We start from the raw sequence: 139,660 nt of genomic DNA on the forward strand, positions 1-139,660 counted from the left end.
GCGTTATTTATTCGGGGTTGAGTTTCAGTTTCGAACTCACTCCAGGCATAAACGTTTATAGCCGCATCGATTCGGTAGCAATCGGCAAGCGCAGGGAAAACAATCAAACGTACACATTGGTCAAAACGTTGTATTTAGTCGTTCGTTTCTAGCCACTTATTTCGCCTCATCAACTACGACACCCCAGCTGGAAGCCAAGTAGTGAAAGCGTTCTCTAATGCTCCGGTAATGATAGTGCACTCGACGGTGAAGCACTATAAAACATTTTGGAATTAATTAGATAACTGGTGCGTGAAGTCAAAGTGTGCCACAAACGCGGAAATGCCATAAAAGCATTCGAAAGCCCTTTAACACCCGGCGCTCCGCATTCATTGCCAATTGCCAAACGTTCAATTGATTTCCACTCCATTCGCACTCGATGTAAGTGAGTGAATAATGTGCTTAAAACCTTTATTCATCAAACGAAGCAAACTCTAGCCGATCGATTTTCATTCCGAGTTGGTGAAAATAAACGCAGAAGGTACGATCGACTAAAATCGAAAGAAAATACCACAACGCCACAAAGAACCGCAACAGGGCGCCCCTAACAGTTCAGCACATGTTACATGTCGCATGTGTGCCCGGGTTGAATCGCAGCGTGCCACAACGCTTTCCATAGTTTCTAACCGATCTCGTTACCCGATTGTTTGTAGGAGGTAAAAGCTTCTCCCAGCCGCTGTATGGCTTACAGCTTTATCGAATGTGTGCCCGGCAATCTTCGGTGGTGCAACCCACCCATCCCATCAAACAGCACCTAAAATTTCCCTGTCACCAACAGGCACGTACTGCAACGGGGCTGAGATCCGGGAAAATGTGCAGTGATTGGAAAACGATGTTTGTCAACATGTGAGATTTAAAATCCTTGCCTTCTTTTGTCGAGGTGCGGTTACACTGTTTTAAAGTCTCAAACCTTTTTTACATTTTGAATCAAATTCCATTATTTACTCCGAGCGGCTCTGGTATATTTATTTATAAAAGAGATTGAACGCAACTCCAAGTGATTGATGTTAAAGAATTTCAAAGCTCAATTTGTAATTTAATACCTCATTAATATAAATCAAAACCTAATTGATTCCGTCACTTCTTTGTTTTATTGCATTAACATTGTCGGGTATGTTATGTTTTTCAAATTCCCTTGTACAGATTTCAATCGAATTCTAATTTGTAACATTCATTGCTCACCCAATACTGAAGCTATCATTTCCGAGAAGTCATAAATGAGTAGTGATTAATGACCGTTTTACGAATAAATACCCTATTGTTGTTCACAGGACACAGGTGATTTGCACTTATTTGGGAAACAGTGAGAGAACTAGTTTTTGGAAAAATAACATAAAACAATTTTCCCTTTAATGTAAACGATCTGTATACCAGCATACATAACTTGCGGCTCACTTTCCAATGGATGGAATTGTATGAAATTTGCTCAACCGTTGAGGGAAATCAACCTGATCGATACGTTGGAAATATTTTCAGCTTGTTGCAGCTCACATAAGTGCCCGTTGTTGCTATTGACATAATTGCAAATAATGAATGGAATGCTCGTGTAAGAGGTTTAATTGAGTTCTACCAATACCTCTATCTCCATACATTCCAACAATTATGTGTTTGCGTGTGTGTCTACAATTTTCTACCATGATGGGCGATAGGTCACTCAAACTATTTCCTTCCCAATGTTCGGGTTCATTAGAATCTCCACTCTCTGCATGAGACTGAAATTTTGTATGGTATGTTATTGTTTTCTATAGAAAATTGCTTTAAAGTATTCCTTTCGCAAAACATTCCATAAATTTCACACATGTATTGCTACAATTTCATATGGAAAACATTGTAAGGTAAAGAATCCGTTTGTGAAAATATTCATCTAATCCATCCCACTCTAGTGCTCAGCTAGAAATACGAACAGTTCTTGCTTTGGACAATACTAAGCCTCAAAACGAAGCAAAAACAGAACATATCTCACTCTTTCTGAGAATCATAGTGTTTCTTTCACCAATGCAGGTGTAGACATAGCGCTAGTAAAATTTAAAACGCAAAATCCATCCAACGTAAATATTTGATCAACTAAAAACCTTCCACCTTAAAGCTATGCAACATTGTCAACTTTGTTTAAAAAACTTCCAACTGGTGCAGTCCGAGTGCCGAGAGCAACCTCCATGCGATCCCAAGAATATGAGCAAACAAACTTACCATAGTAATATTTAATAAACAAATTTCCTTTCCATTCTTCTGCGGGACACGCCGTTTTTCCGGCCCGATAGTAGAATAAGTTTCCCCACCCAGCGTACGTTTTCCTCCGATTATGCGACGGTTCTTTACAGCTGTGTGTACAGCTTATGCATCCCTCGTGATAAAGGAAAGGTTAATCGGAAAGTAGCTGACAAAATAAACTTCTGCCCTGTTTAGCCCAAAGCCTCACCAAACACATCCTCCATCCTCCGAAGCCGAAACGAGCAGTTTGTCTAAAGGCACAAGTGTACCGACAACGACATCAGCAAAACAAAGTTGCACCATTTCCCAGATCGCAACCAGTTGCCCAGCGTTAGGAAGGGTCACTTCCAATGGGGAACAAAGCACGGGAAGCAGAGGAAAAAGAAACTCCCCCGTAACGGTAACTTCTAAGGATCATCTCCCGAGGGAAAGCATCGGAAAACCAGTGGCACAGGAAGGTGAAATGGAGATGAGGGGAAAATCCTTTTTTATCACCATGTTTACATGATTGCAGCCAAATAAGTTTGTCTTCCGGAGACGCTACCGGAGGGTGGCGCATCCACACGGAACGTCCTCCCCATTAGGCCACCGTGCAAGGGTCGCACTTGAGGGAAAAGTTCTTTGCAAGGGACCCCGTTTTTGTGCGTTTGTTTTCCTCGTGCCGTTCGGTCCCCCGGCCGGAAACAATTTAGACTACGTGCGCGCGTACGGTTGCAATTTGACCGAACCTGATTGAACGAGCGAACTGAACATTGGGAGTGGGAGGGGAAGGGGGGAAAAGAGAGAGGCCGAGGGATGATCGATCAAAGTACGCATCATTCCCCATCCGGGTGGAGCTTTTTCGGTTTGTGACGCAGAGTCAGCTGAAAACACCCGTTTTGCAGGCTTCAAGAAAGAGTCCCCGACCGATCGGAGTTCATCGAAGATAAGGATAATCTTATTACTGGACCCGCTGCCAAGCGGAGAAGATGGGGGGAAAAAAGCTGTGATCACAAATCGGAAACTTTCGGGATCGATTTATGGTACCCTCGAGCACCTAGCACTTGTCGAGTGTAGGAAAAACGGGGGACCAAATTGCGTCGTGAGTGGCCGTATGTTTCATAACGTCTATCTGCCCACTCGGTCCCAAAACTAGGAGGGAAACTTGTTTAGGATGGTGATGCGTGAACTGACGAATTCATCAAGGGTCTATCAGCAATCTGGCGTTCGATTTGCAAGTCCCCCTGATTGTCTGCCGATAGCGATGGGATCGCCGTGGCACGTTAGCGAGCAACATAAACAGACTCATACACACGCATTCCCACTTCGTTCGGTAAAGGATGGGTACTGTTTCTTGTGGAAGCAGAAAAGGTCTAGCCAAGGCACGTTTGGTACAATTCGGATGGAGGCCTATAGAGAGGCGAGACGCACAAGTCGGCTGATCGTGGGGCTGATAGATGGCGTGCTGATAGATGACGATACGCCACGCGTGGGACTAATTTTTCCTCGTCGGGTGATGGTGATGAAACCATGCCCGGCACACGGGAGAGAGATGAACGATGCGAACCGCCGAAGATGACACCCCATCGACATAATGAAGCGTATTATCGGTGTCGATTGATAGGGTCGGGTCCTCTTATGGAGAACCGGAACGAGGTAGCCAAAGAACACTCCGAACGGCCTGGCCAGAACTCTACGACGTGTCGATTTTCCTTTCGCGGTGGGAAAACGCGCCCTTCACTTCACTACACTTCAGTTCACTTTCACTGATGGGAAAAGTATACAAGCCGACCGTCACCGGGCTGGGGATATTATTCGCCGTTCTTACCACGGCACAGTCGATGAGTTTGCCGTTTTTACCAACCCACCCCCCACCCAAAAAAAAAACCACCACCGAAAACCCACCGTTCGATGACGTTTGATGTGTGTGAAAGAGCGATGATGAGGGCGATATGGAAGCAATTAATTGACTTCGACAACAGCCACCGGCGGCCACGAGCCGGTCCACGGTCCCTTCGGTATCTCTCGTATGTGATAAATGTGATTCAATTATCCTTCCGCTGACAGGCGAAAAGTTGTCGATCGCAGACCGTGCGGGCCGAAAGAAAAGAGCTCACGCACGGCCGGGAACTTGATATTTATTCGATTTGGACATTTATGTAAGTGAAACTTGGTAATGGGGCCAATTTTAGGATAAAACCGAGAAAAATGGAGTGGAGTCCCGGTTTCTCTTCAAAGGTTGGTCGAGTGGGTTGTGCTTATGTCTGTTCTTTTTCCGTGCGTGCAGATTCGATGGTAAATGATGATGAACAGCTGCAGACGGACGTGATTGTTCATGTGCGTGTGTAACCATCACCTTGCTATCAACGTGCCTTCCGTCCAGCTTCCTTCCGTCCAGCTTCTGCCAACTGCTTTGATGATTGGGAGATATTTTTATGAAAGTGCTGTGCCATGTTTCTTTGTTCAATAATTACGGTTGTAGAAAGTGAAAAATACCCATTTTATTTTGGACTGGAAATTAATTATGGATAATGTTTGTTCCTATCTTTGTAAAATAATGCGTCTGTTTCTCGTACAAAATGTAATATGATTAAAATATAATGTAAGAAAAATGTTGTACACGCTTAAATAAATCCTGTTTTATTTTTTTTAAAACATCTATACGATAAGTACTAAACATTTGCTATATTGAGGTAACTGCATAAAGCCATGACGTGAGCATATCCATTAAACGAAGAAAAACATTTTCCCTGTGACAGCTCTTTAAAAATATTTATAAAGCTGTCGTCAGGCTTCGCTCCCACCATTGATTCGGGGGTGTCTTTTCCAGGAATTTCCTTCGCATCGTATCAGCAACCCGTACACACACACACGCCCATACGTATAAAGTTACATGCTTTTTCGCCCTCCCCCGTCGGCATTCTCATCCCACACCGTGCAACACAGTACAAGCCACCCGCAAAATCAATTCCCTGCCAAATCCACGTCAAATCACCGATTTCCGCTCCGATCTGTCAAACCGTTGTCGACGGCGTTGACGAGCAACCTCAATATTGATGTAATAAAATTCTGTATTTTTATTTCATCCGATCCGTAAACCAGTGTCTTTGGGAATTTATTTCTACACCGCACGGCGAACGGGTGCCCCACAGTTTGTCATCGTCGAGCGGTCGGCCTGGTTGCTTTCAATTTCCGGCGGAGGCGCCGCACATGGGCCCGCGTTGCGTTGCGGGGAGTGCGTTTATTTTTCGCTATTTATTATGCGGCTTTTTGCCGTTCGGTAAACTTGCGCGCCCTACCGGGGAACTCCGTGCCATCTGCGAAGGGAAAAACAAAAAACCCATCGGTTCGGCATCAATGGCGCTTGGCTATGAATAAACACCGGTAGGCTGGCGAGGAATCGTGAGTCGAAATGCATACACCGAGCGCTGTTGAAGCCTCAGCTCCGTTCGTCGTCGTCGTCGTCGTCGTCACCGCTGGTTGCCCAACAGCAGTCGTAAGCAGCTTGCCGGAAGTGGCTTACGCCGGATGGGGAAATTAATACCATTCCTGGCTGCGAGGAAACCACGAAGCGGGTGCGCGATGCGGGTCACAAACAGTCAAGCGTTGCGGAAGCAGGGAAAACTCTCCACATTTGAAACAACGGGAAGCCACCCTTCAAACAGTGCAAAACCACTCCATCAACCGGAAACTGGCAGCATGCTACTTGGCAAAGGGATCTTGTTTTTCTAACACTCGTGGCGCATTTTGCAACGTTGCGCAAGATCGAATGCTTGGCCACATTATTACCGCTTCAGGCGCGTGTTTGCATTTGGCATTTGCGACATTCGCAAGCCGAAGCACAATCACAAGTCAATAATTTTGCAAATCAATAGATTAGGGTACGAGTGATTGTACGCTGATTTATTTCTTTGGTATGGCGGGAAGGCGTGGAGTAGTGACCACCAGTTGGATCCTTTTGTTCCGGCAACTGGAGGAAGATTGATTGCACGAGGTTTGAGTGCTTCGCAGATTTCTACTGCTGATAGCTGACAATTACTGGCAGAATCAATTTCACGGTGTTCCATTTATGCGTAATTGCTTCAGAATTGGTTGAAATGTAATTTGTCATAAACTAAACTATACCCACCGGCTAATGTAGTCCCACCTTCCCACGAGCGTGATTTGTTGCGAATTCAATTTCAACCGTTACCCTGCATCACAATTATGCCAGGTAAATTATAGTTCCATTATGACAGCTCGCCATACGGGAAGTACTTTTCAATTTCTCTGATTTCCGATTATAGTTTGTAGCCGCCCGTGCGAGCTGAAACGCACTGGGAAACTAAATAATAGTAGCTCCGTGAGCAATGCGTTTGCAATCAAGTGGCACCGACACGTGGGAGTTAAGAGTTGTGGTACCGATTTCCGGAAGGTGCCACTATTGTCACTACATGCGCAAGCATCGCTTCAGCACGCTAATTTGTGGCTCAGGCATGCTGGCAGCTCCATTACCACTAATCACTGGCACCGAAAAGCCGTAAAGATTCTTCAAAATCTGATGGGTCTAGTTTTGTGGCACTCAAAAACTCCTTCCACTTACCATCTGTGCTGTAAACATTCCCCAACAGCACATGTCCTCGGGACGCACACGTAGGCAGGTACTTTAAATGGTCGGGAGTGTGCTAGTCCCTAATACCTGCCACTCATTCATTATTCAAATCAAAACCTCCAGGTTGATCCAGGAATTCCCAGGCAGTCCCAGAAGAATTCCTCCGTCCGTTTTCCACGCACGCAATGGATACATCGATGTTCGCATCTCATACGCCTCAGCATGAATCACAGGCGAACCGGCTGATGAACCTTCCTTTGCCCGTATCATCGCAAATCTGATCATGATTATTCAGATAAATGCAAATTAGTTTCACCGTTGTTTAGCGTGCGCAATCGCATGCCAGTGATTCGGTTGTTTTCGGTATACAGCCGCCGGGACGCGGCGGTGGTTTTGGTCGTATTTTTCGATCCGCGAAAGTGGAAGCTTTAGGGCGTTTAGTAGTTAAACTAATTACAAACCAACCACTGCAGGCCGTTTTGGCGCTGGGTTGCTATGGAGGCGTGTAGTTGCATCGTTGCCTCCAGCGTGCAAGTGGGAACCACTTACTACCAAGTGCCTCAACTCTGGGCTGCCATATGAAACATTCAAAGTGTACGGTGTCCTAGAAGCGATGCACCAATCCAGGGAGACCTTGGCCCGGATAGGAATAGCATATCCTAAACCTTCCAGCAACCAGGATTGAGAGGATGCGATGCTCCGGTCTCGAGTGAAGAAAATCCATCAACTTCACCGATTTCTAATAGCCTCCGATGGGAAGCCAATGAGCCTTCCTGCCGTTACATCCATCACAATCACGTACGCCTTTTCGGAAACGCTTTTCGATCAAATTAATTTCAATTAATGGCAATTTGTTACATCCGGAGTCAAGCGGAAGTTATCTTGCCGGCATCCATGGCCTACCACAACCAGCAAGCGTGTGGAAAGTGTGACTCGGATGTCGTGCATCCGACGATGCACAAGGCGTGATTAACTTTTCACCTCGTTCACTGCAGCTTGAAGACACACTACCTCCGTAGTACATTCTCGTCCTATAAAATCGAACGGTAAAGGACTGGCTGCATGCTCAATCCATAACCTATGGCTATTTTCCCAACGACCCGCAGGACAGCCAACCGGGATTTAACGGTGATTACAGGCTCCAATCAGTGTCATCATCGGTTAGCGTTCGCGTACGTTAAAACACCTATTAAAATTTCACCTCAGCACTGGGTGACCGGGCTCGAGGATGAGTCGATCGGCACTGGGGAACCAATGGGGACGAACGCTCCCGGGTACGGCGAGTCTGTAAATATTCATGATCTCAAGGGACCACGTCACGGCACCACTGTGGGTGGAATGTGGCTCGACTTCATGGCAAGAGTTTCACGGTACATTAGCAGGGCCGCGCTAATCTTTACCACCAGTTCGTGCAGATGGATCCCACGGTCCTCCCGTTCAGACGATAGAGTGCAGCCCCGCTTTATGCCGGTTTAGCTAATATTGATTAATTTGTCGGTGGATTGGCTTGTTGAAGGAAAGTTGATGGTGCGCGGCGTCAGAATGACAGGCAGTAGGGTGTAAAAATTCAAATCCATTAGTCTGATCGAAACTCTACCTGACGGACAAATCGTTGAATTTAAAATGTATTTAATCGAAGGTACTAAACGCCACCAATTATTATAGATAATCGTCAAATCATATTGCACGGTGAAATATTTTGGCAATGCAGTAATGAAGGTTCTTAAATTCTAAATAATTGTTAATGATTATTAATTTCTGCAATAGTAAAATTAGTTTCCAACTCAAAGCAACCAGATTTTTTAAAACAAAATAAACTCCAGTGGAAGGAGTAAACAGTTCGTAACAACCGTGAAATTTCTATAAGTCGTTTCCATTGTAATTAAAAAAGTTAATTAATACAACCCTCTTTGCTAGATTTCGATGGCCCAGCCCGTAAAAAAATGACAAAGTAACTCGGAAACGAAACAGAGAATTCCATGCCTAGTTTGGTTGGGTGGAAAAGCGTAGTACAAAAACCAAAACAAAACAAACAAACTCTCTCTCTCTTTTTCCCCTGCTCCATCGTTTGCGTCCCGAATAAACAGTCTGGAGCGGAAACGATAATTATAGAAAAGGGAAATGTCCTTTTTGTGTCGTGTTTTTTTGTCCCGCATGAAACAGCTGCAGCAGCTCGTTAACGCTGATGAAGGGCTTGTAGAGTACTCAGGCTTCTGTCCATTTATGCCACTAAAAAGACGCATTTGGAATAATTTAATATGAAAAGATACCAATAAAGTCAAAAATGAAATGTACTTCAATAAGGTTGAGAGTAAAGCCTAACATTTTCGAAGGTTAAAGGAGTAGAAATAGATACACTACACAAGGGAACGGAAAGAACACACTTTCATGGCGCATAATGTGGTAAAAAGATAAGTTTACCAAAGAACAAATTAATTACTAATAAAATCATAAGTACAACGATCTTAATAAAACAAAAATTTTATTCGAAAGATCCCTTAGTAGAAAAATACACTTACAACAAACGATCTACAAACAATCATAAAAATAAAGCTTAAGAACAGAACAAATCTCACACAAATTTACTCATATTTTTCCGCACTGTACTTTCACTGAGAATCAGAACGTTTTTTTTTCTCTCTTTTCTTGAACCAGGTGTTTTTACATCTTTCCCGATTGTGACTCGCGGCCTTCACTTGGTGAAAAGTGACATCATTTTCCGAGCGCCCTGCAAATCCCTTGCGTCCCGCACACCGAGGCTAGCGGCCAACCCTCGCCAAAAAGAACCTTCATGTAAAGCATCCACTTTATGCTCGTGTCGCTCTCCATCTGTAAAGTGTTGCAAATGGTCGAGCAACTGGTGAAAAGCACCGCGCCTTTCATCGCGCTGGCAGAACGAGAAAAGAGCAAGCTCGTAAAAACTAGAATCCATTCGCGGTTGGGTAACAGATCCTCCGTAAACTTAGGCAACGATGCACCGGTGCGGCCGGCGGAAACGGAACTCCGCTTCAGGTACCTCCTCCCTGGTGAGAACCAAAGGAAGAAAACACATTCCACAAGTGTACCCTAAGGTGTCCGCACGAATGCATCGCTTTCGTTCTCTCGCGGGTTCACACTAACTGTTAGTTACTGCGGACCCAGGGATGGGTTTGGAATTTATTAGAGCTGTGATTTTAACACCTGAAAACCTCACCCAACAAAGCACAGTGAATCCTTGGGGGGTCACATCGGGTAAGAACCAGTATACAGTGGCCATCATGCGAATCACAAAAATAAACCGTAACGACTAACGAAAAACAAGAACGACGCAAGGACACAGAAGGATGTGCAACAATCTCCCGTAAAATGGACGGAAATGGTTTTATTTTACACATTTATTCATTGGTTTACGCTACTTTCATTGCCACGAACGGGTGTGTAGCGTTTACGAGAGTTTTACTGCCAGCTATATTTATGAACCGTGAAGGATAATGCAATTTCATCGTTTAATTTGTTGAGTTTTTATCCTAAGTGTACTGGTATGAAAAGGAAATGGAAACCGCTTGTGGTGACCGCTAATGGTTTAAGATAATTTGAAAAGTATAAAGTGAAGATATGTTCTTTTCAAATGAAATCATTTTCACATAGTTTGTCTATTTAAAAAAAACGTGCTATCGATTTTCTTGTAATAAATTGGACTATTAGCTTATATTAACATGTTTATGTAGTACAATCGACTGAATAAATTCATATGAAATAGATAAAGACCTTCCAGTTAAAATGTGTAACAAAAATTAAGCATGGCGAATACTTTCAAATACAAGGACGACCGATTTCCATTGACCCGTGAATGTCGGGGTCATTACCCGACTAAAGTTATAAGCTGTCACTCTAAGCAAACGACTGATGTGTGTTAATATTAAATCAAATTTCTCTCGAGTCCGGATTACCTTGTTTCCCCCCAGGAAATATCCTCCATCAAACTCCGCGTAAGTTGGGGTTGAAAATTAGCACATTTATGAAATTTTGACAAAATAAACTTGCCTCTACCAGTTTGGAGCAACTGGTTATAGGTATTTTTTCCCCCTCTTACCGTTAACAAAAATCAAACATGACTAGCAGTCTGCCGGTATACTCTCTTTTGTACATGTTTTGATATTTTGTTTTATGGTTTAAAAAAACTTTCTCCTCTGTTCTAGCCACAGCTCATCATTGCCATCAGCAGCATGGAAGTTATAGGCTGCCTCCCAACCAACATATGAGCAGGGAAAGTTATTCCAACTGCGTTCATTATGAGGTACTTCCGGCACATGTTGTTCAGATCCTGCTGATGTGTCGTACGCTGCTTTCAGCAAACAACGTGCAACAGTTTCACACAGTTTGGCGGTTGAGCTTTGCTTGTTAAGAGCGGTGGATTCAGGAAACAGTTCCGAATTACACAGGAAGGATACACAAATAGGGCCCTCTGGTGAGAGACTGTTGTGACGAATTTATAAACATGGAAAAAAAGAGTCATAGTTGCTTTATAGATCAAGTACTATCTAACGATGGCTTGAGAAAATATGTTAATAGAGTAATGCAGAGAAGAAGTCAACAACAGCTTCCTTTAGGGCAACATTCGGGACAATTGAATTAATTTATTTTAATCGTATAACTTACAAAGTACGGTATAGTGCTGCACAGGAAGCGACAAGACGTTGTATAAAATATGAAGATTTCATTACTCCCAAACTTTGCAACCGGCGTAGTCTTGCCAAACTTGTCTCTCGCCCTACTCCATCTGCATTTGGCATGGAAATGCCACGACATCAATGCCGCAACTACACCCTGACGACCAACTTTGGTCGTAATCGAATGGAAACCTCGGAACAAACGTCCAAACAAGCATCGATCCTTACGTCGGTCGGTTGATGGCTTTGTTATAATGCTGGGATTTCGTAAGAATTGTGTTAGCATCGTCCAAATATACTCCCTACGGTTGACGAATCGTTGGTATTAGAGAAATAAAAAGGCAAAAGTTTGATTTATTAAAATAAGTGCTCTTAGCGATCAGTGAAATAAAAAGGCAAAAGTTTGATTTATTAAAATAAGTGCTCTTAGCGATCAGTGAAGCAGTATAGCGCGCCATTAAAATTCCACTCTTCGCATCCCATAAAGGTTCCAGTTATCTTTTAAAGACTAGCGATATCTATTTACCGTGTAATTATGGCCAAACATATTCGAAACAAAATACATACTACTGGGGCTGTTCAAGAGTTTAGACCGATAAATTGGCTCGTGCTAGAATCTTTGACAATTCTTACAAAGAAAAAGAGCTTGGGTGTTTCAAGAAAGGTATACAATTTAAAAAAAATAACGCTCGTGGAAAAACTTTTACAAACTTTTATAAAACTTTTTTTTTCTTACAGCTAGCGCAACAGAAAAGAAGAAAAAACACAATTCAAGAAACAAACAGCGAAACAACAACGAATCATACTTGATCGACATTCAAAATACGCCGTTTGTGCGTTTCATGAATTTCTAATCAAACACCACCATGAACTCAATTCGTTTAGCAAGAAACTGAAAAACGCAACGAAGTTGCCCAGTTACCATTCTTACGTAGTACCTACACTCGACAGTGACGTAACGAAAGGGCATGTCAGAGCTTTCTTCTCGCCAAAGAAAACCACGCCAAAAGAAACCTCCCACTGACCAAGTATTGATAAACAAATAAACAAAAGGTGGCATGAGTATCGAACCACTTTACCTAACAAGCGAAACTTTTTACACAAGGCACGAAGTTATCCGTATCGCAACAGGTAACTTTAGCTGCAAGGAAATATTGATGGAAGTAACACGGAAATCTTACTGCGTGCTTTCGTCACAATCGGTAGGGAAATTCGATAACAACTGGGAATAGCAAGAAGAAGTTGATTGACTTAAGTTCTTAGCATGCTTGTTCCTCAGACAACGGTTGAAACATTTGCAATGTAATGAGGCAGAAGTAGATTTTCATTAATAATATTGCTTTTGTTTGCTTACCATATTGCTCACAAGAAATAGCGCTGAATTGTACATTCAACAAACTTCTAGTTCTCACCATTTAATACTTGAATACATGTACTTGTAACAAATGTTTACTACTTGTTGAGGCAATTGTTTTTGGTTTTCTTTTCCTCGTTTATTGAAGAAAATCAACTACAGAACGGTTTAATCAACAAGCCACGTGACCAAATGACTCCCCCGGTTCTACACATTCTGATGCTTCCGAGCATTGACGTGATGCTCAAATCCCCGAATTAGTCACGATTAGTCACTGTTCAACATTGGCTCGAGAAGCATCAATGGACCGTATCAGTGTACGAATACGGAGGGCAAAGCATGAGTGACGCTGCCCTCCCCCCTCGTTTGGAGCATTTTCCCATGCGAAGAAAAATTCCCCACAACAACAAAGCCCGATGGACTGTTAACGACCGTGCTTAAGCTTTCTGTCAGCTTTGTCGCCGCCTGGGGGAACTATTTTTCCCTTCACGAAAAGCCGTACAGGCGATCCCCTAGGTTTATGCCGCCCAGTGTTGGCGGTACGCCGGCCCGAAAGCGTTGGGTATTAGTACCTGTGCCCTTTCACTCCGTCCCGGAGTTGCCTCGGTTCTGTCTCCCGCAGAAGTGTTAATGCTGGAGTGGAAAGCTTGTGAATGGGTGGATAATGTTGCTTTGGTGCAGCATCAAGGCGTCACACCTTCGATGCAGGCCCATGGGTTTCGCCAAAATAAAAGGATCGCCTAACCCAGCCGCCATTTGTGCGAAAATCTCTTCCTGCTTACGTTGTAGTTTTGTACTAGTTTCCCGAGTCACATTCGCCCGGCGGTAACGTCCTGCCGTCTTATAAACAATGTATATTTGGAACCTTCAAGTGGACTACCGTAGCGACGGACGTGCAGCCCACATTAAACGAATTTCCATTGCGAACTGCCCGTGGTCTGTCCGTGTACGTTAGGGTCAGTCATAACCTGAGGGCTGCCAGAGTGCCATACTCGGCAGCCTATAGGAACCCTGTCAGCGGACGGTAGGCGCATAATACATTTATATATCTCGTAATCTGGCACGGATTACGGCTTCCTCGCCGGCAAGGTGGAGTTGGCCACTGCCAGCGTTCCATATGTGGCAGATTAAAACCATGTCCCCGGTGGGATTTGCGTCGTACTCGTGTCATCACTGGGACTGAATGCCCGGACAGGTCGACTTCGAGTAGGCATCGTGTAAGAGGACATCCCGCAGCATGAGTATGTGCGGGTCGATGAACCGATTAGGGAACCACCAAAGAGCCGTATGGTTAACTCCGTTGATGCAGTTGAAACAATGACAAGACAAAAGCGAAAAGATGAAGATAAGTGCAGTAATATGCGTCTGAAATGTTCTTGTGTGCTCGTTCACGGTAGTAGCATTCAAAAGTGTTAGCACATTGTAATTTAACCTCATGTTTTCGTTGAATAAACGATAGGCTCATGAATTAACAGTTCCTTCCCATCTCTTTCGCCATGTTTTCAACAGCTTTGGTTCCGGCTGGAAAACAATTTTAAATATTCTGCATATGCTACGCCAATATGTTGTCATACTTCGATCAACGGCGGTAGGTAGGTAGGTAATTAATTTTACGTTTTGCAAACACAATTTCCGCTACCACGATAAGGTTAATGAGTTAATCTGTATTTAATTTCGCGCCTCAAATGACGGAGTGTTCCTGCTCGCGGAAAGTTACAAACCCGGCGTCAAACAACAATGTTTATAGAGCACAAAACAAAACGCTAATGTGTCACGAAAACGGAAACGCTCGAGGGAAAACGTGGAAACGCCAATTTTCTTCCCACCGAGATAAGGTCCCCCTCCCCTTTTGCCGACAAAAGGCGTCGTTGTCGGTGGGAGTTCAAGCAGCTGGTGCGAATGCTGCTGTGGAATTCATAGACAAAATTAATACAGAATTAATTAAACATGACGATTGTGTGTAGGTAAGGTGGCTCGTGTGGCTCGACGTGGTGAAGTCAAAGTTTTTTTTCTAGCACATTTTATCAGAGTTTTTGGACGGTTTGGATGGTGTGTACATGTCATCCATCAAGCTTAGTGCATCCTTATCGGAACCAGGCGTGTTTATCTAGTCTTGAAACGAGATGGATAATCAACATTAATATTCTCACAACAAACCCAGACACTGACGTAAAAATCAAACCACCTACGTATTGATTTTCCGACCGAAGCAGTAATTGTTTTCATGTCAAACTGATTGATAGATTCATCGTAATTGTATGGCACTTTAAATTGAATGCTACACTAAAGATGTGTACTTTCCAACCATTTTTAACATGTTTGTGGACCCATTCCCTGGTGACCCCTCATCGCATTACCGCAACGACCAATTAATTGTTTCAACAGCATCAATTAAATAACACTTTCACACCTACTTCACAATTTCAATTATCTCAACCTTTCACCCTCAACACCACAGTGCGACCCGTCCCAGAGAAAAAGGCTTTTAGCTGCGGAAAAGTGTTTTGGGTTTGCGTCAACATAAAAACCACATGTACCACCGTCGAACATGTTGGCAAAACAAAGGACATTAATTTTCCTTCAATTACCTACAAAACGGGGCCGGTTCAATGATTAAGTGCTCACCGAGCGATTCGTTAGCACTTGGCAACTTGATATCTTTATGGGCACGAATTTTACGACGACGCACCGGCGACGGCAACACCACCCATCGTACGCCACCGGAATCATAATCACTCACTTGAAATCCTTTTCTTTCGTCTGCGAGGAAGAAGAGAAAAAATCTCGACTCGAGTATTCCTCCTTCTACGGCCCAAGTCACGGCGGAAGCTGAGCGAAGGATGTGGCCGTATGTATCCCTTGGAAGGCACAAAAAAAGGGATTCCGGACAAAAACGTCTTGTCACGGCATATGCTGACCGATTGGGTGGACTGTTTCGAATGATTGTAACATGTTGATTTACATCCTTTACAAAACCCATTGCCGTAAAGTAGCTCAAGTGGATCGTTTGGAGTGCCGAAAAGGGAAGGATTGACCATTGAAGTGGACCGGAAGGCCCGGGAACCGGTTTGGCCGCTGTCGTTTGTACCACGGCTTATGATGATTTATTTTGATTTGATGATATGATATGGGCATCATAATGGTTCTGCGCCATGTGTTGAAGGTTTCCCGGTTTCTCTCAACCCCTTGGGTATTTTTTCTCCTCTCTTGGGTAGAAAATAAGCTGGAAATTCGAGCAACGGGCAAAACACTACGATGAAATGCTTGAATTTAATATATTGATAAGAGATGAAGGGCCTTCTTAAAGGAGCATAAACAATAAACAAATAAAAAATACAGATGTAGAATGGAAAAATGTGCACAACATTTGAAATCAAAAGCATTTTAAATTTGAATGTAAGGCCAAAAGAGAAAATAACATCTCAAATTCCACTGACACGAAATGAAATCCAGCTTAAGATTTACTTTAAAACCATGTGTTTCCTTTCGAACTCCTTATTTTGAATATGTTTCCAGTTTTTTTTTAAATAGTGCTATTTTTAAGCACATCTCGGGTCGACTTTCAGTAAGAATTACCATACCCTTCATGCTAAAGCCGATTTGTTACGTTCTGCCGACATTCGGTGACGCTAAAAAGATCAATCAACAAAAATCCACTGATAAACCCAATTATTTGGGAAACTCAAAATCAAAGTAAAGGGATAGAAAAGGGAGAAAAAGAACCCTTACGCTCGAGGAAAGCGCTCGCCAGTCAAGCATTTCATCCGATGTAAGAAAACTGTGAAAACTCGGTTGTTACAGTGGTACGCCGTTCTAACATTTGTTTGAACTTTTTAAATCCATACATTGGGAATTGAAGCGGATTTATCTAACGAACCCTTTTGCAAACATCAAGCATTAGTAGATTTTTATATTTTAAACCCAACCAACGAATGTTATAAAAATTACAACAACATTAAAGTAACATGAACCAATTTTTGTTAAAAAATGGAACTGGAACTAAAATATTGAATAGATAATCTAGCAAAAACTGGAATATTTATTTTGAATCGAAAATTAAATGCAATGAAAACTTATTTTGTTGCGTTGATCCATGAACAACGATGGAAAATTGGCAAACAAAATACAGGCTTCTGTTTGTTTTTCTTCAACAATCTTAAAAGGATGGTCAAAATCAAAACAAAACCATTCCAGTATTGGGGCACTAAGCAGAGGCTAACGTCATTATCGGAGGGTAGATCCGAAAGGAGCGCAGTTTTATCAAATTAGGATTTATAATGGATTATGAAAATGAGAAAAGTTCACCCATAGCCCATTGTCCATTGGAACGTGTGAAGCTTTTTCTTCCCTCTCGCCATTGCCATTTTTACCGACCTTCGACAAAAAGCGAAGTTCTTCTAACAGCATTCAGCAGCCGGTCCAAAAAGTAATGCCGAAGAATTTTTCTTGGCATTTGTTCGGGTGAAAGGACTCGCCGCTCTTCGTCTCAAAAAAGGGATCCGAAAACCCGACGGTCGAAGTCTGCGCGGCCCTTGCCTGGTGCAAAGTAAGTAACTGTCCTTTCACCGGGAAGGTTACGGTTTGCTCAAAAGTATTTACTCTTTCGCTTCCCTGCGGCCGAGCGGTCATTGGAAAATTGTTTCCGGATGCCAGACCGGGAAGTGATTCAGCAATATTATTTGCGATAAATTTAATGAGCCTACTCCAAATATGTAAGTGAACGGTGTTTTTGGGCTCCTGAAGCCCGTGGGTCAAATTAATGCCAAGGTGTCTCTGCCAAGTAAAAGGTAAATCCGTGTCCTACTGTCTGGGCCAAGCAATGCTTCTTCCATGGCACGACCAACCTACAGGTAATCTGACTGCTAATGAACCCTTCTCGACGGAGTTCGCGGATTGATTAACCTTGGCTGGCCGTAACCGAGAGCTGCTGATAAGAGCAAGAATTTCAAGTGGATGGGAAGGAATTTGTGCTCGTTTACTTAACGCCAACTTCTCCGGCCTTGCCTTTTGGAGCCCTTTTACACGCTGATTTGAGCAAGTAGAAAGGAAAGGAACTTTGAAAGGCAATGGTTTTAGGCTCTCAATCACGGAATAGACGGTAATGCTTTTTATGAGATATTCGCTAACTTTCTTAATTTAGATTAGTGGCAACTCATCACCATCTGTACCATTTGTTTTTAGCTTTTAACATGCTAAAATACGATTTAAAGATTTTACCTAGAATAAAGATAATTTGGTAGAAAAGCAATACGGTTTTTACAACGTTTGAACTTCCCATTGGGATAAGTTTCCCATAATGAAAAACAATACACCACAACGCCGGTCTTGCTTAACATTAACTATAAAACAAATACAATTGGTTATTTAAGTGATACAATTGAACCAGCTAATAATTCATCCGCTTCCCTTTCGTGTAATCATTTGTTCGCTAAACAGCCGACATACGAATTACTTTATTGCATTAATTTATTTTCGAATGCTCCATGCGGTAAGTGACCTAGGACGGACTTTGCTAAATGGTACGCTCCAAAGATCCGTCTTGGTTTTATTTATGGTTTGCATTAACACTGACATTGACGGAAAAGACAACGCATGAGGAACTTGTGAGATTGTCAAGTGAAGGATTTTTTCTCCTTTTTAATCGTCATATTTCGATACTTGATTCCTTGCAGGAAATCATTGTTTTTTGTTTAAGTATTTTTTGACGATGATTAACTTACTCAAGTTTTTGGATTGTTATTCGGGCAGGAGGTCAATCAAATGTAAAATTTTAAATGTGGTATCTAAAACTTTACGTCGTCAAAAACATCTTCTGTTCACAAAGTCTGGGGAGTTGTTTGACAAAAGAGCATTTTAAATTATGTTTTCAAAAACTACAAAACAGTTAATACTCTGGCGTCGAGTTTCAGTAAGAGCAACAATTTTATTCATCACCCTCATCAAAGAGGATAGAAGGTCATTAAAAAATATTGGATGATGAACCGAATACCACAACCAATAAAGTGTTTTGAGTTTGAAAGTACCGACTTTATTCCGACTATCCACTTGTTTTCTATTTTTTATTCCAATTACAAGAGGCAATATTGCCCCCAAATGGCAAATTTAATGAATCGTCCGTAGATTTACATCAATATGGATGGAAATTCAAAAAAAGGACACTACTTGCCTATTCTGCATTTTGGGTAGACCGTTTTGTCTAAATCATAATAAAATAACGTTCCAGTAGCTGGTGAGAAGGACCGTTCAGAAATAAAAATTCACGCAGGCGGTATGGTAATCATGCTCCGATTTAGCATTTTTCCATTTCCATTTATGAACTAAAACAACATGGAGCCAACATTGCATTTGTAAAACCACTAAAGGGCAGCTTTGCCGACTAGACTAGGAGGGAGGATTTTCAGCTTCAGGGTGAAGAATTGATTATCACTCCGAACAAAGTCGATGGGAAAATTGAGTTGCGTTTTATCGTAACAAAAATTCATTAAATGTAAAAATCGATGTAAAATCAAATCCAATATTAAAATACGCAAATATGATGCGGGTGGGAAGAGCCAGAGTGCATTTTTATTATGTACTAATGTTTACCCAAATTTCACTTCACTTCAGCAGATTTTATTTTTATTGGCATCCAATAGGTAAATCCAGCCGATAATAATTAGTGAAAAATAATCTTATGACCCGAATTCATACAAATAAAAAAAGTATCTGTATTTGTGTTGCCACAAAACCACATTAGGGCAATAAAATCACTTTATACAATCCTTATTATAGCATACGCAAATCTATTGCATTATTGAAAAAAACAACCAGAGCACATACAAAAAAAATATTTTGAACAAAATAGAAGAAGCACATAAGTTATTTCTTATAGTTATCATCTTCTTATACCATTGGAAAATACTTCAACTGTATTTTTCTTACAACAAACAAAACTTATCATGTGCCTCAAATAATAACCTTTACCGTGGCAATAAAAATAAAAATGAACAGTAAAGACGTCAACAGCGACAGCCAGTGGCAATAAATCCCATTCTTCTTCGTGTATGCTCTGTAGAACAAAAACACGTTTCGATTACTTGATATTATTTTCTTATGTGCGTATTTAAACCCATCATCACTTCAAAACTCGAAATACGCAAATCGTGGGTTTCATGTTTTATTATTTTTTTCAAAACATGCATCAATCATCCACTCATGACGCATTTACCACAATAGCATTAACATAAGTTGTTGTTCTCCATGTTTTCTCATCAACGATCTTCGCAAATGAAATATGTCAAAGAAAAGTAACGTAACTTGTACCAACCTTCTCCCCGCTGTGCTGAATGTTTCACTGACCTTCACTCGCGAAATTGTTAAAATTTCGTAGTGAGGTGCTTGTTTCCACTGTTCACCGTCTTCTGACCATTCACTACGGCGTATCTGCGGCTGAAGCGCAACCTTGCGTTACCGCTGCGAGATTTATTTCACTGTTTGCCACAAACTGCTATATCACTGTTTTACTTTTACCTCAAAACTGTTTACTTCTTTCAGCTAGTCACTGCAACAAACCAATACTGCTATTTAATTTTTTCATTAAAACTATGTTTTTGTTAATTTTTTCATTAAAACTAAGTTTATAAGAAACCTATGATTTTTACTTTCATCTCTTCAATAAATCTTTCATTATGCAAAACTAATGCTCAGTACCCTTACTTTTAAGGCAAAACTAGATTAAAGTGTGAGTTGTTCGTGTGTTTTCAAAAAATATTCCAACTATAAATGTTAGAATTTTATTTAATGTCTATGGACACTAAGAGACAATACGGCTCAACGAATGTTTAAGTTCACACAACAGATGTAGCACTTTTTTCGTCCCAATCACCTAGCAAAAAAAAACCGACCACAATTTCGCGGTTACTATTTCTAACGGTTTTTTCACGGTGCGGGTTAAAGTTTCTCACATTGCAATTCTTCTAGTCGTTGCAATTTATTTGATCGATTTGTATTATATTATTATTTATTATATAGAACAACAGTGTAGCATAAGTTTCTCGATGATAGCATATTTTTTACACGAAATTCCAGAGTTCCGCGAGAAAAAATGAATGAACAAAATCGAGTCATACTAACAAACTGATGCACTTCGCTTCAACACTTACTATCAACGTTACAACGTTTAAAACGGAACGATACTGATTGGAGGAAGCGTTCCAAGGTTCACTTTTCCCGATTCGATGTTAACGCTACCGCTAGCACGAACCAACTGACTAAATTAAGCGAAGATTCCTGTATTTTACCCTATTCTGGCCGCCAACGTTCCAAGCCAATCGCGGTGTGGACCCGAAGTTCGGTAGGATCGAAGGCCGGTGTGTGACGTGTGGGCACGCTTCCGGTGAGTGCCTCGGGATCGGGGGTTTTCCCGGCGTCTCGATCGACAACGGGATGTTCCGTCTCTCGTAGATTTTTCACTCGCGCTCTCCGCCACGCGACTGCTCTCGCTGAACCACGAGCTTTTCCAATCTAACCTCGCGTCATGTGCCAGCACCGGTTACATCCATCATCGATGTAGTCATCGCTTGGTCATTCGTTTGCTTGCTCATTCGCCTGCTTCAACGGTTTTATTTCGGTTCAGTGGGGTTGAAGATAACAAACTATCAGCAATTGTGCTATCATTCTGAACACCTCCCCCAAGCACTTCTACACTTCTCATCCTGCTCACGCAAAGCATAGAGGCTTGGTTCTGACTGTTAACGTGTTGCTCCATTCCATGCGTCATCATATGCAACGAACATTTTCTCCTCTACCAGCCGACGAAGTGCTTGCCGAAAGATCGTACCCGAGAGAAAGAACTCGTGTGAGCGATTTTCCATGCGCTTTCCGACGAAACAAATTTTGGCGCGCTTTTTCAAAATGCAATTTTAAACCACAAACATTAGCTTCCGGTGCACTCGTACTAATGATGCATCACTACTTTGGCACCCAACCAAGACACACGGTATTTCATACTTAAAATTAGTTTGATTTCTTAACGACACTAACAGATTTCTTAATTAACAGAGATAACGATCAAATCTCAATTATTACAGAACGAGATGCCGTAATAGACTGGCGACTTGATTGTATCTCCAGGTAACAATTTGTCATAATCTTTTTATAAACAACATGTTTGTCAATTTGAATATAACAAGTCCTTTCGTAAACATATGGGATTCCCGCACTTTTATTGTACTGGGGTGCATCACGGGCCTGCATAGTCATAACTGCATAGAATATTATTTTATTGCATCTAGCGTGACCCCTTGTTCTTGTGGCACGTTCCATGAAAATAATTGTGATTTTCTGCCACGAGTAATTGTTCGCGGCACTGGAGCAAACTTTGAATCAGCCTTATGCACGAGATAATTACCGTTTTATTAACGGGGATGTACAAAGTCTTACACCAACGGTTTTACAACAATGAGTAATGTTTCACAAACAAACCTGCTGCAAGAGAACCAACATTGAACGAACGAACAAACATTGCCTGCCTCAATGTGAAAATCCCCGCTCCGCTATCGTATGGATAATAGGACCGGATACTTTTACCATTACTAATATTCAATATTTTTGGTTTTCAATTGCTCATCCCTTTGTAAGTCTACTTGTTGCAAATTTCCTCGCATAAGCAAACATAAGCTTTCGTTTGCAAGCTTCTAACTGCATCTCGTAGAAAGCTTTTTGGAAAAATGCATTCTGCAGCAGTGTCTGACATTTAGGCAGACGTTTATGAGCCCTCGTTGAATGGCCAAGGTCTTATCACCATTCAGCAAGGTTATATCCAAAAAAAATTTGCTTGCTGATATTTTGTACGCCTCTTGGTTTTACTGTTTAGGGATAACATGAGTTATGATTTATATTGATTCGTAGAAATTGCTATTGAACCTGTTGAGCACAACTTGAGATTAAATTTTTAACTGGAAATGAGTAACGCTTTGAAGTATTGAAGTGGTAAGATAAACATCCACCGAGTCACGTTCGTATCGTGTTGTGATTGTTATGTTTTTGTAAATCCCCTATCCAAACATTGGAATACAGAAATGTGTTGAGTTTATCATTGAAGTTTTCAGTTCAATTTTCAGTGCTCGTAAACGGTTGCCTAAACCACACCCTCGTAATAGATATCAATGTCGGTCTGGATACAACCGAAACGCTATAGACGCCGAATATTATGTATACTTTTGCTTTTCGTGGGAGCTATCGTTGTAGCGTACGTCCACAAAGCAGACCGACCATCGCAAAACTGCTTTCAAGAAGTGTTCGGTGACGACGGTGATAAGCTGTTGGAAGATGTGCAACAAAGCATCCCGCAGCCAACAGAAGATGGGCGTAACATTTTCTTCCATGAAACCTCCTGCTCAAAAGACGGACTCGTGCGCTTGAATGCACGTCAGGCCTGTGCGATCGAGTCGGCAGCGCGGGCCAATCCGGAATGGAACATTTTCGTGCTGTTCGCGGCGCCGGTCGGTTTCCGGAATCGCACGGCTCAGCCCATCGTCGAGGCGTTGCTGGACTATCGGAACGTACATTTGCGTTACGTAAATCTTACGACGTACGGAAACGATACGCCGCTGGAAGAGTGGATGCAAAACGGGGAAATATTTCGTTCGAAATACATGAACTCGCACCTGTCAGACGTGATGCGCTACCTGACGCTATACAAATACGGCGGTACTTATCTTGATCTCGACGTCATCGTCCGACGATCGTTCGAGCAGCTCGCACCGAACTATGCCGGTGCGGAATCGGTCAAATGGGTCGCTGCCGGTGTGATGAACTTCGAACCGAAAGGACACGGTCACGAACTGGCTGATATGTGCGTTCGGTAAGTATCACCTCACAAAACGTGCAGTGATGTTCATTTGATGTGAATCTACCTTCGTTTTTTTGTAACTCTTTTTTTTATTTTTTGCCCATAATGGCCTATCGTAGCGATCTGCTGGCTAACTTCAACGGGCAGGATTGGGGCAACAATGGTCCCGGCGTAGTAACCCGTGTCCTGCGAAAGTACTGCGAAACTCACTCGACGGTTCATATGACCCGCGAACGATGCCGTCACTTTACGGTGTATCCGATAAGTACCTTTTATGCTATCGGTTTCGAAGATTATAAGCAATTTTTCGAAGAAAAATATCTCAACCAAGCCCTCGCCACACTGAATCAATCGATAGCTGTGCACGTGTGGAATAAGTTCAGTAAAAACCATCCTGTCATCGTTGGTTCGCGAGTGGCGTACGGAGTGCTGGCCGACCAACATTGCCCCAAAGTATATCGATCCTGTGGTCCTATTTTTTAATTATCTTTGTGTATTGTGGATATTCTTGTGTATGGTGCTTTTCATATATTTATTCTTCAGCCCACTTTTACCATGCACACGTGCTTTCAATGGTGCTCCAATGTGTAAACATCTTTACAATTTTATCGTGTATTTTAGTTTTCTTAAACCAAATCAAATAACGAAGAATTTTCATGCGTAATTTCATAATGTTTTCCCAAATCCAGCGCATCACATTAGGTATCTTAAATTATGATGATTTTTAACTATTAACATAACAACAACCAAAAGTATGTTTTATTAAAATAGTTCCCACTAACAAAGTTCATTGCAAATTGTTATCAAACTCCCGATTGTATCTGTAGGAAAAAAGTATTTTTGTAATACGGAAAAAAAGATACAGTTATGCGAGTTAATCATACTCGAAATGTTACTATATAAGGAAGAGTTTTGAAAAGGAAAACTAAAACCAAAAGTAATAATGAGCCGCTGGTACACTCAAATCTCAGTATTGGGCATTGTGTTAACTGTTTAACAACAGAATTTGTCCGCAAGAGCCCAGTATTTTTAGTTTATCTCCAGACATTTAGCATCAGTTTTGTTTTATCAAATATGTATATATTTTTATGAATAAACAAGATTTTTGGCTTTTATTGGTACTTAGATAACTTTAGCGGTAACAATGAAGACCAAAGTAAAAACACGACTAAAGAACGACCGTTTACGAAAAGCATGACTAACCATTACTGATTGTATTCGATAGCTTTCACTACTTTATCCAACATCGTGAAGCATAGCCTTCTAATGACTCATTTCTAGAATAAGAAATACGTATCATACACCTTTTTTCACATTGGCACTTTATCACACAAGTTGAAACATAATTCGATAGTAGGTGAAGACGTTTTGCCACTTTTGCGCCATTGTCATCTCGCTTCAGTTACTCAATTAAACCACACATCTATTTACACACGGTCCATACAATTCAATTAAATTTCACGGCCATATACACAAATTTGCACACAATCACGGCTACCATCAATCATACTTCGCTGAACTTAAATTTGCGGTTGGTTAAAAATTCACAAATTTCCTAACAACGCGCAACTTTTTGGCTTGAGCACTTCGCACGACTGTTGTTGGACTGAATACTTCCGCATAGGATCGCCTACTTTTCGTATTAATTTCGATGGTCTATCTCTTTATTCAGCATTGCTACAAGAAAAAAAATCCGAAATCTTTATCCAAAAAACCGGTATTTTACCGGTTCTTGTCTTCAACGTATGAGCTCGGAACATCAGTAGCGATGCTCGAACGATGAGCCATTGTGATCTTGTGTTTATAAAAATTCCTTTCTGTAGGTAACGTTTTAATTAGTTCTTGTCTTGGCCTCATCAAAGATACTGGAATAGTTGACCAAGTGCATGGCATATAGTTGCTTTCTCAAAGCTCTGTGACACAGCATTTAACACATTGTTGACGGGTTCCGTCCACACTCGGGCTAGCTTGGCTTAATGTTGTGACGGCCAGACAAACATGTTCGTCATGACTGCCGTGCCGCGACTGATCGCGGTGACTGCAGCATGTTTTTCTCATAAAAGCGCCCGTCAACAAAGTGTTAAAAAACGTGAAACTATACATTTATACATTCATTAAGTTCACATTCCGTTCTTCATCCATGCTTCCGTACTTCATCCGACCTTACAACATTTGGAGCAAATCTGAGATACTATGCTCCGAAACGTGCTAACCAGCTGTTCAAACAATTTAAATTTGGTCCATCGATGTCGAATGCAACGCCCGCCGAGGGGGTTTAGTTGCTTATCATCCCCTCATACCTGAGGATCCCTGAAAGTTGAAAATTATCACACATAGTCACCAGTGGACATGTTCTCCTCACGGTTGTCCTACTATCTTCGTCTCGCCGCTCTCGCCCTAGCAATTGTTCTGTTCTTTCGCACGTTGTTTAAAGGCCACGACAAAGCACCAACGTTAACCGACGAGCCAATAAGCAGCTATAAATTCCTAGAGCCGTTCACGGATGGCGATGAGTTGCTTAAATACAGAAACGTGTACTTTATCGAATCGTCCGCCCCGTTCCGAAACGTGGTCACGATCGAACCGCGCCATGCGTGTGCCATCGAAGCGGCAGCACGCGCCAACCCGCGTAAGAACATTATCGTCCTACTAGCAGCTTGGATCGACTTCACCGAGGCGGACCGACTGCAGATACCGGACCTGAGCAGGTTAGCTGGCTTCCGGAACGTACACTTCCGGTGGCTAGACTTGGAGAATTTCGCGCTGGACACCCCGGTCGACTCGGTGATCAAATCCGACGAGCTCTACAGTCTTCCCGATGGTGTGGCGTTCCTTTCCGAGATTCTGCGGATGGTGCTGCTGTATAAGTACGGTGGCATCTATCTTGACCTGGACGTGATGACCCTGGCGCCGTTAGACTTGTACCATCCGAACTTTTTCAGCGCTCAATCGATGACGAGTGCCGATACGTCGGTAATGGGGCTTGAGCGGGGAGACTATGGGCAACAATTCGCAATGGAGTATCTCGAGTAGGTTCTGTGCGCCTGAGTTCCGCCAATCTTTCCGAAAGCCGTAACCTTTTTCTTCTCCGTCTCCTGTAGAGATATCAAATACTTCCACGAGATAGGCGAAACCCGAAATGGGTCCACTCTGCTGACGAACAAACTGCTGCAGGTCTGCGAGAAGGTCACGGTGCATGAGATAGTGGAAAACGGTTGCTTCAGCCTGTTAGACGTACACAGGCAGCATGCATTCCATCCCTTCGATGCGAGCAACATTAACGTAATGTTCGACTCGGCGTTGCTGGACGAGGCGAAACAGATGCTGGCGAACTCGATGGCCGTGCACATGCTCCACCATCACAGTCGGACACTGCAAAGTGATTCCAACGGCGAAACGGGCTACGAGATGGTAGCGAAAACCTACTGCCCAAATGTGTATTATGCGAACGAGGGAGAATTTTAAATGTGTTGTGTTTTAAAATGTAACATATCGCAATATATAAGGTAACAAAAGGTTTTTTTTTTGCTTATTTGTTTTAATTAAATCGAGTCACCAGACGTAATCACCGCCATTTAAACGTAACGCTTCATAACGCCCCATACACGCATCGACCATGGACCATGCTTTCAAGTTCGTTGCTCTTGGCAACAGACGACTTGTTTATCTACAACAGTAAACCACTGAACGACCGAAAAGACTGCAAGTAGAAAAAGGCTTTTCTCTTTTTATTAAGTGACCACAATGTCCGCCAGCAACGATAATGACCCGGATAACAATCCGGATGTGATACTGGACAAAATTCTACGCAAGGCGCGCGCAAAGGAATCACGCTGGGATCGCATTCGCCGGAAGCATTTGAACAATCTCACCGTGACGTCGAAGACGGTGAAAAAGTTCATCAACATGGACTTCATCGACGAGAGCCAGCTGCGTATGCTGATGGCTGGCGAGGGCACGGGTACAGGCACCAAACCAATTCTGGACCCGGTGCTGGTCATGGACATCCGGCATGAGATGATACGACGAAAGAACAATTCAAAGTCTCCGGGAAGTGGTACGGGTGGAGGGGGTGGAATGCGCATTAAACCCCCGATTGATCCTGTCAAAGCGTACCAACAGGAGAACCTGGAGAATCACAACCGGTCGATCGAAATGACGCTTTGCGAGAATGAGTTGAACAAGTTTCGCAAACAGATCGAGCACCTAGGAAACGGTTGTGCCGGTGGAAATGGGAAGAAAACGCAAGTGAGTTCTCACAAGCGAAGCATTTTGTACATCAATATTCCGAAGATCGACAATGGGATGATCTACGAGAGTTTGGAAGAGTGTGAACGTTATACGGCACACTTCTACCAGAGCGCCATCGAGGGCACGGAACAACTTTTTGAAGAGACCAAGGATGAAACCTACGGTGTACTGCGACAGGCCGCCACGATCGAGGAAATCGTAGACCGCGAGGAAAAGGAAAGAGAAGCGGATGTGGTGATACCGAAACCGTTTATTGAAATGGTTCCGAGTGCCACCAAGGAGGCGGAGGAAGGCGTTCCGAAAACTATCGCAACAAGTCCGGAGGACCAGGATGAGGAGAGTAAGATAGTGAGATTTGGAAACACGGAAATCATAACATACCCCCCGGATGATTTATCGTTTTCACTCGGTTCCGAGTACGGTTTCGATGATAACGATCTTTTCCTCGAGTCGCTCGATTCCGATGTGGATGAGTTTGATGAAACGGAATTTCAGTCGAACTCCGATAGCACCTCGGACCTGGCCAGCGATGAGCCGAACCATCGCCAGAATGGCGACCCAATGCCGACCGACAGTAGCGAATGTCTCACAATATCGCGCATCGACACGTCCGGCAGTGGATCAAAGGCGGAGACCAGCAGTTCGGGATTTTCGCGCGAGAAACTCACGTACAACTACGACGAGGCGGAATCGGAGCTGCTGGAAATCGCGCCATCCGCCGAGCGACTCTCTGAAACGGACCCGATCATGGTGAAAAAGTGCGACCTGAAGGACTACAGCGAACTGTGCGTCACGAACTACAAGCCGGACATGGACTCGAAGGACGATCGGGTGGAGCTGACCGAAGAATCGCGCAAGGTAATAAGCAACGCGTTAAAGGAGGGGTACCTACAGAACCACGACCGTGCCATCCTGAAGCAGTACTTCTTCAAGTGGCTCCAGTGCACGATTCTTGAGAAGATCTCCAAAGGTGCCGGCGTCACGAGTACGCGCGAGCAGAAACTCAAGCGCATTAACGACTTCATCAGTAACATTCGGCACAGCCGTAAGAAGGGTGTACTGCGCAGCAGCAAATCGTCGGACCAACCAGGCCAACCACCGTCCGTGAAGAAGGAGTACGAGCACCGGCTGAAGGTGCAGCAGGACATCATCGAGCTGCAGAAGCTCAAACTCGAGCGCCAGGAGCGCATCATCACCGAGCTGAAGCTGTCCAAGTTTTCCGAGGCTGCCAAAATTTCCAAGATGGAAATACAAAGCGAACTACTCAAGGCGGCCCGGACCGGCCACGTGCGACTGCGCGCCAAAGCCAAGTGCATCCAGATCGTGGGTAACATCAAGGCGGACACGTCGGAGGAGGACGAGATGCGCAAGCTGCAGGCGCAGGGTCTTATGATACCAAAATTTCTAGCCAAAATGCAACAGCGTGCACTGGAGCGTAGTCAGCGCCACCAGGAGGCCAAGGAGCGCCGGATGCGACTGGAGCAGGAGCGTGAAAATGCGAAACACGCGGCAGAGGAAGCGAAGCGCTTCGAGGACGAGGAAGACCGCAAACGGCGCTACCGGGAGATGCGCGAGAAGCGTAAGCTGGAGAAGCTGCAGAAGATTATTCGCGAACAGGAACGCCAGGCGTGGATCGCCAACAACCAGATCGCGAAGGAGTTCCGTCTGCTCAAGCTGAAGCGTTTCGGGATGTACGCATTCAAGCTGCTGCTTGGCATACGCCATGAAAACGAGCGGCGCTCGATTGCTTACCGGAGGCGCTACTATAAGCGCAAGTACTTCCGCAAGTGGTGGTCCTTCACGAATGCCCTGTGGGAGACTAAGAAGGCAATGGCGGATGACCTGCACGAGTATAAGGTTCTTACACTGGCTTTGCGACATTGGAAAGTGGTAAGTACTACATAGCAATTAGCTATTCACTATAAAGCTGCTTCTCTCCAGTAGAATCTGGTCCGTAAACGACGAAGTAATTACATTCGCAAGCGAGTGCTTAAAAAGTCCTCTTGAAAGCATTCGGGCAAGGTTCCAAAGAAATGTATTCTAGTTTTAACCCCATTTCAAATCACAGCAACTTTTACCGATTGATGAAAATCGTCACAGCACCTTTTCAGAAAGTCGTCAAAAATTATAATATTTAACTTTTGCTTTTCCTCTACCCCCTTATTCGCCGACCAGTACATACATGAGCAACGTTGCAAGCTGCAGGTGGCCATCGATTGGTACGAGGTGCGTATGACGGAGAAGGTGATTTCAATATGGATTGGCCGGACGAAGCAATCGCTGATGATTCTGCAAGGAAAGATGTCCCACGCCGCCTCACACTATGAATGGTAATTAGCAAAATCAACGTTACGAACGAACAAAATTTATAATAACGTCGCTCGTTTTCCTTCCCTTTGCAGGCAATTGAAATGGAAAGTATTCGAACGATGGCAACGACTGCACATTATTTTACGGATCGAAAAGGAGACTGAAATGCGCCGCCAGCGCTGGCGGATGAAGATATGGGAGCTCCTGCCCGACTACAAGCCGATCGAGGAGGACATCTGAAGCGGCACGAAATAAGAAACGCGTCGCGCGAAGCGAAACCGAAGTCTGATTTTTCGAAACCACGTTTCGTCCGGCTTTCCGACGGATTTTTCGACTCTTTTAAACCGGCATGTTTTCTAGAAATGTTTTACCTACGTTCCACGTGGTGCACGATTTTTTAGCTGATTGATACCATTAAAAAAACACTATATATAGGAGACGTATGTATGTGTAGGATTTTATAGACAACGTTTGCATATAATATACACACTCCGCGAGGGACAAAAAAGAAACAGATTTGAGGGACTTATGGGCGCGGGTACGCGGTTGCTTACGTTTCGTTTACTGCAATTGTTTACTTACTTATTAAGAGATAGCGCGAAACTCTCTCTATTCTAGATTTCAATTAATTATTCACACTCCGCTAAATCGCACTAAGCCACATTTTTTTTGTTTTCAGTAGTTTGTGGCTTCCTGTTCGACGCGTCTCCCGCCGAACTTCAAATCAAACCCGTCCCTTCCTTATGGTTTTCCCCGCCTTTTGCCCTTCCTCTCCACGGCCTTATACTACTCATCCATCTGCTCGTTCAGCTGCGCTAGCAGAGCCGCTCGCTGCGATTCCAGCTCCGACTCGCTGAGCGCCGCATCGTCTGCCATCTTCGATGACCGGCTACCCTCGACGCTGCGCGGTCCATCGTCCTCCGGTGGGCTTCGAATTCGTCCGCCACCACTGCTGGCCCGACTGACCGATCGCGATGACCTTCGTTTGTCTTTCTTCTTCTTATCTTTCTTTTTCTGCACAAAAATACACAGAGAATCGAAAATCCATGAATTACTTCAAGCAATTTTCTGAATTTTTCGGAAAATACTAACCTTCTTCTTTTCGATCTCTGGCGAGGGGGTTCGTGACCGGGAAGCACCGTTTTTCTCCATCACCAACATCTCGTCGTACGAGGGTGACCGCGATGGTCTGCTGCGGTGGTGTTTTTTCTTCTTCTTGCGCTTCCTTTCCTGCCGCTCGACGCTGTGGTGCTGATCGTGCAAAAGTACTTGCTGATCGTGGTCATGGTGTGCCGGCTCGTGCTCGCTTTCGGACAGCTCACTCGCGGATAGCGGGGTACGAGAGCGTGATTTACGTTTCTTCTTAGTAGATGCAGGTTTTTCGTACTCTATGTCCGATGGTTCAGAAAGCTAGAAAGAAAAGAAAAGATACGAATTTTACGCAAATCAAGAAGAATTATCAAAAGCGAAAAAAAAAACAACTTACCGATTTCGAAGATGAGCGAGACTTTTTCTTGTGCTTTCGCGCTTTTTTCGACTTTTTCGACCGCGAATGGTGGTGGCTGCAGGAGTCTTCCGTTTCCTTGACAAAATCTTCCCACAATCGCTCCACCTTGTCCTCCTTCTCGTACAGATCGTACACCTCGTGGTCGATCACAATCTTCTGTGCCGTCTCCCAGCTGTCCATCGCCGACAGACCGGCATCGATCCACAGACCCTTGAGCTCATTTTCCATCTTCCGGATGCGACGCGTTTCCTCCTTCAACCGTTCCTTCTCCGCCGCGACCGCTCTCTCCAGCAGCGAATTGTACGTCAGCTTGACGTTCCCCGCATCGAGTGTGGCCGATCGCTTATCCTCGCACACGACTGTCGCAAAGTCTTCGAACGTTGTCGTGCGCACGACAACAAACTCCTTTTCGCGCAGAATTTCCTTGATGATCTTCTTCTCGTCGTGGAACCGTGCTTTCAAATTTTCCACGTAAAATTTGAACAGATCGAGCGGTGTTGAACCGGGCTGACCGAGCATGGCGGAAAAGCGCAGATCGGCCGATATGAGCGGGTACAGTTCGACCCAGAGAGACATCGAGGTAAGTTTACCCTCCTCGTGTAGTGTGTCGAGCAGGGCAAGAAACTGGTCGCGATTTTTCCGTTGCTGTCGCTTCATGCGCTTCTTTTCGCGCTCCTTCTCCTCGTCCTCCTCTCGCTCCAACCCTCGAATGTGCTCTTCGAACACGATCAGTGCATCCTCCTTGTCCATGCCGAGCAGGTTGACGTCGTTCTTGAAGGAAGCATTGTCCAGCAGCATTACCTGCGCCTCGGACCACGTCGTCTGATAGCTAACGGTCGTCATCGCTTCGAGTAGTTCGCCCAGGACACGCATGTTCCGTTTCTTCATCACTCTTGCCTCTTCCTTTTCCCGTTTGGACAGGTTGAAAATGCAATCTTCGTAGATGTCCCTTCGATCCTGCTCCGGAACCGACTTCCACACGTCCAAATTGGCAAACAGTTCGTCGCACCGGTAGAACTTGAGCGTGGAGTTCATTTTATCCGACGACATGAGAAACTTTTCTAGCTCCTCCTTCGACCGCTTCGCCTTCAGCCGCTGTTCTTCGCGTTCGTCTTTAATTTTTTGTGTTTTGTAAGCGTTGAATGCCTGCTTTTTCTCGCTCAACTTTTTGAACACACTAAATTTCGGATCCTTCTGAATGATCTTCACGCACTGCTCCCAGGACGAGCTCGAGGGAATGTTGCGCTCTTTCAGAAACTCCTTGAACGCCTCAATGGCCTCCTTTTTATCCTTGAATTCCATCACTGGTTCCTCCTCGGTTGGGCCCGGCTGTGATTCGTCGTCCTTCTTGTCGATCGGATCGTCGGGAACCTCGATCGCTGCCAGTGTCGCGGCCATCGCTTGGTCGAGGGCGGAAGATGAATTCTCCGCCGATCCGGGTGTTACCCCCGCAAGTGTGGAAACGTCCCCGGAGACGGATCCACCGGAGGCAGTATTTGCCGTTGTACCGGCAATAGCCGGCGACATCACTGGCAGCACAACCGACTGCATTAGCATACTGCTGGCCATGGCAGATGTTTTAAGGGCAGCAGCTTTTGCAGCCTCGGCGGCCGCCTGTTCCGCGGCAACTTTCTCTTTTAGCTCCAGAAATTCCGGTGGCGCAACCCACTGCGATTCCTTCGTGTTGGTATTGTGGTAGTACAGCTTTCCCGCATCCGAACGGTACTCCTTCCAGGGGCACTGACTCAGTTGCTTTTCGGCGGGTGTTTTAAGCTCCTCCGGCTTTTCCCATGAGCTTTGCTTGGTGATACTGTTGTAAAAGTACGTGCGCCCTTCCGGTGTCTTGTGCTCGGACCACTCACTAACAATCCCCGTCGGTTGCGCGATTCCCGGACCGACGGGTGCCGCTGCGACCGCGTTTGGATCCAGCACCGCCCCGTTGGCGGCCGCTAGTGCGACCGCTGCTGCTACCGCCGCCGAAGCGCCCGGTCCTGGTGCACCCGACGCGGCAGCACCGGTCGCAAAACCCGGCGGTGGTATGTTGAAGTGGGACACCATCGGTGGAGCATACTGCTGCGCAGCGGCTATCGGTGGAACCGACATTTTGACCGACAGATTGCACTACGGCCAGGCACTCGCTATTCGCACCAAACGCACACTCGGAACCTATTCGTATCGAGGATATCGAAAAGGATTTTATTGTCACCAGCGAAAAGAACCGAGACGCGCAGTCGAATTTTTCACTTTTTGACAGTTCTTGCTAGCTTCGTGTTTGACGTTTGAAACCAACGACAACGTTGTTCGTTTATAGGCGTACATCAAATATTTCTAATTTCCGGAACATCTATAATATTCAAACTATGCATTTTTTTTATCATGCAAAATTACTCAATCGTCCTATATTACAGCTTATCGAGGACTTTAATACAGCTTGATGCTTTATCTAAATTCTACGATACATTTAACACGGATAATCCTATTCAAAGTATTCAACACCATACACCGCGGCGATGGTATTCGACCGGCCGGTTTGTTTATTTCGATACCGAAAGCATTTGCACGACAGAGACGGGACAAGCACAGCCAACCTAGGACGGCTGGTAGTATGAGATCATACTACACTGCGGCCGACTTTTACGATTACGATCCCCGCAACGATATCGATCCATTGTGCTGTTGTGAATTTTTCGATAGGCACAATGAACGAAGTCACTTGCTCGTAACGTGCTGCGGTTGCTGCTGTTGGAAAAGTGCCTTCACCACCACTGGTACCGCTGGTCCGGCGGGCAGGTTTGTGTTTATTTGCTCGAGTGCAGCTCGATATACCCCACTAGTTTGGATTATTTTTACCGAAATTTTACGCCTGCTAGTTATCCCGTAGTTGCACACCCGCCGTTGTCCGCACAACCATTGCGGTATTTCGGTACACATTATTCCCGGCGACTCATAGTCTAAGCTGTGTCGGGAAAAAATATCATATCAGTGAATTTACGTTTCCCGCATTAGGACAAGCAGCTCCCCTGCTGGCAGGTCCCAGGAGATCTTCCCGTAGCCCATCGATTTTCCATGCAGCATTCATAAAAGTACCGACCCAAATAGCTGTGTGGCCGCAGGTGCGCGTGTGTGGTGTCTTAATCTTATTCGCTGTTGCATCGATGCAATGCAATATATTACCCGGAAACGTGCAGACGCTTCTCTTTTATGCTATGGTAAAATTGTTCCCGGTGCTTCCCCAGCAATCAATCGACCAGTTTGCCTACAGCGTAAGCTAGTGCCAATTAAGATAAAGTAACATTTTCATATCAGTCAAGCACCGCGTACCATAAAAACATCCGGTCAGGAACAGGCTTTTTAAGTTCCCGTAACGCTGGTGGAAAGAGGGTAAATATCTCGTTTATGTTTTACACTCCGCTATTTTGCCATCCATTATCAACCATCGTATGACGAGTAGGCTATGTGAGGGAAAGAGTTGTTTGATCTCAACGCTAGTACTTTCCCAAAAAAATCAATAGTTCAAGTTGAACGCTGCTTTAACAGAACGTTCTCCCTTGTTTCGATATCTCGCCTAGCAAACCAGTTGGTGGGAAGCTGGGAAATATGCTGCTCACGTTTCAGGATCGTTTGCGGGTACCGTGGCGTGGTGGAGCGAAGCAGATCACACTGGACAATGTGGCACCGATCGCGCTGCTCGTCTGCCTACAGCTTCTGGCAGCGGTTAACTTTTACTGCAGCCTTTTCGTCTTCACAATGATCCCCCTTATGCTCCTTTACTTGAAACGCCTGCTTGGAAAAATACTCCCAAAGTAAGTCACAAAGATACACACCCACCATGTACTGAGTCATAAAACAAATTTGTTCTGTTTTCTTCCCCGAAAGGTCGAAATTCTTCATCCTTTGGTTCTTATCGAGCGGCGTTTATTTGCTGTTTCTGTTTGAGTTCACCGTTCCGCTGCTGGAAATTCTACCGCAGGAGAATGTCGCCTTCATAGCACTGCTGAGCCTTTCCTTCATCTTTCTGTTCAAAACAAATCGACGAGCTGCGCTGGGCCATATTACGATGCACGCCTCGAACGGAGCCTCTATCGGTGTGGATGGTTGCAAAAATGGAAACGATTCGCAAACAGCTGTACTGATATCTGATCGGGACGATTCTGATGACGGCGGAAGCGTCGGTGGCGATGGCAGCCGATTGGCATGCCAGCTGTGCCGCAAGTACGTACCCCCGAGAGCTTATCACTGCAAGGTTTGCGCCAGCTGCGTTCAGAAGCAGGATCACCATAACGTTTGGTTGAACTGCTGCGTTGGCAAAGCGAACCACCGGCTGTATTTGCTGGGGTGCATCTTTACGCTGCTGACCTTGCTGCTGTTTGCCAATCTCGCCCTTACCGCCGTTTGCCACCCGACACCCATCTTCAACGTGTACGGCGTGATTGTCATGATGCCGGACGATTGTACTGACATTTTCTTCCAGTATGAGTAAGTATAAATTGCCTGTGTATGCCTTAAGTTTGATGCAGTATATCTGGCAGGAAGTGTCGAATTAAAACTGCGCTTCCCTCTGTTCTAGCATCGCGCTCTGCTTTACGGGATCGATCTATGCACTGCTTATGGCCGTGTTCATCGCCATATCGATCCTCAAACAGGTATGTAGCTCGTATTGTCGGTCGAACACTGTGGAAAAGTATCAATTCTGACCATCGTTGAACCAGCTCTGTTTCATCTCCTGCGGTATTACCTACACCGAATGGAGACGGGGGGACCATGTCAATCGGAGAAATTGTTGCTGGAATTGGAAGGCATTCTGTCTCGGACAGTAGAGCTGGGGAGCTGGAGTGAATGCAACGCCGTTACAAGAACACTCGCTATGTCGTAGACAGGACTGAAATAGGTCTATCGTTCGTTATGTTTTTCAAACAAATCTTAAAAATTGAAACTTTGGTGAAGGGAAAAACTTCCCGGTAATTATACAATATTCTATATCATTCATCCCTGTTTATGCCGTTTGTCTTTATTCCTACTATCGTAAAGCGAATCTCGGAGGTATTCAAAACAAAAAGAACAACTACAAGAAAATAAGATTTAAAAGAAAATCAACAATTACACTACCTTAAACCTATCTTTTGCTAGATAAGTAGAAGAAGCAGAATGCGAGAAGTAAATGAAATGTGCGTAATAGCAAATATGATGCCAGTTTTATCGCCTTCTGTTCATCAAGAGTGAATCGCCAGCGTAATTCAATTTGTAGTGTGTAAGGAATAAAAAAAAAACAGAACAACAATTGACCCAAAGAACAAGTTAAGACTAGGACTAGCTCGCGTTTCTAGCTACTCGTTATCAACACCCTTTTTAGAATGTGCTACGTACCTAGGCGTACGAATGTGCGGGGCAAAAACAAAATGCCTAACTGCAGTGGCGAAGTCAAACTTCCTGCAGATTAACCTACTATCGCAATTCTCACCATTATGAACTATTACTACTATTATGATTACTAGCATCGGTCCAGGCATTTTGGGATAATGTACTGGGCGGAACGGGACAGCTGAACAAACACACACATTATTAATACGTTAAAATAATAATAATAATAACATTAATGATTAAAATACTTAGGGTCTAAACCGCACAATAAATTTTCAATTTAACCTATCTTCAAACTAAAAAGGGGCCTGTGTTTTTAATCGATTTTTATCCCGTGTTCATGTTTCTTTCGTTCATGGATAGGGAGAAGGTCAAGTTATTTATCTTTTTTGCTTATTAGAAGCCAATTATAGACGCGTAAGCCGCCGGCGAATGAAAGCAAATGCGTCCGAAACCTATTTTATTTCGACCGTTTACCATCATACATGTAAATGCTCACTTTAAATGTCAACTTTTCGCATATTCGTGGATTTGAAATAAATTAGACGACATCCTTCTGCGCGTGATAAATGTGCGGCAGATCTGCTGCTGCTGCTAAGGACGGTAATTATGCTGCTGTTCCAGTTTTCTTCTCGGTTGCACCCTTTTTGCCACCCTTCTTCGCTTCAGCCGCCGCCTGTTCCAAGTCAATCGGTGCTGGCTTAACGAATGGAATCTCCTCACGATACTTCTCCGGCATGTACTTCTGTAGGACTTCTGGGACCTAACCGAAAAAACAATCATTAAACTAAATGTTGAGTAAACGCGTGAGTTCCAGCTTACCTTTACTCCAGTTTCCGTTTGATGCGTTTCAAGGATGGCGCAAATAACACGCGTCGTGGCGCACATGGTTGCATTGAGCATGTGCACGTAATCGACAGCGGCATTCATCTTCTTCGTCTGCCCATAGCGCACGAGTAACCGGCGAGCCTGATAGTCCAAGCAGTTGCTACAAGATACGAGCTCCCGGAACGCTCCGGATCCCGCAAACCAGGCCTCCAGGTCGAGCTTCTTCGAAGCGGCATGGTTTAGTGCACCGGAAACGATATTAACCACACGGTAAGGGATTCCGAGCGATTGGCAGAAAGCCTCGGCATTGCCAATCATCTCGTCCATCATTTCCCACGATTTGTTGTCATGCGGCGAGGTCAGCACAAACTGTTCCACCTTCTCGAACTGATGCACCCGGAAGATACCGCGGGTGTCGCGACCGTGCGAACCAACCTCCTGCCGGAAACAGGTGGACAGGCCGGCGTACTTGATCGGTAACGCCGCTTCCGGAACCCACTCGTCACGATGGTACGCCGCAATCGGCTGCTCCGAGGTGGCAATGAGATACTTTTCATCCGCCACCGTACCGTCCTCGGCACGTTCACTGCCCTTGCCCACCACCTTGTACAGCTCCTCGTCGAATTGGGACAACTGGGCAACTTCCTGCATCACTTCCTTGCGCATGAAGAACGGTGTGTAGAGCGGCGTGTAACCCTTCGCGTACAGGCTGTGTAGTGAATGCTGGATCAGTGCCTGCTCCAGAAACACGGCCGGTCCGGTAAGGAAGTATCCGCGACCTCCGGACACGACCGCACCCTTGTCGCCGTTCATACCGTCGATCATAACAATCAGATCTACGTGCGAGTATTTCTGGCGCGTTTCACAGTTGCCAAACGTACGCTCGACCCGGTTTTCGTCCTCGTCGTTGCTGACCGGCACACTTTCGTGCAGATGATTGCCGACCTCGCGCAGGGCCGCATTGCGCTTCGCTTCCACCTCCTTCATCTTCTGCTCGTTCTCCACCACCGCTTCGTCGATCATCGTGCGAACCTTCTTGATCTGGTGCACGGTCAGGGTTTTGAGCGAATTGAGCTGCATTTCCCCCAGTTCGTCCACCACCGCCTGCGGTACCGGTTCGCTTTCGTCCCCCTGCGGTTCCTTTTTCTTCATCTTTTCACCGATTTCCTTACTGCAGAGATTCTTTAGTTTGTTGTAATTGTCCATGTTGAAACGGCACCGGCGCCACTCCTTGTCCTGCTCGATGACCGTCTCCACCAGTGCCACATCCTTGAATCGCTTCGTTTGGTTCTCTTTAACCTTCTCCGGATCGTTACCTTTGTCGCTACGGAACAAATCCAAATCGAGCACCATCTTGAGCCGCCTCGAAGAGATCGCTTTTCACTAACTTTGCAGAAAAGATGATGAAATCGACGTGTAGTAGAGTTTGCCGCAAAGCAGAGCGTGAACTACACCGAGAATTGTCTTTCCCTTGAATAAACGTGGCTGACAGATTGCCATGCAATGCGGTTCGTGGTTGATCGGGTGACCAGAGTAGGCTGCATGGTTTGTTTTGATTTGGATGCAGCAAGTTTGAATTTTCTCGTACTTGAGTGCTGGTGTGGATGACAATCATTTCAGCCATTTATTTTCAGTTGTTTCGAACAAACATTTCCTTGAACAAATTGAAACATCGCTGATTGTATTATAAGTTTATTTTTTTAAATATTACCATACGATTCTAAAACAAATCGATCAAATTTACAACGTACACGAGCCATAGCAAAACACACTCCGTACCGGAGGTTCGTTTGTAACCGACGATAACAGGCGACGTCGAGCGACGACAATTTTCGAATTAAATATTTTTAACATAGCTGCGTTTTGCTTCACTCCATTGTCGACGGCAGCGGCATTCTGCTGAAAACTGCTTGATCCTGTCGAAGATGATGCTCCCTTAACCCGATGCTTGACCGTTTTCAGCGGAACCGGCCGGCAGCCGGCGAACCTGAACCCGAACCGAGACTTGGGTGGCTGATTTGGATGTGGCACTGCAGGCAAACGGGCATTATGGTAGTCTTCGAATGCTTCCAGCAGTGCCAGAGCGGGCGCTTTCGGCAAACGAGCGGTGTAGGATGCTGCCGGCAATAGTTGGGGAAACACCTTGGCTGACACTCGGTAGCAATTTTTGATTGCAATAATTTTCTGTCGCTTTCGGTGGTACTTTAAATGCTGTTTTTCGATATATTCTGCAAAATCATATACTATTATATAGGGAGGAGTGTTGATGGAAGTATAGTACACTTACGATCATAGCTATACAAGAACGGGCCCAAACTATCTCCGCAGACATCGTATAAATATTCATAAAAAAAGATATCCTCGCGTCCACTCAGGAAAATTGCTGCAGTCTATAGAAGGATAAAACGTCGATTAGAGTAATAATTCAGCAAAACTCTTCACTCTAATGCTACCTACATTAAAATGCGAAACGAGATACTCCGGAATCGTTTGACTGTCGATTTGATAGAAATATGCCAGCAGCTCCCTGAAGGCAATCTCCCCGATGGACCACAAACCGCGAAATATTCGCGACAACCAGTTGAAGTCAACCGTGGCCACTTTGCGCTCCTGAAAGTATCGCTGCAGGCGTTCGGCAAGAAGAAACGTACACTCTTGCTCCACGAATCCCCATTTGCTGGCACAAAGTCCAATCACCCGGCACACGTCGTCGACGAGATAGTCCTCACAGATGAGGGTAGTAATGTTTTCGCTCTCAAGCGTCGTGGAGTTGGGATTATTGACTTCGCCGCCACCGTCGCTGCTTTCCGACATCGGAAGGCTTACATTTTCCTCCGGATCGGCGTCGATGAGCGTTGGTGGAGTTGAGGAATCCAGTTTAATTTTATGCACGTTTGGTTTCACATCGGCAAACATGCCCACATCGGTACCGGTGTCCATCGTTGCCGATGCTCCAGCCGCAAGACAGTTAAGCATGTCGTTTGTGAGCATTCCACCATCGGACAGTGAAGCGGTCGCACCTTGTTCGGCTGCTCCCACTCCCTGGGCCGTTTGTTGCATAATGAAATTCGCAGCATTTACTTCGTACGCTTCGGGATCGAATTCCGTTTTAATCTGAAAGCTACCTCCTTCCACCAATCCACCGGTCAGTGGTTCCGCTTCTGCCATAGTTTCATCGACGCCCTCCTGCTTGCCAAGTCCTTGCACCATTGAGAACAGGGCCTCGTATTCATCCTTGATATTGATGTCAATACCATCGGCACCACCTTTTATGTTTTCGATGCTACGCAACAGTTCTTCCGTTGCGTTTGAGTTGGAATTGTTGGAGTCCTCCACTGGGGGGAGGTTATTCTCCAGAAGCCCCATTGGGTTGTTAAACAGCGGTGAAATTGTATCGAGTCCTTGCTGTTGGTGCTGAACATCGGCACCGGCAAGCGTTGTATCACCCAACGGTTGTTCGGTGGATTGTAAAATTTTCGAATGAACGTAACCGGCCGGGCCAAGCAGCAGATTAACAAACAGCTGACTGAGTAAACTTAACTCGAGCGTAAGCTCCGAATGCGAAACGTGATAGCTTTGAACCAGAGCTTCTAAATATTCCAATGAACGGCGCAGCGTATCTTCGGTGTACTCAAAACCTAGCATTTCGATTGCTTTTGTTAGCAGCAGTTTCATCAACGACGGAGTGTGCTGGTTGTATTGGAGAATATCTATCGCTGCATTAAAACATGCTTCATCTCCAATGAAAATTGCTAAAAGTAAGTAACGATTACAGTTATTTTGGTGTTCGCTTTCCAAAGGCCGGTAGCCACCTCACCATCGCAAATATTATTATGTAACGCTATGAGATCCTCCGCAATATCCGCCTCGGCCATCCATGTGGTGGAAAGTACGGGCAGATTGGGCTGCTCCAGAGAAATATGTTTGATATACTCTTCACGCAAGTCAAGCACTTCGTCCTGTACGGTAAAAATAAATGCCATATAAATAACCTATATCATAGGTCACTTTCCTGTACCACAAATCCTACCGAATTGAAGAAATAAGCTCCATCGTACTCGATCTTATCCCAGGGTTGACTGTTGGCTCCGACGACCGGCGGCACATCGGCATCTCGCAGCACTTCATTTACCAAATCGTACGATACCCGTCCACTTGAATGGCGTGCGTATGTTTTGATATTCTGCGCCGGTTGTAAAGCAATAAGTTAGAAAAGAACCTGGACTGTGTACTATAAAATGGGCCTTACGTTGGCCAGCTCCCACAGCTTGTATGTTGTGTCTTCCGCGAGTTTTTCATACACTTCGGCGGATACCTCCGTTTCCTGTTTATCATGCTGCTCCCAAGCGGTCCGCACGGAACGCGAACTTAATCCGGCGTATACTTTAAAAGAAGACTGGTATCGAAATTGTAAATGATACACATAATTTCTAGCAAAACTGTTTCCGCTATACCTTTTCTTTTGTGGCACCAACATTCGACCCATCGTTTCCGGAAGAATCGCTTTGGAGGATCGAATGTTTGGTGCTCGACGCTTGCTGTGATGAAATTTGATTGCTGTTCACTGTCGATTGCGAAGCATTCGCGGAGGACGATGATTGCTGATGCTGCTGATTAGCATTGTTGCTGCCACTGCTGGATGATTTGGTACGTTGTTTTCCTTTCGATGAGGAACTCTTTTTACTGGGGCTTGGTTTCATCGTGCCAGCCATTGGAACGGGAGGCTAAAACTACGCGGTAGGAAATTGTTTTACACCCGTTGAACCTAAACCTTTTTGCACAAAGCGCACCGGTAAACAGCCCGAGTTTACTTCAATTGTTTATGTGAAAAGTTATGCATGTCAAAACAACAAAACATGCTTGATGATCTCGATCAGTTTATAATATGCACTCTACTTCTATCAAGGACCGATAATTACAGAAAATCATTTGCACTCCTATGCATAATAGGAGGACTAATAGGACTAATAATATTAGATAAATCAATCTTCGTACTTGATTTAAATCCAACTATCTATTTCTTGCAATTGTATCACACGGGAAAATAAATTCGCAACTTTCAACACACTCACACACAGCAGATAAAAACATCAACATTCTGTGACACTTCGCGGAGTAGTTTTGTGTAAACTTCGTACCGATCGCGGCACAATTTGTAGGTGGTGCTATTTTGGTACCGTCCATAACATAAAAGAGTATCCGATTTGTCGTAGAAAACATATGTAATTTCCATTAGAAAAAGCTATGTTGCTGACCAAATTTGTGGTTCTTCAGTCTTTTTCGGTGTGAAGCGAACGGCCTTCGACAACAAGACGCTATAGATTGTCGACATCATGTGAAGGTTGTTTTACTTTTACTCTGGAATCAGCTAATTGGTGGTAAATTTTACAGATATTCTTCATAAAAGGAGTATGTAAATTGCTTAACACAATAAATTACGTTTCGCAGGATACGATTCGGCGAATGGAAGAAACTAAGCAGTTAAGAAAAATCACAATAAAATAATCCCTCATCTTGCATAAACTATGAGCAACCCAAGTACAACGCTCAAAAAGGATGTCCCAAGGATGGACGACAAGTACACGCCATCAAGCAGGGAAAAGGGCTCAAACGATAGAGAGTATCCGAGTCATTACCGACGCTGGTCGACGAGCGGACGAGAACCATATTCGCCCTGGTCGAGGTCGGGCAACTGGAGATATGAACAAAATCGTGACCGATATCCAAACCGGCACTGGCCCTATCACTCACAGCCCTACCGATACGGGGACAGGGATGGTCGAAGCTATTCGAGCTATGGCCGCGGTGGAAATACCCGTCCGCATTCCTCGAGCACTGTACCACATGAGTCCGAGTGCCGGCCAGCGGATGGTTCAAACCATCCACAACCCGGCGAGCTGCCTCCAGTTAGCAGTTTAAGTATGCCCACCAATTTCCAGGAGTAAGTAAATTTACCTTGTTTGTATTAAGATTAGCCATAAAATTAATTATTTTTAATGCTCAGTTCGAAATCTTCTGTATCAATAAGGCCGGTTAGAAGGGTCTCCAAAGATATGCAACCTGCTGATGATCGAAAGGCAAAGGAAGACTTACGTATGAACATGCTGGTTAAAGAAAAGATTAAGACCACGTTTTCCGGGGTAAGATTGTTATTTAAGAGTGTTTTTCGAAATCGCTGAACATTTTTCTCATAAACCTTTTTAGCTTAACGTGTCACCGTTGAGAAAACCAATGATGGATACACACAATGCCTTAATCAGTAAACTCATCGCGGACGAAGCGATCAAGATGCTTTCCAGTGCTGCTTCCTCAAGGGCACCGACTTCCCTGAATGAGCCAAGCGAGGAGTCGGGAAGCATACGCTCTCCTACGTCCGGTAGTTCCAACGATTTACCGCCAGCAGGATCGACAACAACCACCAAACCGGCCAATAAGGCGCAAACATTTGCGGCAGACTCTGCGCTGCTGCAGAAAAGTGCCGAACAGGTGACTAGAAAGCTTATCAACCAGCTGACAACGATGAGCAAGTACAACCTGAAGCAGATGATTGACAATCCGGCGGGCAAGTACGAGACGGCACTGAACAAGCACGCCCAGAACAAGCTACGCGCGGAAGTAAGAAAGCAGTTGAAAAACTTTACACTAGCCGATGCGGTTAGAGCGAAGGAGCGTAATTTTGGTAGCGATGCGCTCGCACCGGATGAAGCTATCGATGCGGAAAAGATACCGGCGGCGTTGCTAGAGCAGATAGGGCATGCATTGGATTTGGATTTTTTCGACCTTGCTAGCTCAGAAGCACGGGATTCTGCGGAAGCGGATTCAGAAACTGTTATTATTGTTGAGGACGATAATCAACCGAGTGCAGCAGACAAACCGGCAGCAGAAGCGGTCAATAATCAAGATGTGAACCTGCAAGATAAAGAAAATGGCATCTCAAGCAGTTTTGCTTCCGACAAAACACAAGCTACGGAGGATGCCCCGCATGGTTTGAACAATGTGTTCCCCGTTGCAATCTTTCCAAGCCAACATGCGGCTATCATACCAGCTGAAGAACCTGGAAATCAAACGTTAATCTCAAACCAAATGCAGCCATGGAAGATAGGCTCGTTTTTGCACGTCAATACAGTGTATGAACTCAATAAGCGTCTCGAAACGAATACTAACAATGTTGGACAAACAGGACAAACTCCAAGGCAAATGTCACTTCCCACAAATGGGACACAAATTATTCAAACAAATAGCACCGCCTTAAGTAACGGTAACGAAATCGCTAATGATTCGCACGTTAAATCACCCAGTGATTTTCCGGGAACGGGAGCAAATACGACATCATTAGTTTGTCTATCAAAACATGGTACCAATATTGTTCTACCATCCATGGAAACTCCGAAGCGAAATGTTAAACCCACGAAAAGTGTTGCAGCTGGCGGAAAAAAAATACCACAGCTGAAACCACTTGCCAGTAATGCCAACGCCTCGTTTGTAGCGGAGAAGCAAACCAACATAATGATTCAAATACAACCTTCTGTTCCAACTCAAAGAACGCCCCCAGTAGCTGGTACCACACAAAATACGATGGTAGACCATTCAATTGTATCTTTCGGGGATAATGAACAACCTTCACCGACAGGAAAGAAAAAACAAAAGAAAAAGAACAAGAAAAAATCTACTCAGTCCCCGGTACCGGAAGGCAATAGCAACGGAAACGCAACCATAACCAGTCCCAAGCCTAAGACCAATCCTAAACCTGGTACTGGGACGTCCAAGTCTCTCCCCTGGTCAAACTCGAGATGGGTTGTGACAGGTGTGACACCTGAGCTGGTGCCAGGGGAGAACAGTAGTCTGCGTATAAAATCGCCTGAACCGATTCCGATTTCAAGTCGATCTTCTCCACATAAAGAGGGAGCAAACTATCCCAAAGGACAGTGCAATAGCAATGGGAAACGAAGTTGGAACGGTTCTCCTCCAGGTAACAAAAACCAGCATCAACCCTTCAAAGCTAAGTATGGAGGCTCACCTAAGGGTAAGCAAAAACTGTGGCACGGCGCTAAAAAGCCTCGTGGTCCTGAAGCGGTAACACCAACCGTAGAGAGCTCGAAGGAACCAAATACAAGCGAAACCAATATTCAGTCGATAAGGCACGAGGAGGCAAGTCAACGAATTGCTCTCCATCCTGTTATCGGCATGGAGCCTAATCCAACCAATCAAGAAAAAATGGTCTTTCCTACACTCTGCAGCGAACCACATCCAACTCAACCGATTATTGTCAATGCTACGAATTCTAAGGAACAGAATGGAAATCAAGCGAATACTTTACAGTGTGAGGGTGTAAATCCCAGTACAGAGAATTTTACACATCCCTCGAACTGCAAGGAAGTAAATCCCTGTGAAGAGAATGTTGTACCGACTCAAAACTCTAACGATAAAAAAACTCGTGAAGAAAACACGGTACGTCCGCAGCTTGAAAATGCTTCGGACATCAGAATTTCGGAGGTACGATCGTTGGCAGAAAACGAAAATAATAATATGACCATTGCAGACGCATCGGCACAACCTTCGGAGGCTTTTAAGACGATTCCTTTGGTGGAACCAACCGCACACACCGAAGCTCAAGTTTCTATGTTGAACGAAGGTGTCCAGCTTTCCACTCCTTGCCCTTCCGAACGATTTTTAAATCACCCAGTGCCCAGTTTAAATCACCTTTTTCCAACTGAGCAACCGGATTTGCCTACTACGATGCTCCCCGAACTAATGTCATCGTCCCAGCAGCAACTGGTCATGATCCTGAATCGAATGCAATCGATAGATGCGCAAACAGTGGAACTTTTCAAACGAAAAATGGAAATCGATGGACAAATTATGAAGCTCAATGGCGAGCGTATGGAAATCGATCAGGAAATTGTGAAACTTCAGAATGCTCGCGAAGCACAAATGAACACCCTACGGATTGCTATGTTCATCCCACAAAACGCGCCAGCGGCTGTCTCCAACAGTTCTAACGACAATCAGCCACATCCCTTGCTCACCGTTCGGACGGATTTAATAAGTACTGAAGTCACGAAGAACGTGATCAGCAGCTCGGAGCAAGAATCGAGAGAAGTGGGGCCTGCAGAATCGCCTACGGAGAACATGCAACAACAATCGGCAGTTAATCAGGAACGTACCATTCGACGCATTACGAAGATCAGCGGAAATAGTGACTTAATGCGAATTTTCCAAAGACGGCGTTTGCTCTCCGACCGTTCTTCGGACGATAATGGGGCAAACGAAACCGGTGCCACTCCGCTTGATTTGCCTACAGTTTAAGGCGCAAAATAGCACTTTAATACTATCGCTGTAAATGATGGCCAGAATGTACAGTTGAATAATTTAAGTATGTTATTATAGTGCGTCAATCTTGCGTCAATGTATTCCCGACGTAAGTGACGAAATGGGATTAAAAATAAGCAAAGTGATATCATATCATTGATATCATGACGAATGATGAGGTTGTTTTGAAAACAAAATTATACGTGTGAGAATTTTCTAATCAATCCTTGTCTTGAAAAACGACACATGGTACTTTTGCATTTGCAACGGATCGCTACTATAGTCAACCAGTCTTGTGGAATGCCTATGTCGTGGTGTATAATAAAATGTGAATTTAAACTATTTTCCAAAACGATGCTTTAAACGGTTTTCGTCAAATGCCCTTTGTGATTTAGTGTCTTCTTCCATTATTCTGTGCTTTCAAGGGTTAAATCATTTGATGTCTTCAACGGCCATTTTTAATTTCATGATACCGTTCAGTCGTTCCTTAGTGGACCGGACACAGTGTGACTCTAATGGACGATAGCTTATAGTGTTCTTATTCTAAACCACGACCGTTGATGACAAGATAAAACTGTATCTCAAAGTTTTCTGATTCGTATCGCCTTCCACGATGGTTTCACTGCAATCATTTATGCTCCGAATGCATTTACTTCCTCGTTCTTCACCGTGCAATCCAGCAACTCGTAGAAGGCGATTTTCTTCGTCTGCGTCGAACGGCATCTATAACAACAACAACGATGTTAACAACAATTTCTACCTATCACCAATCGTCAATCCTTCTTTAAAACGCCATAAAGTATCGGCATTCGTTTACTCAACGGAACCTACTGTTGCAGCAGAAAGCATAACATCATCGCAGCTGGCTGTGCATGTGTTCGAAGGATTGGATGTAAAACTGTTAGTATCCTGCTGTTGGGACAAGTTTGCTGAAAAGCCAATTTAAAGCTAAGTTTCATTCTTTTCCCGATAAATAGGAGGTACGAACAATCCATTTCGGTATCGGTTGAGAAATTTCTTTCATACAGACAATTCGTATGCGCCCAGATGCGCTGTGAGGAACCATCCGTTATAAGCGAAATGTACATCGTTCCGCGTACAGTACCTGTGTCTTGTGTTACAACGGCTTATCCAAGCTACGACGCAACTACGGGACAGGAACAAATGATGTTCCGTACAACAGTGGAATTCCGCAGGAAATACTTCACAGCGGCCCAGCAAACGATTAACGAGGAGCAGCAGGAAGTAGACCGTGAACCACCCCGCTATGTATCCCACGCCTGCTGGATTGTTTCGGAATTTCAGAACTAACAAGGAGACGCCATTACAGCTTTAAGCATCATTCACAGGATGTGCCTAGAGGTTTATCTTGTTTGGTTAAAGGGATTTTTCGAATAAACATAAATATGAAAAATTACGACGGTTGAAACTATTACACCGCTTGCTACGGTGGAATCGTTGCATTTCCCTTTTTAGCCTCTATGCTCGAGAAATGTTTTAAAAATATTCGCTTCTTCTTCTGGTACGTAACTTTTGCTCATGGCGTTTCGTAACGCATACCGGCACCCCTGAATGTTGTAGCTCGGCCGGAAACTGCGATCCTCCGACTTCAGCAGTCCGAGCTGGATGAGAACAAAGTTACGGAAACTTCTTAACCGATTGTTCGCTTTGGCAAACTCAAAGGCGTCCTTATAAAGGGCGCATGCCACATTGAGAGCTTCCGGCTGTCGCTCACTTATTTCTGAACATTTGAGAATTGTGAAGGCCACATGTACCAGATAGTCGGCTTTGGGAATGGCGCCAAGGTACTCGCGGAAGGCAGCCGCTTTGTCCTGATCTGCCAGCGACTGGAACATTTCCTCCGAAGGATAGTGCGTGCGACAGAAGGAATCGACCGTATTCGGTAACGTGGTGTCCAGATCAACGGAAACTGTGGATGTATCGTTATTGTTGCTTCCCCCGTTCGCTTTCATGCTATGCTCCTTCATACGTGTCAGAAGGGCCTCTTCGGAATCTTCTTCCTCATCGTCGTACCCTTCGACCGTTTCATCCACCTCCTCGTCGTCCTCTTCCTCCGTTTCTTCTGCACCCTCGCCATCGTTGTCCTCATCGTCCTCCTCTTCGCTTCCTGCCTCATCATCGTCGTCCTCTTCATCCTCTTCTTCTTCTCCGTCACAGTCACCGGCATCCTCGTCCAACGGTCCCATTGCGGACGCCCGACCGTAGTCTCGCATAAGCTCCTTCATGCTTTCGCAACTCTCCTCCCCGAACTGGTTGCCATTCAGAACGAGTGAGCGCAATTTAGTCTTGTTTGCAGTTGCGTTCACCAGCGCAAAGCCACCGTCTGGACCAATTTCGTTGAAGCTAAAATCCAACACTTCCAGTTCCGTATGTGCCTCGTGCAACGCTTCCCCGATGAACGAGGCACCTTTAGTTTTCAGCAAACAATCGCCAAAGTTAATCTCTTTCAGCTTCGTCAGTGTCGGCAGTGCTTCGGATAGGGCGGCCGCTCCTCGTGGTCCGATCGTGTTGTCGTTCAAGTTGAGAATGCGAAGGTTTGGGTTCGACTTGAATGCTTCCGATAGGGCCGTGATGCCCACATGGTAGATTCCATTTTGGGGCATCTCGATTTGCTCGAGTGTACCGATGGTGGCAAACATTTCCGATAGAGCTTTAGCGCCCGCGTTTTCCAATCGGTTGCGACCGGCGATAAATACTCTCAGAGCCAGTGGTGGACCCGCTTTCACGCTACCACGGTGTCCCTCCAGAAGTGCCTTTGCGAGCATGGTTCCACCTTCAATTCCTAGCCCACAATTGTTCAGCTTCAGTTCCTGAGTCGTTGAAAGTAGAAAAAATACATTTATAACATAGTGGGCTAGTTTTGGTGACATATAAACAAACCTGCAGTGTGTAGCAGGTGGAACTTTTCAACAAATCGACCAGACCGACCATTCCATTCGGTCCGAGAGCATTATCGGAGCAATCCAGCACGGTCAGCCGTGCGCCGGCCGTTATCATACCCTGGCCCAGTGCTTTCAGAGCAATCGGAATCTCTTCCTTCATACGACCGGTGAATAGATCTTTCCAAAGGGCACGTTTCAATTCGGGATGTTTTTCCAGCGCTTTTGCAATCCCCTTTGCCGCTTCCACACCGAGTGTATTACCTTCCAAGTTCAGAAAACGCATGTCCGGACACTCGTTGATGGTATTGATAAGATCCAGCGCTGAACGAACGAAAATAATGAAAATGGACTGAAATTTCTACCAGCGCGAACAGGCCACTACGATGGGTATATGCGGCACGAGGACGTACCTTCTGCTTCCGTTCCCCACTTCGACGCTTTTCCAACCCATTCGACGCCGTTCTTGTCCAGGTCGGTCAGGGCGCTTGATATCGTTCCTAGATCAAAGTTAGCCATCGCAAGTTTCTCAGATTCGTTAGCACACACTTTATTCAACACTCTTCGCTACGTCAGTGCTAAAACAAAACTAAAATGCAATGCTAGTCAAACAGCTGCCTTTTGCAAGCGTACAAAAACAGAAAGGCGGGAGGTTATGTTTACCAAACTGACACCGGTTTGAAGAGCGGCAACTGATTCAGTTGTGCCCAAGGTAATTAACCTAGTTAAGGTGGAACCGTAGCTGACTTTACTGACGATCATTTTGGAATAAAGTATGCCAAAAGGTGTTTAAAACATAACTTCTGTTGAATACAACTCATACTTGATCGTTTTCTCGGCTTTTGTTTGCAGAAGATAGATTTGAAATATCGACGACGACCGTTTTTTCAATATGAAAACAAATGTTGGTTTTGGTTGTTCAAAATAGTGGACTATTGTGGTTGTCTAAGTAATCTACACGGTGCAACCTTCTCTCACTTAGTCTTGGTTATGCTTAATTTTTCTTGACATCGTCCTCTGCTTCACTAATCTTCCCCATCCATTATCATTTGTTGCATTCCATCGGTGGTATACACACGGACAACGTTCACTAAAACGAGGAAGGTTTCGCTGGACTACCAACGAACTAGTTAACGATATTCGAAAAGCAAGTTCTTTTAACCTGTAGCGGCAATACAGCTGGTGAGTTACCATTCCAAAGTTTCACCCCTTCCGTCAAAATATGCATTTGTCGACGCAATTAGAGGATTAGCGAAATACAGGTTATAGTGCATCCCACGTACTACTGTCGGGAAAGGTGGTGCCTGATTATAAAGCCGGAGGATATTTGTTGTAATACTTAGGGGATTTTTATGAAAATGTAGCCTGTAAAATGACTAAGCTTTTTATTTAACGCATTTTACACATGCTGTAATTTGGTAGCATAGATAAGAATGGCGATTTGTGATCGATGCAGTTTCAATATGTCGATGATCTCAGCATGTTTGCGCTAGTCAAAAACTGCACCGATCGAAAGGAAAACTACATCACCAATTGGTAAAATGAAAAGAAAAACACAGAAGCTCTGCCGATAAATTTGGCTTTCGTGCATTTTCCAATGCAATGGAGGATGATAACGGTACTATTTCGTATTTCTGTATGCGTTACCTCTTCACAACGAGGAAAAAAAGTGCAGATCAAATAAAAAAGATGTTCAAAAGGAAAATGCGAAAAGATCGGGGGTGAGATTCGCTTCATCCATCCGTGGAAGAAGTGGTGCGTAAATGGCTTAGCTTTTTTTTCATATCCACAGACATCTTCCAGTGCGCCGTTTTTAACGCATTGTTCGCTCTGCTTCTTGGTTCGGTTTCCGTTTCAGTTGCTGACTGGCGATTCGCTATCATAACACATACCAAATACACACGACTCCCCGCCATAGTGAACGTCTCGTAGCAGGTAGACGAAAATGTTCTACTAGCGAGTAAATTCCGTGAAAAAACGCAACAACGTGAATCCGATCGTGGGACGAAAAAGTAGTAGGCTCAGTGAGTATTTCGTGTGGTTGGGGATCGATGTGTGTATAGATTGCAATTCTTCCCTTTTCTTTGCAGAAGGAAACTTTCCGTAGTAGGCAGCGAAACTGACGCGGATTCAATATGAATATTAATCCGCGTCAAGTAGCCAAGAACCTACAACCGGCGCGTTCCCTGCGGGCACCGGTTGTTAAGCCTAACCTCAACACGCTGAGCGACTTTGGCTATTCTCCCGATCTCGTGGTGTCGTACGGACCGGGTGGACGGAGTGTGCGATCCGACATCCCGAACGGGACCGGGCACCAACCTCGCTCGAGTAGCCAGTCGCGTAAACATGACGTCCTGCGAGCGCCCAGCCTGACCCATGGAAGGGCCAGCACTCCGACAAATGGATTAACATTCAATGCGACGACGCTGAGCGTCGGCACGCTGTACGAGGTGAACGTTTCGTACGTGCAGAACGGCCCAAAGCAGTTTATGGTGCAGCTTAGATCGACGGAGCATACACTCAAGCAAATGATGGCTGCGCTGTCGCGTGTTCCGCTGCGTCCCATGAACCGGAAGCTACAGCTGGGGATGGCCTGTTTGGCACGTTTTTCTAAGAACTTCACCATCTATCGGGCCCTCATCACGGCGCTCCGGCGCGATGGCACGTGTACGGTCTCGTACGTAGACTATGGCCACTCAGAAACCGTCCTTCCGAGCAGCTTGTACGAGATTCCACCGGAGTTTCTGCAGTACGAAATCTTCTCCACCCGTTTCGCCCTCTCGAACGTGCGCATATTGGAGGAAATTAATGCGGACGTGGCGAACATTTTTTCACGCGTCGTTGGAGGAAAAGTGCTCACTCTCAAGGTGATGCCCCCGGAGGGTGCCGCGTTCGTGTCGTACTGTGAGCTGTACGAGAATGGTGAAAACATTTTCAACCGACTGGTTGCGCACTGCCGGGCCAACCTGTACAAGTATCCGGTGCCGGGAAGTTTACAACGGGGTGGAAATTATTATGTGGTGATCCGGTTTATCCAATCATGTGCGCAGTTTTTCGTCCACACCATCGACAATGTGGCCGCGTTCGACAAGATGATGGATGATTTGAGTGCCCACTGTCGGGATAGCATCATTCCGGGCGCTATACAGGTAGGTGATGCGTTCGCGGTAAACCTCGGGGTGAATGACTTCTATCGGGCGGAAGTGGTTGAAATCGGACAGAAGGTTACGGTGCGTCTCGTCGACTACGGTAACTGCATAACGGTGGAGCGGAGTCAGCTGAGGCGTATTTCGCCCAGTTTCGTGCACCAACGCCCGGAAGCGTACGAATGCTGCCTCGAAGGCTTTGAGGATGCCACCAGCGATGAGCTGTCCACTCCCCAGCTGGAAATGCTCTCGGAGGGCATGGATGGTGAGAGGAAAACGTTCAAGCTGGTTGTGTGCGATGTTCGCGATGGTAAAACGATCGTGAACCTTTTCGACGAGTCTGAAACGCCCGTGTTGAACGTGTCTAAGAAGCTGCTCAAACTAAAGAATCCGGCCAAGTTCATCAAAGACCAACAAAATAGCCAACAGAAGGCACAAAGTAAGCAACCGGGTGGTGGTCAAAAGGCAACGGAAATCATTCTACCACAGCCCCAGCTGCCCCAGGTTGGAGGAGGTTGGGTTCCGAATAAACAACAGGAGCAGGCCACTAACCAAAAACAGCAGCTCTTGGGAACTAGTACGGACTCGGGTAAGGGAATCGGGATTCTCTCGTCAAGCGGTGTATCATCGAGCCATGCCGACTACATCGATCTTACCAATGACGAGTGGAGTGGAGGGCCTCCATTGCCGGGTCACCAGAGCTCGGGATATGAGCAGCAGCAGCAGACGGGTGGAGGAGCAGACCTACACGCAAGCCCACCGCGCAACAATCGATCTGGGAACAGTAGCCGAGACTCTTCTTCGAGCAACAACAATAAGCAGGATAATAAGCGTAATCCCTTCGTAACACCTGCTGGCAATGGTGCGGCACGCTATGACATTCCAAGGTTCAATAAGGAACGGTAAGTGTTGCTTTGACATAAAGATGCCTGTATCCTATTAACAAATCTAATCTTCGTTTTTCTCCGTTCAGGAACCCAACGCCGTATTATTACGAACACGATGATCGATTCTCGGATGGGATCAGTCCTCCTGCAAATTTTGCGAACGAACGAAACAATAGGGCTGAAGTGCGTAGCTTCGGTAACCCATCGGATTTCTATCCTCCTCCAGTGCCTACTACGGAAAAGTGAGTAATCGAATGTATGAATTAACGTAGGTTACTTTGTTTACCGAGTATGTGTAACAACCAAGGTAAAATCTTGCACAGTTGACATGGCGATTGTTCTATGATGGTGGTGTATTTCCACAAATTCGATAACTCATGTTGCTTTTGTTTCTTCTTCGGAAAAGGATAAACAGATGCACTATCATAGAATTGTGCAAAATGGCAACATTCTTATAATTTCCTTATTCTTGTATCACAGCTTCAAGCCTACTGCCTCGTCTAATACTCAGCCCGCCACGGATGACTACGTGCCGTACCGTAGCAGTTTTCCGGAGCAAATCGTGCCGATGAACACCAAGCTTGAGGTCGTCCTTTCGTGGTGGTTCTCGCCCGAGCAATTTTTCGTCCGGCTACGGAGCGACGAAGACAAATATCACGAGATGATGAAGCAGTTGCAAAAATTCTACCGTAACAAGAGCAACCAGCAGCAACATCAGCAGCAGCAGCAAGCCGCCATCGCCGGTGGGGGAAAGGCCCAGAAACCATCCGCCGGATCGATTGTCGTCGTGAGACACCCGAAGCATAACGCGTTCTACCGTGGTCGGGTGGTTAAGTACAACGAGTCGGTACAGAAGTACAAGGTAGAGCTGGTGGACGCCGGCAATAAACTTGTCCTGTCGTCCAATGACCTGTGGATGGTGGAGCGACGCTTCACCCGGCTGGCACCGATGGCCATCTCGTGCGCCCTACCTGAGATTCGCCTGTTATGCGAAGTGAAAGAACTGCAGAATCGCATCGATGCGTACATCGGTAACGAAAAGCAAATTGAGGCGACGTTTCTGGAGCGCACCGCCGAGGGAAAGCACCATTGCAAGGTGGAAACGCAGGGAAGCGATCTTAAAACGCAACTCATCGCGGACAGTTTGATTGTGCAGGTTTTGGTTGGTAAGTTTACTGGCGAAGAGAAGTAGCTTTAAATTTCTTAGGAGAATCTGGCCTGTTTAGTAAAATTTTCTCTTTGTCATTTCATAGATATTGATCTCGCCCGACTAAAGGGACAAACATTGAAGGTGCAGCTAATCGAACTGAAGGGATTAAGCAATTTCCGCGTGAAGGTGCTCGGTCACAGTGCGACGTTTAGCTGCCGGCTAGATGACTGTGATGGTCTCGCCGATTCGGCTGAGGTCCTGGCGGAACTACGCAACAAGTGGCTCGATCGGTACTGCTCGGCCCAGGTTGTCGATGTGACGAGTGACGAAAAGTATGTACTCGTGAACTTTAGTGCTGATTGAAACGTTTTTATGTTAAACGGAACATAATGTTGTTTTTCCCGATTGTTTCCAGATTGGTACTTTCCCTGCTGATTCCCTCGCTTACCGGTCAACCCCAGCCGACGATCGCGGAGATGCCGGTGCTGGTGAGCAAGTTCAACGTATACGTCACGCAGGTGGAGGGCATGAACAGTCTGTACGTGCAGAACGTTCGCTGGACGGACGAAATCGCCCAGCTGATGGACGACCTCTTCGACTACTACGAGCAGCGGCAGCAGGGCGTTCCGTTGGCGAACCTGACGATGCACGAAATGTGCGTCTCAAAGTCGCCATCCGACAGCAGTTGGTATCGGGCGAAGATCGTTTCGCTGCAGGAGCTGGACAAGATCGAGGTGCTGCTGGTGGACTACGGGCACCGGGAGCAGGTGAAGCACAGCGAGCTGAAGCAGCTCGAGCCGCAGTTCCTCGAGTACAGTGCGTTCGCGCACAAGGTTCATCTACCGATGGGGGCGATCGCGGGCGTGGAAGAGGAACGCATCGCGAACGAAATCACGCAGTTGACCGAGGGTCACGAGCTGACGCTGAGCGTGCTGGACTTCCGCAACAGCATCTGGATCGTGGACATCACCTCGAACGACTACAGTATCGTGAGCGTGCTGAAGGACAAGCAGCTGGTGGCGGATCTGGACTACGAGATGATATTCAACCAGCGCCAGGCGTCGACCCCGGTCCCGGGTGCCGTCGTGCGTCCGTCGGTGGAGGATCACGAAGCGAAGCATCAAAAGATCCGGGCAAAGATCTGTCATGTGGACAACCCGAGTCAACTGTTTATTCAGGTAAGGATACAGTTTACGAAGTTTTGTTGATGTACAAGGTGGGATGAAAATACCTTTATTTTATTGAGTTAAAGCAAAACATTTCGGAAAAAACATCAAATTTCTGAATCAATTAGATTTGTTTGAATTGGCCACCTTTGGCTCGAATTATGCCTTTCAGACGGTCGATGAAGGCATCGCACACTGCCCGAAAGTGCGGTCTGCGGTGTTTTGGCCCATTCTCGGCGATGCGCTTGCTTGAGATGATCGACACTTGGGTATTTTTTTAGTACCAACCTTACTTTCCAAAATACCCCAGAATAGTCCAATGGTTTGGCATATGGTGATTTTGGTGGTGGCCATTGTGCGGTGCAAATGACGCGAGGAACCTGCATTTTTGTGCATAGGTAAGATCTTGCACGTTTTGGAACTTCAAAGGCTTCAGTCCAAGGCTCATTTTTCAATATTTGTCGAATGGCACATTGCGACATGTTCAGTTCACGGGCCATTTTTCGGTCACTGCAACGCGGATTCCGTATTAAAGCCGATTAAAGCGGATTAAAGCCGCTTCTTCAATACGAGACACAAGCGATTAATTCACTTTCAAATGAGTTATTACTGGAATAAATCTACCAGATTGCAGATTCTGAAACGATCGGTTCAGAAATAACAACAGTCGGAAGTTGGTTGCAGTTTTTTCATCGCACCTCCGTATTTTTCCCTTCTAGCTGGAAAGTGACCTCAAGGATCTGCATCAGTTGCAAGAGAACCTGCAAATCATCGCGTCCTCGCTTCCACCGTTGCGGGATTTTTCTGCTGATCGGCACTGTATCGCGCAGTATTCGGCGGACGACCTTTGGTACCGGGCGCTGATCATCGACAGTCACGACGATTTGATCATTCAGTTCGTCGACTTTGGCCACACGGACATTGTGACGAGCAACAAGAAGAGCACGCTGCGCGACATCAACGACGATCTGATGAAGTGGAAGATCTACGCCAAGCAGTGCGCCATGCTGGTACAACCGACGTCCCCCGAACCTAGTGGCAGTGCGGTGGGAACCGGCGGGCAGGGTAGTCGTCGCAAGAAACCGGCCGCTTGGAAGGAAGTTGCCACGACGATCCTGCGAGCGCTGGACGAAGTGGAGGTACAGTTTCTGGCCGAGGCGCAGGGTGTGCACTACATCAGTCTGCGCAGCGGCGAAAAGGACATCGCGGAGATGCTGGTGGAGAAAAAGCTAGCCGTGCGGTTGCTCTACGTTCCATCGGATCAACGTTGCTTCACCAGCCACATCGAGTCGATCAACGAGTTCTACATTCAGCTGGAACGCGACGTCTTCCCACTGGACACGATGGCCAACTATCTGAACGATGTGAGTAAGTTTGCCGATCTGACCGAGCCGCAGCCGGGTGTGATCTGCATCGCACAGTACCTCGACGATGGCCTGTGGTACCGGGCGAAGGTGCTGGCCGTGCGCAAACCGGGCGAGTACGAAGTGTTCTTTTTAGACTACGGCAACACCTCGATCGTGCACCAACTTAAAGAGCTGGACGCCAGCATTGCCGAGCTGGCCCGGCTGTGCGCCAAGTGTGCCCTCCGGCTGCCGGAGAACGTGCGGAGCTGGTCGAAGGAGGCCGAGGAAAAGTTCCTCGAGCTGTCGGCCATGGGCGAGACGGTGTTTACGGTCCAGCTGTACAGCCCGGGACCGGCATTCGCGACCGTCGAGCTGTTCCACGAGGGGCGTAACATTGCCGAACAGCTGGTGGCCCTGTGCGAGAAGGGCACCGGTGCGTCCGCGATGGCCTACGACATGAACTCGAGCTTCTACCTGAGCGGGGACGAAAATCGGCTGGACGACAGCTACCAGCTGGAGGACGACAAGGTGTACGTCAGTCACGTCAACTCTCCGGCCGAGTTCTTCATCCAGTTCAAGAACAACTTTGACGCGCTGCGCAACATGGAAGAGCTGCTGGCGGCCAAGGCGGGCCGCTGCGAGGTGATCCGCGAGGGCGAGATACGCAACGGGATGCTCTGTCTCGCTCAGCTGGCCCTCAGTGGCAAGTTTTGTCGTGCCCTGGTCCTCTCGGAGGTTCACGGTGGGCACGCGACCTATCACTCGGTGCTGCTGATCGACTACGGCAACCGGGCGGCGGCGACCGAGCTGCGCCGAATGCCGGCCGCCATCGAGGAAATGTCGCGCCTGGCGAAAAAGTGCTGCCTGGAGCACTTCCTACCGATGGACGAGCATACGCTGGGCGCGAAACGCTGGGGCCGCATCCGAGGCCGCTTCACGCAGCTTGCGGACACCGGACGGGAGGTGTTTTCGGTGGAAATCGTGCGCAACGATTGCGATCCGATGATCATACGGCTGTTCACGCCGACGGGCGAAAACGTGGAAGATCTGATCCGAAGCGATGCGATGGTGGAGGAGGAAGAGGTGAGCATGGAATCGTCGATCAACAACTCGTCGACGGCCAACTTTTCCGGCTCGACGTCCGATGCACAGATACGTGCAAAACCGAAGCAAGCGTTCTACCGAGCGAACAGTGATCTAGAATTCCTGGAGAATTGAACCGCAAACGCGAACACACGCAACGACCGTTACTGCCCGCTGGTAGGAACACAGTTCCCCATCCCACGGAGTAACGATGAAAAACCGAAACGAAACTTTACGTAAGCACATGGTTGTCTCATATGAAAATGTTGAAGAGGTTAAATGGTTGTTTTCCTACTTAGTTTTGCTTAGCAAATTACAAAACAACCGAATTTCATGAGTTTCATACTCCAGTGCAAAAACGTATGGGATACCACAACTGCCCTAAGGGCTAAGCTTTGCTTTCGAAACCATTTTATCCCTTCCATCGTTCACTCTTATTTATACCACATTGATCATCATTCGATATTTTCCTTCTATATATTTTATTTTTGATATTATCTAACTCAGGCGAATTACAAATAAAAGAGAAAATCAGGGCAGCAGAATAAATTAAAAAAAAACTGCTACTAAACTCCAAAAAGGTTGGAAGAAGTGAACTACAAAAAAAAATCCAGCACAATCGCCACGATTATGCTCAAACTAAAATGCGTACGAATCGCTACTACTACCCAGTGCCTTCTCACATCCATCCGTCTTGGAACACCGAATCCGTCTTCTTCGAGGCTGAAAGCATCTTCCCCTCCTCAATAACGGGTTAGTGGTTGGTGTTATCGCAATCATGTTAGCCAGTTTATGCGAGCCATACGGGGCGAGCCTACAGTTGAATTATGTTACTGTTTATACACACACACACACACTGTATTGTAGTGAGAAATGTTGTTAAAGAAAAACCATAAATAAATCATCGTAATATTATGCACGGAAGGAAAACGCCTGTTCCAACTCATTGCGAAGGGGACACGAAACGCGCGGAAAAACTGTTTGATTGAAAATAGTTTTATTTTTCGATTAAGAGTAGTAGGTCGGTTTAACTAAGGATAGGAGTAAATCTCTTTCACCATGCGGTCCTCTCATACCGGAACCGGTTCTTAAATCAAAAATACGTTCTAGCTAAACACGAACACCACGTGCGTGTACGCTTCGTTCGAATTCGGATTACAATTGGCTATGGTGTCAACGGGGAGTGATGGGAGTGACGGGGGGGGAGGGTTCGTTTGTTTCCATTTTGGAATTAGGGAGGTTAATTTATTTACACTATTAACTTTAAGACTGTGGTTTACGCGGTCATCCTGAGTTTTGTTTAACGTTTCCTACGCAAAATTCTGCCATTGCTTTATCTTTCTTTTGTTATGCGGTCGAGTTTATATAACTACACCGATATTTTAAAATAATTCATAGTAATCATCGTTGTCGAGAACGCACATGCTTCACTGTGTTTGCCATGATGTGTGTGAGTTTTTTGTTGTTGTATCGTTTAGAAAGGAATCATATTTAACAAATCAAATACCTGGACAGATAAGCATTTCCTATATTTTTTTTTATTGTCTCGATAGCTAATCAACTATCAGATATTGGTTTTGTAAAACGAATGGTAAACAATAATTTCTCTTCGCGTTATCGATGAGTGTAACCGGAATTTTAGAAAAATCCAACAGTTCAAAAGGGTAAAAAACAGATCGTATCTGGAGGTAAGAAGCTAAGCTAAGGAGGTCGTCCTTGTCCACCTTGGTGTGAAATTTTCAACTAGTTCACTATCAATCCACGAAACCTTCAAAATATCTTTCGTTCGAAATTACACGTTTCCCAGCACTCACATAAAAATTTCACACACACGGAACATACAACAACACAGCGCGGGGGAGATGCACCTTCATTCTGCTTGCGATCCGTCGCTGTCCTCTTCGTCTTCGCTATCCTCGAGCTCGGGCATCGGGAAGCGCAGGATCGCCGCAACGCCGGTGAGTTGAGCCAGCTCTGGGAAAATTAGAAACAAAGTGAAAAAAAAACCTTTATGGTCGAGTAATAGATCGAGTACTTACGCTCCCCGGAGATGTGCATGCTGGAGAATATCTTCACTTCGCCACCGGATTCGCGGACCGATTCTACCAGCTGAACGTATCCCTTGCGCGTGGCTACATCCTGGCATCTGTGGAAGATTGTAAGACAATTAATCAAACAGGTGAATGATAGCGGGACAAACAAATAAACAAATAGTATGCAATATCCTTTTGCCTAGCAGTAGCAATCAACATGACCATCAGTATTCGTTCGGGGAACCTATTTCCCTATCGCACGAAGCGCAGAACAACAACCAAGGAAAACACCAAGGATGAACAGCAAGTGTATCACAGCATGGCGATGACGAACACGCTGCGCTTCACTTGAACAGACCCGCCGACGTGAAGCGCCACCGATCATCAGCCGGTTCGGGGCGGGAAGGTAAACGTGAAAGCGTGCCCTCTTCTAAAAATAGGGTCAAGAGTTTGTTTTGGTCCGACATTCGACTTTCGTACGATGATTCACGGCTACCCAAAAAAAAAGGGAAACAAAACGAACAAAAATAATGCCGAAAACGTTGATCTCTTCCGCCTAGTAGGCGGTCGCGATCGGTTAGTGATCTTACTGCCCGAGCTGGGGCTTATCTCAGCTGATGCGTCGCATTTTCGCGTGATCACCATTGTATAAAAACATCCTATTATGTTTTACCTGGTTTGCTTAGACTAATTTCTTTTATAATAATTTATCTTTACATTTTTCTTTATTTACATAGCCATACATAGTGCGTAAATTATTACCTCATTTGTTTGACATGATTAAAAGTATTTCCTAGTTCAAAATCATTTCCTATTTACTAGTTGCACAATCTATTGTTCCTACCCCTTGCCCACGTTTGTGGTGAACATAAGTATCATGTTATTTTGTCTCCATGTAGGAAGAGTATAAAATAATTTTTAAGATTCTCTAAATTCAATTGTTTTGTTTTGTGCAAGTACAAAATTGAAAAAAAAAACACTGGAAGGAATATTTAGCGGAAACAATTCAAGAAGAAGTCAAAACAATGGAACAATGTTGCTGCCAGACTAGGCGGATCATCTCCCGACGAGTTAGAAATCTACACGAAAAACGTGACCATCGCAACGGTGACGATTTATGAGCGCTTTCAGTCGACGTCGCCAAGACGGAAGACAGAGAGATCTATTTATAAGATTTCGTCTTTCTGGCGGCTGCTACTGCTTAGTCCGACCCCATTCGACCTCGATCCGTGGCGGAGATTTAATTTTCCTACGGCCCTAGGAAAACGCCCAATACAGTGCAGCGAGCCACTGGAAGGTTGGTGTTGGCCGGCCGGCCGGCCGGTGGTGGTGGAGAACCATGTGCTCCTGTACGTACACAAACCGATGTTGCTTTCGTCGAGATTCTCGAGCGCTGGGTCGGATGGTAAACAAAAAGACCCGACCGACCCCGGTTCGCGTAAATCTAAACGGAAAGCGAAAAGATATATTTTGTTTACAATCGATCTCAAACAAGCGCAAGAAGCAGGACACTAATGCTTTCGGTGTGGGTTTGCATTCTTGCGCTTGGTACACCGTGTGTGCAGTAGAGGCATGTGCTTCAACGTTTGGAGTGGAGTTCCTCTCAGACCGTACCGAAATGTGTCCGACACACGTGTGGTTTTACATTTTTCAACGGAATTGAATGGTAGATGGAGAGTGCAGCTTTCTTTTTCGTTCTGGCAGCTTCTATCAATATTGGAATAAAATAATGAAAGTAATTCCTACATAAAATAAAATTATCTTTTTTATAGACTTAGGAGAAAAAAGGACTTTTTCAAAATGGAAAGAATTAACAATTTTTTTTCGAGTCCCCTTTCAACATGTTAAGGTGTGACAATGCATTTTCGAACCTAGTTTTCAACTATAAAACCAAGACAGCTGCAACGGACACAACATTAACAGCCGAGACAGTGATAGAGTAATTATGATCTACCCCTTTTCTACCACGATTCTGTTCCATCAAACTCTCGAGGAGTTAATTCATGCCGATGGTCAATGTCTGCGAATCCAATCCACTTGCATCTTGTGCTTGTACCGACGGCTTAACTTAATTTGGACACCTTTGCCATGCAACTCGTCGAACGGATTAGGGAACGACGCAAGAAAAAGGTGAGGTGCGTTTGTTGGCTCATGCAATTATAGGTGGCCCCATTGGGGAGACTGACTGGTGCACACACAAACAAAATTGCCTGGTCTCACCTTCGACAAACCAAGAAGTGCATTGTAGAGAGGTTTGGCAAAGGAAAGAAGAAGAAAAGTGTCGCTACTTGTACAGTATATCTGTGATTTAGTGTTAATAGTGTAGAAGATCTTTGTAACCCAGAAGGTGTAGTACACAACTTAGCATTCTTCTAGAACTGATGGGAGGGTGAGGGCCTTGGGAGAAGTGTTGGGTAAGATGTTGCAGACCGGTTTTCTGTTGTTTCACACCAGAAGACACCGTTAAATATGGAGTAGATCCTGCAAGGTATGTTTATTCAAGAAATTATCAACTGGTTTGTGAGCAACATCTGCAAAGAAAACCATTAACAGTCCATTTCGACAGAATCCGGGTATTTATGATCGTTGGACGGTACTGTTTGAAAGTATTCGTATACCACGACGACGTTAAACGATGCTGGTGAAGGTTTTAAATAAGTAATAGTTATGTATTTTTTCATATTTTTATCATGAAATAAATCCCATAATAAAATCTTGTGATCGCTTGCTCGTGGATGAAAAAACCACTTTAAATAACCTGACATTTTACTACCCTGTGAGGGTGTTGAACGGATGAGTAATGTTCAGCATCACTTTTCCTTCCATTCGAATGGTTTCTTCCATCGAAAAGGGAAAATCTAGGATGGCTGGCTAGGGGAAAAGCGGTTGCGGGACCGGTAACAGTTTTCACGCCAAACAGCATCGGGACGGGGAGCGGGTGAAGCAAACAACCGACCAATCGTTAATGTCACTGTTGCGACATTATTGGGTTATGGTGATTATTTTTAGTTTCTCGAACGACGGATAGTTTCGGGCAGCGTCTGCTGAAGGGAATCAAGGTGAAAGAAGGAGGTGTTAGTTGGCTTGATGACGAAATCAGGACTAGCGGTTTACGTAATATGTGTTTCCAAACAGTGTTGCTGTTAACATAGAAGATCGTAGCCCTATTGAATGGCATTGTTTTTTTTTAACGACTTTTAATTTTCGTTACTCGGTACAAAAAATAAAACGTTCCATTTACTCCTTAAAACGAAAGGCAAATTAATCTTTGTAACTGGAAGATTTTAAATCCGCAAAAGTTGATACCAATACTGTTCGATCATCGAGCATTAAATCGCGATCAGCTTGTCTCGATCTCGACTGATCATCATATGCTCAGCCTGTTCCAGCATCTCTCTGCGCAGAGAGCAAGTAAAAGGGACAGCACAAACCCGTTGGCGCAGAGCTATGTAACCGGTTTCCTACCGGCGGGAGCATTGGAAACCTCGTGCATCTCTCTTTCGCTTCCGATAACCGGATTCAGCTACCGGCCGGTTTCTACAACAGTTCTCAGATTCACATAAGATAGAGAGAAGAGCGCGGTTCGGTCAAACAAAACCGCGAGCATAACGACTTAGCATCTCGCGGAGCGAAGCATTTTTCGAAAACGCAACGGCACGCTTTGTAAGACGCCGTTTCAGTCGCATGTTGACGGTTGAGCCGTTCGCGTTTTCACGTTTATCATCATAGCAGGCGCGTTTTATTGTTCGAACCCCTCGGTGTACCTTTACTGCGCGTGTTCCTTAAAAAAGCAGAAAAGAACCAGTTTTTATCTGACTCGGTGGAATTGTCTAACCTGCGTTGCGTTTAGTGGTGACATTCTGCCCGGGTTTGTACCGGAAATTGGTGGTATTCCCAGTGGATCCGAAACGAACAAACGCATAACGAGCGCTGCATGGATCGGAAGGAGCAGGGATGTCAACAGCATGCTAGAGTTTTGAGGAGCTAGTGAAACGAAATTGAAGAGCATCCTTTGATTTGATTCTGCAGATGTAAACGTTGCTAAAAGGTAAACAAAAAGGTAGTTGAAAAAACAACCTACCAAAGAGTCGTGTTCGCCCTTTGCAATCGAAGTGCACAATGATCTGCGAAAGAAAGTGTTTGGGTTTTCCATCGTCAACTGTCGTCAATTTAATTCGCCACGAGCACCAACCGTCTGTTTTCGTGGCACGTGCTTGCCGACGCACGCTTCGCCGTACTGCCAAGCAAACGTTTTATTTTCAGCGCGCGGAGAAAGTCGCGTGCGCATTAGTCTTCTTGTTTATGCTTTTCGTACCCGGGGGTTTACTACCTCTCGCCAGTGATGCGCAGCAGCATGAAGAGCATTTTCCCAATTACCGGTCCTAGGAGAGATTTCCAACGACGCGATCCGTGGTGTGTTGTTAATTAATTTGATGAAAAACGAGACACTTACTACAAACAGCCCGACCGACAGTAAAAACCATCCCTTGTCACGACGATTCGCTTTCTCCATCTCACAGAAAAATTACATGGATGATGGTTTTGCGATACAGTTTGGTTCTCTTTGCTTACCAAATTCGCAACGAGAAGCAGCTTACTTCCGGACAAACGAAATTTTGACGGAAACTAAACAAAAAGGATCAAATTTAAAAAACGTTAAAAACGGACTGGAACACAAGGTGTCTAATTACGTGTGCCTACACACAGAATATGCCAGTCTTCTGAGGGGCGTAGGACTTCCATCGGCATCATCCACACTCGCTATTACTCGCTAATGGATATACGCATCGAAAGGAATGTGTGTGTTGTGGAGATTGAACGTTCGTTCGAGATGCCAGTCATTATTCGTAGGAGTCGGCACAATCAGTAGAACTGCAATTAAGCCACGGCCTTTGGCGATCTGTTCTCAACGCACCCTCCTCCTAGCTTCGACAGACCAAAGCAACGCCATGGAAACAAGTTTTCCATTCTGGATCAACGACAACGACAACACACATGGCCTTCTATGTTTGCGCGTGGTTGCGTTCTGTTTCTTGTAGTGAAATGCAATCCCCCCGCCATATCTCCCCGGACCTAGATTTCATTCTTGTGCGCCGACGACAAAGATTCTGGCCCACTCCCACACCGGGACGCCAAGTTCAATGACAAATTGGACAACCAATGCTTCAAAAGGTGGGAGAAACCGTGGAGGTTGTGTTCCTTGTGCCGTATCTTGGAGCTCGGAATCGGTGTGGTTTTGTTCTTTTCTTAGTTGGCTTTGCGTTAGAAACTGTTTCGCGCCATCCAAGCAAGCACTCAGCTGCTGCCTGCGATCCATTATCCAAATATCCTACCACTCTTTGCCGGCGATCAGCCAACCATGCACCGCCCGCGGATCTTGTATTTCGCGACCGCTCTCCATCTCCACGGCAATTGTGGTCCGGTTTCTTACTTCATTTCGTAGATCGTCCGTCCGGTTCCCATTCACCCACGAAACGAAACCACCGGCGTAAAAAGTGTGCACGGGTGGGACGGGGGAAACCCGAAACGTCTGTGATGCTATGAGGTGGTAGAGGAGTGGTTATGATCATTCGAATGCCCCTGTTCGGCGGAAGGCGGCACGGGGGACGGTGGATTTAAATTTCTTATCACGTCTGTTTTTGTGTAAACAGCCCGAAGGAGAGCGCGTTGAGAGTCGTGTAGCGCCTTCATAGGGCTCTTTATGAGATGGTTTCTATAAAAACTCATGACGAAGTGAAGGTGCTGAGTCAGCCGCAGCTCATGGCGGGGCATCGTTGAAGTCATCTGATTCAAACTCTACGATAACTCATTCCCCCTAGCTAGCGTGTCCTTTGCAAGAAGACCCACCGCATATTGCATGAATGCAAACGGTACTTCGTGGATGTCTTTTTATCACATCCCGAACATCCGGGAGTATGCAAGGAAGCATTGTATGTGTTTATAAGGGGCATGCGAAGCTATTTTACTATCTTCATTTGGTTTCCACGAGGGGTTTCTAGATAACATACCACCATTTACCAGACACATGACACAAACAAACGTCGGTCCAGATCATCAACGGTTCAACTGAAATCACTCATCTAGGAAAGTTGATGCATTCGTGAGATAAAGAATCCGTTTATATAGCCGTAATTAGCGACGGTAAAGATACCGTACAGCGTGCAAATGCGAACCGGAATGTAGGTTGGGCTCGCAATGTCTTGCTTGAATGATTTGTAACAGAACTTGGCATGACTATCGTTCGATGATGGAAGTTTTCTACCGAGTTGCGCAACTATTATGCGTAATTCCGGAGTGATTCCCACTGGATGGAGGAATAAACAGACGTTTCAGAACGTAGCTTTACGGAGGGGTTATTCATCTGAAACACGCACTGTGGATATGCTTGGTTTGAGGTATAACACCAAACTGTCTTTTCTCTTTCCACACATTTTCTCCACAGTGAATTTCACATTCGGGACTCAAAACAGGCACACCCGAGTGCATCAAACCACCCCTGGAAAGGTGGCGCACAGCACACCACAACAAGATCATCAGATCAACGTTCCCGGTGGAAAGAGAACACTGGGAGCAGAAGTAACGAAAGTCAATGCCCTTGAAATCAGTCAGGCAGAAAAGAACTGAGAAGAAAATAGAAACCACGGGAGAAGTATATCTACCACCAAGCAAAAGTGTTTGGGATCAGTTCGTTCCCTAAACTCCATCCGGCCGGGATTATGCCTGAACTTGAAAGCAAAAGACAGCAGGTTCCGGCACAGGGCCGTAAACCCGATTACTTCATCGGGAGTAGTGGACTGCCAATGGTAACGACACAACAATCGGTCAAAATGCACCGTTCGAGTACTTCAAGTAACGATGACGTCCGGAACAGTAAGCTGAACAAATGCTTATACAATATGAAGATACGGCACGGAGCCGCTAGAGGTACAATCGATGGTGACAGCAGCAACGGCAGGCGAAGTTGTAAAACTGAAAGTGATATAACGACGATAAAGTCGTCCACTACCGGGCGCTACAGTAAATCACCGTCCCCAACGGCCGTACGGGGGTCGTTATCATCGTCGGCTCCGGGATGCACCCTGCGATTCGGTAACACCGGACCGGGACGTACGGCGGGATCGCCCTCCGGGTGGTCATCATCAACGGCTTCCAACAGCTGGCGATCGGCAGCAAGCACGGACGGAGTGACCAGCAATCGATCAACCGGCCCTTCGCCACCCCCACGGTTGCTCGTTACTCGTAGTGCCATGCAACGGACCAGCTCAACCATAACAACTAGTAGCTCCAATCGGTCTCAGGAAGCCGGACTTATGGCTCCACAGCATTGCAGGTGGGTGATAGAGTAGGCAATAAAAAGCAACTTCTGCATCTCTTGACACCTTGCAGGGTGTCCGTTTGAAATTCGAAGGGTGACTTGTTGTAGGACTGGGAAGATAAGATACTGACGTGTTGTTGGGGTTCGTTTTGATTTATGTGACATTGGAATACAATCTAAAGAAACCTAATTAAACACATTACACAGCTAATTAGGCACAATGCTGTTGATATCCCCTGGAAAGTTATTTAAAAATCTTAAACTTTAAAGCTAAATCAATCAAACGCTTTTGTGTCCTTCGAGTCAAAGATCGTTTGATCTTGTTTCGGTTGAAATAAGACACATTTAAAATCGTTATACTACATCAACGACACCTAATGAAATCTGTGTCACGCACGGAACGTTTCCTCCAACACCGGTGCAAACGAACCGATTTTCCACACTTGGCCGCTGTTGTGCTGAACGAAATGAAATTTGCATTTTTCGCGAAACAAAAAAATAAAACACGAACGTGGTGTGGGCTTGATTGAACCAGTTTTAAGTGCTGGGGGCTTGGGAAAACAAAATCCAAACCAAAACAAAACGCCTGGCAAGTAAGTATGCAAATGGGTCACAACCAGATGGTGAGGTGTTGGGTCAGCTGTTGATTGGTTTTTTTTAAACACTAGGTATGGTTTGGAAATGGTACGGTGGCCAATTGTTTACCGGCGTGCATTCATTTGACGGACATAGGAATGGTTGCGAAAAAACCTCTGGAAGACCTAGATTTTAAGGGGGGTTGTAGCGTACTAGCAAACCAAAGCATAACAATTACATTCGGTTGAGAAGTTAATTGCGTTTTAGCAAAACACTGACGGCATTGCAAAAATTAAATATTTAAACGTTTCCAATATGGGCACAGACACACATCATTGCTTTGCTTCCTCCTTGTGACGCAGTGTTTTCCCGATTCATCGTTTCCTTTCCGGTTCGGTGAAAATATTTTAAATTAACATGTTTCCCAAACCAAGCGCGCAAAACGTTCCAGGGTGCTTGGAATGTTGATGAAACTTGGTTGATACAAACACCTGACCGGCATGTGTTGTGAAATGTTTGCACGTTCGACTATCTTTGCGGAAACGCGAAACACCACGTTGTCAAAAGCATATTAGGTTTGCGCTGTGATAAACCATGGATGCAATGGAAGCAAACTGGCGAAAAGTGCCAGTGTTGAGGGGTGTAACCGATCGCTTATCATTAAAAACAGCGATCGAAATGCCATGTCGAGTAGGGAAGCTACCGGAAGTATGCGTTGTATTTGGGTTATTTTTTCCATTGGAATGTTGTGATAAGAAAACTGTCTACTGTTTTTTTTTGTTGGTTTGCTTTCTCTTGTTAAAGAGGGGTGTGCCATTGATATGAGGAAGTCTTGAGTTACTCTCTTAAGCCCGTATCGCCTTTCGATTGATAACAAGAACTTGGCATTGGCATTTTTTAACTTGCATCAACCACTTCGCTTCGCCAAGAGGATATCCGATAAGCGCTAAACATTCATCTACTAATAGGGTACTTCAGTTACTTATCTCGATCCACTCTTGATGCGTACTTGGGCTTCTTCATTTTACACACCAAAAGAATCTCGAGTGGCCACTTTTCTACCAGCCCGTTGAGATCATATGCTTCGGCGCAGGTAATTGAACAATTTATTTGCGCCAACGATATGCGCTTATTGTTCGACAATTTAAGCACACAAACCTACACAAGCACCAAACCCTGCCCAACGAAGCATACCATTTAGTGCCACGAATCGGGTAAGTGGAACATTGGCCGGAGCAGCCAATATGACGATCGTATGATCGAATATTATCTCTCCACCCACCCAGTTGATCATTCGACAAGGACAACCAAATTCGACCACCGGGAACGCTCCCACCAATCCTAGCATGACGGAACGGCTCAACGTCTTCCCACTGCTCTGGCGCTTCTGTTGATAATCAAATTAAACGCATGGAGCGTTCAATCAATTTAGATTCGTTAATGGAAGTACGGTGATCGAATACCCGGCAAAAAAGAAAAAGATCTAGCGATCGAAGAGTAGTTGAACTCTTGAGGATTATTATTATTTTTTTTTTTTTTTTTGAGGAGAGACAAGTAACCTTTTTGGCACGTCCTCGAAAATTGTCCATAGTGGCAAGGAGCAGCACATATTGGTGACATCGCTGTGTTGAATAACAATCGATAACACGTCATTGGAACGTGCCATATATGCACCGGTAGGAATATGAACAATTCAACAGTGAGAGAGGGAGGAAGAGACCAATCTGGAAGCGTTAAGGTCAGCGTGAATGTATCGTTTGTAAACGGAGGGTTTCATAAGCGGAAAGAAAGTGATCGTATAGCCGTGCAAAATGGCATTTAGAGTAACACCAAAAAAGAAGTATTTTAACGATAAACCGTACTGCTATATGGCTTTGGTTGTATTGATTTAAACACATTTTGGTGTACTTTTGAACACAATCTTTCAGTGGTGCACAGATTGGCTAACTGCTTGATAGACATGAATAAAATATGTCAAATTCAATTAAAAATGAAGCGATGTGATTGTAACACTAATCAACATTTCCATAAACTAATTTTGTTTCCGTTTCGTTCATTTTTGGCCCACAGATATTCCAACCTCCACAAACAACAGCTGGACAACCGGTTGAGCTACCAGCGCAGCTATGATCGGAACATTTTCGGTTTGGATCAGCGAATGGATCAATTCGTTTTGCCACCCTTGCAAATCTGATGGAAAAAATACATCCCCACTACCATTCTTAGGTACAACGAATTATATTCGTCGGGACCATTAAAAAATACGTGGGCAGCAACACAACTCAGGGGACAAAACAAGAGTTGTGTGTTAAAAAAATTAAAATAAACAAGATATAAAGCCATGTCTGATCATGTGCCCCAAATTGAAAACATACAACAAAATCAACAGTTGTGTTTCACTGACCTGAACAGATTGTCCGAAATTAGCAACATTTCGATTGCCTGCGCCTCGGCTGCCTTGCAGACGTGCTTCTTGCCATAGAAAGCCTTCGACGGCTCGAGCTGCAGCGTGGTGTAGAAGTTTTCCAGCGCTTTCACCTCGCCGGCTGCCTTTGTGTCGGACATTTTTGCAATCACAGCCGGATCTTGTAGTACCTCTGTTGGGCGAGACGAAAAACGGGTAAATCTTAAGTAAAGTTTGCTTAGCCTGTAAGACCATCCATTACCGTACCTTTTAGAGAGTGTTTAAATCCAGACGACGAGTGAACGAGCATGAATTTACTTTTATTATCTATAAGCACCTGGAAAGAAAAAAAAACTTGGTTTGTATGAATACTAAATTTACAGCTATGCTGTGCAGCTCACCGTACCTTGTTGTCAGTCTTAACAGCCTGTTGGAACATATATTCGTAGAACTGATCCTTCACAAAACCGGGTGATGCGACCAGGATGCACTTCACCACGTCAAAGTTCACATGACGCAGGATGCCCTGCATTACCGCGTCGTAGAACTTTGCCAAACCTTTCTCGTGCTGCTGAACGTTTCCCTTGCGTTTGCGCGGGATAGCCACGTCGATCTTGCTACGCACCAGCGTCATGCTGGACGTGATCAGACAGACATGGGCCAGTCCATCCTGCATGATAACGGCCGCCACGTCGGCATTCTGTGTCACGTCACAGGCCATTTCGATGCGTTCCAGTGCGATCGAGTCCCATTCAGGTTTCATGAGCGTAAAAGAGCGGTTCATCTCAAGATCAATCGTATGGTAGGCACCCATCTGCATTAAATACAAGAACAGATTGATTGTAGCACACGCAAAGGGAGTTTTTTAGGCAAAAATGCTTCGTAATCACACCTTTACGAATTGGTTTTCCTCGATGTTACGTCCTTTGAGGCGGAGCATTTGCGCCTGTGTATCAAAGTCGATCGTTTCAACGCTTATGGTAAGAGTCGTCCGGACACGGCTGCTGCTGGACGATCCAGTTGAGGATTCATTTTGCACCTGTGCGAAGGGAAAAGAAGCTCGGCTTTGTTGAGTGCACAAGTTCCCTCCGAAATCGCATTCTAAATTACCTTCCGAATAGTGCTGCTACGAACTTGGTCACCTTCGGCGATTAGATTGTACGCATGCCACATATCCTCCGGTTCTTCGGGTACGAGCGTAACGCTCCTTCGAATTAAATAACATTCCATTTTGAGTTGAATTCATAAAGAAATAGAACTAATAAAATAGTTTCACCTACCCATCGCCCGATTTGTCGACGTTCTTTCGGACCAACTTCATGTTGATGTTGAAAAACACTTGTGGAGGGCAGTGGTGCCTTTTCTTGAGTGAACTTTAGCAGAAGATATTCATTACACCATCACACAAAATACTTGCCGGGAGCTGCTTTTGGTAAAATTATGTGCATTTTTGCCGGTGGTTTGTTTTGATCGCGCGAAGAGCACGTCGAAATTTCGTGCGACGACTACGAAGCTTGACAGTAGACAAATGTACCGACTTGGAGCCGTCAAATGCGTTTACATGGTACGATTCGTACTTAGCGTACATGCAGTTGCTATGATTTTTTTTCAACTTATTTTCGAGCCGCTTGAAGCTTCAAATCTTGCAGTGTAAACGGAAGACGTAGCTGCCATTAAAATTGCAAGGTTTTGCGAGTTGTTTACGATGTATGTTTACATAGATCAGTGAAGCATTTGCACGTCGTTTGGTAAAGAAAAACTACGCGAACAAGAAGGAACATTTCAGCGCATTACAACACAGCATTTGGTGGCGTAAAAGATCACCAACTCCGCCGTTCAATGGACATGGAGCCGTGCGCGGAGTTTAAGATGGAGTCATTGGAGAGCTTCGAGCCACTGGTTAATCCCATCCGGCAGTATCGCAATCGTTCGAAGCGTACCCTGAAGACGGGTGAAGAGGTAAGTGGAAACGGGGGCGAATGGATGCAAACTCATGAAAGTACATGCCTGCGTGTTGCGTCGTACGACAAGTTGATACATGTTTTCTTCTTCCGACATAATAGAAACTGGCTGAAGTGCTGGCTAAAATAGCATCCCTGCAGAAAAACTCCGAAAAGACGGATGGCATCGACCGAACAAAGGTGCGGACGTACAACGTTAAGCTGCGATTGAAGAAAAGCCATCTGTACAAATGCTTCGACTGTGGCAATTGTTTTGCGAATCCAGACTTTCTGGAACTGCACGAGAAGTCGCACACCGAGCAGGGCAAGTGCAATATCGATCTGGGCCAGGAACCGGTGGATGGCGAGATGAATCTGAAGCAGAACGCTTGGTTCGTTGGCGACTTCGATGAACACGATCGAGACGACGATGGAGAGCATTTTGTGCAGCTAGACTGTACGGTCGAGGAGGGTGAGGACATCTTCGACATTACGTTCGATCGTACCAAGTGCGAAAAGACGTACACGATGAAGTACAAGGTGAAGAAAGAACCGGTGGGAAAGTGCGAATACTGTGCGAAGCAGTTCTACTCGGCGGAGTGCTGGAAGTTGCATGAGCTGGAGCATGAAAAGTTCCTCGATATCACCAGTATGGAACCAAGCATCAATATTATGCAGTCGCCCAAAATAGAGGAAAGCACCATGACACTGGATGAAAGTTTCTACGAAGGGCTCGATGTCGGCGACATTCTGGAGCGTAGTAGCGGCACCATCGATTGTATGGCTGATGGGCGGCTCGCTGCCGGCGCAGGCATAACCTTGGAGTATCGCATTATTCCCCGTCGATCATTCAGTGCCGATAAGGAGACGGATCAGCCGAAAGATCGTCAAGGGCAGAAGCGTCCAGCCAACGGAGGGGAGGAGGAATCAGGTGCACCTAAAAAAGTCAATCAATCCGTGTGCCAACCGACAGTGAATCTGAAGGAAGAAGTGTTGGTCAAGGAGGAACCCGTCAGTGTCCAACCGATGATCCACGCGGAGGAGACGGTCCAGTCGAATCATTGTCAAGGACAAAAGGATCCAGCCAACGTAGCAGTGGAAGAAACAGATGCAGCTAAATTAGTCAATCAATCCTTGTGCCAACCGACAGTGACTGTAAAGAAAGAGGTAGAGATTAAAGAGGAACCCATTTCAGAATCGATCAGCGAAGAGGTTGAGCAGGTTAAAGTTAAAACTGAATCAATGGCAGAAGACCACCAGCCTCCAGCCATGCAAATGCACCTGGAGCAAGAGCACAAGTGTGCAGTTTGCTCGAAACGATTCCGTCTCCGGATAGCACTGCTGGTGCACGAACAAACGCACGACAGGACCCGTCCTTACAGTTGCCAGCATGAGGATGAAAGGTTACCGTTTCGTAAGTAAACTGGAACCTTGCATCGTAATACCATTTGCAAACACTTTGAGGACGATCTCTTAACGTTATAGTGTAGCTACAAGAATCGTTTTTTCCATGTGTTTAGAGCAGTGTAAATAGGCTTACAACGAACTAAGGGTGGGCCTTGGACGTTTCGATATTCTAGGTGGAGTTGATGTTGTAGGAGGTTTTGAAACATTCAGTAGCGTAAATCGTCGTTTTTCGTCTTCACAGCAGCACAAAATAATACTCACGCTTTTCTGCTTTTTATATTTTCGTCATTTCGTAGCGAATAAATAAATCCATTTCAATAGATACGATGTCTAAGGTCATTCATTTTCATCAAACATTGTGATTAAGCCTAGAACACTGTTTTGCAGTTTCATAATATTTCTCTCAGTTTCCCACCGGGGCTCGGTCGTTAAATCTACTGATGTTATGCTACTATTACCGGAGAACATTCGCTCCGGGACATGGGGTGCGTTAGTTGTAAACACCATCTTCCCTATGTTCGAGGATCGTGTAAGGCATCCTTTTAACGTATTGGCGAGATTTTTAACATCATACGGGGTCGCTGGAGAACTTTCACTTTCATCATTTAGCAGATGGTAAGTACGACCGATCGGATACGCAATGAGTTCGTCGATCAGTTCGGTGCGTAGTGCTACCGGATCGGGAGCTTCGTCCAGTAGTGGGTTTGCTATTGTTTCTTCGGAATGTTGTTCACTTTTGATGAAATCGTCACAACTTTCCCCCGGTAAGGGATGCAATCGATTCACTGTTCCCACCGGGATAGACAACGTTGGAATCCAGTCAGGACTGAAGGTATCCCAAAGTTGTGCAGCAGTGCCTGTTTAGCAAAGATACAACGTTATTGCGGTCATACATTCTTTAACTATAGCAAGAAGTTCAAACCTTTAACAAAATGTAGCGAGCAAACATGCAGTTGGTTCAATAACGTATCAGTATAATCCACCCCGACGATCCGGCACCACCAATGAAGTCGTTTTTTTGCAAGCCGTCGTAGCCCTTCGTCGCTGAAGTCCGTGGTAGGGAAAGGTATAAACTGCACTCCTTTTTTAATATTTTTCCTACGACTTTGCTTATTAGTTGAGCAGCTTTCGAATACGCACAACATAGTTTTGGCTGGGTATATTACTTTAAATAATTGGGCAGTGTATGTTACTGGCCCCTTTTATGCAGTTTGTTGTTAAACAAATCGTTCGCCTGATTGAATATGACAGATACACAGGGGCTTACTTGGCGCACAGTACCAGGTCATAATTAATTTAAAAAAATGGTTTGGGACAGGTAAATTTTTTACCCCATACTTTCTCCGTATTGCAAAACATACAGGTAACTTTATCTGACTCGTATGATAGCTTTAAAAAATGTGGGAGTAAACAAAACATCGACTTATATTTTAGCTAAGGTACTTTTGAATTTGCCCGCATTTTGACAGGTTGGATCACGAAATGGGAATCAAAACAAACACTTACCAAAACATACCGTATGTTTGCTTGGGTATGGCACCGCTAAAAACTATTTTCTGGAAGTTTTTATTTGTATAATCCTTTGCAATTTTTACAGGGAGCAAATAGTCATGCCCAGCTTGGTCTGGGCTATGCCTCGGAACAATGTGATACGCCACAGCAGTTGCGCGAAGTGCCTTTTCGAATTACGGATGTACAATGCGTGGCCGCTGGTGGAGGACATACGCTGATCGGGCTGACCGATGGACGATTGTACGGTTGCGGGTGGAATAACCGGGGGCAGCTAGGTGTTGGCCATACGGACGATTGTGTGCAATTTCAGGCGATTGGTGGTTTTGGCTTCAAACATATTGCCGCGGGATGGGATGTATCGGCAGGCATAACCGCGTTCGGTGATCTTTACGTTTGGGGCTCAAACGTGTGGCAGCAGATAGCACAAACGAACGTTAAAACTGTAACCAAACCGCAAAAGCTAACTTTGCCAGAAAATGAAACCGTGGTAAAAGTTGTGTTCGGTTTGCAGTACATGACGGTGCTGACGGATCGCGGCAATGTGTGGGTTTTAGGAAAATGTAAATTCCTATCGAATGATTACCCTCCAGATAATCGGTCACGGTTATTAGTACGCTGCCTGAAAGACAAAGGCCACGTGAGAGATATTGCAAGCGGAGACAATCATCTTGTGCTGCACACGGAGGGAAAACGGATTTTATGCCTCGGCGACAACAAACACGGCCAGTGTACCAACGAAAGCATTTTCCCGACCGATATCATCAAACTGGAATCGGGATGGACGCATTCGGGATGTCTCACCGGTTATGGTGAAATTTATTTATGGGGCAGAAACAATTACGGTCAGCTGGGATACGCTGGTGGAGGACCGTCTTCCTCCGTCCCGAGATTGCTGGAGTTGCACGATTCCGCTTTGCCGAAGGACATGAGCCTGGGATCTCAACATGGAACTGCTCTAACGGCAAGCGGAAGAGTGTACTGTTGGGGCTGGAATGAACATGGCAACTGTGGTATTGGAGGCGTGGAGAATGTGTAAGTTGAAAAAAATTTCAATACTTGGACAAATTGACAGGTTAGTGATTTTGCTTTCTTTATTCCAGACTGGTTCCAACGCTGGTAGAGCTCCCTTTACCCGTGTCGCGAATAATGTGCGGTGCTGGATATACACTGGCATTCACATAACAAATACAGCGATCATTCATCCCTCTTTTGAAGATCGATCGTAAAACGCACACCCCCGGGAGATCGCTCTTCTTCGGCAAGCAAACAACACTGCTAAAACAAAAAGGGAAACGACCATAATAAAGAGAATAAAAGTGACAAAATAACCCACAATTAACGCTTACAAAACGTGCTGTTATTTGGGACGTGTTACTGCTGATGAATTGTTCGTTAAATAACCCCCGGAACGCCCTTTCTTGAATTGAGAATCGACCCAGGACAAGGCTTTCGGGTTTCGCTGTACGATTTTGAAAGAAGTGTGCACCATTACCATTTTATGACCCGGCCTGCCGGGTATGGGCGAACCGGGTTAGAACCGTGCAGAAGAAAAGCCAATATAGCAAATATTTGGAGATTTGTTGATCACCCGGTTTGAGTAAATGTGTCACCTGAGAATGAGAATGATGGCAGCTTTTCTGAGACACACAACAACGGTAACGCCCCTGAACCAGCCTCGCGTCGTTTAGCCAACTCGTTTTTTTCGTTACATTGCGGGTAGGAGTTTAAGAAACCATTCCTTATTACCTAACCCACCACCGTTGGATTGGGAGAAATGGCCTGTGTCAACCGTGTGGCGGAAAGGACAGGTACGACGTTCGAATTTTGCGAGTATTTGAAATTGGGGTAAAACGAGCCAATTTTGGTTAGATAAGCAAGAACCCTGCAAGGAGCGTCATCATTCGTTTAGCGATCGTTCCTCGTGCAGCATCTCGTTCAAGTGATCAATCGGCGTGATCGTACTGACTTGCTAGATGGGCCTAGGAAGTAGTGTTGTAGCCGCCCCAAAGTGTGAAAATATTCCATCGTTCGCAACGAAGCCCGTCCGCCATTCAAAGCAAGCAACCGTTACTTCAAACGCCGGCATGACCAATGGGACAATGTTTCAACCGCAGTATACGGAGGTATTTTCCGCGGCTCCTTCGAGTGCGGTCCCGGGCGGTAGTGTGCAGATGGAACAGTTCAACACGGCCAACAGTCAACACTGGCAAAGTATGGAAGCATCGGCACCGACGATCAGCACAACCCGGCAGTCGCGATCGCGGCATCGCAATCTCTTCGACTCACGGCTGAACACCTCGTTTGTCGATAGTGAGGTGGTGAATAGTGCGGCCGACACCCGGCTCGCTGACATCCGCCGGGTGGAGGAAAATCTGCGCATGGAAAGCCGTATGCTGAGTGAAAACAACAACATCCCGATGGCTCGCTGCTCGACGCCGAGTCCCGCCTATTGCTTCCACTGCGATCACGATCACCGAGAACGTTGCTGCCTGTACGTCGGAGATAAGCCCGAAGATGGACCGTACTATTCTCGGTGGAAGCGCGACCTGGAGAATCCTTCCGTGAGGCCCCAGTACATCCCGAAGATTCCGGAGGCAGTTTCGGGCAATAGTACACCGTTCTGGTTCCCGGCCTACACCTACACGAAGCCGGAGGAAATTAGGCAGAAGATGATGGAGAAGCATCCACCGTTGCCACCGGTTTGGATGCGCCAGTACTACTATCCGCTGGTTGGACATGGCCACGAGTATCAGCTGTTGAACCAAGCGACGCTGGAACCTCCGACACCATACCAGCAGTATCTTCAGCAGCATCAGCAGGAGCTGTATCGGTTGTATCACCAGCAACAGCAGCAGCAGATGCAGCAACAGCAGCAATTCCACCATCAACACCACCATAGTCAACATCAACGCGAGGATCCTCTGTGTCGTGACGGTCGGAAATGCACCGCCATTTCACCGGAAACGACGCCTTACGTGCAGCAGTTCCAGCACGTCCACAGTGTGCAACCGATGCAGCCGACGCCATATTTCTACCAAAGCAGCTACTACAATGGCCACCTTCCGCCCCCACAGCAGCAGTTCTATGCGGCCGGATATTCAACGACCACCGGTGGAATTCCGATCTATCACGATGCCTACCTGCATCCGGCACACTATCCGGTCAGCTACGCTCCAGCAACGCCACTTCCAGCGAGGGAACCAACGCCACCGGCAGCCCCGACCACCTCCACGCCGCTATGGCTTCTCTTCTGCCAAAAGCTGTCCCGCAAGTTTCCCGATCGAAGCAAAAAATCGTCCCCCTCGAAGGGACGCTCGGCGGGAAAGGGTTTCCCTCATCACCACGTGCGCCACAATCCGACAACGATAGTGCAGCCACCCGCCCTGTCCAACGCCACACCGGACTACCATCATCCGCCCAAGTACACCACCTTCGAGCATCCGCATCAGCTGCAGTTCCAGGCGCCGCAAAGCTATTACAAGCAGCCCATGAACCCCGTCCACCACAGCAGTCGAATGGGACAAACGATGGTTACCCACCATTTGGCCAGCTCGTACTACACCGGCCAACTGCCAGCGGCCAACGATATCGGCATGTACTACGTGCCACCGACGGCGGTTGATATTTAATGTGGGCTAATCCGGGACCGGTGCAATGACAAGGTGCTAGGCGCTTTCTGATGTTAACAAATTATTAGGGATAAGTTTTTGGCAAAAAGTAAAAGTTGTGATAAAGCAAGATCGATTAAAATAAAACGACACTAGAATAGTACAAAACAAATAACCATGAATTGTTTTTGGGCAATATACTTAAGGTGGTTGTTTAACGGTTTTTTGGAGAACAAACAAATAGCAATTGAAATAAAAATGGAATCAAAAACGAAAGTTGAAAATATTTTTTATCGAGTGGATCATAAAATAAGTTTTTTCTATGAACATAGTCCACTAGATCGGTAATTCTTTTCAGAAGAAAACTACAGTTTTTTTAACAATCAGCTCAAATTTCCTCTGTAATTAAAGATAAGACAACATGAATGAGTCGAGCGTACGGATTGTTTTAATTGGAAAATAAATTCACGTCTGGAACAATTCATTCTTCGATCAAGTTTTTGCATACATTTCATTAAAGAGTATTCCATAGGACTGAAGGCTCCTAACGTCGGTGGCGGTGATGGTGGAACAGAGTAAAGAATGTGTGTGTTTTTTGTATTTCATGGAAACTATTTTGTATCTACATAGCCGGTTACAGAGATCTCGACATTGTTACGGAGCTCCACGATAAAAAATAGAACGGAAAGTCGATTAAAATATGGTCAAACTCAACGCATCCTTTTTGTCTGCACTGTTCGAGGTGGTACCGAACACAAACGTTGAAAAAACTCTCTGTAAAAATATATAATTACACAAACATGGGAAGGGAGCAATCACATCCATGTTTTACTCATTACGAGTTGGTTTGCTTTTTTTAATTTCCGAATGTTGGTTTCGAACTCATCCTTCCGTATTTCAAAACCCTTCTGTTGTATGTCAAATCTGGCTTAACGACCCACGTACTGGTGTTTGTGGGGGTTGGGTGGAAAAGCTACCGACCATGTTCACGATCAATTGAGTTCGCTTTCCGGGTGAATAGGTTGCGACGGTCGATGTGTTTTAATTGATAACACGATGTACCTCGTAAAACAGGGCAATTGATTTGCTTTTCCTGTTCATCCACCGAGTTTCGTTTTACTGTACTGTTTGACCATTTTTTCATGTTTCATTTGTCCTTTCTTTATTTGTCTTTTGTTTTTTTGCAGGACGAAAAATCAGAGAATTAGGTTGACCGAGCTGTAGTTTTCCTTCGTTTCATGCTGCTCATTCTTCAATTTCTAACGATTAGCTAAACTCTAAGCTCAAATTACGAGATCGTTCCGGTGAGTTAAATGAATTAGGGTCTAATGGGGTTGCAAAAGGTTAACTTCCTCATTTGTTTGCTCGAAGAATTTTTTTGTACATTTCTTTCACTTAGCCTGCTCTTTCGTAGGACGAATTGTGTTTCGAAAGGAGGAGCGACCGGAAGACCATATTTAACATCCGTTGCAGATGACCATTAGCGTTAATTAGAGTTTTTTGGTGGAATTTCGATTAACAGATTTTTTCTTTTCAATGTTTCTTTTTCTTATTTTACCGACGCTAATTGAATTTTATTTACGAAGCTGGCAACTTGAACCAAAACAGTCATAGTTTAATTACGTTTGATCAAGGGAAAAGTTTGTTCTTATAAAATGTTATTGTAATGAATAGCAATTGTGTGATAAAAATCCATGTTGCTTGCTATTAGAGTTTTTGTCAAATATCTCAGATTACGAACAAGCAGCTATTTTCCCACATTTCGGAAAGGGTATTTACGTAGCCCTAGTTCTGGCAGCTTTAGAAGAAATGGCTCAAATAGAATTTTGTCGAATCGAGGATGCGATTAATATTTTTTCAGTTGATTGGCATTTTTTTTGGGATGTTTTTTCTTCATCTGAGGTCTTCCTGCGCATCTGCCGCTTCATATCTTTCTCCTCCACCAAAACATTTCCGGTTTGTCCCGGGCGGATATTTCTGTTGCCACTCTTCAGATGCCATCCTTATCGACGTCGTAGCGTTATTTTTTTGTGAACCTTTCCGGCACGGCCATAAAAGGGAAATTAATTCACGTAGGGCTTTAATTATTCTGATTTCCTTCCTTGATTGCGTTTCCTTGAAATATGAGATAGCGAGAGAAACCTTCAGAGAGAATTTAAGGAAAGAAGAAAAATGTATGTCGGAAAATGGATGAAAGCCACTCGTAGGGATGAAACAACTCGGAATGATGCTATATGTATAAGAGGTACTTTACCAATGTCCGGATGCTTTTATTGAAATTCGTTAGCTAACATTATACAATCAGTAGTTTGACCCCTGCCTCATGGTTAATTTGAATTTCTTTGCACTTTGCGTTTGGTTAGGCAATCTGACAAACGGATGAAGTTAATGTAAATTTGTGTAAAGTGTTTTCATGCAAAAGTGATCCGTTCGTTTGTCAGAAAATCATCAAGAGTCGGTCTATAGAAAATATGTAAACGATGGCTCGACGGTCCCCCTGAAAACGAACCATTTCAACAGGCATTCTTTATTTGTGTTTTTATTTATTCATAACCGAAGATTGTTTTGGTTGATTGATTCCAATTAACGTTATTAGGCGCAGTTAGTAAAGGTCGTCCTTAGAGAAGGTTAAAGAGAGAAAGATTTTCCGATGCGTTATGTTTGAGTTTAAATATTGGTAGAATCCTTTGCTTGCATGTTTTGGTAAATTTTCTGTTTACCTTGTATTGATGATGTTGAGAATTTTAAATGATGGTGCTGAGAATCGTCAAATTCCACGTTTAATAATCCATGGAGGCACGGCTTTAGGGAAATAGCCCGCTTAAATCCACACAGCTCTGACTGTCAAGCGAAAAGCAACGCCACAATATCAATTAGCATAATGGGAACCAACGCAGAAAGGAGTTTCCGGGGCCTGAAGGACTTGGGGTTGTAAGGGCACAAGTAGCACATTCCGATTGGAGATATTGAAAGAATGTAGGAATCGGAATAGCAGCACACAGGACTTCCTTTTTATCTCAGGCGGTGGACAGTTTCCGCTGAAACTGTCGGTATCGAGTTGAAAACTGGCAATCGGTAGGACTGTGCTAGTTTGACGGTCTCTGTGTGTGTGTGTTTGTATCGGATGAAGCACAGGAAATTGAATTTGAGGATATCATTTCCGGGATCGTCACGCTCTAGCGCGGGAGAACGAATGGAGGCTACGATGGATCGTTATGTTGGTAGAATGTGGACGATATTTTATTAAATTTTAAAAATACGTTGAATTCAGTTCGTTAAAATTTTTTATAAACAAATTTTAAACGTTGCATTTAAACTAAATTACTATACTAAATTGGAAGTTCACCACAAAAAAATCGAGGTGAGAGTGGTTAGATTCCCACAATTGAAGTATAACTTTCTTATGAATGAAAATTCCACACACTATGTCGAGGGTGTATGTTTCCGGAATCGAGAGATTGGCGATATGTATACCTTACTCGGAAACGGGAAACACCGAGATGCGTTGCCATGTGGACTGAAATGTTTTCTCTCTCGTTGCGCAGACGCAACGCTGGAAGCCACGTGGATGCCGGTTTAAAGGGGTTTCCGGTACGCCTTCCATCCTCGCCGTGTACACCAAGTTTTCCGGCATCACGGTGACCGAGCAAACATATGGTTTTACAACAACAAAGCCCCGCACTGTACCCGTACACCGTGGTAGAAGATTTTCCACCTTTGAAAATGTCTGCCACCGCGCAGCTGACTCCGTACGTTGTTTGGAAAAGGATTCGGTTAGTCTTCGGGAAAATCGTGCTGAGAGAGAAAACGAATTAAAGGTTACACACCGAGAGGGGAAGTATGAAGAGATAAAGTGCATAAAACCAAAGAATATGGTGAATCTCCTTCGGGGAATAAGTTATTCGTCCTCGGAGAGCAAAATGTCGACATATCCTAACCACCACCTGTTTCACTCGACGTGCTATCTTTTTTCTACGTTTTAAAATATCTCCAAGCATATTTTCCTACCCTTTTCATCCCATTCATAGAACTATAAAAATTCGCCAACCGACAGGACACGCCATCATCGGGTCGGAAAAACCTTCGTTAGTCCTTCGTACACTCACAAATTTCCCTCTCCAAGTTGGTGGAGAAACCCAAGAGGGTAATGTTATATTAATTTTAAATTGGTTGCGGTAGTTATGTAGTAGCAACTGTAGCGAGTGGATAGACCATTTCTGTACGCTACTACACCAGACCGACGTGTGTTTTCTGCGTCGAATAATTTTCGCGAAGTATTTGTCAAGGAGTTTCTCTATTCTGGTGGATCGTAAGCAACAAATGAACTCAGTGGAAAATATTATTGTTGCCAAACTAGAACCTAAATATTATTCAAATATGAAAGTTATATACAAAAGTAAAGTTCCAGTGAATTCGTGTTTGTTACGTGATAAAACGGTGATTTGTAAATTACAACAATCTTCCACTGATCAGACGGAGCCGGAATTCTTGGAAACAAAGGGCTACTTGCATTTTCTTCAGCAGTAAATACCCCGAGGTTGACATAACGAATAAGCATTTTCACATAATTGCAGAAAGGTAAGCATTTTCACATAATTGCATCTTGCTGCCAGACCAGACTTCCTGTAAACGAAAGCACCAGCGACTGATAAGATTGGCCCCGAAGAGTCCAGAATGCACTTCAACAATGTGCAACAATAGCCTTCCGTGAGTTGGCGTACGCTCGGATTCAATGAGATGAGTTGGAAAATATTTACCTTGAGCGAAATCAATTTCACATTCCCAGGCGTCCTCATGGAGCAGTCGTGTATGTATGGCGATGCTGCCAGTGTTCAAACACCCAGCTTGCTTAAAAGTCTGTTACGGTCAACGTTCCGAAGCCCGGTGGAAAACGCCGACCCGGTAGCTGGCTGCCTTTGATTTGATGACTCTTACTATCGATTGCCCTGGTCGTGAACTGTGGAGTGTGTCCAATTACTTGATAGCAAAACACGAAGGACTTGGATCCGATGTATTACCTTTTGTGATTGAAGGGCGAATATTACTTCGAAACGGAACGGCACAAATTAGGGACATCGGTGATGACTTCGGGGAAATGAATGGTGCTCTGGCCAGACGAGAAGACGATGGCTTTCTATTTTTTAAATATCGGTACCATTGACTTCGAGCTGATGAAAAATGCAAGTTAAATTCAATGAAAAAGAAACGATAATGACAAAGTTATGGATAAAGCCATATTCGGGGCAGAGATAAAGAAGTGATTTTATCTAGTGCTAACGCTAAATTCTACATACAAATACTTGAACGAAATATAAACTAGCATAATTTTGTTGACGCAATATTAAAGCTACAGCTCATCATATCTCTGAACCAGTAATAGGAATCACATTTAGTTTCAGGCTCAATGCAAGGGTTTCTTGGCAACCTTCGGCATTTGATTTGTCGTCCCCAAAAGGAAGGCTCTGATGTTTTTGACTTGACTGTTTGCGAGATGAGTGATGGAATCTGGAATGTACATCGTCGAGCAGTACCGACGACGATCCAAAGACTCGGTTTCTCGTGCGTACAAAGTGTACCAGAGTACACTTGTGTGGGTTCAAGTTTACCAAAACTGAAAAAATGCACACATGCTGTTCAATTTAATTTTCCTTCCCAAACATTGCCCCAGAAAAAAAAAAAACATCGAGCGAGTGATGGCTATAAATCTAAATCGAATGGTGACTCTCATCGCAAATGTTTCGTGTGAGTTTTTAAAATCCTCATGCAGGTTTCGAGTTGCGGATTTTTTTATTCTTCCTACTTCTCACTAGTTCACAGGTCATATGGACAGCATAGGCTATGGGCATAAAAATATGAAGGATAGCACAAACCCTTTCCCATTTCTGTCTGAGTTTACCCAAACGCATCTTTTAACCCGGACCCTTGTATGATATCCCTAGTAAAGACGAAAAAAGCGGGCTAGTTTTGGTCCTGGATCGCTCTATATGGAAGGTGAACATCGATGGGTAAGCAAACGTACAGGATGACATTGTTGGCGCAGCTTGCCGACGGTTGTCTTCTTGTGAAGGATTAGACTCGTCGGAGTTGAGTGTGTTGATACACTATAACCAACGATGTTTGCTCTGGTATTCCTATGCCCATGATTGAGTCGTGAGTCTCGATGCTCGAGGACGGTCTCTACTCTCATATGACGGTTCCACGCCAGGGGCGTCCTATATGATCTTGTTTTGTTACATTCGACTGCTGCTATTGCTGTTGGTCAGCGTTAGAGAAGTTCCAAAATCTCGGCATCTGTCCATCCATCATAAATTTAGACGACGTCCGTAAAAGGATGAAAGATAGCCGTTTCCGTCCCACGGAAAAATAGATGACGACTATTGGACGCCATTCTCAAACGGGTGCCCGGTTCTATAACGCCAGTTATCATTACGAATGAGGTTTGGAAACCAGATTCGATGTGTTTGAAGGCACGTCCTTTCCGTTTATGTCCCCAACGAAGTAAGAGGAACACATTTCCGTGGTGTTGGTGATGGAATGTTGTGGGCGAGTGTTTGCAAAATTTTCACGGACCAAATTTAGGGACGACTTTTGGGCCGTTGTTGGTTATTTTCACTACAATTGCTTTACTTTTTCGTTTATCTGAGGGTCATTCTCGAGTATGTATGTATGTATGTGTAACCATAGAAAGCGACATAAGACGGGTCTTCTTTGCCTTCTTTCCCTTCCTTCCATTCCTAGAGCATCGAGTTGTTGGTAGTAAATCATGTTGTAAATGCCGCTGCGGATCGAGTTAGACGAAAACGTGTGAGGGTTTTTCCATTCAGAGAACGTACAGTTGTTTGGGCCGCTGACGCTGTTAATCCATTCATTTCGATTCGACACGGTGTTCGAAAATGGTGCGATTATTGGACCTCGTTGTTGACGGAACGATGGTAGAAGAAAACGCGCCCAACACCATCGCTGAATGGGATTATATTGGAAATAGTCCAGTCTTGTGTAATCGAAGGTCGAAAGGGAGACGCAGCGTTTGCTCCACCATTTGCAGTCGGTATCGATTGGTCGAAGAATGCACCGAATGGGGACAACCAACCGGAAGCAATATTGTATTGCTCCCAGTATGGCATCGAACCGTCAATATTTTCCAGCAAATATTGGTTGTATGCCGATGACCAAATAAATAAAAACAACTAAGAGTGAATGCCCATGGATACGATTATTGTTTAACAATACTGTGTATGAGACGAAGTACAATAGATCGAGTTGATGCACTTTTTGGACCAGAACAGAGCAAACGGTTGGATTGTGTTGGAAACAATGGATTTGTTGATATCGATGGTTGTATGTTTTATCGATGGTCATACAAAAGTGCAATAAGGCTTGTCGACACATGTAACTAAAACATTTAAACTACGGACAATGTTCCTGCGCCAACAGCTATGGAATTCTCCGTTGAAGCTTGTCTTTCCGACTCCAGGAATCCAGGAACTATTTCATAACTGCCTCGGTTTTAAATGTAACAGTACACGATTGTACTATTGGGATAAACCATGCCAGGCCTCAAAGGCTATTACTGTGGCTGTCCATTGTCGACGTCCAGCGCCGCTATTAACTTGCATGCCGAGAAGGAGTACGCATGGTTGGAATACGTTGTAACATTCCCAATGATACCGTACTCAGTTTAGTCCCTCTAAGCCATAAATAATTTCAGTTGCTACGTTGTACGAACGACTTCCGTAGGAGCTTGAAACATTTGGATTATGATACCCCCCGGCTTGGGGCCCGCCGGATTACATCTTCTAACATCTTTTTGATATTTTCCAATAAACTGAAGCACACTGGTTTTTCTGTCCGCAAAGGACTATGCATGCTTGCTACAATTGTTCGGAAAATACAGGAACAAAGCCGATGCAGTTTTTGCCCGAATGGTCGTTTGAAGGAGTTTGGGTTGGCTTGTTTGCATGTGTCGAGCATCGATTAGAAATGTACTCATAACAAATACCAGCAGTTGCTTCCCGAAGAACTATGCACAACCGGGAGACCGCTCTGATGGACATTTCTGTATACTTTCTTGTCATACACAGTTAGAACATCCCGGCGTTCCATTCATCCATTATATTTATGCATATGGAATGTCACTGTGTCACTCCCCGTTGGTTGGATCTCATTAGGTGACAGGCAAAATTACACGTTCCCAGGAGCAATTCAAATTTTCGGTGCATCCACCATGATCTTCCGACTCTTCTCTTTTTGTCTCTCTCTCCCAGTATCCAAGTTGGTGTAAAGATTCAAATGTTGCAAAATGTATCTCTTAGATGGTGACGTGTCGGCCAGACAACGTTATGACAGCCATTCCAAGTTCCGCTTTCTATACGAGACATAACGTCCCCGCATGGATCTTTTTGTGATTTCCGTTGCTTTTTGTTTCGAGTCGGAATGTGGCCGTCAGTGAGGCTCTCATGTTATGTTGCATGTTTTGATAGATTTATGATTTTTTTCTCCTCCTTCGAAAAAATATGGAAAATGACCAAACGGATAGGCCACCTATCCTCAAATTGCATACCATCCATTTCTTTATGGCTTTATGATGCAGCTCTGTACAACAGCGCATTAGAAATGGTATTTTCGAACAGAAGGTTGAATGCACCGAAAACGGGGAAGGGTGCATCAGGATAGCAAGATTTGTGCTGCATTTTAAAATCCAAAAGGAAAATCCGGAAGCCGATAGCACTATTTTACATATTACTCAAAAAGCTCCATCCTACCAAGGCAGAACTATTCCTCCCTCACTTTACTTCCCATCTCCTCATCAACCGAACCAATGAATTTGCGTCTGAAGACAAGCAGGCAGACACGAATACAACTGACAGTGGTTACAGATATGAAGGACGACCAAGATACGACTGTGGCAAGACAAACATTTCGGCAATGGCACATTCCCGGGGTCCGGATGGCTTAGAATCCAAAATTTTGTATGGATGCCTCCTACACCGGTGTGTCCCCTTCTTCAATTCATTTATACATTCATTCATCGCTCTTCACTCATTCGTTTGTTCGGCGTAGCCAACCTCTTTCGTGGGAAACCGGGGTGTGCTGTCCAACTCCGGTGTCAGATTATAGTACAGTGTGGCGTAACTCCACACCATCTCCATCACCATATGAATAAATTTTCGTAATGACTGTACATATGTGCACTGGCGAAAACTCCACACAACTGTCCTAGAGCTACCGAAAAACAGGATGTTTACCGACGTTCATTCACCAATTTTAGAGTGGAAAGGATTTGACTCGAGTTTGGAAAACGGGATGTAGACTAGCTTTCGTAGTTAGAGTGGTACGATGATTGGATGAGGTTCCCAATGTTTTAGAATGCAGTTTCCCTGGAAAAAGAGGAAACCAAAGGCGGTGGAAATGATCGGTAGTTATCCATGCTCAGCTTTGTTGGGTTGTCATAAAATGAAAGGTTTTCACTCCGATCTGGAAGCACCGAAATTTTGCGGTCGTCGTCACAAAAAGGAGTGGTTTTTGATGATTTGATCCTTGTGGGGAGGTAGGGTCGTTTTGTGGAGGTATCATTTTACATCCCTTGAGTTGAATGGATATTTTCTGTTTTCTGATAATCAGCGGTAAAACGCAAAAAAGAGTCAGGAGCATGGAGGATGATGAATTAAAATTTTAATAAACGTCATACTCACACTATTCCGTCTCGATATGAGTCCTGGAAAAAATGATTTTTTTGTCTGGTAGAAGATTTAATCCACATCGTTCCGTAATGATCCCCTTATATTCGAGGATATATGCAACAATGTCGCCTCACCTAAACTGTGAACGCATCTCGATTTCATATTTTTATGAGGAAATGTTTCCTCTAGGAAAATTTGCAATAAAGATGGGCCTCCCTATTGGCCTAATCCGTCATATGAATATCATTTTTCATATCAAAAAAATCCCCCGGCCTGTCCAACCCCATCGTGTACCCAAGTATCACGATGCCACCGTATTCTAATTCTTCAATCCATTCGCCTATTTGTTCAGCGCTCCTGGAAGACGGCTTACGTCACGACACTTGGAAAGCATGCCTACCGATTTTCAGCATCTGCGAATGTCGGCTTTGTACATCTCCAGACATCTCCACAGGCCTCCACAAACTGCAAAGGACGGATCGAAGTTCATAAAAACGGCTTACGGTTTATTTTGATAAGATATTACATTTCGATCTGGGAATTATAATCCTCTTCTTATGTATCTACATCATATTCGCAAAACGGAGTTCTATAGGTTAGGGACATCGGACGCCCGTGTGTGTGGTTGTTAGGCACTGGCACAATTTATATACCCATAGCCTTCCATACCAAAGACTTCCTTTTCCCGACTTGTGAGAATGTTTATTATTGTTGTTTATTATTGTTGTTTATTATAAAAAATTCCCCGTCCGCCGCGAAGGCTTAACGAGAGCTTCAAGTTCAAACACATTGTACATACAAAACGTTATAACTTAACTTTAAGGTCGAATCCTATTCTTAAATGTGCTAATATTTATTGAAAAGTCAAAATGACTACCTAGAGTATTGAATATTCGGATCATCGCGTTCATCGGGGCATTTGCAGCGTATTGTGTATTACTTCTTGTCTCATGGAGTAGCCTGTGATGCCTAGCTGTCAAACGGGGGACTGTGAGCTGAAGACTGTCGAGTAGGGATGGAGCGTCGATACTCCCGAGCAATAGTCCTGCAATGAAGCTTGCTTGATGATTGCGCCGACGTACTTCTAAAGATTCTAAACCTAATAGCTGGCAACGAACATTATATGGGGGTAAGGCGGTTTGATCAGGCCAATTTAGTTTCCTTATGGCATAACGTGAACATTTCCGCTGTACTGCCTCTAGTCTTTGTATTCCATTTGAGGTGTATGGACACCAGATGATCGATCCGTATTCGAGGATAGGCCTAACGAGACTGCAAAACAACGTCTTAACACACAAGGGGTCGTCAAAGTCTTTAGTCATCTTAAATATAAGCCCTAGGGTCCTGTTAGCACGTCCGGTTATATCCTCAAGGTGAGCTTTAAAAGTCAGTTTAGAATCTAATAATATGCCTAGGTCACGCATTTGAACGGTTCTCGCAATCACGTTAAGATGAATTGTATAGTCAAATTTTAGACTGCAGGACGAGCGCGAAAAGGACAACACATAACATTTATCCGCACAAATACGCAAGAAATTCGCATCACACCATGAACTGAATCGCAAAACAGCTGCCTCAAGGTTTCTGCAATCGTCAAGTGACTTCACAGGCATATACAATTTTACATCGTCGGCATACAAAAGAAAACAGTTTTCCGGAAGAAAATCGCAAAGATCATTTATATATAAAAGAAATAATAGCGGTCCGAGATTGCTTCCCTGTGGGACACCAGAGCTGCTGGAGAACTGACTGGATACACACTGCCCAAACTTCACCTTATACGTCAGGTCAACAAGGTACGATCGGAGCCATTCCAGTATCGTATGCGAGAGGCCAAGTATGTACAACTTCTTCAGAAGTATATCTATGGATATGCTGTCGAAGGCGGCCTTCAGATCCGTATAAATGCAATCGACCTGCATTCCCCGATCCATGAAGCTCATACAATCTGAAACAAATCGTACTAAATTTGTAGATGTTGAGCGTTTTGGCATAAACCCGTGTTGTTGCGGACTGATGTAGTGCAGGGACGAATTAAGAAGGGAATCGTGGATAATGAGCTCCAATACCTTAGTGACGGCACATAAGGAAGTGACACCACGATAATTTTTAGCCAGATTTTTATCTCCTTTTTTGTAAACGGGGACCATCCAGGAAGTCTTCCACATTCGTGGTACCGCACCTTCACAAAGCGACCTCTCAAACAGGTTAACCAGGAGCGGAGTCAACGCTTCACCGCATTTTTTAAGGACGACCGATGGTATACCGTCTGGACCGGGATTATAGCTCGGCTTTAAGTTGTTGAGTGCTTTGCTCATGGAATGGCCGTCGAAATGAATGCGTTGAAGGTTGACAACGTCTTGACGTACACTATTGGCCGCGCGATTGATGGCTGCATTGTCGGTAATACTTGGACAAAACACATCCCTAAATCTAGCGGCGAAAACCTCGCAGATCTCTTTTTCCGAGGATCCCACCAGACCGTTGTATTCAATCGACGACGGCTTGACTGGATTCTTGCGACGGGCGTTAGCATAACTCCAGAAGGCCTTCGGGTTGTTACGCAGGCTGCTTTGGGTCCTTGAGATGTAAGCGTCGTAAAGCAGCCTGTTATATGTGCTATAAGCTCTGAGTAGCAGTTTAGCGGATAGTTCATTACTAGCGGAAGGATAGCGGTTTCTTTTTTTTAATGCAGTTTTCTTGCGCCTTTTCAGAGACTTGAGCTCGGCGTTTGCCCAGGGTGGATTGCGTGGGGCTTTGCTGGATGGGACATGTATTTTGATAATGCTGGTCAATGTAGATGTAAACGAGTCGACAGCATTATCGATGGTAGTTGCATTGAACATATTTTCCCAGTTGGCGTTAAGGATAGCATTATTTATGGCCGTAAAATTAGCCCGCCTAAAGTTCAACCCTTTCATCGAGTGACTCGATATGATGACGGATTGTCGCCTACAATCAATTGTTACAAGGAGTGGAGGATGATGGGTGTCGGCTGGTAATAGATATTCCTCGGCTAGAAGCGATCTAACATCAGTTTTCTGAGCTGTTTCGACGTTTATTTTAGAGACCTCTTATGTAGTTTGTTGCATGAAATTCTCGCGAGATCGGAAAGTGAAAGGCAAGTACAAACCGTTAAATAGAGTCCCTGGCGCTCCAAGTACGCTAGGTGTTGGGTAAAGGATGGAAGGAGACATTGGAATGTTCTGGTATGTCTCCTGATTAACCTTTTACACGGGATGGAAAGCTCCACAAAACCACGAGACAGTGTTGTCGTTCATTATTGCCGCCGTCCCTTTTCGAGTACTTTACTCATACTACTGTAAGTGTAGGCGGCCATTAACCCGGAAGCAATGTGCGACAAGAATTGGTGAAACGATCCGTTCGACAGGCCCAGTAATTCCTTCTGCAAACATCGTCCGGGTTGTGGTAGCGTCTGCCAAAGAAGTTTATAGTATGTGCGCTTTCCATACATTTTGTTCGTGGGTTATCGACGTTCGTTGCTGCATGGTTGTTCGTGTCCTTTAGCAAAATGACACCTGTGTTGGAACTGCTTCTTTTTGTGTGTGCTGTTGCCCTCGCCATATCGTGGCAACAACCTCCGGAAACGACCAGGTTTTAAATAATCCGCTTCAAAGTTCTGCTCTACAAGGAATGGCCTGCAAAACATTTACTAAAATGCCCATACCTTTCATGCTTCTCGCGAAGGATCAACACCGCGGGAGCTTAAGCTGGAAGAGAATATGTTTTCGGGAGAAAGGACGAGACGTGTTTCGCTACACAGTTCAGTTAATTTTGTCTTCACGATGGAATGGTCCAGACGGTGCGCTTGAGTGGAAGGCTGGGAAATATAGAGTATGGCAATCACCTTAGGTCGGAACGGGTGAGGTGGAAATAGGTGATGGGTAAGTTGGGGTTCTCAAGATTTGTGCCTCGATATCGTATCGATAGGAACCCACATCGACGTTGAGCATGGCAATGATACCCCTCGAGCCAGAGTATAAACCGAAGAGTAAATTGTAGAGATTAAGAGAAACTGAATTTCTACATCCAGGGTATGCTTCGATGTACTAGTCAAAATTCTATATAAATCATACATCAGCTTTTGTATCTTTTGGGATCTTGTTATTATAATTTGTAGTATGATTTTGTTTCCATTCCTGTTCCTATGAACGCATAGTGTTCTGTAAAAATGTAGTTTATTAGAAAACATCTTCCAATAAGGATTAATAACGGTGTAATACGTTCTAATAAACCTCCAAATGATTCGCTAACTTCTTGTTGTACTCTTCAGCACACATATTACAATGTCTAAGGCTTAGACTCTTCCTCTGTCAGACTTAGAACCGAGTAGCACCGCAAAGGCGTTGTATTCACCGCGAAATTTTCCACCATCGCCTGCAGGCACGGTAGCCTCTAAGATGATCCATGAATTGTTCAAGCAAACGAGGCCGCATCTGATGCGTATCATTGAAATATGGAGGGCTCACACTTACTACCGGGAGAAAATGGTGGCCTATTTCATGTTACTTCCTATTTTGACGGAGCATTTTATTCACCCGCTTATGCTACTGAGCCTAGACTCGTGACGATGTTCTGCTGAAAAACGGTACTGAACGTCGAAACTGCCATTCATGGCTCAACCAAATGAGCAACGATAAAAGGCAACCGGGGAATCCTGCTGCACGCTCGATGGATCAGGGTCGGGTGTGGGTCGAGAGGCATGCGGATACAACCACGAATTCGGGATGAAAAAAATTATTCCAACTGAGTGCAAGGGAAAGCAAAGGAAAATCTTGCAAAGCAGGGAAAGCAAAGGAAAATCTTTTTTCCGGGGATAATAAACCGGGGAAGTACCAAACGTCCGTCATCAGAGGTTTGGTATGAAAGTTCTCTTTAATGTTGGGAAATATTATGCTGCCTCAAATTCGATGCTTCTGCAGCTCCAGTCGGCCATTATCGCTGCTGCATTGCTACTATTTGCCTTTCGCTTCCGGGTTTTAGCGCCGCCGAACCAGACCTTTAATCCGAGTGATATCGTGCTCATACACACACCCACGCTCACAGTATGGCACACAAAGTTTGTCAGTGTCGCTGACACGCTGTCATTCTTTGTTGTCTGTAAATGATAAATTTTCGCCGGGAAGGGGAGACTTGCTTCTAATCTCTCCTACCTCAGCTCATCATTTTCACCTCCCTCTCCGAATATTATCATTGTCGTCATCGTCGTCGTTGTCGCCGTCATCGTTATTGTCGTCCTTGGTCGAGGATTTGATTTTGTGCGAGCAAGAAGAGGCCCTCCCTTCTACCCAACCAGGGAACACTCTTTTTTTTCACCATGGCGGGGGGAGTAAATGAAGTAGAAAGTGTTTGTGCCGCCTCTTTTCCACATTTCGGATGTGCTTAGATCCGCACGGATTTTACACTGGATTGCATGATGATGTACTTCGATGCAGTCCTAGTGGAAGACGGGCAAGAGATCGCACAAGGTACCTCGCCTCTGGCGGAATGAATGTCAATCAATCAAACGAGTTTTAATGATGAATGATAATTGAAAGTGACGTCAAATGATTTCCCATTAAGTTGCTTCCTCGACTTGAAATTACAGTAAGTAACTTAATGGCATTCCATCTTCGAGATGGCCACTTTCTACCGAAGCCATCGTTGCAATCAGGAAAATAAAAAAAGCCAAAATCATTCGAAAACTTCCTTTAAAGCCAACAACGATTTTGAGAAAGGACGATTCATACGTAACGATCAAACAACCGAAATAAATTAACTTATCGATTTAATCTCCTCTCGCTGGCTTTTCAGTTGACACCCAAACGCGGTGGTGATAGAATTACATTTTATGATGATGTGCTTTTCCATTACGTGGGAAGATACAAAAAACCACCTTGCAATAAAGGCAAAATATCGGCGTTTCCGCTTCCACAAACACGCCATGAATTAGTCGCTAGTGCAAGAGTGTCTAGCTGAAATTGATTCCGAGTTCCCTTCCCTCCATTCTGGAGAAGCTGGCTGGAGAAAGATTGGATATTCATTTCTCATGTGCCATTAAGTGTTCGTGGAGTTCATAAGGATGCTCTCGAAGGGGGGAAAAAACAAAACAGCAAAGTAGAGTAAACAGAAATTTTCTAGTTCAGTTTTTTGTCTTGCAAATAGACCGTTCCCTAAGATGTGTTTTCAATGGCATCGTCAAGTTGTTTGTTCCGATGTGCGGTACGGTAATTTTGGAATGATGTTGATGCCACCATGAAAGTGATGATGCTGAAAGCTATCAAAAGCAGCACGGTATTTACGGTGCTTCGATACAATCGGCGTGCAGTGTATCCTCCAACTAGTGTAAATTGTTGGGAAATGTAGCTCTGCTCTTTGCATGCGGCGCTAAGAAACACTCGAAACGGTGTTTTTTACGATGTGAGTTTTAACATGTTGCTTGAATGTATAATATTGATCGGAGAGTCTTCAAGACTGAGAACTAACAGAGGGTTCAAAATATCAAAGTAAATTTTTGGTAGATTAAGGCAAATGCAAATACTTTCAGTAAGCTTATTAGATCGACTGGTCTGAGAAAAAAAGCATGTTTTGGTTTGTATCTATTATTTTTCGTGATGTTTTATTTCGGCACATCGCATATAAAATAACCGAATAATAAATAGGTTTGGAAATAAAGGAAATAATATAGTTTGTTTAATTATTCTGTTGTCTAATTATGTAAAATATGTATCTGAATCTAATATCTCAAAACTGTAAATAACATGTAAAAAATGGTGGAATGATTATTACGGAGACTTGTTGTACAGAATTTTACTCGTTTTCTGTTCTTTTTTCACCAAAATAAGATCAAAATAAACAATTCTAAACAAGAAACAAAATCTTAGAAGAAAAATTGCTGCAAGTTATTCAAACTCCAACAAATCTTGTTGATTCTCCATCTATCAACGCTCTTTCGCACTTCTATTGCAAATAAACACTGCTAATACACAGGACAGTATGCTAACTGGTGGTCGAGAGCGGAAAAAAGGCAATCGATTGCAAAAAATGGTCCACAAATTGGCAGGCTTACTCACTTAACATCAACAGGAAGTGAAAGAAAAACGATGACGATAGAATGGAGCATTTTACTGCCATTTGGTTACTTCCTGAACGTACCATTTCAGATTCTCCATTTGGCTTGAGCTACTCGAATGTGGACAAAAACCTGCAGGAAAAAAGAGAAACAAACATGTAATATCTTTAGCTTCCGGAAAAGCGTTGGCTGAATTGGGTAATCGGAGGTGGAAGCGAGGTATATAAATGACATTTGGCGCGTTTCCACTTCTTCTCTGAAGGGACCTTTCACCGAACGCTAGACCAAGTCAAAATCATGGATGGCTGCCTTCTGTCTACGAAGATGTTCCATTTTTGGTATGGAAGAGGATAAAGCGCGGGTTTCCTAGCGAGGAAAGAAAGCAGACTTTAACAGAGCTCGGATTTGGGTTGGAAGTAAGCGAGCGCGCTCGTGTTTTGGGATGATTTTCCAATGTTTGCTTTTGCCGCCCGGGTCTGCTTGAATGTGTGTAAGCGTGCTCTAAATAATGGATACGATCCAAGCAGTCTTTCGGTAGGGGGAGCCTTTGTTGGCACACGGTTTCTGGCAAGGAAACCCTCGCTCGGTAAACGTTATCGTGCTCTGCTTGCGCTCAACATTAGACGACTGAGTGACAGCAGACCACAATGACCGGAAGTGGAAGGTCTGGAGCCGCCATCTGACGAGGAATTTTCCCGCTGTCAGCATGTGTTTCGGTGTGTTGTCGAAACCGAGTGAACAGAACCTAAGACTTTTCAGCTTTTCCCTTTCTGGCCGGGGAGTAGCGGGTAAGTAAGGAAGGGTTACATTAACTGGTGGAAAACCAGACTGTCACGGGTTTCCCAGGGGGGCTCCGTAACGGGTTTTTAAAGGCCTCACGAAAGGTTTTTCGAGGAGGATTATAAAGAGACTGTTCCTCGCTTCGGTTGCGATATTTAGCAAAGTCATGCCACACATGCCAGGGTGGGCTTCTTTGGCTGAACCCACATCCAGCGTAATCTTAAGGAAACGTATCTCGTTAGAAAAAGGGTCCTCGTTATGTAACGTTACTCTCGGTTTCCTTTTCGACGACGGTGCGCGAATCATCCTGCTTAACGGAATTAAGTTTTTATGTTGATAAATTGATACTGACAGCACTAATTGTTTCGTAAACATGTATAGCACACTCTGTTCTGTTACGAGGCAAAGCGGTGGAGGGTTATGTTGCGATTTCAATAAATGCGCACACAATGGCAAAGGAAAACCATCGACCGGAAACTGCCATGGTGCCATTCAGTCTGCTTCCAGCATTAGATTTTATGAGTGAGCTGTGGGACGCACCGTGCAGACGAAGGTATATGCGATGCGATTTTGGTCGAGGTTCCAATTCCACTGTTGCGTTGCGCTTCTATGTTGAAACCTATTTACATAAGCGCTTTGACTGATGACTTTGACGGTTAAACAAAACAAACAAAAGCAAATGGAAATTTTTCACGCCATGAAGCGAATGCGAACAAATCAAAAGCCACTTTTGACGCGGACCGCGCGGATTCTCACCCTCTGAATTCTGGTGTTTTCTATGGGTGCAGTGGCGCGGACTACGAATATATTTGGTCAGTGGGAAGACTAGCTAATTCCTTATGTCAATGGTTGTGAGTTTTGCGAGGGTTGCGAGGAAAATGTTTTGTTGGGTGTGATTTAATTAATACCTAACTGGTGTAAATCTGAACGCTCATCCGAGACTCGAGACCATTTTGAATCCGTGTTTGAGAAACGATAAGCCAGTATGGTACTAGTTTTTACAAGTACTCTAGATATGTCAGAAGAATAGATGCGAAAAAAGTATTCAGATAATCTGTAAAACAATGCAAATAATTTAAACAAAGAAGTGATTATGCACATTTCTTTGAATGTAATAAATTTTGATATATCTAAAGATGAAAAAGCACCCGTTTTGGAAAGTTTTCAATTCAGCGCAAAAGTTCTTGTTACAATTTATTAATGGCGCCAACGCCGTGAACTCGAAAACTATGCGTCACGATCTTCCCCGTAGACGTGATTTATGTTACAAAAGTTAAACATCCCATCATCAATTCTTCTAAAGCAACACCAAACACTGCTAGTGCTTGCCAGGGCAGGTTCCATAGTTCAGCTTCTCTTACAGGTAGTATCGCTAGTCTCGGTAACGAATACTAACGAAGGTAGGTGCAATGTGCGTGAAGAGATATGAGTTTTCCTTCGGTTGTTCGTTCCATCGAATTTCGACGATATTGGCTGATGGAGAACTACAGAGAGAGAATGCAATGAAGCAGAACCCTGTTCTAAGACAACCAGGAAGGCAGAACTCCAATAATTCTCCATCGTTGCGTTAAGATGTCTGGATGTTGGTGTGGAGAGTCGTGTGCCAAAAATGGAAAAAGTTTCACGTCTCTTCAACGGGTTGTAGCCCTGCAAGATGCTGCCATCGATACAAACCAAGGGTAGCGGGGTTGAAGTTGCGGTAGTTTAGAGAAGTGGGTCTTGTCTGATGCTCCTATTTCGAACGGTAACCACGAAATCCCCCAATAGTAAACACCACCAGCTGGCACTTGGAGTTTCTCATTAGGGAAAACAGGATACAGCGAGACATTCCTCTCTGTCGCATGGGTTGAATGCTCCTGTTCGGAGGAAGGAAGATACCCAGCAAAACTGTAAATAATATCCTTGGGTTTGTGCCACTCAGCACCTGTTAGGCGTGGAGTAATAATTTTTAATATTTATACCGCAGAGTGTAAGTCTCAGGAAACATCCACTTCCAGTCCGCAAAAAATCCACGGAAGTACTGATCTTCTTGTCCGGTTTTTCCTTTCCGCACATGAGGCACGTCGCATAACTTTTCCTCGTATCCTTTTCCTCTATCCTGATGTTGTTTCGGCATCTCCGGTGTACAGTAAGAGGCAATGATGGAGGATGAAAAATTACTTCCGCATGTGCCGCTAATCACTAGAAAGACCGAAAAGCTTGAAACGCAATACGGAGAGGCAACGTGACGCTGGGCAATCTTTGTAAAGCTGCTCTTCTGAGTAATAGTTATAAGTCTGTTATGAGAAATGTGTCGTCCGTGGAGTTTCCTGACGGAAGTTACGTCTTTACCCGTCCCTCCTCAGAGGTGCGCGAAGTATACTCGAAGTACACCTTCTTCTACTTGGCGTAACGACCTTGTTGGTCATGCCTGCCCGTTAAGGGCTTACAAGACTTTTTACCCTATGTGTACGTGGATAGTCAGTCCTCTCGTATAGGAGAGGGTCCGGTCTCGGTTGGGATTCGAACCCACGCCGTCGAGGTGGTAAGCCCCGACGCTCATGGGCCGATTTTCTAACCGGTGCTACCGCTCGGCTATCGCGGACCCCCACCTAGTACGCGGACCCCCTTCGAAGTACACCTAGAGCACGTGAAAAACTTGCCTATTACTGGCCCGGGAGAGGCAGGCGAAGTACAGGAAATCTAGGTGCGAGAAACCAAAAGTTACCGTCGGTACCAGAAAGACGGTAAAGTTTCACACGTAGAAGCAACGTGAGAACGTGGGTGGTACACAAAAAAAGAGTGAGGGAAAGATTACTCCAGCCTGTATGCACAAAAAGAAAAGGAACGTTTTCCACGGAGAAGCGGACTGGTGCTAGCTGCAAGGGACTACTTTTTCCATGCAACCGACGACTTCATGTTGAACGTCCGGTGAAAATTTTTGGCACAAGGGAAAATTTATATTTTCCTTGCTGTAAAGTTTTTCAGATTACGATCACTCGCGAGACAACGACTTAGACCATGGCGTTAATGGTTGCGATGAAGATCACAGTCTAGATAATGAGTACGATTTGATGATAATCGTGACACTGATGCTGATGAGGATGGTAATACTTTGGCAAAGCGATTTTGTGATTAAACCAACACCACCGGGAGAAGAAAACTGTCAATTTCTCGGTGTTCGTAGTTAAGCGACGAAATCATCTGGCCTTATGCCCCAAGTTTATGCTTTCCGGTTTATTAAAAGTTCAATATTGATTCGGAACGACAGCTTCCCAGAATAATGTGGTCCTTTACTACCTTTGCCTGATATCGAATTATCTCAACGAAATAGGACGTGAGAGTAAACAGTTGCGCGGGAATAGTAGGATGATTCCAATGTAGCACTATGTATCCTTTCTATTACGATGGACCAGCTGGACGGATGTTTGGATGTCTGGTCGGAATGGGGTCCTGAAAAATATATGAAAAACGTTAGATCGGTACGTAAACGGATTTCACAAAAATCTCAACAAAATTCAATCAGAATAAGCTTACATATATTTTCCAATCATTTTACCCTGTTTTTCGACATGACTCCCTTTTCCCACCCACAGCTACTAAAGCTTTCGTTAAACCGTGGCGAAGTATCCTGTAGAATTTTTAATATCTGCTCTTCGGTTTTCCACGTGGCTCTAGTGTGTGTGCTGGGAAAAATACATTTTAATTAAGCCGCGGGCAGTGGAGATCGATTATGATGAAGCGTTCGGCACCTGGTGGCAGGTGAAATGATGAGGGTGGAGGGGGGGGGGGGGGGGGGTTGTTTGCAATGTATTGTTTGTGCATCGAAAACTGCACACAAAGAGCGGAAATGAATGATTAAAGACGGGAAGGAAACAACCAGCTATTATGTAGGATAATGTTTGAGTCCACCCTGCGAGGTTGGACGTGACATGAGGGGAGTTCCGTTTATTGCTAATAAATTGCAGGATATTGTTTGGTGCAAGATGAAAGGAAAATCATTTTCTCGATACGACTAAAAACAGAAGGGAATAATTTTTCATCAACATTTCTTTTTCAAACTATAACGAGCAAGAGTAAATAGGCAACCGGATGAATGGTTTTTTTCTCTAAGGATTCTCATGATTGGAGCTGAGCATATTTTATATTTCGCTGACGTGTTGATATGTTTTCATGTGCTATACTTTGATCACAATTCATATGTTACCCCTTTTTGTTTATCTCTTTTTTAATCCAAATGTTAATTTTAGTGAAAGAATATTATACTTGAACCCGCGTTCCGAAAGTTTTCCAAATACCTGACGTGAAATTTATCGCAATTTTTTTTCATATGAACATATTTGAAATAATTATCAGTCATGCCATCAGGTTTTTAACCGGTGCTCCAACTTTTAGCTCAGCGTGTCCACGTCCAATGTTTTTCGTCTTCCATAATCTTTAATCCATTAAAGTTCCATGTTTGGTGATTCCATTTCATTCCTTCATGCTCTCGTTTCTCTATTTCGTCCTTCGTAACCGTAGTTTCTTGGAAGATGGGCAGTTCCGCTTCTGAATGACATCATAAAAAAGTCACAACCAATCCACTTTCGAAGGAAGTAAAGAGTCAAACCGGAAAGCAGCTGCCTTCCAACAGATAAATGTGCACACAACTTCCGGGGTTGGTAAGCAGTCGTGTAATCGCGGTGAAGAGAAGATTCGGATCGAAGGTGAAACGGGATGCTTGTTTCACCATCCCATCGTCGTCGAAAGTGAACTTTACTTTCCTTGTTTGAAAAATTTCGTTGGACCCGATGTTTGGTTGGTGCTCCACGCTTGAATATTTCCCTAGTTTGGGCTCGCACGAATCGGTTTAGTTACGCTAGTTGGGTATGTTCGGCTTTGCTGGGAAGAAACATTTCAGCTTAGATGAATCGTGCAAAGGAACGGATGAAGCATCTTCACTGGTTTCAACTTGCTCAAGGATGCAACAGTGGAAATGTGGAGAAGATAAAATCGTGTGGAAAATAAACTTTGACTTATGAGTTTCATGTTGATCTCGTTCCAGCTCGAGTCGAGAATCCGGAAGTTTTGTGGTTGGAAAAAATAAAACGACCATCCACTGCCTAGTACAAACGGCGTGAGAAAATAGACGGCCAAGGACGGGTAAGTTAATTTAGTGAATAATGCTGGAAACTGTTAGCGAGATGAACCACCACAAAAACTTTGGCCTCACACTGATTATAGTGTATCTTTCCTAAAGCACCGAGGAGCAGGTGCCGCTACTAGAGCGGTTAGTAAAGTATTCTGTAAGCAACGCGACTCTCTCTTGCACATCTAGCGGTTTAGTCTTCTTCCTTTTTCGTACCGTGGCATGGGTTTTCGTTTGTGCTGAACTAAAAGCTTACAAAGCGTTACTGTCGATCCGTCCTTCGAGGCGAGGCTTTACTGGAGTTTTAATCTTTTCCATCTCTTATTCCATTTGCACACCACTCTCCAAAGCACGACTCCAAGATGGAGAGTGTCCGCGCGAGGGTATGCAAATAAATTAATTAATTTGTGTACGCTAACATGGCAGCTAATTTATCGCAGGCGCGTGCATTTGCGTCGAGCTGTGGGATTAAGTTTTTGTGGCAGTTTTCGGGGTTTCAGAGAGCTCAACTCTCTCCTTCTCTCTCGCTCTTTCTTTCACTTTTTCTCCAGTGAATCTGTTGCATTTTGGCGTACAAAACCCCACGAATGACGAACTTTTCATTCAAATTACGCAACTCTTTTATCTCTTAACACGTTTAAAACTCTGTGGTTGAAACTCGATTATTCATCGTTTGCACAATATTTGCTATACATTTTTCTTTTCCTTTACAAAGGAAATACGTCTCTGGAGTATTGTGAAGCAGGTCCTTAACACTTGCTTTCAAAAAATAGATAAGTAAATTAATTGGGTTTATCGAAAATTCAATTACATCCCCTATTCTACGATTCTCAGTTGGGATAGAAAGGAAATTCCCTGTCACCAAAAAGGGGTCCGGGAAAACAAAGATATCTTTTCACCCTCTGTATTTTACCCTCCATTCAGAACCGGAGCTGGGCCCCGTTATCCCACCGGAAAGGCACTTGACACGTGTGGCTGCGAATTAAAAACGAATTTGCCGTGCCCAGGACGCTCACCAGTGGTGAAAGAAGTTCAGGACTAGATTCAGCCGTGCCCGTGACACCATAAATTATCGATGCAAACAAAGTTTCAATTGGGTTCGTTTCCTGGGTTTGGATGCGCTCGATGGAGAAGACGGCGGAGTGTTCGACTTGTGATCCTGCGTTTTATGTTTTCTCGCATGATGCTCGTAGCCTCCCGAATCTGAGCGCTGTTCCCTTCTTCGTAAGTGCTCTAAATCACTCCGGCGAAGTTAGCAACTGGGAGGCTAGGGAGAATCACGCATGAAGCAATCCTCTTTGCAACAGTATCGACAAATTTTTCTCTGGCAATCTTTAACAAGTTCAGCAATAAAAAGAAAACAGTGCGGAAGAAAGATAGGACGGAAGAAAACATCGATGAAGAGAATAAATCTGCATGAGCATCGTCAAATTTCAATGGCAACATGAAACCTTCATTAAAGATTTGGAGAGGGTGTTCTTATTTTGTATTTTGTTTTTTCTATCACAGTCTCTCACGTGGGTTGCATTGAACGATAAGAAGATCCTTACCGACCATGATCCGTGATTTTCGAATTTTCCCGGAGGGGCGATGTTGGCGACACTTTACCAAACGAATCCCGGTTTGGGGTTTGTTTCGTTCGCGGATGAAAAGAAGCATCCGATTCGATGCGAACGTGTAAAACTGTTTCGGTTTTTTGAGTGCCTTTTGCTCGTACCGTGCTTGAATGCGCGGTCTTTACTCATACTGCCGTCTATTATCCAGGTTATATGCTATTCTCGCCCAATCAATAGCAGTTTACAACTTCGATACGTTCGATGAGGAAAAAAAGGAAAGAGGAAGAGGGTTGGTTGACGGAGAAAAGTTGTCAGCGAAGGGACTCAGTGGAATGTTTCACGAAAGGCATTTGATTCAATGGTGGAACTGGGGAGGGAAATGTGAAAGAGTATAAAAATAAAACAGCTCAACGCTTGAAGTGTACTACGGAAATATGGATTATAATGGGACGTTTTATTAGACTGCCGACTTTGGCGGGTGCCACTGCCTAGAAGAAATTGTTGTAAAGAAAGCAAAAAGGATCAGAACTTTTTCGTAGAAAAGTAAAAAATAAGCTTGGCTTCTAAGAATTGTTTCAAATATAAATATTTTTTCATTAATTAGATAATTGCTTGGAAACATAAGCTTGGAATGAAGTTGTTTAAAGTTTCATAACATTCAAAAACAAAGATAAAATCAATGAGGAAACTGTTAGGTTTACCCACATACGTGGAATCATTTTGTTACTTTGTGCTACCAAAGAAATAGAAAAATGGGATGTTATAGTGAAACGATTGCGCTTGTGTCTAACCGGCCAGCACTGGCGACGTTCGCACCGTACTTTGGAATGCCTCCCTTCGTAATAAAAATAAATCGTCACAAACTGCTACAGCTTGGCGCGTCATCACTTTGGCGAAGGCGAATGGGGAGATGTGCAAAATATGTGTACAAATGAAAGGCCACATTGAGCTGAGGGAGGAAATCAAGGTTCTCTGTCGGGGGTATAAGGCAGGAGTACAACTTTTCCGATAAATCGTTTTCCCGCTTTAATCAATATACATTTATTGTAACGACGGTAACAGATTATTTACGGTCTTGTGCTTGTCCTTGTTGCCTTCGATGGTTTGCTATTTACAGGCGAAGGGAAATTGCTAGGCAAGATGCTTGATTCAACAAGAATGTTAAATTCAAGAAAGAAACGCAGTGAAACTTGAAAGTAGTGAAAGTAAAAATAATCGCAATTTCCGCTGACAATAAGAAATTTATAACTCTCAAGGTATCTTTTGGGTGCTCCGTTCCTTTTCTTCATCTAGCTGGTGACGAAATCTTAATTTGTTTTATTTTCATCTGGGAATGATGTATGACCCAACCTAGAAGCGCACGTAACAGTAGCGTGTGATTTGAAAAACATATTTTCCCCTAAATAAGACATGCTGTTGGAAACAATAATTGATATTCTTGAAATATTTGGCATGATTTAGAGGCTAACTGAGCGTGAACGGAATGTTAGGCATGTGCTTGTTACAAATCACAGGTTATAAATCCAGAGGTTGTTTAAGTGTAGAAGGTGCGTGATTTGCTCAAGTACCCTGGAGGTTGAATCTGTTTATTATTGTCCTATTCGTGAGCCGATCCAAAAAAGCGTACCCAATTTGTTCAAAATTAGCAGTAAGTAATGTGTTTAAAAACATATTTTCGCACATTCTGATGGTTAAATGACCTACTGACAGCATTTTTACGCTTTCAATGGTTGTTTTACACTTAATGTAAACTAAGCATTTTTGATGTATTGCAAATGACGGATGACGATGGAGGCGCCCAGTCTTTGGTGAAATATTCGAAACAAGATTAGTTTCGTTCAATTCAACTTTGTTAAATGGAACATGAAGTTCATGATTCAAAAATTAAATAAAATTGAAAAAAAGGTTCGTCACAAAAGTTTTACCGGAAAACGATTAATCACGGTTTAATTACTAAGAAGGATAATCCCGGAACGGAGGAATATACATTTTTTTTTGCATTTTGGCCAACATTCAATGCAATGGCAATGGATGTTTTACTTGAACTTTCTAACTTAACAACAATAGCCGTCCGTTTGTAAGTCAAAGCGAACCGAGAACGAAACACGTGCAGGCACAGGCTTGGAGTTTGCGTTCGCCGTAAAGTTAGTCTTTGCAGAAATGTGGCCAAGAAAAAGTGCCTAACTCCATTGGCATTTGGCACTTGTAGTTTTGCAAACGACAGAGCGGTAAAAGTTTACCAAAGTAAGCAAGCTATCCTGTTGTGTGTGATGTTTGATGACGGGGCAGAAGCAAGGTTTGTCGATGGCAACATCGTTAGTAACGACACAAAAGTGTTACGTGGGTTGCTGTTAACGTAACGGCGGCGAACGAATCGAGCCCATGCCGAGTTGGCGGGAGTTGGAGTAAAGTGCACCACTTGATGGCAACCAGTGAAAGATAAATTCTGCAAACAGACCAACAATAACGGGCTATTGTTTACGATAAACAATGCATGCTTGATGTGGGGAAGCATAACATAAGCCTTGCAAGGGTTGTGTATGTGTTATGCCACTCCCTGCAAATGCTATTAACGGCTTCAGACGACAGCAACATCCATGACGATGACGATGATGACGACGACAAGGACGATGATAGGCGAGGATGTCGCGAACGGCACGAGTGATGGAATCCAAATAAGCGCTTGATCCTCTCGGATGCACATTATGCACATTATAATTATCATCCACTTTATTTACATCCTACACATTATCCGTGAACGCTCGTTGTGCAATCGAGTACGCCGATAAGTCGAAGTGTTGATGTGCGTCTGGTTTTGCTATGGCAACGAGCTATGCCTCGTGTGTGCACACAAATATTCTCTCCGTACCCTTCGTACTATAATCTGGCCATGGCAAAGGATTTTCCAACGGAGTTCCTGCGTCGACAAGGGATTAGTCTGTGAGGTTGTGATTCAATTAGGAGAGCAGGCAGCGAGAGTTAAAGTTGACTCCATTCAATGGCATTCTTTAATCAGACACACCACTACATCCATGAATAGATGGATGACAATGGAAACGGACATTCCAGTCGGTACCATTTCGGTGTGTACCTGTGTGGAAGCGAAGCCGGGTTCAACCTTTGTATTGTGAATGCGCAAAAAGAGGATCGTTTATCAGAGGCGACCCGGATTGCAGGCAAAATTACCTTCATCACGGACAGAGTTTAATTGAGAAATATTGAACAGACACAGCAATCCTTGGCTTTGAGTGTACGGGTTAGAGTTTTCAATAGTCGCGTCTGAACTGGTATTTCGTAATCCTCTTCTTGCGGGAGGAGGAAAGTGATTTAAAATAGGTTTTCACTTAATGCCATCCTGTGGAAGCTGACATGCTTCCCAGATAAGAGTAGGGAGACTCGGAAATAAAACGAATCGAAAGACCATAGCGACCAATGGATTCGATAGGGAATCCGTGCTCGTTCAAACAACCATTGAGCAGCTCTTGAATTTTGAATCAGGATACGTCAGTTGGTAAGGGTGGGGGGGGAGGGGGGGTGGGAGGGGGGGGGTGGAGAATCCCACGGAATTTGATGAAGGGAGGATGGTAGTAAAATCTTTAGCCAATGCTGCAGATGCTAATACTGACAGCGACGCTGTACCCGGGCTAGTTGGCACTCTGGAACCTCATTTATTATCGACGCACACACTAACACACTTTAATGGGCGAGCAGAAGTAATTAATAATTGCTTCACACAAAAGCTCCTCAACACTTGTCCTCGTGGCTGTCGTACGGTTTTTCCGAGTGGTGGAAAGCAAACGAAATAGACAAGACTTCCAAACCAGAGCGATGGAGGGAATCGTTGGTGTCCTGTTAAAGCATGATGATTTAAGTGCGTCTGGGCTTTACTAAACAATGGATGAGTGTTTGATGTCAAGTGCGACATATTGATTCAATGGTTCACAATTACACTTTCGAGTTTTACTATTCAACAAATGTCAGTTGTACCTCTTATGGCGCTTTCGATGGATTGTTGCGACTGTCACTGCTTTGCATCTACAAAGTAATCAATTCATGGTGATATTGCTACTCTTGCGAGAACTAAGTATCATGCAGTATACTGAAGACTTAGGACTGTTGCTAAACCTGGTTCTTAGAGCTCACTTTCTCACAGTGATGTCAAGTGTCGGTAAAATTGATCTCCTCAAGAATGAACCGTACGGCATTCCACAGTTGGGCGATGGCACTATTATGTAGCGTGAAATAAATGATGAGTTTACTGAACGTGAGAGAAAATTAATGACCGTCTTATGTAAGCCGACAACCGATGCCAATGGTTGGTAATTAAAGACTCTTCAGTGCTATACCGCCTTGAGTAATATCCTTCATTAGTTCAGCATAGACCCAGAAGCGAAGAAAGATCAGAAAACCATGAATCATAGTTCACTGCTGTTTTTAATGATTAGCAAGCACTTAGAAGCCAATGGTCATCACTAAAATTACTTTGAAATGGAAAATGTTTAAAATCTTACAAATACATATTGCTTCTGACTTCGCCCTTCTGTTCGTTCGTATTCTAATTACAGTACGGTGACCATAAATTCAACATAATTGCTCCCTTGAAACATGGGCATGCATCTAATTACATGAAACCTTGAAGGTCGCGGGCTCAATCGAAATTGAACGAATTGAAACATCGTCCCAGGATGCTCGCTACTCCTGTTGCCCTCCGATAACACCTTTCCTTAAAGGCTACAAGCTTGCGGAACCACTGCCGAAACCGGGTGAAACATGACCACCCATAAAAAAAATCACGTCCTTACGATTAATATCATCGCTAAATTTTCCGCATATCGGACAACTACAACCGCGGTGTCGCTCATTAGTTCCATCGTTAAGATAATGATGGGTTGCACTTTCCCAGCTGCAAATGGTCACGTGTGTTCCGTTTTCATTCACAAATGATTATCAATAATTTTCTTTGCAGCAATGGTAGTGCAGAGAGTCAAAGAGAGTGTAGAATGTGGCAATCGTGTTAAGTTGCAAAACAAAAACATGAAGATATTGAAAGACTGCCAGGGATTTGTAAGAAAAGAATGGGGTGAAAATTTTAATGGTGCTTTGTGCGATAAATTTCGGAGTTTTCGGCTGAAAATGGTCACACAATCAGAATAATGAAGGCAATTGTTTGCATTGCATGAATGTGTTTTATTTCACATTTTATCACAAGGGTAACTCATAGAGGATAATAATTTCATGGGAGATTTGTGATTCAAGTATTGAATCATTTTATATTTGACGGTTTCCTTCTTTCGGGATGGTTCCCATTTTAGGATAACTAATTATCTCCCTTTTTCAGTCTTTTATGAGTCGTCCGATCTATCCTTCGAAAAAGAAACGAATTTATGACTTCCGGTTCTGAATCTCCACCATAGTATCCTGTGAACTGTGGAGCAAACGGATGTCAGTTTTGGGTTTCACTGCCGTCGCTTCTCTTTCATTTTAATCGAAAAGTTTATGAATTTCAAGAATTATAGAAATGACCAGCGTGAGACAACAAACACCGACTTATTCAAATTAGCTAGCCTAATCAACCTGCCTTGCAATGAAAAACAATATGCCAGTCATTATCCACCACAGCTTTCGATTTGTAAAATTCATTGCATGCATAAACATAATTTATTTTTCTCGAGCTCCACTTCATCCGATGTGTTGCCCGAAACCGAAGACTGATAGTAATCAATTCTACGTTGTGTGCGGCAGGATTGTGCCAGGAGAATAACGGTATTGTAACAGAAGCTCATGGCTTTGAACAAGTAATGGCGCTGATTGTTATTAGGATGATGATGAACGTTAATAACGCCCCCGACGGATGGGGATAAAGATAAGAATATTTTTTTCCGCAGTGGGTTTGGGGCAAAATTTTCCGATCCTTTTTGGTTCCGTTCATTTATGCGAATTATGTTTTTCGGCCCACAGAGGAATTCTCAAAGAGGCAGCTGGCGTGAGGGAACGAAGACGAACAAAAGCGTTACGCTTGGAATTAGTTACGGGAGGTAGATTTTCTGGTATGAGGAAAAAATTACCGGAATTGAACGGAAGAAGAAAAATAGAAACTCATTCCTGTGCGTTTCGAAATTGTCCCACAGCAACCGTCGGTGATGCTGAAGCGGCTTACCGGATATTAGCCAGGACATGGACAGGATACGTAAAAAACGAACCATGGTAAACGGTTCCTATGACGTTACCGACCATTACTGAATGGTTTTATAGAAGAACCATTTGAAAATACCCTTTCTCTCTTCATCTTTTTTTATGGTGTAGATAACCATGCATTATAGATAATGATTTTCAGAGGAAAACATGTTGAAAAACTTTTCAGGGATCCTTTGGTATATTTTTTGCCATTCATAATGAAATTGCTATTAATTACGTTGCAATCATGAAAATTGAAATCGCCCCATCGGTAAACAAACCAATGGATCAGGTGAGTTCATTTCCTCTGACCCAATTCTTGAAACGGTAAAAAGGAGTTACGAAGAGGGAGAAGAGCCGGATCAATTTAAATGTATTTTAATATTTCTTTTCGTGACAAGTTCTGCAACATATATTTTTTATACACATTTAATCTAACAACAAACACAATAATATAATATTACAGCAACAGCGGTAATATAAGCGGGCAACGAAGTGTACTTATTTAGGAACTGTTGAATATTAAATGTCGAGAACTCGAGCTTGAGTGGGAAATTGTAATAGCTAGTTGGTAGAGAGGTTTATTGAAATCGCAGTTAAATCGTTCCCCACGAAAAGTGTGCCGTCGGATGATTTCGATGGAAGTGTTTTATCGTTTCGTCAGATTTAATACTCCACCTTAGATTTTCTTTCAAGCCTGTTGAGAAGCAGGAAGTTGTTTGTTGATTAAACAGTAACCAAGATGGTGGAAAAATGTGTTTAAATTTCCATTCCCACTTGCTTTCACCGTTCCAGTTAATTACTTTATTGGTCGGCCATTAAACAGCCTCAGCGTGTGGAGTTTCCACAAGCATTCTCTGAAAAGTGCGACGGAACCCCTAAAGGGACTAGCTTTAAATCTGATTACCGCACAGAAAAGAAGAGATGAACCTCGTTTGGATACGCACAAGGCAGGTTCCTCACGCTTCCCTTTAGCAACGTTAAACTTTGAGGAATTAACTTCCCAAGGCAAGGAAAATGTGCTTCAGTTTCAGAATTGTTGGACGGGATGATGTTGCCGTTGTGCTACGCGTACTGATTACACCGACTACGAGTTCAACGATGCTGATGCTAATGATGATGATAATGATGATGGCTTTGCTCAAGGATGAGATAGAGAGCTCGTCGCAAAACCGATGGCATCGTATTACGTTACGCATAAGCCCTTTGGTCACTACGACGATCCATGAAAAGATTTCCCACGAACGAAGGATGCAGCAGTCCACCGATGGCTTTCTAATTACTTTAAAAGTATGTGAAATTTAATCCTCTCATTGATTACAGGGGGTAACTTTTCGAGCAACATTCTTTTTCCTCGCTTTCCGTTGTGAAAGGTTTTTGTGTTAGAAAAAAGGAGAGTCGATGCTCGGAAAACTAAAAGAAAAGCATTTTTTCCACGAGTTTTTCCGGGTTTCATTTGGTAGCTGAAGCACGTTAGGATGCAGTAAGGAACATTATTACATTCAGCTTGGTTCGAAAGGATATCTGGTTCGTATAAATTTCCCGATTTTGTAGGGTATCCTCTACCTTTAGCGAAAACGGTTTTCCATACGCACATGTAAGGAAACATTCCGGAAGAATAGATAATGATGTTAGTCGCAGGCATATCACTAACCAACATGGTATGCAGAAATACCAAGAAGGAATCGCACGTAGTTTGTCATGTTACGTTGGCATGATTTTCGCTAAAAGTAACTCGTCATGAGGGAAATGTGTTCCTTCCTTCTTTTGAATGAAGGGTTACAATTTCGGAAAGTTTTCGGGTCAACGAAGCTTGATTTCTTTTCGTGGAAATTTAATTTTCAAGTGACTGTTATAAATTACATATTTCCATTTACATAGCTGCAGCATCATCACAGCTTAAAGGTTAAATATCTGAACGTGGCACATATTCCTCGTTTTGCTAACGGGTCTCATTGTAATTCTGTTCTTCAAGCATTTCCCGGAGGGAAAGTTTCGACCGTTTGAAGTTAGCAACAGTTTGCATCTAGCCCATAAGAAAGTAAAACACGGTTTAAAGGATCATCTGCAGGTTCGCTTGATTTGTTCCATGCACCACCGTTATGCGACGCATGAGAAAGTTTTTTGTTTGTTTGTGATTTTCGTGTGCCATTTTCCGGTTCTTTAAGACCGTGCCCGAAACTTCGTTTAAGACCACCCGTTACGTGAAAGACAAAGTTCTGTTTCGTTCGTTTGCATTTTTCTTTTTGTTAGAAGTTTTCGTTTCGATTGTATTTGCTATCCTGGGGTGGGTTTCGAAGGGCTTTTGGGACCGCCCCGGTCGGTATTGACTGTCGCATATCTCTCAATAATAGATTTGATTTGCAAAACTTTCAAACTTTGACGTCCGTCGTGTCGCTGTCGTTTTCCTGCACGGTGCGGTTTTGCATGAGTATGCAATGACAAATTTTCCTACAATCCGACTGGATTGGCATTTGCCAAGTGAGAAAGGGAGTGGAAACCAAGTGTGGATCAAGTTTTTCCCTGATCAGCCATCTGAAAAAGTTTTCCCATCTTTTCCCAATCAAATGGTAACGTAATAGTATGGGTATGAACCCAACCCAGCGAGTGGAATGTGACGTAGAAGTTGATGGAAAACGGTTACCCGGGAGTGGAAGAGTGAGAAGTAGTACAAAGTTTCGAACATTTTGTGTCGTGAAATTCCCATGACCTTTTTCCGTTGAATGTCATACTCACGATAAATCAAACTATTTGCATGCAAATATGGGTTCTTTAAATGAAGTCGTACACAAAAACACGATGGAAAATGTGACGGTAGAAAAGGGGAAAACTAATTACGAAATAATAGCAGGAAAATAGATGAAAATAGACGACCGAATATAGATGGCAAAATAATGGTGGGAAAATTGTGGTAAACGTTAGGCGATAACAAAAACAGCAAAATGAAACGACTGGTTATCAGTATTTGTGACGACGGGAGAAGGTTTTCTTGTCCTGGGTGTTGCTTTTGTTGCAAATCGCAAAGCATATTTTTTCGCTTTGTGTTGGCATCCCTTTATTGTTTTCCTTTCGTTCAATTCTTTTAAATCCAACACCTACATCCTTCATTGCATTTTTTGCACTCCCCGTTGCATTTCAATTGTGTTTAAGATTTACTGGTACATTTGTGTCAGTGATGTTCATGGTTCTAGTAGCGCGGGTTTCCCCGGTTTGTTTGACTTCTTGCAACAGAAAGCTCTGCAATGAATGCCTCTTTTCAAATTTTCGAATGCTGTTGCACATTCTACCGCGTAGAGTTACATATCCAATTTCAAACCCGTTGTCCTGCAGTTAGAGCGTAACAGTTGGATGGAGTTTATGGAAATATATAAACATGGTGAAAGGATTTACGGTGAAATCGTTTACAAGGAATTTTGAAAAATAGGATAATATAATTGTGGGGCTTTTTCGGGCGTCATGGGAACCCCCGGATATCAGTGTTAGAGGTTGGAAAAGTATCGTTTTTCATTTTAAATTTTTCCGCCGAGCGTTTCCTCTCACCGGTTCTCCTTTGTTATAGGAATAGTTTTTGAAGCAATCGTAGCTGTAGTACACTGCCACAGGGTTCGTGCCCTGGAAAAAGTAGAAAACCGCACAGTAAACCCCACCCTTTCAAGCCCCACCATCTGCACACACCACACATATCGTTGCGAAAAGCCTTGAGGCCACGTTTCCTGGTCAAAACAAAGGGATCCTTTTTTGTTCCCAGAAAGAAAACATTGACCGCAGGGAAAGCGGATTGGGTCGTGAACACGTATTTAGAACAATACACACACGTAAAAGAAGATGAAAAGCGAGGCATAAAACAGAAAGTGAGCTAGAGGACGTGCACGCTATACCTCTCGCGTCCGAAAACTATTTCTTCTGCCATGGTCCTGTTAAACCGTTTCGGATTGTGGCAAAAGTGAAAAGCTTTTCGACTCCAGCCCAAAAATTATGGTCCTTTCGTGTGCTTCATGGAAAAGTACTTGTCTTCGGAACACCGTGGCGGAGCTGGTATTGCAGCGTATTATCTGCATGCAGTTCTTTTATATGCAAAACCATCGAGCGAAAACACAAAAACGAAACATAAAAAGGTCCCAAAAAACCGGCGAAAAATATTAAAATGTTTCTCCAATGGGTCATACTGTTTCGCAGGAGCCCGGCCTTTGTTACTTTTCACGGAGTAAAGGCTCGTTCGGTGAATTGGTCTGGTTTTCAGTCCTATTCAGAGCAATGATAAGTTAAGCAAGTTGGAGCAAGGAGTAAAATCCTTGTTGTAGGAAAGAGACCTTTCCAGAAATACGGAAAATTTTGGTGAGTAGAGTTGTTTTCAACAGATAACCTTGAAAGTTTTACTTTTTTGAAGTTTAAAATATCTCAAGGAATGCGTTTAGTAAAAGTGTTCATGCCAAACAAGAATAATTCATTCCAACTCACGTTTCTTGGGATTGTGTCTTTTAATTGTAGATTCTCAGCTTGAATTGAAAGTAACGCACGATGCGACTCACTGGTTTTGTGGAAACCGTTTTGGATTATCGTTTCACTCAATAGCTGGCTCTTGTAACATAAACTTTGACTTGGTTTGAATAGAACTAGCTTTAATTTATGCCAGCTCGCCTCTGTTTTATTTAGGATTTAAAAACAAATCAAGTTCCGCTTCGATGCTTTGGATTGCAATGAAAAAGCCGGAATTCTCATTATCGTATCGTATCAGTACATGTGCAGCTTTCCAAAAACGGTGAGTGGAGGAAATTGTTGTGAGTTTGTGCAGCGAATTTTGTACTAAAATATTTTTCGCAAATTGATATCGATCGCACAACTATTGTTTCAATATTACGCAGTCGTTATTTTCAGCCCACTTGATACGAACGGCCTGTGTTCTGCGTTCCCTTACTCGCTTCAAGAATGGGTTACTATTTTCGGTCGAGGGGTTACGAGAATATTTATATTGTCAGTAATAAAAACGATGGCTCCATGCTTTTATGTTTTTCTACCAACACGGAATACTATCGAACTGTTTTATTTGCCTATTTTTGGGCGTTCGTTTGCTGATAGTAATGCTGGTACGCCTGATTTGTTTTGGCAAAAGGAGTTTCGGCGTTTATACACATACGGAAAAACACACACACACACGGTGCAGTGATTCAAAAAAGTTATCACCACACAAACGCTCAATGTGCGACTCCCAAAGTGGGTTTCCGAGGAGTTTTACACATGGTGGGGGTGCGATATCAATTTAATCAATTTTATTGCAAACGAAATAGCGACCTCGCTTAGGCGTCTGTGTGTGGGTGATGGATGTAGCCCTTATATAACCACTTTTCCACTACGCCATGTCCTATGCGTTATAAATCTTCTTTCCTTCCCCATGGAGCAGAACATTGCGCTAGACGCTGTTGGAAATCAATCTATGCAACATGATGCCAAGAATGGTTAATGTTAAACGATGCCAAAGCGGTTCATCAGCAGGCGCCATCGCCTTCTACAGACAAACAATGCCCACCTCTTCCATCTCCCACGACTAAGAAACTCTACGTCGTGCCCAAGAAACTACTAAGTTTCTGCTCCTGCTCGGCCTTTTGCAGCTGGTGATAAATGAATTAATGTCAAACGTCTATCAACCATCGAATTGTGGCTCGTGGGAAGCGGGTGGTATTGGTTTTCTTTTCCTAATTTCTTTCATGGTTCCATAGGTTCTTCAAAGTTTTTTTTCGATAGAAATAGGTTTGGTTAGATTTTCTGCACTGAAGTTTGTCTCACAGCATAGATTCCATAACTTTGTCTAACGAACGGTAGAACATTTTTCTGGTCCTTGGCTTTGCCTTCGGCTGCTTTTCTATCTCCTTCCTTTGCTCAATCTTGGTGAACCTTCTTTGTGATTGGTTCAATTGGAAGCCTTTTCCACATGGACATGGGCAGTATGGAAAAAGAGTAACCATGACGAAAACAACGACACAGGTCAGTCAATCCATATAAAAACTGAGGTTGGGAGTTCCGTCTCTTCCTTCTTACTTTCTCGTCTACAGCGTGTGTTGACAACTCCACAGTCAACCAGACAGTCTCGTACTTAAAATTTCATGCTACTACAAGTTGCGTCACTAGCGTAACATGACGTTAAGCTACGTCAACGTCCATCGAGACGACATCGTTTCTTGGACGAATTCGAGAGACGATGGACACTGACAAGTTTCCATCCTGACTGGTTGGGAAAGGGAGTAGAATACTACAAAAAGTCTTAGGAAACTTTATTGGCTCGTGGTATATTCTATTTCTTCTTAATTCTCTGTCATGCAGACCATGGGACATGCACTCGCCTGCCTGATTGTTGGTGAGGGGTTTTGTTTACAGTCCGCCGTCGTCATATATTATTCTAAGACTAGGTGGAAAGCTGGTATTTTGTCTACCATGAGGTGAATTGCTGTAGATGGTCTTACTGTCGTGGTGGTGATGGGATACTCGCAACCTTCCTTCTCGCTACGGATGCTCCTTTCCATACCCATCCCTTCCACTAGCTCCGATTTCCTTCCAGTGGGATTGACCAATGGGACAATTCATATAGGTGGTACTTCCGGCGAAATAATAACAAAATAACTTCGTACAGGATATTGGAAAGTCTTGGACCGATCGACTGAGAAGTGACTCGTCGGTACCCGTCCAGACAATGCTCGACGCGTCGCGTTGCAGGCATCTTTGCTGCGTTCGCCTTAGGGATATTTCTGCCTTAGGGGTATGTTGTTTTTCTGCATGTGGAAAAACTACTTAGAAATTTTGTCCAGAAATTGGAGTGACTTTTCTCCTCACTCTGCATCGTCTTTCGACTGTTTCTATTCATGCAATATTGATAGGTTGAGCCACAAACTTTGACCGATGCATTATCAATCATTGTGTCACGTGGCGGGAAAGGCAGCAATATTGATTTTCTTGTTTTGCTTTTCATCTCGCAGAAGCAAGCCACTTGAATCGACAAGGCATTTTCTTTCAAACGCATTGAGTTCTGGTAGCGAACAGAATTGTTACAGGATAACATTAAGGTTAAAAGTTTACTGTATATGATATATAATCAGTGTATCTACGAATAAAGAACATTCAGTTTGGGAACCACTCCGCAATAAAAAGTTGGAAAGAGGAAAAGTAAGTTTTTGCGATGCCGTTGAAACCTTCCTGGTTTTATTGCACATTTCTCTGAAAACTTAGACAATTCCACATGCTTATTCCATGGGTTACAACTCTATTGAACATCTATCGATGCGTGGTTCGTGCGTCGCCACCTCAAAATGGAAAAGAGTTTTCTATCGCAAAAACGAATGCGAAAGAAGGGATAAAACATTGAAGTCCGTGTGCTGATAAAAAATTCAATGAAAAATTCATTTTAACGATTTTTACACCGTGTTCCGCTTCCGCAGAAGGGAGGATTTTTCCACGTGTTGCACCAGTTCTCTTCTTGAATGTGGTATGTTCGGCCCAGTTTGGTGGTATTGGTGGATAACTGTGGTGGTTTTTACAAAATCAAGGGTCAAGTCAGTCACATCCAGACGAAGCGAACATACTGGGCGAGAACATTACGCTTTGATCCTACGCTATCGAAACTCTCGGCGTTCATCTGAGAAGTAAGGGTTCTCCCTCATATTACCAGCATTGAAATGGTCCAAACTGACACACGTTGTGACTGTGGTTTTCGAGCGTATTACATCCAATAAAATCGTTGCTTTCAGGTATTATCACGGGGAACCGTCTGTTTACATCATTAAATGATTTTTATTGTTCAATCGTTGGTGGTTTTCGTGTGCTTACAAATCCTAAGAGCATTGGATTGAAGGCATGTTTTTGGAGTACATCGTTTCTTATCTTCGTAAACCAACCGCATTTTCCCAGTACACCAAGAGTTATGTACTATACCAAGGGATAGTAGTAGGGATATGATAGTTACCTAGTTTCCACAATACAGCTCAATGGTCGCTTAATCTAGAGGAAAATCTGATGCATACTCCGTAGCCCCACTTTCTCCCTTGACTTCAATCAGATCGTCGTCTGTTAGTAACCAACTCCTCGACAAACTGCATCACGACCGACCATCAGCCACTCCATTTAGCAAATTGATAGCGGTCCGGTGTATTGCCTGCTGGCTTTCTGTTCCCGGCATGTTGCGAACATTCCCCACTTCTTTTTTTCTGTCTCCAACATTTTTCTCCACCTCTTTTGGGTGGTTCGTTTCATGTTGCTTTATCGTTTGGAGTTTCGGAAGCATCGAGAACGGTTTAGGACTAACGGCTAGACTCGGTGTTCATCTGTTTCTACACTTTGTCGCTTCACGGGTGGATGTTTTATGTCGCCAGAAAGTCAATATTCTCCGCAAGCTCGCAAAGTCCTGCCTAATCGTCTAATCACTTCTTTTACCGGGATTGGATGGACGTCCATACCACACCGTTTCGTCCGTCGAGTAATTAAATGACTCAATTATCTCAGCTGAAGAGGGTGTTTGCGTCTGAGTACACCATCGTTGGAATGGACGGATAAAGATGTCTTTTTTCTCGATGGTGATATGTCCGCCAGAGTTTGGTTCGGGTTGATGGAGGAGTTTGTTTTTAGTCTCGAACCGAAATCTGCTAGTGTGGTGTGAAAATTCCACACATCGAAAAGGATTTTTCAGGTGGCAACAAAGTCGCAAAGTGCCTTCAATGAAAGATGGATAAAAGGCTTACTTTTTACAGGATTCCACTTGCGGTTGATGCCTTCTTGCATAAGGCATGTGTATCCTTTTTATGTGTTTCTTCACAAGGACTTGAACACAAACCGTTCTTTTTGCTCCCTTTTTCTCTCGACATTTTCTTTTCATCGTTTAGTGGATGACCGGACGGAACATACACCCTTGGTGAATTGGAGGGCGGAAAGGGAAACACTTGTCCTAATGGGCCATATATTTTCAATTTTGTCCGCCCTGTCTGATAACAAATGGCCAGCTCGAGTTAAAATGGGTGCTAACGGAAGATCCGTAGGGCTGGGTTCGGAATTTGCGATGTCAGTTTCTGTCAGTGAGGGGAGAAGCGGGGAAACGGTTGCTTGGACCCTCTTTTCTAGAAGCTAAACAACGCTAACTCCTGGTTGTGCTTGTGGTCTCTCTTGTTGTAACCTCATATGCTGACTATTTTTATCCCGTGTTTCATGGAGCCATTTTTCCTTCCTCTCCTTCACCCCTTCCAACCTCCTAAGGGGTTGCCGTTTCGAACCATCGTCGTCATCGTAAATTATTACGTTCTCCGTCAACGGTCAACGGTCAACGATTTTCCAGTCCAGTGCCGGTCACTTCGTTAGAAGGATACCCCCTTTGGTTTTTCATACCGACTCGTGGAAGCGGAAGACTTTCCACCGGGGGGCAAAAGAAAGTGTGCGAGGACACGGAAAACAACACCACAATAATACAATGAAGATATGGAGCAAGATTTTCTTCAGGTATGTTCTCTTGTTATCGTCTCGCACCGAGGTCAGCTTTACGACTTTCTTAACCATTTTTCCCGCTCTCTTCTGGGAAAACTCGTGAACCACGACACGAAGCAGCGTGTGTGTGCAGGTTAGATGATTGTGTTCTTCTATCAGTACGTTTACTTGCTTTGCCTTTGTCCTTTTTGTGGTCAGTCAGAATGGAACTGCATTAAAAAAAGGTGTAGAAATAATTTCGCTTTGCTGAGAATAGTTTCTGTTCTTTCCATGCCGCTCGCTTTCATCTTGGGAGTGGAGAAAAACTTGGTGTTCAAACAAGTGGGACATAGACAATCCTTATAGGTCCTAAAGGAAACAGCAGCAGCGGATCCGTGCGGTAGCGTAGCACTTGTTCTCGTTTTTGTTACTTCTTTTCGTGCGGCTTGACTTCATCGTTCTGGACTTCATCACCACCCACACAACACGAAGTCGTATTAAGTTGAAGAAATTGAATCATATATTAGTATTTTTCGAATCGGAATCGCAGTAAGCATAGACAATGTACGAGCAATGTATATTCTTTGTTCCATATGATGCCGATTAAGAATGTAATACGATTTTCTTTATGCATACGTATAGATGAACGAGCAATGTCCGGCTGATGTATATCGTAAGTCGTATATGATGCCGACTTAGAAAATATACGACTAAACATATACATTTTGAACAATGTACGGTTAGCGCCTCCACTTTTGTACGTATAGGCATTATTTTAGCATCATTTACGATTCAATCATATTGCATAGAAGTACGATTATTTCAAGTTGATATTCGATTTACATGCATATGTGTTGTGTGGGCAGGCGTACCCCGTATACGGAAGATTGGATAACTACGCTCAATTCCAAATCGTGACACGTGGGTGTTGGTGGTCGGTTTTTCTGGTTGACTGACTTCCGGCTTCCTAGTGGACGAGGGTGCTTTTCCGATTGGTAGTGCTGTTGAAATTACGTCCTCTTTCGAAATATTTAGCCAGGAACAGAGTTAAGTCTGGTTAATGTTACCAGTTTTACTAATGTTTGCAATATTTTACGGAACGTTTGCGCAAGGAGAATTGTAGTCCTACATTATAATGTTTGAGAAGGAGTCCTCCATACTAAAGCATTAAAATTAGTAATTGGTCCCCCACTATTAAAATCAGATTAAACGAAAAACATGTGATCACTTTTTTATTTTATTATTATGTGAATTTTATTACTTTCATTATCTAAAAATGTTTTGCGATGTGCTTTTGATATATTTTTAGAATTATTACATAGTAACCGCACTGCCAGCTTTTTTCCTCATGGCCTTGTTTAACAGATCCTAAAGTTAGATTAAACAATTTCAGAAAATTATTGATTCATCTTAAACATAGCCACTACAATTTTAACAGCATCTTCCTCAATTAAGTTTTAAGATAGGCATTTCAATAAAACACAAGCCATATGTTGATCGGTGCCTAAGCTTTTTCCTTTTGTGTGTTACCGCAAAATAATGATAATAATTAATTTTGTTAATTGCCCCGCATATCTGGTTTAACTAACTTGGTAATAAAATGTAGCAAAATGGGAAAACTTAAAAGGCGATCCAAAGCGACGCTGAGGTATCTGAATGTGAGAATGACATGTTGATGAGTTGAAGGCATCCTCTTTTATGACCGGTAACGTTAGGCACCATCATGTTCCATCCCTTACTTTGGGTATGAAGCGAGAAGGGTTTTAGAAGTGGCTTTTCACTTGAAAATTGCTTTAGTTTTATCGCTTGAAAAAGCAGCACCTTCTTAAGGGTGCTATAGCACGGCAGACTTTCTCATCGTCCCGTAGTCAGTTCCTCATTTTATAATTAAATTGATGCCCTGGAAAATTCCTCACACCCCCCGGTGGCCGTGTTAGTGGATTCGAAAGAGGATGCTCGAAAGTATTTTCGTCCCCAAAACGGAAGTATCAAAAGGATGAAGGATTTCCAATCTCGACTCGCTGGCGCTATGAGGTAAATGAGGCGTAGTCGCAGAGAAGAGAGTGAGAGAGAGTGAGAGAGACCAGTACTACTAAGATGATCCATCCTATCTTGGTCCTTTCTCCCATGTTCGTCGTACCCACTGTCTACCTTTATCAGCCTTATCTTAGCTTGAGCCATGTTTTAAGTCCTGCAAATCTTGAAATTAACACACACAGGTCCTTGATCTTTCCTCCAGTGAATCTTTCACTAAGAAAGATGGCTTGATGAACAAGTATTTGTTAAAATATTTTTCCATCCGTAGTCTGGAAATCGAATGAAGGTTGATTTTTACAACCAGAGCTATTTTCTCTACATTCTAATACTTGCAGCGTAGTTTCAGGGCATGGATGAAGGGAAGCGTTTTCGTTTTTTTTTTGACAATTTCGCTTGATTAATTTTACATCCTGTTCCAGTCAATGACCACTGGAAAGCTTAATCTCATCCATCGAATAGTCTCTACTTGGTTGCATTTTACAGTTCGATGCTACGATAATGCTCTTTGACTGAAGCGCTCGAGCCGGGTTTAGATGTTTGGTTGCACTTTTGCAAAAAAATACCACAACCAACACTTGGGTCACGCCCGTAGTTTTTCACAGAGCTGGTTGAATTTTATTCCCGAGTTTTCCTTAGGTTTTTGCTTCACTTCCTTTCCGAGATGCTCTCAAACCAGTCACTTCTTCGATGAAGGCGCTGTTGAAGTTGGTTTTCTCGGTTGGTTCTTGCACAACGGAAGTAAGAAAATCCGGAAAGCCACAGGAAATAGTGGTATACGAAAAGGGAATTCCTTAAGGCGAATCGGGAGCCGAACGGATGTAAAGCGGTAGAAGACGTTACTGGGTTTGGAAAATTCAGGTTCAGTTGTGATTGGTGTGTTCAGTTGTGAAACGGAGGTTTTCTTCCTGTAGAAGTCTTCGTCAAAGATAGTCGGGCAGACGAGTCGCATGAGATTCTTAAGCTTACTGGGTTGGGGTAAATTAAAGAAAGCTAAACGAGCGGTCCTGGGCAATCGCGAGACATGGATTGAAAGAAAGTCGTATGCTACTCTTCCCTCTTCCCCTCTTACCACCTGTGAGAATAAGAGTGCAAAATGGGATTAATCCATTCCATAACGCCATGCAAGATATGGACTGATACGGTTGATCCAGCCTCTATTGTCGGGCTATCTGTTTTCATGCTCTTTTCAGTTTAAAGAAGCATCGCAGCGAACTAAACTATCGTCGGTAGGTGCTGCACATGCAATGTTTGAAGGAAACATACCGGAGAATCCTTAACGTGCAGTCGGTAATGTTAGCTGAGGGAGTTTTCAGAGTGAAAATTGTTTGCATCGTAAAGATGAGGTTTCTAGCGCAAAATCGCAACGATACGCAAACGAATACCGGAACCGGAGTTTTCTTGGTTATTAGGACAAACAGAAAGAAAACTGAAGCATGGGATGACTTTGCTGGAAAAGTGCATGCAGTGGGTTTTTTATAACGTCTAGTAGTTCAACCGACCTTTCTTGGTAAACAATTTGAGTAGAAAACACTAGGGACGAGAACAAATTAGCAACGGATTTGCCATTCCACACTGTAAGCGGCCAGATTTTATTTCCTGTTTTTCCTCCATGCCTTCTTTGGATTCTATGTATGCTATACTATAGCGGAGGGCAGAATTCGGATTGCTGAGGAGGAAAAGCGTCATGGGTTTTCGGTGAGGGAAATCGATTCTTTTTTGTTGCTTATGCAAAGTATTACGTTTTTGCTTCATCGCTGTGAATGGGATTAAATTACTTTTTATTTTCGTCTAGTTTTTAATGTTTGCTTTTAATTGTAATGGTAATAGCGGGAACACAAACAAGAAAGTTTTCTGCTCGCTATTGGATGTGTGAGTAGATTTTTTTTAGTTATAAAGAATTTACGTTATCTGCACGGTTTATTTTTAAATTTGATTACGTACCGAAAATGTTGAACTCCGGATATGGTTACCATTGTTAAGAGCGATGGGGACTTTTTATTTCAAAACCTTAAAGAAGTAATGGAATGCTGATAATCAGTTGAATTATTCTTAAAGGTAAAAACCCAAAGGATGGAACAAGAACGAGTTGAACTTTTCATTTTTCAAATTAAATTGTTATGTTTGCAATAATATGGGCTTTTTTTTCTTTTTCCGCAGAATATGATATGGCTTCCAATTCCATTTGAAAAACAAGGTGAACACAGTTCCTGCGAGTGATGCAGAATAAATTGTAATTCCAACTGAATCACGCCGCACTCCAGCGACAAAAAACTCATCCTAAGAAGAATACCGACCGACGAATCACAACCAAACTGTACGGACGAGGGCAGTTGTGGTCGCAGCGTTTTATAGAGATTGAAAAGGGTTGCACCGAATCATTTTTTGGAAAAGCCATCGACCAAAGGAAACGAATAATTTACGAGCGCAGGCTGTTTACTCCGACTTTGGATCACCGCTTCCTGTTCCCCACCGGCACTAACGATTCACATGATAGAGAGCAATAAATTAATAGGAGATAAAGGAGAATGTTGTATTCTGTGAACTCCAGTGCTTCGGTGAGGATAAAGCATGCCCGAAGATCATAACGATGCACCCAACGACAATGTGTTTGTTTGTGTTTGTCTGTTCAGTGAAAACGAAAAGTATTCATTTTTTTGTTTATAAAACAGGCCCAGAAAAATAATCACAGAATACCACTGATCCACTTTCCCTCACAGTTCACGTACGTTCTGAGGATAAAAAATATAAAACAAGAACTCATACCGGCCATAGACAGCCCGTTGGAAAATTCGCAAACAAAAGGCGAACGAAGGTTGAATAAAAAGTGTATTTGTGTACGGTTGTGTATACGTGTACGGTTTTCATCGAACAGAAAAATTTAAAAAAACCCAACCCACCGATGGAAAAGCAACGGCTGAACATGTGGTGAAAAACGGGGGGTTCAATAGGGTGGGTTTGGTTTTTAAATCGTGCGGTGGAAGTACGCAATCGTTGGTTAAGGTTTGTCGGTTGGATTGGTTTGAAGTTCCCCGTGTACCAACAACTATAGTGTAGCAGAAGGACACCCGAGAAGAGGACCTGCACATGTTTGACTGGTCAAGTGCGCACCTCTTCTTCACCGGTCGGTAGATATCATGCAGGAAGTAGAATATTTTACCGACAATCTGGTGGCCGGCATGGAACGAAAGCCTTCGCAGACAAAGTGTAGTTATGATTTGCTAGATTCTCCTAGGATTACGCATGAGCAGACGAAGCTGGTGGGCCGAGGATATAACAAATGCGATGAAAATGTAAATTACACCGTCGATCCACTACAACTTACTTCGTCCGACGAGGACAGCAGCGGATCGCCGACGAGCGAGATGAACAATTGCATCAAGTTCATGGAGAAACCGACGCTGGTAAGTGATTTCCATTGTGTGAATATCGCAGGACGCTTCTGTTGATCGTTTCGTTTTAAATGCTGATTTGTGCCTGGTTCGTTATGTGATTCCATGTAGAACAGGAAAAAATAAATTCATTTTTAAGCAGTAACATTTCAAGGAAATGCTGTTCTATATGTTATCAAGATATTTTTGATGTGAAGGACATTTATCAAAGTTGCACACCATGTACAGGTAAACTTAAACTGACGAACTGATTCATATCTAATAAATTGGTGCGACATGATTGATTTCTAAATTCTTGTATTGCGTTACCATTCGTAGTCAGGTGCTCTTGCCTTCCATATTTCTTGTTTACCCTACCTTCTCTTTAAACTATCGAGAGTTTGCCACCAAAACTATGGTGTGCAATAATGCAATTAGTTTTTAAACATGTTTAATTTGACGAAATGATCACCACCCTTAACCAATTTACTTCTCGCGTATCGTTGCTTCCGCGACAGATAAAACGCTTCGCTCTCGGGTTCCTGCGCAGCACGGAGGAAAGCTTGCCACTGATGTGCCATAAATCGTCACCCACCTCGCCCCAGAAAAAGCTGAACGACATCCTGTCCGAGGACATCTACACCCTGGACCAGATCGTGTCGAGTAAGTTCGGCGACTCGTGCAAACAATCGTTCGTCGGGTCACCACAGCGCCTCCATCTGACAAGTAATGGCTGCTCGAATGAGGCTCCCACGACGACCGCCGTGGCCGATGGTGTGGAATACGAGTTCAAGCGCAACCTGATCCGGCAGACGAACAGTGCCAGCTCCAGTCCGAAGCGCTTCCCGACCGTCACTCCGCCGAAGCACGCCGACAGCCTGAACAGTGTCAGCCTGGGTGAGGACATCGAGGAACTGGACCGGGCGTCCTGGTTCCAGGCCGGGCTGCCTCGCGAACTATCACTGGAAGTCCTCACGCAGCAGAGCCCCGGTGCGTTCCTGGTTCGCCGCAGTGCCACCAAGCACGGTTGCTTCGCGCTATCGCTCCGAGTTCCGCCTGGACCGGGGCCGAAGGTGGTGCACTATTTAATTATGAAAACCGAGCGTGGATATAAAATTAAGGTAATTTATTACATGCGCTTGGAAAGCCCAATCGGGAAGGTCATATTTGACTATAATGGGAGAACACCATGGATCACGTGTTTACCTTTCGCTTCGGGGAGGAATTTATTCTAAGCACAAACCTCTTCTCACGGGTTAACCGAATGTTTTCGCCGGCGAGGGGTTTCGTATTAGTTACATGTTGCATGTTAGGATGCATCCCTATCTTCCAACGAGTTTCCAAATATGCTCGGGTCCGGTGTAAATATTCGCTGGTCGTGATTTAAGAGCCAGGTGTTTGATAATAACGCCAAGCAGCAGATGGGTGTGTTTATTTAAAGGTAGCATGGGTAATTGCATGGGATCCCGATGAAGGCAGGAACCCAATTAAGGACAATCATGCATGCCAATGTAATTCCGAACTACCTGCTCACTATGCTTCGCTTTTTGCTCGAGATAAATGAGCTTAAACGAACTGGAAAAACATTCCCTAGACGAAGCTCGGCTCCAGAAACACCAATATTAGCTGATCATGCAGAATCCTCTACTGGATGAGAGCTGTAGTCGCAAAAATAGGGAGCAGTATCTGCGTACTTAAATGCATCCTTCATTGAAAATTCTCCTCTTCACCTGGGCAAGGTAATGCGTTGGGACATTTTATTCAATTTGTAACCAATGTCGTATCAGACGCGCTTCCGGTTGTCGGATCACAAAAAAACCGGGTTGATTTACATGCAGCTCCAATTTTCCCGCCCCTACCAATCATTCACCAGCGAACAGCGATGGTTTTGTATGAAGGGAGGCCTCCAATGGTGTGGGGTATGCTATATGTTTAATGGTATGCTTATGTTTACGGATGGTGGTGGGAAAATGTGTTAACCGCACAAAAACTAAGCATTTTGTAAATATCATTAATTTTCCAAAATTATAACATCTTTGGGATTATTTATATCATTCTTGTAACATCGTTAAAGACCTACTTGAAACCAGACCTATCCTTCTCCCTTCCAGGGCTTCACGAAGGAATTCTCGTCACTACGCGCCTTGATAACGCACCACTCGGTGATGCCCGAAATGCTTCCGGTTCCACTTTCACTGTCACGGCCTCAGAACATCCCGATGAAGTGCAAGCGTACGGACGACTACGATACGTACAGTGCGTTGAACGAGTTTTCCAAGCTGTTCTCCGATCTCGACATCTGTTCGTAGCGGGAACGCTGGGAGGTTTGAGCAGTTGGTAGCAGGTTGGACCGTTAACGACGCCAGGAAGGTCTGTAGGTGTTTGGAACATTTTGATAAACTTTCTTCGAAACAAGGCCGTCGACGGTAGTGACAGTCGGTAGCCGGAAGCCTACGCCGGATGGTGAATCGACGTCGAGGATGTATCGCGCTTATGAGCGTTCGAGGGAGGCGGAGAACTCTGTCGACGACAGATGATGCGATGTGTAGGCTAGGACTACCACTGTGCTCCGATATCTGGATGCGAAAGGTCGTTGCGGAACAGTTTCCTGATGAGTTTGTAAATAGCGTGTCAAATAGCTCGTGTAAATAGTGCTCGTGTGATGGAAATGCAAGACGGTAAGAAGGCTGCAGGAAACACGGGGAAAACTTGGATGTCTTGGACTAGAAAAATTCATCACAGCAAAGCTGGTAGTTCCTCCCACAAAGCTGCTGGCAACCAGCTCCCTTTCATCGATACCGAAAAATAATAATCAAAATGTACTGAAACTTTGGGCAGATGAGAACTTGGCTCGGCATTTCTGGTGGGCCAAGATGCCACGTGCCACGTGTTGGAACAACGCAATCATTACTGTTTGATAAAGAAATGAATGTTACCCGTGTACTGGAATTACAGTGACCGGCAGGAAAAAGTGCCCACTTCGAATTTTGTTGATTTTCGCTCAATATTTTTTTCTCGATCCAACTAAATATACTGCAGGTATTTTTCGTATATTGATTAACATATTTCATATAAGATCCACTAATGAGTAAGCGAAAACAAACATATTTTGATTTTGAGAAAAAAATAATAAAAAAAAGTATTTAAAAAAACCGTGACAAGAAAAAGTACCCACTTCAGTTATTCATTATTATACATAAAAATAAGAAATAATAAATGCATTTTGATATTTTATGTGTTCTCTTTTAGCTTTCAGAACCTGCTGAAGGCGCTTTGGCATGCTTTCTACTAGGATTTTTAATTTTTGGGGATTTTATTCTTCTCAAGCGCGCATTAGAGCTTCAAAATTGTCGTTTTTATTCGATACATCAGTTTTGTTCACCCTGGCATCGAGAATTGTCCACAAATTCATAACCTCCGTGCTCTGAGGAGGCCGTTTCAACAGTTTTGTCCGACAAGACGGGAAGAAAGACTTCGTCTTCTTGGCAGTATGTCGAACTTGGCCCCGCCGGGCTGCGTGGAACTTGCCCCCGCCGGGAGAACGAACTTCTCTTCAAGGCCCGCCAGGATCAGTAAAATCTCCAGATTTTGTTGCAGGATGTTTATGTTTATTGTGTAATCTGCAGTTTTAACACCGTTAATGTTCCCAAGGCTCCCCACTCCACTGGACGAAAAACAACACCAGACCACCATATTGCCTCGTTCATGGCATACTGTGCCCTGGATGTGGCGAACCTGCAGCATTGCCTTCTTCGATCTGCGCTGTATACGTTCATGCCATCTTCGATTAAAAAGTTCAAATTTTGATTCGTTAGATCACAGAACCGTTTTCCAGTACTCTAGAGGCATAGCAGCATGTTCCTCAGCGAGCTTAAGACGCTTGGCCTTATTGGTCATGCTCATATAAAGAAGCCTCCTAGCAAGTCTGCTCTGTAACCCGTATGCAACAAGCCGACGACGGATAGTTCTTTCGAAAACTGATGAGTGAAGTATTTCCATGACCTCTCTGACAGTTACTTTTGGATTTTTTTGATCTCACGAATGATCTTAGTGTCCATGCGTGCATCTGTTTTGCACATGTCTCCTCTACCAGGGCGATCCGCCTACGTTTAAAATTTCATTGTGATTTTTCCTACCGCTGCCTTGTGGATTTCGTGGTTTGAATGAATTACTTCAATGTAAATGAGTGTCATAAAACATACTTTATGCAAGGTAATTTCTTGTAATACTCAAATTAATGAGATACCAAAACCTGATATTAACGAATTGTATATCTACAACCAAATATGAATCAAACACGTAATCATACATGTATAAATATCAGAAATGGTGCTAACAAACCTAAAAAATATTAAAACGCAATAAATTGGTTAGCCCTCAATGGAAAAGTTTATGCAAAGCTCTAATTTTAAAAGTGGGCACTTTTTCTTGTCACTGTTTTTTTAGATACTTTTTTTAATTATTTTTTTCTCAAAATCAAAATATGTTTGTTTTCGCTTACTCATTAGTGGATCTTATATGAAATATGTTAATCAATATACGAAAAATACTTGCAGTATATTTAGTTGGATTGAGAAAAAAATATTGAGCAAAAATCAACAAAATTCGAAGTGGGCACTTTTTCCTGCCGGTCACTGTAAGCGACTGCTCGGCGGAATTAACCAACATCGGAAAATGGGAGCATCTACGGTGGATTGTCGTCCCAGCTGAAGCGGACATCGATGTGGCGTGGTTCGGTGCAGCCTCTGATGGACGTCAGAAACCGCTAGAATATGTGCCTTGGAAATTGTATATACACTCAAACACACAAGCAACAATAAAACATGGACATGCGCGAGTAGACAGTAAGTTTATAAATATATATGTTCGAAAATTGGCGTAACAGAAATAAATGACATGTGAAAATAAGCGTTATTGAATGTTTTGATTGGTGAGATACAACTTTATCCGAAATCATTTGGTTTCTTATGATTTGTGTTCAAGAAAAGCCTCTGTCAAAGGTCAAAGGAGCAGATTATGTTAAGACACGTAGTATTCAAAGGTTAGATATAAATTATGGCAACGGCACTATATTTAGATTGATTATATTTGTACATTATACTTTGTTTATGTCCTGGGAGAACTAAATTTATTTAGAAAATCATCTACAAGTACATCACTGTATTTTCTTCGATTCTTACTACTATCATTATATCCATTCCATCCCGAAAGTGCTCGAATTGCTAAACAATTTATGGTAAAAGAGTAAATGAGGCCCCGGCCGCCATGTTTTCGATCGTGGCTACACCTCTTGTGGACGTTTAAACTGAATGTATGCAATTGGTGATACATTAATTCGTTAAATTCAACCTACGAGTATTTGAATCGTAGTGTGTACCGTTAATTTCGGCTACGCAATCAACCTACGGGTGCGGTATGAGGGGGGCCCACGGGCCCCCCTTATTTCTCAAAACTATAACAAACTCTCTTTTTCAGTAGACCTAGCGCAGTCCGCTCGCTGCGCTCGCTGCGGGCGCGCCGCCGTTTCCAAATCATTTCTTCGACTAAACTCATTGTTTCATGCTGTCCATCATGTGTGGTATAGTTTAGTTACTAGTAACTTACAGTGACTTAACATGTAAAAGTATAGTTATAGGATAACTTTCCTTTCGGATTTTTTAAAAAATGAACTATTTATTTTCCGATGTTGGTCCGAGCTTGGACGACTAAAGACTGAAGACTGCTTTATTGGAAATAGTACGGCTACGTTGGCCGCGCCGATTGCGCTGACGATGCGTCTGGCTGCTGGTGTCCGGAAGCGTCCGTTCCCACGATTCCATGCTGGTGTCCAGTTGCTCGCGCGTGGTGTTGTGGCCGCTGGCTCACGCGTGGCGTTGTGGCCGCTAGTTCGCGCGTGGCGCATTGCCTTCTTGTGTTTCACATAACTTCCCCCCCCTTAAGATTGGAGCGCCTCGATCCAATTGATGGGAATTTTTCCTGTTCTTCCAGAATGTGGTACACGAGTATGCCAAAATTGCAGCTAACAGCAAAATTGCACTTGTTGCTGTTATGATTGTGTGTTTCTGATTTTTGTTGAAGTGTTGCTCAGCTAGTTTCTCTAGGTTGTTTATTTTAATCAACACAACGTCTTCTTCGGATTCCGCTGCTTTCTTCGGGTATTTTCCGTAGGTTGGGATTAGATATTCGTGTGTGATTATTGCTCTGCTGTTGAATGTGAGGTTCTTTAGCTGAATTGTGCAGTTCTCTGCTTCTATGATTGTTGGTGTGCTGATATTCTTTGCAACACCACATGAGTCGTATACCGTTATTGGCCTCTGTGTATCCAATAAAATTATCCCTGGAAGGATTTCTTTGGCTGCCCACTTTTGAAGTGCAGTTTTTATAGGGCATATTGGGGTTTTGTGAACTAGGATGTTGAAGATACATTGGTCTTCAACTGGCCAAGTTGGTTCGCATATTTCGCATATGTTATTTTGTATGAATATGCGGTTAGCGTTCTTTGCAACATATTGGACATGTGTGTCGATTTTACTTCCGTTTCTGTTCAGAGTATGGAGTTCTAGGAGTTCGAACGTTTCTTTTTCAAGCATGGGTATCTTGACTAACATGACGGCTTGATTATTGGAGAAGGCGATGTTCCCGCTGCAGTATTTGAAGACTTCGTCAAGCTGGTTCATGCTGATCATCTGATTTTTTAACAAATTGTACAATTTTTCTTTTTCTCCTAGAGTAAAGAGGTCCTTGTGAACAATGTTTAATTTTGCAAATTCGATCTGTTCTCCTATTATTCTTAGTATTTGAATAATTTCATCTACTTCGAAAATCATGCTAACAACTTCCAAATCACTTGGTGTTTTCGAAACTTGTAGAATATTTTGCGTGACTTTATGTAGTGTTTTTGTTATGTTGTTTAATTTTTCCTCAAAAATTGAGTTTATTTTATACTGTCTATTACTGTTGGTTATTAGTCCATTTTCTTTTTGTTCAATAAGGAAAAGATGTTCCTGAATATTTTTCAAGTCATCACTGTCTGGATTTCCTGCTATGAATTTAATAGCTGTTCCTAGTGCGTCTATAAGACCTCTTTTCTGTCTTATTGGCTTAAGACCACTTAGTTGGTTTCTTGCATGTTGCAGTTTGTATTTAAGTGTTCTACCTAGATGATGTTCGATTGGCTTTATAGAATTAGCTGTTGTTTCTATGTAATCAAGATTTGTTTCAATTATTTTCAAATCAATTTTATGTATTAATCGAGTGTATCCAGCTCGAATCCTTACTAAACCTAACTTAGTAACGATTATTCCGTTATCGTTGGTAATTTCTTTATAGTTAGTAGCTTTTAGCTTGCTTATTGCTAATAAGAAAAAAATAAAAAATTTTATCATAATGTTTAGATGCTGTAAAGAAAGAATAATTTGAAAGTATTTTTTATTTTTTTCGTTTTCTTTTTAGCTTCGTTTTGTGGAGCTTTCTCTGGTTTTGATCGATGATATTTGTTTCCTTATTTTCTTTAACCTTTGTTTCTTTGTACCGTTCTTGATGTTTCAAGTTATTACGTTTCTTTTCATAAACTGTATCGTTTTCTTCGAATATTTCATATTCTTCTCTGTTTTTGTTTAGCCTGTTGAGGGTTTGTTGTTTTGTTCCTATGGATTTTTGATATATTTCATTGTAGAGTTTTTCTTTTTGAGCAATTCTCTCTTCAATGTTTTCTGAGATTGGTGTATCATATTTTATTCCATAGAATAACTCTCTAGGAGTCATATTGATCTGGGAGTGAATCGAATCGTTGTAAATGGCTACGGCTAAATTCATTTTGGTAGATTCTGGATAATTTTTAGTTGTTTCCTTATTGGAGAGAATGTTATGAAGTTCTCTAAGCGTTCTATGTACTATTTCAACAGTTCCGTTTGAAGAAGATTGTCCTACACTTGTGTAATGGTATTCTATCGTGTTTTCTTCTAAAAATGAACGTATCACTGTTGAAGTGAATGTTGGTTCGTTATCCATTACTAAAAGATTCGGTTTTCCAAGAGCTGCTATAAACCTTGTGAGTGATTTCAAAATATGTACCGTGTTACGTGTTTTAGTTGGTATAGCCATTGCTAATCTAGAAAACTTGTCGCAAAAAGTTAGATAATTTTTATCATGTATGATGAAAATGTCCATATGCACTATTTGCAATGGTTTTGTGGGAGTTTCCGTGAATTTATATTTTTGTTTATATGGATGTCGTTCATATTTTGACCTCAAGCACAATTTACACAAGTTAATGAATTTGGTCACTTTGGACTTGATATTAGGGAAAAAATACGATCTTGCAATGTGTTTGGATGTTTCAACGATGCCTCGATGGTTTGCTTCATGTTGCACTTGAATGATTTGATTCTGCTCTATTTCGTCGGTAATATCAGTGATCGTTTTTGGGGTCCAAAATATTCTGAATGATTTCACTCTTGAGAAATAGTTTTTGTACACAATCTGTAGAGTCGCTAATATTTTTTCTGAGCAATTGATTCCATTTGCACATCTAGTGGATGTATATTCTTTCAGGATGTTTATTAGGATTGCTGGGGTAAAAACGTGTCGTTTAATAACTACTCGATGATAGTTTGTGAAAAGTGTAGAGGCTGTCGTACTGTCCTCGTTGCTTGTCTCAAGAATTATTTGGTTTTTGAATACATTTAATGGTCTTTCAGTTGCAGGAATGTACTCATTATCGTCAGTGTCAGCCGAATGCTGAGTCATGTCATTGTTATTAGTGTTAGCGTTAATTTCGATTCTTGATAGGGCATCTGCATTATTGTTAAGGGTTCCTTTTTTATATTTTATATCAAATTCAAATGCTTCTAGTTCGAGTTTCCATCGCAGTAATTTACTGTTCAAATCTTTTTTTTGTCTCAACCAAACCAGTGGTTTATGATCTGTACGAATTTCAAATTTTTTTCCAAATAGGTATGGTCTGAAGTGTTTGATTGCAAAAATTATTGCGAGTAACTCTTTTTCTGTAGCCGAATACTTACATTCAGTGTCGTTTAATGTACGAGATGCGTAGGCTATTGGGTGCTCTTTGTTATCTTCAAACTTTTGAGATAGTACTGCGCCTAATGCAAAGTCGCTGGCGTCTGTTTCCAGTATAAATTTGTTGTTGAAGTCCGGATATTTCAGTATCGGGTCGGATGTAAGAAGCTGCTTGCATTCACTAAAACATGAAATAAATTCTTCGGTATGAATTATTTTAGCATCTTTTTTTAAACATTTTGTTAGTGGTTTTGTTAGTTTGGCGAAATCTTTAATGAACTTACGGTAGTATCCGAGAATTCCAAGAAATCCTTTTATTTGTTTGGTGGTTTTCGGAATTGGCCAATCTAATATTTTTTCTATTTTGTTAGGATTAGGTTTGATACCGTCTTGGGTTACGATGTGACCCAAAAATTCACAATCCTTTTTTAAAAATTCACATTTGTCAAGTTGAATTTTTAAATTGGCTTTTGCGAGTTTTGTCAAGACTTTGTTAAGGTTTTCCATGTGTTGCTGTAATGAACTTCCGAAAATTATGATGTCGTCTAGATAAACAAGACAGCATTTACCAATGAGCTCGTTCAGAATACTATTCATTGCTCTTTGGAAGGTAGATGGAGCATTTTTTAAGCCAAATGGCATTCGAATAAACTCGAAATGACCTTTTTCTGTGCTAAAAGCTGTTTTTGGACGATCTTTTGGTTCTACTTCGATCTGATGGAAGCCTGATTTTAGATCAAGAGTTGTAAAATAACAACTACGGCCAAGTCTATCCAAAATTTCTTCTATATTTGGAATAGGGTATTTGTCATCTATGGTTTTGTCATTTAATTTGCGGTAATCAATTACAATCCGCCATTTTTGTTTTTTGCTAGCATCTGATTTTTTTGGAACTATCCAAATTGGGGATGTCCAAGGAGAGATTGAGTGTTGAATTATTCCTTGGGCAAGCATTTCGTTGATTTGTTTCTCAACTTCTTGCCTATGAACGTAGGGATATCTGTATGTTTTTGTGTGGATAGGGATTTCATCTGTTGTGTTAATACAATGTTTAATAGAGGATGTGCATGAAAGTTTATTTTTTTCATTGTGTATTATTTGAGAGTTTTTCTGCAAAATCTGTAAAAGTTTGGTTTTTTCCTCCGAATTTAGATGTTCTGTGCGAATCAGTGTTTCTATTGTTTTAATAGGAATCGAACTTGTTTCGGTTTCGTTTGAAATGCTACAATTTAATTCGATTGTGTCTGAAATTGGTTGAACTTCAGCAGGACGTGTCCATACAAATTTGACTTCATTGCCAAAATTGGTTACAAGTGCTGTAATAAATCCGTTTTTAGATTTATAAAGACCAGGTGAAATTTCAGAGTCTAGGATTTTTATCTTTTTTTCCAAGAAGACGTCACCGTTTTTATGAGTTACCGGAATTTTCACTTTTTGTACGGTATGAGCGTTCAGAGTTACATCTGGAAGTCCTAAATGTTTTATGGATAATGGTACTGTATTGTTTGGAAAGATTAGTTTGTGTTCACGTGTGTCAATGTGACATTGCAAACTTGATAGAGTTTCGTATCCGAGGATTCCATCGAAGAACTTATGAAACTTAAAAACGTAAAATTTCACATTCTTTTTACCAAATATGTCAGAGTAGTAACATTCGTTGATTTTATGCTTTCCTTTGCTGTTTGTAACTGTGGTTATTGGGCACTTTTTTCTTAAGGTCGATGGCACAAGTTCTGGAGATATGAAATTTTTGTTTGAACCACTGTCAATAAGGATTTTTGCAGTTTTTCCTTCTATTGTTTGGCAAAGATAGGGTAAGCCATTTGTCGCTAAATCGGAAAGTTTTCGTGACTTAAGATTTGAAAATTTACTTCCTCCTGTTCTGGGGTTTCTTGTTCGACTTCCTCAGCTGAATCTGAGTCTTCATCGTTATTGGTTGTGTGTGCGAAAATTTTGTTTCTATTGCTTACCCTGAGGGTAGGGTCAATATCCATGGGGGTTGGCTTTTGTCTATCTGATTGCGGTTTCGGAGAGTATGAGTTAAATTTTTTCTCCGAAGTTTTGTCTTTTTTGTTATTGAATGCTTTTCCGGATTGGTTTTGTTCAAATACGGCCTGAGTTTGGGTTTTTGTTTTTTCAGCGTTTTGGAATCTGCACAAAAATGCATATGCTGATTCCAAGTCGTTTGGTTGTGCGGTTTGTGCATAACCAAAGTAGGGCTTGCTCAGTCCATTAATGAATGCGGCTAAACATTCCTGTTCAAGGAAGTGATTTATAGCCTGCCAATGTTTGGCATATAAGTCGTTCTCTCTTGCGACCGACTTCATGCTAATCATAATTTCCTTTACTTTTTTATAATGAATGTTCAGCGACTCGTTCATCTTCATAGACCAGAGTTGCGTTTGGTAAGTGGCAATGGTGTTCCTATCGCCATACACTGACTGTAAAATTTCAGCCGCCTCCTCAAAGGTTGAGGGATTCCCGTTCACACAAATTGTGTCACGTGCCCTGCCTTCGATTTTGTTGATTATTGTTTGCTCGTAAATAGCAAGCAATTCAGGTGGGGTTGTGTTCGTAAATAGGCTCAGTGTCCTACGAACAGTAGTTAACCATGCTGTCAACTGTTTTTTGTTACCATCAAATGAAGGTATGATCCTAATTGGATCGGGAATGCGATAGAGCGAGCTAGCCGATTGGCTTTGGCTCTGCAACTTCAGCGCGTTGTTTTCCGATTGGAGAGCACTAATGCGTGCTTCCAATTGTCGGATGGAGTCACATACCGCTTGGTAATTGTGTTCCTCCATAGTAGTAAAGGTGCGTGCTTTCACTTTTGGAAAAGGGGAAAATTTTGGCATAAGCAACTTTTTTCCACACGATTGTCACGCGTTGGACAATACGTATTTTTCTTCTTTTTCACTAGTTATGCACTTGTATGTTTAAGCGTTTTGTGATAGAGTTTCAATCACTTCACTCACTACACTTAAAACTTACTAACTCACCTTTCGTGTTTAATCGAAAATTCGATTGGTACCTGGGTTCCACGTGTTGGGTTGAGTCCAGTCGATGTCCAGCTTCGGTTGGTAATTTTGAAGAGTAGATCTGAGTCCTTTTCTCTGAATTGATATTCAAACGTCGGGAACCGCCACTAATCGTCCTCGTGTCGGGAGATGGTGTTTAACCGGATGATTCCACAGCGAAAAGGCCCGTACGGCTGCGCCAGTTATAGGATAACTTTCCTTTCGGATTTTTTAAAAAATGAACTATTTATTTTCCGATGTTGGTCCGAGCTTGGACGACTAAAGACTGAAGACTGCTTTATTGGAAATAGTACGGCTACGTTGGCCGCGCCGATTGCGCTGACGATGCGTCTGGCTGCTGGTGTCCGGAAGCGTCCGTTCCCACGATTCCATGCTGGTGTCCAGTTGCTCGCGCGTGGTGTTGTGGCCGCTGGCTCACGCGTGGCGTTGTGGCCGCTAGTTCGCGCGTGGCGCATTGCCTTCTTGTGTTTCACATAACTGTATATTAACCCGCATTCAACCTCCACTGCGTGATTAGTTTGAACCGTTATGTTCTTTTAAGCGAACCGTTAGCGATCAAATATTTGAAAAGTATGCATGCGTCGCGCTTTGCATAGCTTCAGGCGCTTAATGTGAACCAGTAGGAAGAGGAGAATCTAGCCCGGGGCCTCATTTACTCTTTTACCCAATTTATAAAATTTCTTGAAATAAAAACGTTGGAAAAGATCATTTCACCTTGAGTGGGTATTAACTAAATTGCAAAGCGGCAATCACGAAATTCTATGAATGTGCCAGACTTTTTCGCATTGGTGACGGTCCTTTTCCACATAGTTTTTGTTTAGATTTGTTTACAGCTGGACATTCACGCAAAGTTAACGGATATTTTATTACATTTCGCAGACAGAAAAGTGAGAGGTTAAAAGCCATGAACGACGTTAAATGCAGATATTTTCGTCTCCGCCATCAAACATTCTGAAAAAGAAGAATAAGGGCATAATTTTGAATAAAACTTTGCACTTTCCCCGTAGTACATTATTTTCTATTTTCGTTGGATGGACATTGATGAAAATGCCAGACGATGATAAACGCACTCGCAGCATCCTTGCGCCATCCAAACACAGATTGTCCTTACTGTCAAGGGCTTCGCGCAAGCACGGAGCAAAAAGAAAATCGGTCCATCGTTTCGCCATTTAAGTTACGGTCGTAAAAAGCACCATGAGGACGGTATAAAATACGAGTAGAACATTTTGTCACTCCTTATCCCATCGCCAGGGGTGCACAATTCCCTCTGGAGGTCCAGCTGATAATAATGATTGAAACGTGACGTTGATCCAAATAAGCTTTTCGTTCGATCGTTCTGGGTTTCGGTGTTCCGGCTGTCCCTGGCGTAGGATTAATTCCGCCTTTCGCTCTTGGATACGGAGGAGTGAAATCCCTTTGCGATTGTTTTGTAACTTTCTTGGGGTTTTCGACTTCTTTCATAGTCGGTACGGACCATTTGGGCGGGCTTTTGATGAAACTAAGACGTTGCGAGCATTTGAAGACGTAGGACGTTGGGAATTAAATAATTATAGCAATATGATGCAAGGCATTGCAATTTCCAGGAGGACGTAGTATTTTTAGAGCTACTAATTTTGAATATTTAAATTATAATGACCTTCTCAGGGAGGGACAGGGAAGGGGAAAGAAAGTGTAGTAAACCCTTAATGGGTCAAGCATGGCCGAAGACGGTAGTTTTACCAATACTGGATTGGTCATCAACTGTTATTCAAATGCTAGAATGTGGGATTCTTATGTTTTACAACGTGCGAGCTGACTTGTCTAGTTATCGCAGAAGTACAACATAGGATAGAATTGTAAATTTGCTGAAGGTTTTTGTTAACCAAAACTACTTACAATGTAGTTGTATCGAATAATGTAATAAACGTAGCGAGTCTTGCTTTTCCCTGTTGAACTTTCTAGCTATGACCATAATCCATATCAAAGTTGACAAATCGCTAACCAACCTCCACTAACGGCAGAACAACTTGAATCCAAGACCGTTTAACAACGCGGACCCAGTTTCACTCTAGCAGAAACGAAGCCTTTGTGTAACGGCAACGAAAGTCACAGCCAAATGCAACTCAATTCTTTACCCTGGCATTACATTTAATCACTTTTACTGGCTCTGTGGGTTCTTCCAATATCCTTGCCATCCTTGTTGCTGCTTCGCTGGCTGTTTACTTCATGCTAAAATGCTTCAATTAAGCGGACAAAGAAGGAATTTAAGCCCACCTCAATGCACTTTTTCTTGTGCAGTCAAAAAACAGCAATGAAAACTTTCTTTCGGTTACGTATAACGCGCAAGGGGAGGTTACGAAGCCAACAGCCGACGCGATAACCATCCACAAAGACCAGCGAGTTTTGTTGTAAACGATTCCTCTCCAAGCCAGCACTTCGTCCCACCATACAAAAGAAAATATTTTACTATGTTCATAAAACAGCTCAAAGGTCGTGGAGAAGTCGTGGGTGAAAAGGTGAAAGCCAAACGAAAAAGAAAAACCCGCCATCGGGGTTCCATTTGCAGCGCGTAGGAAAACTTTCTTTCCAGCTACAAACAGCTTGATCGTCGTCGTCGTTCCGATCCTAGGTCAGCTTAATCATTCCGAGACCGTCAAACCCGATGTCTTGATCTCGAGAGTCGCCAGACCTGAACTAATACTTAAAAACAGTCTTTGTAGTGGACT

At 43.7% G+C, this 139,660-nt stretch overlaps 17 protein-coding genes across 19 annotated transcripts; 11 read left to right on the forward strand and 6 right to left on the reverse strand.

The window, feature by feature from the left end:
• Positions 1-22,884: 22,884 nt before the first annotated feature.
• On the forward strand, positions 22,885-24,227 carry LOC131281294 (lactosylceramide 4-alpha-galactosyltransferase-like). The gene is made up of 2 exons (XM_058310570.1): positions 22,885-23,666; positions 23,774-24,227. Exons 1-2 carry the CDS (start codon positions 22,969-22,971, stop codon positions 24,135-24,137), a joined length of 1,062 nt encoding a protein of 353 aa, XP_058166553.1. The 5' UTR covers positions 22,885-22,968; the 3' UTR covers positions 24,138-24,227.
• A 1,776-nt stretch (positions 24,228-26,003) lies between these two features.
• LOC131293463 (lactosylceramide 4-alpha-galactosyltransferase-like) lies at positions 26,004-27,119 on the forward strand. The gene is made up of 2 exons (XM_058321541.1): positions 26,004-26,683; positions 26,756-27,119. The coding sequence occupies exons 1-2, from the start codon at positions 26,004-26,006 to the stop codon at positions 27,117-27,119; spliced, it is 1,044 nt and encodes a 347-aa protein (XP_058177524.1).
• Positions 27,120-27,398: 279 nt separating this feature from the next.
• Positions 27,399-30,455, forward strand: LOC131281716 (uncharacterized). Its single transcript, XM_058311063.1, has 3 exons — positions 27,399-29,795; positions 30,081-30,235; positions 30,308-30,455. Exons 1-3 carry the CDS (start codon positions 27,399-27,401, stop codon positions 30,453-30,455), a joined length of 2,700 nt encoding a protein of 899 aa, XP_058167046.1.
• A 241-nt stretch (positions 30,456-30,696) lies between these two features.
• On the reverse strand, positions 30,697-33,957 carry LOC131282670 (pre-mRNA-processing factor 40 homolog A). 2 transcript variants are annotated; one of them, XM_058312195.1, is made up of 5 exons: positions 33,723-33,957; positions 31,702-33,671; positions 31,509-31,625; positions 31,308-31,451; positions 30,697-31,229 (listed from the first exon to the last, which is right to left on the reverse strand). In XM_058312195.1, the coding sequence occupies exons 1-5, from the start codon at positions 33,823-33,825 to the stop codon at positions 31,002-31,004; spliced, it is 2,562 nt and encodes an 853-aa protein (XP_058168178.1). In that variant the 5' UTR covers positions 33,826-33,957; the 3' UTR covers positions 30,697-31,001. The 2 variants fall into 2 exon arrangements, with proteins under 2 accessions (XP_058168178.1, XP_058168177.1); XM_058312194.1 differs by having other exon boundaries at positions 31,308-31,625; positions 31,702-33,957.
• A 370-nt stretch (positions 33,958-34,327) lies between these two features.
• Positions 34,328-37,371, forward strand: LOC131281908 (palmitoyltransferase ZDHHC23-B). 2 transcript variants are annotated; one of them, XM_058311275.1, is made up of 5 exons: positions 34,328-34,512; positions 35,292-35,525; positions 35,599-36,198; positions 36,290-36,365; positions 36,432-37,371. In XM_058311275.1, exons 1-5 carry the CDS (start codon positions 34,328-34,330, stop codon positions 36,537-36,539), a joined length of 1,203 nt encoding a protein of 400 aa, XP_058167258.1. In that variant the 3' UTR covers positions 36,540-37,371. The 2 variants fall into 2 exon arrangements, with proteins under 2 accessions (XP_058167258.1, XP_058167266.1); XM_058311283.1 differs by lacking the exon at positions 34,328-34,512 and adding an exon at positions 34,773-35,103.
• Positions 37,372-37,667: 296 nt separating this feature from the next.
• On the reverse strand, positions 37,668-39,313 carry LOC131285982 (serine--tRNA ligase, cytoplasmic). Its single transcript, XM_058314838.1, has 2 exons — positions 37,903-39,313; positions 37,668-37,843 (listed from the first exon to the last, which is right to left on the reverse strand). The coding sequence occupies exons 1-2, from the start codon at positions 39,259-39,261 to the stop codon at positions 37,688-37,690; spliced, it is 1,515 nt and encodes a 504-aa protein (XP_058170821.1). The 5' UTR covers positions 39,262-39,313; the 3' UTR covers positions 37,668-37,687.
• Positions 39,314-39,615: 302 nt separating this feature from the next.
• Positions 39,616-42,633, reverse strand: LOC131293464 (uncharacterized). Its single transcript, XM_058321542.1, has 8 exons — positions 42,363-42,633; positions 42,158-42,304; positions 41,939-42,091; positions 41,726-41,867; positions 40,366-41,660; positions 40,196-40,298; positions 39,761-40,136; positions 39,616-39,628 (listed from the first exon to the last, which is right to left on the reverse strand). The coding sequence occupies exons 1-8, from the start codon at positions 42,618-42,620 to the stop codon at positions 39,616-39,618; spliced, it is 2,487 nt and encodes an 828-aa protein (XP_058177525.1). The 5' UTR covers positions 42,621-42,633.
• Positions 42,634-43,961: 1,328 nt separating this feature from the next.
• On the forward strand, positions 43,962-47,431 carry LOC131293465 (uncharacterized). Its single transcript, XM_058321543.1, has 2 exons — positions 43,962-44,048; positions 44,113-47,431. Exons 1-2 carry the CDS (start codon positions 43,962-43,964, stop codon positions 47,212-47,214), a joined length of 3,189 nt encoding a protein of 1,062 aa, XP_058177526.1. The 3' UTR covers positions 47,215-47,431.
• Positions 47,432-48,200: 769 nt separating this feature from the next.
• On the forward strand, positions 48,201-48,634 carry LOC131294155 (uncharacterized). Its single transcript, XM_058322204.1, has one exon. The coding sequence runs from the start codon at positions 48,265-48,267 to the stop codon at positions 48,526-48,528; it is 264 nt and encodes an 87-aa protein (XP_058178187.1). The 5' UTR covers positions 48,201-48,264; the 3' UTR covers positions 48,529-48,634.
• LOC131294144 (ran GTPase-activating protein) lies at positions 48,595-50,774 on the reverse strand. The gene is made up of 3 exons (XM_058322193.1): positions 50,531-50,774; positions 50,119-50,441; positions 48,595-50,048 (listed from the first exon to the last, which is right to left on the reverse strand). Exons 1-3 carry the CDS (start codon positions 50,634-50,636, stop codon positions 48,690-48,692), a joined length of 1,788 nt encoding a protein of 595 aa, XP_058178176.1. The 5' UTR covers positions 50,637-50,774; the 3' UTR covers positions 48,595-48,689.
• Positions 50,775-51,729: 955 nt separating this feature from the next.
• LOC131293466 (maternal protein tudor) lies at positions 51,730-59,147 on the forward strand. The gene is made up of 8 exons (XM_058321544.1): positions 51,730-51,872; positions 51,976-52,141; positions 52,208-54,165; positions 54,237-54,392; positions 54,631-55,316; positions 55,404-55,632; positions 55,716-56,478; positions 57,186-59,147. Exons 3-8 carry the CDS (start codon positions 52,253-52,255, stop codon positions 59,028-59,030), a joined length of 5,592 nt encoding a protein of 1,863 aa, XP_058177527.1. The 5' UTR covers positions 51,730-51,872; positions 51,976-52,141; positions 52,208-52,252; the 3' UTR covers positions 59,031-59,147.
• A 1,289-nt stretch (positions 59,148-60,436) lies between these two features.
• On the reverse strand, positions 60,437-72,688 carry LOC131285315 (protein pelota). The gene is made up of 8 exons (XM_058314173.1): positions 72,504-72,688; positions 72,334-72,430; positions 72,116-72,262; positions 71,630-72,037; positions 71,491-71,560; positions 71,224-71,416; positions 60,935-61,041; positions 60,437-60,869 (listed from the first exon to the last, which is right to left on the reverse strand). The coding sequence occupies exons 1-8, from the start codon at positions 72,542-72,544 to the stop codon at positions 60,766-60,768; spliced, it is 1,167 nt and encodes a 388-aa protein (XP_058170156.1). The 5' UTR covers positions 72,545-72,688; the 3' UTR covers positions 60,437-60,765.
• A 266-nt stretch (positions 72,689-72,954) lies between these two features.
• LOC131283300 (uncharacterized) lies at positions 72,955-74,892 on the forward strand. Its single transcript, XM_058312760.1, has 2 exons — positions 72,955-73,182; positions 73,287-74,892. The coding sequence occupies exons 1-2, from the start codon at positions 73,063-73,065 to the stop codon at positions 74,583-74,585; spliced, it is 1,419 nt and encodes a 472-aa protein (XP_058168743.1). The 5' UTR covers positions 72,955-73,062; the 3' UTR covers positions 74,586-74,892.
• LOC131283316 (uncharacterized) lies at positions 74,873-75,757 on the reverse strand. The gene is made up of 2 exons (XM_058312761.1): positions 75,493-75,757; positions 74,873-75,427 (listed from the first exon to the last, which is right to left on the reverse strand). Exons 1-2 carry the CDS (start codon positions 75,713-75,715, stop codon positions 74,907-74,909), a joined length of 744 nt encoding a protein of 247 aa, XP_058168744.1. The 5' UTR covers positions 75,716-75,757; the 3' UTR covers positions 74,873-74,906.
• A 318-nt stretch (positions 75,758-76,075) lies between these two features.
• Positions 76,076-77,406, forward strand: LOC131281102 (secretion-regulating guanine nucleotide exchange factor). Its single transcript, XM_058310356.1, has 3 exons — positions 76,076-76,101; positions 76,168-77,114; positions 77,183-77,406. The coding sequence occupies exons 1-3, from the start codon at positions 76,090-76,092 to the stop codon at positions 77,262-77,264; spliced, it is 1,041 nt and encodes a 346-aa protein (XP_058166339.1). The 5' UTR covers positions 76,076-76,089; the 3' UTR covers positions 77,265-77,406.
• Positions 77,407-78,055: 649 nt separating this feature from the next.
• Positions 78,056-79,711, forward strand: LOC131293467 (alpha-protein kinase 1-like). Its single transcript, XM_058321545.1, has one exon. It carries the CDS (start codon positions 78,056-78,058, stop codon positions 79,709-79,711), a length of 1,656 nt encoding a protein of 551 aa, XP_058177528.1.
• A 44,951-nt stretch (positions 79,712-124,662) lies between these two features.
• Positions 124,663-127,205, forward strand: LOC131293469 (EGFR adapter protein-like). The gene is made up of 3 exons (XM_058321546.1): positions 124,663-124,929; positions 125,415-126,017; positions 127,008-127,205. The coding sequence occupies exons 1-3, from the start codon at positions 124,663-124,665 to the stop codon at positions 127,203-127,205; spliced, it is 1,068 nt and encodes a 355-aa protein (XP_058177529.1).
• The last annotated feature ends 12,455 nt before the right edge of the window (positions 127,206-139,660 follow it).

Source organism: Anopheles ziemanni, chromosome 2, assembly GCF_943734765.1.
Source record: "Anopheles ziemanni chromosome 2, idAnoZiCoDA_A2_x.2, whole genome shotgun sequence".
NCBI classification, from domain to species: Eukaryota; Metazoa; Arthropoda; class Insecta; order Diptera; family Culicidae; genus Anopheles; species Anopheles ziemanni.

Excerpts from the sequence above, each read along its gene's own strand:
- LOC131281716 (XM_058311063.1), top strand. The coding sequence starts at position 27,399 with ATGTCCGCCAGCAACGATAATGACCCGGATAACAATCCGGATGTGATA. Across the intron at positions 29,796-30,080 it reads CTTTGCGACATTGGAAAGTG|TACATACATGAGCAACGTTG; the intron begins GTAAGTACTACA and ends TTCGCCGACCAG. Across the intron at positions 30,236-30,307 it reads GCCGCCTCACACTATGAATG|GCAATTGAAATGGAAAGTAT; the intron begins GTAATTAGCAAA and ends TTCCCTTTGCAG.
- LOC131293466 (XM_058321544.1), top strand. The coding sequence starts at position 52,253 with ATGAATATTAATCCGCGTCAAGTAGCCAAGAACCTACAACCGGCGCGT. Across the intron at positions 54,393-54,630 it reads CCAGTGCCTACTACGGAAAA|CTTCAAGCCTACTGCCTCGT; the intron begins GTGAGTAATCGA and ends CTTGTATCACAG. Across the intron at positions 55,633-55,715 it reads GATGTGACGAGTGACGAAAA|ATTGGTACTTTCCCTGCTGA; the intron begins GTATGTACTCGT and ends GATTGTTTCCAG.
- LOC131283300 (XM_058312760.1), top strand. The coding sequence starts at position 73,063 with ATGGACATGGAGCCGTGCGCGGAGTTTAAGATGGAGTCATTGGAGAGC. Across the intron at positions 73,183-73,286 it reads CCCTGAAGACGGGTGAAGAG|AAACTGGCTGAAGTGCTGGC; the intron begins GTAAGTGGAAAC and ends CCGACATAATAG.
- LOC131281294 (XM_058310570.1), top strand. The coding sequence starts at position 22,969 with ATGTCGGTCTGGATACAACCGAAACGCTATAGACGCCGAATATTATGT. Across the intron at positions 23,667-23,773 it reads CTGGCTGATATGTGCGTTCG|CGATCTGCTGGCTAACTTCA; the intron begins GTAAGTATCACC and ends GGCCTATCGTAG.
- LOC131281102 (XM_058310356.1), top strand. Across the intron at positions 77,115-77,182 it reads ATTGGAGGCGTGGAGAATGT|ACTGGTTCCAACGCTGGTAG; the intron begins GTAAGTTGAAAA and ends TCTTTATTCCAG.
- LOC131293469 (XM_058321546.1), top strand. The coding sequence starts at position 124,663 with ATGCAGGAAGTAGAATATTTTACCGACAATCTGGTGGCCGGCATGGAA. Across the intron at positions 124,930-125,414 it reads TCATGGAGAAACCGACGCTG|ATAAAACGCTTCGCTCTCGG; the intron begins GTAAGTGATTTC and ends CTTCCGCGACAG. Across the intron at positions 126,018-127,007 it reads AGCGTGGATATAAAATTAAG|GGCTTCACGAAGGAATTCTC; the intron begins GTAATTTATTAC and ends TCTCCCTTCCAG.
- LOC131283316 (XM_058312761.1), bottom strand. The coding sequence starts at position 75,715 with ATGTTGTGCGTATTCGAAAGCTGCTCAACTAATAAGCAAAGTCGTAGG. Across the intron at positions 75,428-75,492 it reads CTCGCTACATTTTGTTAAAG|GCACTGCTGCACAACTTTGG; the intron begins GTTTGAACTTCT and ends TTTGCTAAACAG.
- LOC131293464 (XM_058321542.1), bottom strand. The coding sequence starts at position 42,620 with ATGGCTGGCACGATGAAACCAAGCCCCAGTAAAAAGAGTTCCTCATCG. Across the intron at positions 42,305-42,362 it reads TTGGTGCCACAAAAGAAAAG|TCTTCTTTTAAAGTATACGC; the intron begins GTATAGCGGAAA and ends TTTCGATACCAG. Across the intron at positions 41,661-41,725 it reads ACATAATAATATTTGCGATG|CAATTTTCATTGGAGATGAA; the intron begins GTGAGGTGGCTA and ends ACTTACTTTTAG.
- LOC131285982 (XM_058314838.1), bottom strand. The coding sequence starts at position 39,261 with ATGGTGCTCGATTTGGATTTGTTCCGTAGCGACAAAGGTAACGATCCG. Across the intron at positions 37,844-37,902 it reads AAACGGAAACTGGAGTAAAG|GTCCCAGAAGTCCTACAGAA; the intron begins GTAAGCTGGAAC and ends TTTTTCGGTTAG.
- LOC131294144 (XM_058322193.1), bottom strand. The coding sequence starts at position 50,636 with ATGGCTAACTTTGATCTAGGAACGATATCAAGCGCCCTGACCGACCTG. Across the intron at positions 50,442-50,530 it reads GTGGGGAACGGAAGCAGAAG|CGCTGGATCTTATCAATACC; the intron begins GTACGTCCTCGT and ends TCGTTCGTTCAG. Across the intron at positions 50,049-50,118 it reads CCACCTGCTACACACTGCAG|GAACTGAAGCTGAACAATTG; the intron begins GTTTGTTTATAT and ends TCAACGACTCAG.
- LOC131293463 (XM_058321541.1), top strand. The coding sequence starts at position 26,004 with ATGTTCTCCTCACGGTTGTCCTACTATCTTCGTCTCGCCGCTCTCGCC. Across the intron at positions 26,684-26,755 it reads TTCGCAATGGAGTATCTCGA|AGATATCAAATACTTCCACG; the intron begins GTAGGTTCTGTG and ends CGTCTCCTGTAG.
- LOC131293465 (XM_058321543.1), top strand. The coding sequence starts at position 43,962 with ATGCAACCTGCTGATGATCGAAAGGCAAAGGAAGACTTACGTATGAAC. Across the intron at positions 44,049-44,112 it reads TTAAGACCACGTTTTCCGGG|CTTAACGTGTCACCGTTGAG; the intron begins GTAAGATTGTTA and ends AAACCTTTTTAG.
- LOC131294155 (XM_058322204.1), top strand. The coding sequence starts at position 48,265 with ATGCGCTGTGAGGAACCATCCGTTATAAGCGAAATGTACATCGTTCCG.
- LOC131281908 (XM_058311275.1), top strand. The coding sequence starts at position 34,328 with ATGAGATCATACTACACTGCGGCCGACTTTTACGATTACGATCCCCGC. Across the intron at positions 34,513-35,291 it reads ACCGCTGGTCCGGCGGGCAG|CAAACCAGTTGGTGGGAAGC; the intron begins GTTTGTGTTTAT and ends TATCTCGCCTAG. Across the intron at positions 36,366-36,431 it reads CCATATCGATCCTCAAACAG|CTCTGTTTCATCTCCTGCGG; the intron begins GTATGTAGCTCG and ends TCGTTGAACCAG.
- LOC131282670 (XM_058312194.1), bottom strand. The coding sequence starts at position 33,825 with ATGTCGGTTCCACCGATAGCCGCTGCGCAGCAGTATGCTCCACCGATG. Across the intron at positions 31,626-31,701 it reads CTCGCTCATCTTCGAAATCG|CTTTCTGAACCATCGGACAT; the intron begins GTAAGTTGTTTT and ends TTTTCTTTCTAG. Across the intron at positions 31,230-31,307 it reads CAGAGATCGAAAAGAAGAAG|AAAAAGAAAGATAAGAAGAA; the intron begins GTTAGTATTTTC and ends ATTTTTGTGCAG.
- LOC131285315 (XM_058314173.1), bottom strand. The coding sequence starts at position 72,544 with ATGAAGTTGGTCCGAAAGAACGTCGACAAATCGGGCGATGG. Across the intron at positions 72,263-72,333 it reads GTAGCAGCACTATTCGGAAG|GTGCAAAATGAATCCTCAAC; the intron begins GTAATTTAGAAT and ends CCCTTCGCACAG. Across the intron at positions 71,417-71,490 it reads ATTTAAACACTCTCTAAAAG|AGGTACTACAAGATCCGGCT; the intron begins GTACGGTAATGG and ends CTCGCCCAACAG.
- LOC131293467 (XM_058321545.1), top strand. The coding sequence starts at position 78,056 with ATGGGCCTAGGAAGTAGTGTTGTAGCCGCCCCAAAGTGTGAAAATATT.